General features: G+C 38.4%; 1 protein-coding gene and 1 pseudogene across 1 annotated transcript; both read left to right on the top strand.

Moving 5' to 3' along the window:
• The first annotated feature begins 54883 nt into the window (after positions 1-54883).
• LOC131063656 (disease resistance protein RPP13-like) lies at positions 54884-65102 on the top strand. Its single transcript, XM_057997552.2, has 3 exons — positions 54884-55046; positions 63792-64798; positions 64965-65102. The coding sequence occupies exons 1-3, from the start codon at positions 54884-54886 to the stop codon at positions 65100-65102; spliced, it is 1308 nt and encodes a 435-aa protein (XP_057853535.2).
• Positions 65103-65253: 151 nt separating this feature from the next.
• LOC131858560 (uncharacterized) lies at positions 65254-112838 on the top strand (annotated as a pseudogene).
• The last annotated feature ends 31341 nt before the right edge of the window (positions 112839-144179 follow it).

The raw sequence follows: 144179 nt of genomic DNA, 5'->3' as shown, positions 1-144179 counted from the left end.
GTTTTATCCTTACCTTGATGAGTACCCAGTTCATTGTGTAGACTGCATTGCTCGCCGCTTCTCTCCAAAAGGTGTGAGCAACCTTTCCTTGAATCAACATGGTTCTAGCTACTTTAACCATAGTTTGGTTATTCCTCTCTTCTAGACCATTCTATTGTGGAGTCCGGGAGGTAGACAGTTGCCTCTTGATGCCAAATTCTTCACAATACTTGTTGAATTCATCAGAGGTGAATTCCCCTCCTTGATCAGTTCTTAGGCACTTGATCCTTTTACCACTTTCCTTCTCCACTAATGCTCTAAAAGCTTTGAACTTTACAAAAGCTTCAGACTTATCTTTCAAGAATGTGACCCACATCATTCTTGAGCAGTTATCAATGAGAATCATGAAGTACCTATCACCCTGCACACTTCTAGTTTTCATGGGACCACACAAATCAGTATGCACAAGATCAAGCAAGTTGTCAGCAGTGAAAGATTTACCTTTAAAGGTTGAGGAAGACATTTTTCCCAGTTGACACTCTCTACACAAAGGATTTTCTGGTTTGCTTAGCATTGGCAATCCTCTAACTGCCTTGTTCTTACTGGCCTTCACAATATTATCAAAGTTTATATGGCAGAGTCTCCTATGCCATATCTAGCTATCATCAAACTTGGCCATAAGACAGGTACTACTATTAGCATTCAATTGAAACAAGTTACCTTTGGTCTGCATACCGGTAGCCACAACTTCACCATTCTTTCCTTTGATTCTACACACTCCATTCTTGAATTCCAGAGTGAGACCATTGTCATTTAGTTGGGCAACACTCAGAAGGTTTTGTTTGAGACCATCAACCCAATACACATTGTCAGCACTACTCTTTCCATTCAGAGAGATGGACCCTTTTCCTTTAACCATACATGGTGCATCATTGCCAAAATGAACCATACCACCATCATATTCTTCCAAAGATAGAAACTTGCTCTGGTCACCAGTCATATGGTGAGAACAACCACTGTCAATAATCCACTCATTGGAATTATCAAGGCGGGAGACACGAGCCTTCTTGTCTGACACATCTTCCTTTACAGCAACAAACACAATGTCTTCATTCTCTTCATCTTCTGATTCCTCATCTGTGACACCTTCATCAACTACAAGAAAATAGTTTCTTCAGTTTCCTCCTTTGAATTTCTTGAACCTTTCTAGTTTATCATTGTTGTCACTATTAGGACAATTCATAGCAACGTGTCCTATCCAGTTACAAGAAAAAAATTTCAAAGGGAGCTTACCTCTGTATTTACCGGTTCCTTTTGGAAATTTCTTGGCAAGAAGAGCTTCAAATTCCATCAGAAACTCCTCATCATCCATCACTCTACTTTGTCTTGTTTCATCACTGGTGCTTGCTTCTTTTCCTTTCCTGGATGGTACTGCAGAGGCTTTCAAAGCTGATTCAGTCTTTTGAACACTGCCATCAAAACTATTCAGCTCATAGGCTGTTAGCTTAGCAATGATGGAGTCTAGGGATACCTTAGTCTTGTCTATTGATCTCAGCTCTTGAATAGCAGCAATCCTTATTGCATAGACTGGCAACAGGGATCTCAGGACTTTGCTAACCACAATGGAATCTTCCATTTTACCACCTGCACTCTTGATATCTCCAACAACAATTTTTATTCTTATTCCATACTGTTGAATGGTTTCACCTTCAACCATCCGCATGTCTTCAAAATTCCCTCTAAGGCTTTCTTCCTTAGGCTATTTTACATGCTCATCACCTCCATAAATATTTTCAAGAGTATCCCATACCTCTTTAGGATTTACCTTATCTCGAACATCAATAAATTCAATGTTAGATAAACTAATAATTAGGGCTTCCATGACTTGCCCATTCTCCTGCATCTCTCTCTTTTGGTCATCGGTAAGAGTACCGATAGGGGCAACATAGGGATTCTCAACATAGCTCTAGTGTTGAGCACCCATGCTTCTGATGTATATTTTCATTCTGTCTTTCCATTTACTAAAATTTTCTCTGTTAAACTTTTGACCTTCCCTCTTCATCATTACAATAGGATCTTTTCCTCAAGCTGTTAGGCTTATAGTACAGAGGACCTGGAGGACGCTTTGATACCAATTGATAACTCAATGATGAATGAATATTACCAAACTAGTACTGAGAGGGGGGGTGAATCAGTACAGGCAAAAACTTCAGTCTTAAACTGGTTTGACAAGAGACACTCCAAATGACTAGTAAATAGTGATACTGGCAAAGCTAAGAGTGACTGAAACAAGCATTAACCGATTAATCACTTAGCTTTCCACTCAACTCAAAACTACACTACCATTTCACCCTTATGCATGAACAAGTAATCTATCATCAAAATATAATAACAGCTAGTTCAACATGTTTTATTGACAGGCATAAAACACAGAACCATCACATGCTTGACAGATAATAACAAAGCATCACAAGATAAAAGCATCAAACATGACACACATATTTTTCACGTGGAAACCCAACTAGGAAAAACCACGATGGGGATGAATACCCACAAGCTATTTTGAACTCTTTAGAAGTACACTCTATTAGGAGCCTTGTCCGGTTAGAGACATTACAATAGGTTCTGCTGGGAACTGATCCTGTTAGGGATCACCTAGTTAGGGGATGGCTAGAATACTCGGTTAAGGGTTAATCCTTGTTAAAGGTTACCTTGTTAGAGGATTTCAAGAACTCAATAGCTAAAGGATTTAACTAACTCAGTAGCTTCAAGTTATCCTGTTAAGGGATTTCACAACTGTTGAAGTGGATAAAGATCAACAGGCTTAATAACAATCTGATGATAGCACTCAATGCCAATGCAGATCCACTTAAGCTCCTCTTAACCTTCTGCACTTACACTCTCCAAGTATCTCTTCTCTCCTCTGGTCTGGCAAGAATCACATATCCTTTCTTTTGGATACACACACACAACTTTTGCCAACAACTTTTGAAAGAAACGCAACATCAACCTTATAGGAAACAAACAGTTCGGAAGCATAAACCCTAAACCCTGAACCTATTAGGTTAAGCAATTCAAACGGTTCAATCCTGACCATTGAGCATACTGCATTAAATGCAATAGTTCTTGATCAAATCTCAAGACTTTCTTCATCATCCATTTTCCATCGATTTCATGGTGGTTGATAACCCATCACGCGTTATCACTGTTTACAAACTTTGCACATTCCTGAGGTAGATAGGGATAGTCTTCTTCATGCAAGATCCTTCATGCGCACGAGGCTTACATGGCAACATGATTTGTTCTTTGTTACCATGCTAGCTCATCACACAAAGATCACCAATTGAGTCACACAGGCTTGAGGCACTTCAACCAGAAACCCTAACACTACCAACCGGTAGTCACACAAGGGTTCCATGTACTAGTTCCCATAACAACATGCCAGTTCACCTTGACATGTCGGTTCACCATGAACAAATATAGCACTTTACTTTGGCGTATATATACCGGTTCTCACATATGTCAGTTCACTTCATATCACATATTGACATCAATGACAACATACAATATCATTATGTCCTCATATCGGTTCACATAATGCCAACAATCTACATCATGTTCAATTTACCTCATGAAGGGGTACAACCCCTAGCTGACTTCTAAGATAGTCAAAAGTAGTCTTAGGCGGAGGTTTAGTAAAGATATCTGCAAGCTACTCCTTGGTAGAAACATGCTCTAAGATCAAATCTTTACTTTGCACCTTTTCCCTCAAGAAATGATACTTCAATTCAATATGCTTGGTTCATGCATGCAAAACAGGGTTCTTTGAAATATTTATGGCACTAGTATTGTCACATAAAATCTTTACAGGCTCTATAAAATTCATCTTAAAACCTTCCAAAATGTGCCTCATCCAAATAGCTTGGGTACAGTTCATATAAGCTGCAACATACTCAGCTTGAATAGTGGATTGTGAAATACAACTCTACTTCTTGCTACTCCATGAAACAAGTTTTCTTCCAAGAAAGAATGCTCCATCAGTTGTGCTTTTCCTATCATCAACATTACCTGCCCAATCTACATCTGTGTACACCTTCAAGTAAAATTTTCCTTGATATGGATACCATAATCCATAGTCAACATTAAATTTCAAATATTTGAATATCCTCTTGGTTTCTATCAAATGTGTTTCCTTCATATTCTTCTGGAATCTAGCAATTAGACCAATTACATGAGCTATATCCGGTCTCTTCTGAACAACATGTAGCGTCGTAAATTGTACGCACTCGCTAGGGTGGTACAATTTCACACCTAGTTTAGCACCTGCCTTAGTGCATTTTGCATTCTGCATTGCATTTCTTCTTAAGCACTTAATTAATCAAATTAATTAGGTCTAAGGTCTTATTTCATCATTCTCTACATCATAAAGTTGGGCCCTTTCACTAAAGCGCGCCCTTCGCATTTTATTCCCCCAATACACCACTTAATCAAAAACCCTAATTAAGCCCTATTTCGAACTTGGGGGCTTGGTTTCGGGGTCAAAACATCTCGAAATCACCTGTAACTTCGGGATTCTCTCTAAAATCATCATATCCGACGGCCCTGAAAATTTGGTGAAAAGTTGTCGGGACCATGGCGCCCGTGCACATGGTCCCGGACATTTTTCCCGAAATTTTGGGAGCACGATCCAATCATAAAATAAAGCTTAACCCCAAGAAATTGGCGGGATATTCAATCTCTAGGTCGGCCAAAATACGAATTTACGACCTAGGGTTTCATACATAAGAGCTCTCTTTCCTCATTTGAAAGGATCCAATTTTTGTTTCCAGGAACTTCATATGCAGCGAAAGAGAAGATCTTTGAGGACTTCAACAACATTCAACATCATTCTATCAAGCATCTATCAAATTCATTCATCCACTTAGGGCTTGGAAGACATTGAAGAACAATAGGAGATTACCGACTGAAGATTGGCTTGTACTCCTCCCTTGAGGGTTGGGTATGATTTCATATTGTTTTCATGTCTTTGCATAAGCTTTGATATATCCTTTGTTCATGCTTTAGATCACATTGCATCTTGATTTAGAGCATTTGCATTATCATTTACAAGCAATTAGGGTTTACTTTCTAGGTTGCTCTAGTTTGCTTTCTTGCATTTTAGGACCTTGCACACACACTAGGTCTGCACACACAATACATTTTACAAAACAACTTGGCTATTCATGGAGGTGGAAATCACCGAAGCGGGGGTTTGACTAAGGCAAAACCCTATATAGCCACCCCTTCCCCTTTTCAGATATTATTGCAGGTTTCGGGATTCGGATGATGCCGCGGGATACAGATTCGGAGAGAGAAGGTTGGAACAACACTCTGTGTGAAATTGCAGAGCAGAAGACTGGGATAGGGGAGCTGGGCGCCCTGGTCCTGCCAGGACAGGGGCGCTGGGCGCCCTGGTCCCTGGGACAGAGGCGCTGGGCGCCCTGGTCCTTCGGACAGACAGTTTAAAAACAGCTTCCCGATAGTGTTTCAGAGTGCAGAACAGTGGTTTCTGGTGCAGTTTTCAGGACAGTGGCGCTCGCGCCCCCATCCCGAACATTTTCAGTTCGATTTTGACTCTGGGTACATATCTGCATTCTCATTTCATCCTTGTACTTACAGCTATTCATTGCTTAATCTCAATTCTGCAATCTTGTTATTAGTTCATACTTGCATTTTGGGGTTAGGGTTTGAATTTACATTACTTAATCTTACAATTTCAACAAGGGAATAGAAATCCTAATGGATATCCTGTGGCTCTCTCTTTCACCAAAAGAAGTAGCCAATTGTGCGATATCTCTAGGCTCTTTTGTATTCCGCAATGTGTGTCAAAAGGTAGGATTAGGGTACATTGACCTAGTCTCGCTTTTTCCTCTACACATTTTGGTGAACCCGACGTGAATCTATCATTGCTTCCTCTTGCATTGCATTTGTTAGATCTAGATCTAGATTTAGTGTGTTTTTCATTTCATTAAAAAGGAAAAAGAAAAAAAAAAAAAAAAAAAGTGTGTTTCTTTGTATTATGTGTTAGATTTTATGCAATCTTTTCAAAATGTCAGATTTTTATTTGCAAAATGTTCATGCTTTTGATGATTATTATGAGTATAGCCAAGATGAATTAGATGAAGCTTTAGATGAGTTTTTAAACCCTAAGGATGCCAAACCTTCATTTTACCAAAAACTCATAAACCTTGTTACTATGCCATTTAGGTTTGATGAGAAAGATAAGTCGAATGATTCCTCTCAAGGATACATTCCTATCCACTCTTCCCCTGAATCTAGTGACATGGTTGTTTTCAATAATCCCCTCTATGAGGAGATGTCTCCTTTTGAATCAATAGACAAACCTTTTAACTGATATGATCATGCTTTGTTGGAAGATGCTCTTGATGACTTTGTGGCTTTTTCGAAACCTATAAACAAAAACAAGACCTCTAAGTTGGTTAACATGATAAATTTGAATGAATATAACAAGCCTCTCTTTGAAGTCCAAGGTGCTTATCCTTCTCCCACCTTTCAAATTCCTAAAACTCCTCTCCTTACTGTCCAAGGGAGGTATGGTCATGATTCCTTTTGTACTCCGAATAAACCAATCATCACCATACAAGGAAGAAAACCTATAAGTCCTTACAATTATGCTAAGCAAATAACTAGAGAGAGTTATCATGCGGTTGCCCATACTTATCATACCAGAAATAATAAGCAACCTAATCCTCCTCCTGTTATTCCAGTGTCCCTTCCTAATCCTCAACCAATTCTTCCTCAAGCTCCCCGTATTTCGCAAGTTATGGGTAAGGAATATGATCTCATAGAACAACTTAAAACTACCCCTGCCAAAATATCCCTTTGGGATTTGATTCAAACTTCTTCCGCTCATCATGGAATGTTACAAGATGCCTTGAAAGATTTGAATGTTCCTCCACTGAATACATCTAGTAATATAGCATCTTTTGTTAACTCCGTGATGAATCCTAAAGCTCAAATTGTGTTTACCCAAGATGAGTTGCCTACTAATGAAATTCAACAACAATATGATCCCTTGATGATTGTGGTTGTCATGAAAGACACTGCTATAAGACGAAAACTAGTAGATAATGGCTCTGGCCTTAATGTGTGTAGCATTAATCTATTGCATAAGATGAATGTGGATACATCTCTTATCGAGCCTGACTCTCGTCCCATTCGTGGCTTTGACAATGTGGCTAAAACTTCATTGGGTATCATCACCTTACCTCTCACAGTGGGACCTGTCACTTTGCCTACTCCTATCCATGTTATGCCGGGAAATTTAACATACAACTTGTTATTAGGGAGGCCTTGGATTCACAACATGCAAGCTGTCCCTTCTACATTGCATAGACAAGTTAAATTTGTTTATAATAATAAGACATATACTTTGATAGGAGATACTAATTTTCAAGCTTGTCTACAAACATCTAATTCTAAAGGAGATTCTTCTAAGCCATCCTCGTCTAGTGATGACTCTTTAAACAAGAAACCTATCGATGAGTCTTCGCTTTCCGATGATCAAAATCCTTTGGATAAATCTGGAACTCCTGAAGAAGATCCTTCTCAGCTTGAAACTACACATAAAAAGGATTTTGATCCTGAGAAGGTTCTCGCAGAAGATGATTGGGGATCTCTTGATTTTAACCCTACCTTTGTAGGTGAATATAAGATTCCTTCTAGAGAACTTAAAGTTGAAAAGAAGGAAGAAGCTGAAAATCACAGAGTTGAAAAGAAAGAAGAAACTAAAAATCAATCAACCTTACCTGAATCTATGAGTAATAATTTTGTGGCCGCTTCTCAAACTTCTTCTCCTCACATCTATAATTATGAAGAGTTTGATTCTTTGTCTTATGAAAAACCACCTTCCCTTCCTGAAATGGCTGATCGTTATGGTCGTGGTTTTCGCATTTTTGCTAAGCATGGGTATCATGGAAAAGGTTGCGGTGCTAATGAACAAGGGATAAGAGTTCCTCTAGAGACTAATTTTCAACATTATGCCTTTGGACTTGGCTATAATCCCTGCAGACGTACTAAAGCCTCTAAAAGACCATGCATTAGTGTTAATGCTATCTCTACATCTTTATCAATACAACACCCTGAGTATATTGATGAGGATTCTTCGGGTGATTGTGCTCTAGATATCTTCCCTACCGACGATGCTTTAGCTGAGTTCTTGGGAGCCTATGACACTCTTCCTCGTTATCATCACAATAGGGGACTCCCTTATTGTTTGAACACTGAAGCCTATTTTGGAAAAGAGATTGATAACGATAAGATTGTGAAAGAATTTCCTCAGCTAAAGGATACTCCTCAACAAAGTAATCTTCTCATAAGTGACACCACTGATGTTAAGATGGATCCTTGCAACAAAGAGAAAGTCATTAAAATTGGAAAATGTTTGGATGAAGAGGAACAGAAACAATATGAAGAATTATTGCATGAATTCCCTGAGATCTTTGCTTGGACATATTCTGACATGCCTGGTATAGATCCTAAGATTGTTACTCATAATATTGTCTTAGTTCCTGATGCTAAGCCCGTGAAACAAAAGATTCGAAAAATGAATCCTAAGGTGGCTCTTCTTGTTAAGGCTGAGATTGAAAAATTATTGGAGGCTGGATTTATCCGCCCTATTGACTATTCCCCATGGATTTCAAATATTGTCGCTGTGGCTAAACCAGACAACAAAATAAGAATGTGTACTGATTTTCAGGATCTAAATAAGGCTTCTTTAAAAGATGATTTTCCTCTTCCAAACATTGACATGATAGTTGATTCTACGGCAGGACATGCCTTGTTATCCTTCATGGATGGTTTTTCAGGTTACAATCAAATTTTCATAAACTCTCAAGATCAATACAAAACCGCTTTCACTACTCCTTGGGGTACGTTTTGTTGGATAATGATGCCTTTTGGACTTAAAAATGCCGGCGCAACTTATCAACGAGCGATGACCCTTATCTTTCATGATTATATGCATAAGATTTTAGAGGATTATGTTGATGATATTTTAGCCAAATCCTTTCTTCGCATGGATCATGTTAAAGTCCTTCGTCAAATCTTTGAAAGAATTCATAAATATCACATGCGCTTGAATCCTCGAAAATGTGTTTTTGGTGTGGATAGTGGAAAACTATTAGGGTTCATAGTTTCGCATCGTGGGATTGAGGTGGACACTAAGAAAATAGATGCTATCGTTAACATGCCACCTCCTCGAAATGTCTCTCAACTTAAAAGCTTACAAGGAAAGATTCAAGCTATTCATCGGTTTGTGTCTCAACTTGCGGATCGTACCTTTCCTTTTACTCAACTTCTTAAGAAGGATATCATTTTTCAATGGAATGAGGATTGTCAACAGGCATTTGAAGATTTAAAAGTGTATTTGGCTAGTCCTCCTATTCTTCAACCTGCTGAACCTTCTAAACCCTTTCTTCTATATACAGCTACTTCTTCTCATGCTCTCGCAGCATTGTTAGCTCAACATGATAAAGATGGTAAGGAATGTCTGGTTTATTACATAAGTCGTACCTTACTCGATTATGAGACCCGATATTCTGCGATAGAAAGACAATGCTTGGCCGTGGTGTTTGCGACTCAGAAATTGAGACATTATCTTTTAAATTCAGAAGTCCACGTTATGGTTAAGTTTGATCCTTTGAAGCATCTTTTCTCTAAAACTGATTTATCAGGACGTCTCGCTAAGTGGGTTATGATGTTAACTGAATTTGACCTTAAATTTGTTTCACAAAGAGCAATTAAAGGACAAGCGTTGACCGATCACTTAGTTGAGGCCCCTTCACCTTTTTCATTCCCTAACCCTGAGTCCTTTCCTGATGACTTCATTCTTTCTATAGAGAAAGATGAAACTTGGGAGTTATACTTTGATGGCTCTAAGTGTCGTACGGGATCGGGGGCAGGTGTTGTTCTAGTTTCTCCTACAAAGAAACCTATTCCCTTATCATATCGTCTAAACTTCTTGTGTACCAATAACATTGCTGAGTATGAGGCTCTTATAGCAGGAATAAAAGCAGCCTTGGCTCTGAATATAAAACACATACATATCTATGGAGATTCGCAATTAATTATAAGACAAGTAACAGGAATGTATCAAGCAAAACAAGACAAATTATCACAATATAAAGACCTTGCTATCTCCTTATTACAAAATTTTGATTCTTATACCATGGAACCCGTTCCTCGAAAAGATAATCGACATGCGGATGCAATGGCATGTGTGGCTTCTTTAGTATCTTTAGAGGACCCTATGGTTGATCTTAATTTCGTTATTCACAATCTTATTTCTCCAGCTATTGAAGATGATTTTAGCTTGGTAACATGTTGTGACTTTGTAGACTCAGATGAATGGTTCTCGCATATTGTAAGATATTTGACCGATGGTACCTTTCCTGATTCTGCTAATAGGAACACTAGGGCTAGAATCCGCAAGTTGTCTGCTAGATATATCATCCTTTCTAATGTCCTTTATCGAAGGGGTTATGATGGTCTTCTCCTTCGTTGTCTTAACAAGTCAGAAATCCCTATTGCTCTTGAAGAGGCACATTCGGGTGCCTGTGGGGGGCACTTTTGGGGCAAATCCCTAGTTCATAGGTTGCTTCATATGGGATACTATTGGCAAACTATGCAGAAAGATTCCTTTTCATTTGTTAAGAAATGTCATCAATGTCAACAACACAATAACCTGATTCATGCTCCTGCCCAAGAACTCCGCTCTCAAGTAGCTTCTTGGCCCTTCTCCGCATGGGGTTTGGATCTTATTGGAAAAATCTCTCCTCCTTCATCTCAAGGACACACCTTCATTATAACTGTAACAGATTACTTTACGAAGTGGGTAGAGGCTATTCCCCTTCGCTCTACTACTACTGAAGTGTTTTGTCAATTTCTTCTAGAAAACATTATTTCTCAATTTGGGATACCTTCCACTATTATCTCAGGTAATGGAACTTCGTTTAAGAACAAGGATGTGAAGAAATTCCTCGAGAAGTATCATATCAAACATCGATTTTCTACACCATATTATCCTCAGTCAAATGGTCAAGCCGAATCATCCAATAAGATAATTGAGCAAATTCTTCGTAAAACCGTAAATAAGCATGGTAAGGATTGGAGTAACCAGCTAATCTATGCTCTTTGGGCCTACCGAATGAGTGTACGAATTGCTACAGGAACTACTCCTTATAGTCTTGTTTATGGTGCTGATGCTATTATGCCCTTAGAGTTAGAAATTCCATCACTTAGGGTTTCTCTTAAAGGTATAGTAGATGATGACTCTTATAGGGAACAACGACTTCAACAGCTTGAGATGCTTGATGAACAGCGTATAAATGCTCTTGAGCATATTCAAGCGTATCACAAAACTCTACAACGAAGCTATAATGATAAGGTTATTCAACGTTCCTTCTCAGTAGGTGATTTAGTCCTTTATGAGAATCAACGCAATGTGAATGCCTTGCCGGCCGAAAAGGGAAAATTTAGTCCTAATTGGCTTGGACCATATATCGTTATTGAGGATTATGGATCAGGTGCTTACAAAATAGCGGATGTAGACGGTACGCCTCTTAAAGAACCTATCAATGCTATGCACTTGCGTAGATATTATGCTTAATTCTTCATTTCTTACCTATCTTCTTTTCAATTCTTCAACATTGGATAATATGTTAGTATTTCTTATTTAAAGCAAAATGGAATTAAATGTTATGTCGTTCAATCTATATTGCTTCGTTCCTGACAAGCGTGTCTTCTTACTTTATAGTTTGTCTTGAATTCATTTATGTAAATTGTAAAAGGTTTACATTCCCATTATGCTAGCATATTATACAGTGTCTTTATGTGTGTTAAGTAGAATCGTATCATGTTGTGTTTAAGTTCAAAATTAAATCACATTAGTTATATGATTCTTAGACTTAATGCATATTTCTTCCTTATCATCAATGTAGCACTTGATTAAATATTTTAATTAAGTCACACATGTATCAATTTAATCATGGAGCATTGAGAAATCAATCACATGGAAATTAAAATCTAAACATACATGTACATTTACCAAATGTATTAGATTTAATCAAAACAAAATATACATTGTTTTAGGCATTAAAGATAACACATTTGAGACAAAAGAGAAGCATGTATATATACATATATATGTGTGAATCGTATACAAACATAGGTCACTGTATATCCAAAATGTGACCTCTCTCCTACATCATACAATCATCTCCTATCCCTAGGGCTAGTGGCTGGAGAGTGTCGACTGGATGCTCCCTCCTGATCTGGCCGTGAAGGTGGACCCATGGGTGTGTAGCGTGATACAGATCGTGAGTGACTCCGAGAGAAACTCCTATGATCCCTATCCATAAGGATCGCACGATAGGTGGTAGCCTCGGTCTGGGCCACTGTTAGATCTCGCCGCACCTGCTGGAGGTCCTCTGATAGGACTCTCTCTCTCTGCCGCGCCTGTTGGAGGTCCTCTGATAGGACTCTCTCTCTCTGCCACGCCTGCTGGAGGTCCTCTGATAGGACTCTCTCTCTCTCCCTCCATATATCTACCTGTACTCGGAATGGGAAAAATAAATCCTCATGCCGACCTGCGTTCCCCTGAGGCCTGTAGGCAATCTGTGAGGAACTAGGGATCTGTGCTATCATGGAAATGTCTGTCATTGCCTGCTGAATCAAGGAACGCCATTCCTGCACATTAGCTGTGGTAGTAGAATAGATTTTTGTTAGTACCATTCTATATCATCAAAACATTAATCAATCAATATAACCCTACTATACCTGGATCTCCCTCACGCCAGTAGGGATCATGATATGGTAGCATCTGTGACTGGAAACCGCTAGGCTCCCCTCGCTTGCATACTCTATCCACGATGGGTGTAGGCTGGACGGTACTAGTGACAGGTCTCCGTATCACCTCATGTTCCCCCTGTTGGGGAATAAGAGGTGGATCCAGAGCTATGGTATCGTCTCCTGAATGATGGGGAGTTGCATCCGACTCCTCCTCATCATCTCTATCATCCTCCTCATCGTCCTCCTCATCATCGTCACCCTCATCCTCGTCTGCATCATCACCTGCATCCTCCTCATCCTCCTCTCTATCTGTATCCTCCTCCTCCTCCTCCTCGTCGCTGGGCTGATCGCCTGTAGGTGGATCAGGATCTCCCACCTCCTCATGACCCTCTCCCTCCTCTAGCTCCTCTAACCTGGATCCCTCGTCCTCGTCTCGGTCTCCATGTCTCCATGGGCCTGGATAGCCTGTCGGATGATCTGGTGGAAAGATAGGACCTGGATATGATCTCATGAACCATGAAACATATCTGCGCTGTGCTCTAGGCTCTGCAGAATAATCAGTGACTATATCCTGATCAGATCCCTCTAAGTCTGTTGTCTCGATATCATCCACCGTCGGTCTCGCTACTGCTCCAGGTTTGGGAAGGACCTGTGAGTGTCGAGTATAGATGGGCACATCGGCTGGAACACACTGCTCTAGTTCAAACTGCCTCCATACTTGGTCAAAGTAGAAAGGGACTATGATGTGTGCATATCGTCCTCGCAGTAGGCAGTTCCTCTGTAGACATGCTAACTGTCTCTCCATACCATCCCATCTGTGCATCAGCAGGTAGGGTCTCCACACTATCATCTCGGCTGTCAGTCTATCAAAAATCACTCTCCAATACAACAAATCTCCAAATCTCCACTCGCTGGTAAGTGGATAAGCGAACACCCTAGGTCGCTCGCTCACTGTACTCAGTGGAAAGCTGACGGGCCTGGTGCATGTGAAGTGCTCTAAAATCCACACCTATAGAAGCGTGCATGTCATCAAACTACAACCCTGTCCGAATACATACTCCTCAAGGTCGTGATAGAGATGTGCAAGCATCGTCGGTCTCGCTACTGCTCCAGGTCTGGGAAGGACCCGTGAGTGTCGAGTATAGATGGGCACATCAGCTGGAACACACTGCTCTAGTCCGAACTACCTCCGTACTCGGTCAAAGTAGAAAGGGACTATGATGTGTGCATATCGTCCTCGCAGTAGGCAGTTCCTCTGTAGACATGCTAACTGTCTCTCCATACCATCCCATCTATGCATCAGTAGGTAGGGTCTCCACACTATCATCTCGGCTGTCAGTCTATCAAAAATCACTCTCCAATACAACAAATCTCCAAATCTCCACTCGCTGGTAAGTGGATAAGCGAACACCCTAGGTCGCTCGCTTGCTGTACTCAGTGGAAAGCCGACGGGCCTGGTGCATGTGAAGTGCTCTAAAATCCACACCTATAGAAGCGTGCATGTCATCAAACTACAACCCTGTCCGAATACATACTCCTCAAGGTCGTGATAGAGATGTGCAAGCATACTCCGACCCCATGCATAAACTCTCCTATGTCTCTCCATCGCTCTGATACACCATGTGAGGCCCCCATGCATGTGTGTCCCTTGCCCATTAGGGCAGATGGCTAGTGCTATAATGGCTATCATAAGGCGTCTCAGAAGTGGTACCTCCCCTGTAGGATGTAAGAGCCAGTTGACCATAATGTGACCTCTAGTCTCGCTCGGCATGACTCTCCCTATACAATACATCTGCTCTCTCTGATGATCCTCCGCTGACCGCTCGGTCGCATATGTAACTGTCGCTCCTCTGATAGGAAGACGAAGTATACGGTACACATCCTCGAGTGTGACCGTCAGCTCTCCTACTGGAAGGTGAAAGGTGTATGTGTCAGGATCCCATCGCTCCATCAGTGCCATCAACATCACAGGATGAAATCGAATGGCCGACATGAGAATCACATACCACAATCCTACAATCAATAGGGTGTCTCTCTCTGACTGAGTCAGCCGCGGAATCTGATCTCGCAAAGTGCAAAGAATATGTCCCGCTGTATGCTCTCTCATGTACGAGAGACCCTGCAACACGAAAACATGACCATAATCAGTACTCAATCATCGAAATCGCAAATGCAAACCATTGCACATTGTATGCTAGCCCTGGAACCCCTCGCCAGGCCCTCATTGGGGACCATGGCGCCCTGATGGGGACCATGGCGCCCTGAGGGGACCATGGCGCCCTGTCAGGGACCATGGCGCCCTGGGGGGACCAGGGCACCCCTCAAGGACCATGGCACCCTAAGTGGGCCCCGGTCGGCGTTCAAGGTCCGCATACGATCATGGAAAAGTCAAACATGCGAAAAATCAAAAGTCAAACATTCGATCAACTCACCTCGTCTAGTGGCTCGTCATCGATCACGGCCTGGCGCAAGATCTCGATCCTCGTGGGATGCTCCGGTCGTCGTGAAGGCATGGTGATGGCTAGGTGGGATCCGCTGCACTGAATAGTATCCTGAAATCGACAAAGTGACGAATACAAGTGTCACTTTCGAAGTATATACTCTCGTTTGTTTATTCTTACTTCTTGAAACCCTAATTTTTCTCCTATCATTCATTTTATCATAACTTGGGTTTGGGAGATGCGATTTTCGAACCATTTATTGCGTTGGAATCGTATTTTCCTTCTCCTACTCTCGGGATGTTCCAAAAAGTGCTCTGATGAAGCCTATTTAGTGAACACTCCTCATCAACACTCTCTTACACAATTTGTCGCAAGTAAACATGCTACCCTGTTTCACCTCCCTAAATAAGCAAGTCGAAACAGGGGGGGGCATATAGCTACTCACAGATTTCATCACTTTCCCTAGTAAGCATTAGGTGATTTTGTGATCTAACGTTTGTTTTGTAGGGTGCAGTTCCTAACTGTGTACTGCAGATACCGCTGGGGGCTTCGTCCGATAACTTATGGATATATCCTTTTCAAATGATGTTTACTTTTCTGTACTTTAGCTTGCATATGCACGTAGTACTCATATGATCGCTAAAGTGGGGGCTAAATGTAGCGTCGTAAATTGTACGCACTCGCTAGGGTGGTACAATTTCACACCTAGTTTAGCACCCGCCTTAGTGCATTTTGCATTTTGCATTCTGCATTGCATTTCTTCTTAAGCACTTAATTAATCAAATTAATTAGGTCTAAGGTCTTATTTCATCATTCTCTACATCATAAAGTTGGGCCCTTTCACTAAAGCGCGCCCTTCGCATTTTATTCCCCCAATACACCACTTAATCAAAAACCCTAATTAAGCCCTATTTCGAACTTGGGGGCTTGGTTTCAAGGTCAAAACATCTCGAAATCACCTGTAACTTCGGGATTCTCTCTAAAATCATCATATCCGATGGCCCTGAAAATTTGGTGAAAAGTTGTCGGGACCATGGCGCCCGTGCACATGGTCCCGGACATTTTTCTCGAAATTTTGGGAGCACGATCCAATCATAAAATAAAGCTTAACCCCAAGAAATTGGCGGGATATTCAATCTCTAGGTCGGCCAAAATACGAATTTACGACCTAGGGTTTCATACATAAGAGCTCTCTTTCCTCATTTGAAAGGATCCGATTTTTGTTTCCAGGAACTTCATATGCAGCGAAAGAGTAGATCTTTGAGGACTTCAACAACATTCAACATCATTCTATCAAGCATCTATCAAATTCATTCATCCACTTAGGGCTTGGAAGACATTGAAGAACAATAGGAGATTACCGACTGAAGATTGGCTTGTACTCCTCCCTTGAGGGTTGGGTATGATTTCATATTGTTTTCATGTCTTTGCATAAGCTTTGATATATGCTTTATTCATGCTTTAGATCACATTGCATCTTGATTTAGAGCATTTGCATTATCATTTACAAGCAATTAGGGTTTACTTTCTAGGTTGCTCTAGTTTGCTTTCTTGCATTTTAGGACCTTGCACACACACTAGGTCTGCACACACAATACATTTTATAAAACAACTTGGCTATTCATGGAGGTGGAAATCACCGAAGCGGGGGTTTGACTAAGGAAAAACCCTATATAGCCGCCCCTTCCCCTTTTCAAATATTATTGCAGGTTTCGGGATTCGGACGACGCCGCGGGATACAGATCCGGAGAGAGAAGGTTGGAACAACACTCTGTGTGAAATTGCAGAGCAGAAGACTGGGACAGGGGCACTGGGTGCCCTGGTCCTGCCAGGACAAGGGCGCTGGGCACCCTGGTCCCTGGGACAGAGGCGCTGGGCACCCTGGTCCTCCAGACAGACAGTTTAAAAACAGCTTCCCGACAGTGTTTCAGAGTGCAGAACAGTGGTTTCCAGTGCAGTTTTCAGGACAGTGGCGCCCGCGCCCCCGTCCCAAACATTTTCAGTCCGATTTTGACTCTGGGTACATATCTGCATTCTCATTTCATCCTTGTACTTACAGCTATTCACTGCTTAATCTCAATTCTGCAATCTTGTTATTAGTTCATACTTGCATTTTGGGGTTAGGGTTTGAATTTACATTACTTAATCTTATAATTTCAACAAGGGAATAGAAATCCTAATGGATATCCCATGGCTCTCTCTTTCACCAAAAGAAGTAGCCAATTGTGCGATATCTCTAGGCTCTTTCGTATTCCGCAATGTGTGTCAAAAGGTAGGATTAGGGTACATTGACCTAGTCTCGCTTTTTCCTCTACACACAACATAGTGTAATTTTCCAATCATTGACATGTACTCCTCATCAATAGATGTGGCCTCATCTTCCTTAGACAACTTACAACCTATAACCATTTGGTGTAGGAGAACTAGGACACGTGTCTACTTAATTTTTTACATGTTTCTACATCATTTTGATTCATGGTTATGCTTATGAATAGAATGTGTAATGTGTGTGTTTGAGGGCCTATTGATTAGGTCTAGACAGTGTAATAAGCCCTGAGGCTCCAAGGTGTGTCAACTTGGTCAAAGGCCTTGTATGGAAATTTTATATGTATTTTTGGTGTTTAGGGGTTTGAAATGTGTGGTATGTTCATTCTTGACCTTTTGGTGTGAAGGCAAGACCAAATTGTAACAAGTTGCGAAAAGTTGCATTATTGTCTTAAGCAACTTTTCTTGTAAGATTTTGAAATATGGTTATCCCAAAAGGTTAGTTGGTTGATTGTATGTGCTGGAGGTTATTGGAGGAGATCCTTGGCATGATATAAGCCTAGGGAAATGATTCCAATTGGTTAGAGGTGATATTGAATGGAATTCTTGTCTTCAAAACAAACTGTTATTGCAATTTCCTGCATTCTTCTTGAGTTTTTTATTCTTGCATAATTTTGTATGAATGATGGGCATGAATTAAATATTTGAAAATTTATATCAGAGTTTCACCTTCCATCTGGAGTTAATTTCAGGTCTTGAAACCTTCAGGTTGAGAAGAAACTGAATTTTCTTTCCCATTCGCTTGAGAAAACCCTTAAAACAAGGGTTTGGATGCAAAGAGTGACACAAATCAACATTTCTCTATGGGATCAGTCTGAAACCTTGGGAGATGTTGATTTGACATGTATACTAAATTCTCCTAGTGGTTTTTGAGATAGGAAGTGCCATTTTCCTTTCTTAATATGATGCCCTAGGCTTGACATCGCTCATGTGGCAAGCCTGTGCAACAGAAGAAGTGGGTGGAAACTGTGGATTGTAGATTGGACGATGGTCAAAATTGGCATGAGAAGGACCCTTGGAAATCAGAAAACCCATTACAAGTGTTAAAAATTCCTTCCATTGTGACTAGTGAAGCTTTTGAGAGCCTAATCCCCAACACCGGCTAGAAGAGCCTAAATAGGGTCACTAGGGTTTGACCATCCATACTCAAAACCCAGATGCCAAATTGAGAATTCCCTTAGGTTGTTGAAAAGGGTATCCAAATCTATATTTTATTTTGGGTGTTGTTAAAATAATTTGGAAATGACTGGGAAAACACTCGAAGAGGAGGCATAATTGCTTATATCCCTCACTAGGCCTCTTGGGAAGAAAATGTTGTTGGGGACTTGTAGAACTTGATTGAGAGGTCCATAAGAATACAAATGTCTTTTATAGCATGGGATTCCATCCACACAAGTCATATTTCACCATTTGAGTAAAGATCTTGTTGCTTAGGGTTTGGGGTTGTTAGGCGTCCTTGGTTGAAGGGTTGAAACCTTAGGAGTAGGAGAGTCCTTGTCGATTGTGAGTTTCCCTCAGTGGAGAGATCCTTGGGAAGGATCTAGGGAAAGAACTTGTAACATATAGAATTTTCTAGTCATTGGTCCATTGGAAGAGACCAAGTGAAGACGCTTTAGTGAGTAAAACCAAGCAAGTAGTATAACAATGCTAGACCCTCTGCATCATATTTGTATTAGAGCCAATACTTGGGGTGAAATAGTGTATGTAAGACACAAAAGGTGGAGAAGACACTAACACAATGCCTCCAAAGGAAATGAACCCTGAGGCCATCAAGAAGATGGTAGAAGAGATGCTTGTTGAGAAACTCAAAGAGACCAAACAGTCCAAAGGAAATGACAAAGCATGGGATGATGACTCAGAGGAAGAGAAAGAGGATGAGGAGTAGGAGGCTATTGCCAAAGAAGATCATAATATGGCCCTTGATCAAAAGATATTCTTGGATGCTTTAAATTTAGTAAATAGAGACAATATAGAGAGTTTACTTGCCTATGGTGGTAGCTTGAATGGAGAAGAGGTTCTTGATTGGATAGAAGCACTTGACAACCACTTTGACTACAAAGAAGTTCCTAAGGAAAAGAGAGTGAGTTTGGAAAAGTCTACAGTCAAGGGGTCAGCCCTGTTGTGGCAGACAGTGCTGCAAGAAGAAAGAATGAAAGGAGGGAAGAAGAAGATATCCTCTTGGGAGAGGATGAAGAACAAAGTCAAGAGTCAATTCCTACCAATAGACTACAAAGTGAAGATGTATAGGAAGTTGAAAAATTTCAAATAGAGAGAGTTGGATTTGAATACATATACTGAAGAATTTCATAAACTAAGTCTTAGATCAAGGAAGCATGAAGATGAGGTAGAGAAGGTGGCTAGATACTTGGATGGGCTAAGACAAAACATACAAGATGACATAAGAATCTTGGCTCCAGACACTATACATAAGTGTTTTCAATTGGCATTGTGAGTGGAAGATAAGATAAAGAGGAGAGGAGAGAAAAACAATAGAGGAAGAGGTAGCAAAAATTTCGGAAGTAGAGATGGCTATGGAGGAAGGAATACTCCTTTTAAAAATGGTGATTCTAACTAGCAAGAGTCCAATGGAGAGTTCAATAATAAGAATGGAGGCTTTAGAGGAGGAAGAAGACCTTTTGGTAGGGGTAGACAAGGAGGTCAAGGAAGGTTTACTGGCATCTTCACCGACAAGTGCTACAATTGCAACCAAGTGGGCAATATCATGAGTAGATGCCTTGAGAAAGATTCTAGTTCATATGGACCAGAAAGAAGGAATCAACTTGTACAAGAGGATGATGGACAAAGTGTCAATTCTCCCATGGGAAATGCAGCTCCTACCTTGGATGGAGAGAGCCTCATTCTATCAAGGACATTATTGAAGGTACCTCAACACAAGGAACCACCGCAAAGAAAGTCCCTCTTCAAGACTACCTGCAAGTCACATGGTAAGGTCTGTAAGGTAATTGTTGACAATGGATCCACAGGGAATATTGCTTCTTTTGAAATGGTAGACAAGTTAAAATTGAAAAGGTTACCACATGTGAGTCATTATAGAGTGTCTTGGATTAACTAGGGGTAACATGTGGTAGTAGATGAACAAATTTGGGTGGATTTTGGAATGGTAGATTATAAGTATAGGATCTTGTGTGATATCCTTCCTATGGACACTTTTCACCTGTTGTTAGGTCATCCTTGGGAGTATGATGTCAAAGCACAACATGATGGTGAGAAAAATATATATGTCATTCTGAAGAATGGTAGACAATTTAGGATAGATCCTCTACCTAATCAAGGGGAAGAGAACATCGTTAGTCCAAATGTCATGTTGCTTAGTGGAAAGGAGTTTTTAGAGGTCCTCAAGCAAGAAGAAACCCAAGGCTATGCTCTAGTTTTTCACCCAAAAGATGAGTCCAAAAAGGGAAACGATGAGAAGGGGGAGATTCAAAGCAAAGTGCAAGCCATTTTGGATAGATATAAGGGAGTTATGGCCAAAGACATGCCTAATAACTTGGCCCCCATCAGAGAAATTATTCATCAAATTGATCTAATCCCTGGTGTGGCATTGCCTAATAAAGCTACCTACAATATGCCTCCTAGTCGGAATGAGGAGATAGAAAGACAAGTGCAAGAACTTTTAGATAAGGGGTTGATTAGGAAGAGTTTGAGCCCATGTGTTGTACCCAATATGTTGGCACCAAAAAAAGATGGAACTTGGAGGATGTGCACTGATTCTAGAGCCATCAACAAGATTACAATGAGCTACCAGTTTCCTATTCCTAGGATTGAAGACCTAATGGACTATCCTGGAGGGTCATGCTATTTTTCAAAGATTGATTTGAAGTCAGGTTACCATCAGATCAGAATTAGACCTAGTGATGAGTGGAAGACAACCTTTAAAACCATTGAGGGCTTATATGAGTGGATGGTGGTGCCATTTGGCCTCACAAATGCACCTAGTAACTTTATGCGCTTCATGAATGAGGTATTGGCATAATTTATTGGTGATTTTTTTATTGTTTACCTTGATGAAATCTTAGTGTTTAGTAGGTCCAAGGAGGAGCATTTGAAGCATTTGAATCAGGTTTTGAGGAAGCTTCATGAGAAGAAATTGGTAATCAATCTAGAGGAGCGAATTCATGAAAACTGAGTTGGTGTATCTAGGCTTTGTAGTTTCTAATGGATGTTTGAAAATGGATCTTTCTAAATTTGATTCTATTTTCAATTGGCCTACACCTAGGACAATAGGTGATGTTAGGAGCTTTCATGGATTGGCTACTTTTTATAGAAAATTCATCAAGGGTTTTAGTCATTTTTGTGCTCCTATACTTGACACCATAAAAGGAGAAATCAAATGCAGGTTTGAATGGATAGAGAAGGCATCTTAAAACTTTGATATTTTGAAGAAGAAGGCTGCAGAACTTCCCACCTTCATGCTCCCTAACTTTGATCAACTTTTTACAATTGAATGTATGCAAGCAAGCAAGCAATAGATCCAGTCCTTAGTCAAGAAGGACATCTGGTGGCATTATTTTAGGAAAAGTTGAATGAGGCTAAAAAAAGGTATTCAACCTATGATTTAGAGTTCTATGCCATGGTCCAAGCACTCAAAAGGTGGTGCCATTACCTTCTTCCAAAGGAGTTTATTGTTTATACTGATAACCATACATTGAATTTTCTTAATGGGCAAGAGAAGTTTAACAAAAGGCACATCAAGTGGGTTGAATAACTCCAACCTTACACCTTTACCATCAAGCATAAGAAGGGTGTGTTTAATAAGGTTGCATATTCTTTGAGCAAGAGAACCCTCACTATCCAAGAGATTCAGTTGAAAAGTGTTGATGTTGATTCTCTTAAGGCCATGTACAAGGAAGATAATGATTACATGGATGCATATGATGTATGTACAAAGTTTTCTATCTCTTTACATGTTGAGTTTTCTTATTTTATTTTGCAGGATGGATTTCTCTTCAATGGCCATCAACTATGCATTCCTCAATGCTCTATAAGGTAAAATATCATTAGAGAGAAGCAAAATGGCAGCCTTGGAGGTCATTTTGGTTTGGACAAAACCTTAGAGTAGGTATCAAGGTTTTACTTTTGGCCTAAGATGCAAGCAGAGGAAAGAATATGTGTTGAACATTGTCCTATTTATCAAAGGGAAAAAGGTGTTTCAACTAATGTAGGATTGTATCAGCCTTTATCGATTCCTACTAGGCCTTGGGGAAGCCTTACTATGGATTTTGTACTTGGATTGCCCAAAACACCTAGGGGGTTTGATAGTTTGTTTGTAATTGTTGATAGGTTTAGTAAGGTGGCTCATTTTGTGCCATGTAAATGTACAAATTACGCATCTCATATTGCAAGTGTGTTTTTCAAAGAAGTTGTAAGGGTACATGGATTCCCTCTCAATATTGTCACTGATAGAGACTCCAAGTTTGTTGGTCATTTTTGGAGGACTCTGGAAGAAATTAGGTACCGATATTTCATTTTCTTCAGCATACCACCTTTAGATAGATGGACAAACTAAGGTGGTTAATAGATACCTTGGAAATCTGCTTAGATGCCTTACCAAGAAGCATGGACAAAGTTGAGACTTGGTGATAGGACAAGCTGAATATGCATACAATGATTCAATCAATAGAAGTACAAAGAGGATTCCGTTTGAAGTTGTGTATGATTTACATCCTAAAGGGATACTTGAACTTAGAGATCTTGGAGGCGTGGACCAAAGGAGTGCCCTACGAGAAAACTTTGTTGTCACCATGAAGGAGATTTGTGAACAAGTTAAGGCTTCACTTCAACAAAGTGTTGATAAGTATAAACTCAGAGGAGATGTTAAGAGGAGAGATGTTTAGTTAAAAGTAGGGGATTTGGTGATGTACTACCTAAGGAAAGAAAGGTTACCTAAAGACCAACCCTCTAAACTGATCATGAAGAAGATAGGTCCCCTCTGGGTGGTTCATAAATTTGGTAACAATGGATATGAAGTTGAACTTCCAGAAGACTTGAGAATATCTCCCATATTCAATGTATTTGATTTGACAGCCTTCAAAGGATCCTTGACAGATGCAACACTTGATTCATCTCTTATGGAAGAGGATGTTGAGTGGGTGAATGATCTACTGACTAGCAAGCCATTTGAATTGGAGTAAATTCTTGAATCCAAGGTGATAAAAAAAACCAGGAAAGGGGTGTACAAAGACTATCTGGTCAAGTGGAAGGGACTTCTTGAGTTTGAGGCTACTTGGATGAATGAAAGTGATATCCTCAAGCATGGAACCATAGTCAACCAGTTGGGAACTCAAGGGACATGAGTTTTCCTATCCCAGGGAGTATAGTTCAGGGGCACTAGGACATGAGTCTACTTCATTTTTGACATGTGCCTACATCATTTATATTCATGGTTATGCTTAGTAATATAATGTGTAATGTGTGTGTTTGTAGGACTATTGATTAGGTCTAGACAGTGTAAAAAGCCTTGAGGCTCCAAGGTTTGTCAACTTGGTCAAAAGACTTGTATGGGTATTTTATATGTAGTTTTGGTGTTTAGGGGTTTGAAATGTGTGGTATGTTCATTCTTGACCTTTTGGTGTGAAGGCAAGACAGAATTGTAACAAGTTGCCAAAAGTTGCATTATTGTCTTAAGCAACTTTTCTTACAAGATTTTGAAATATGGTTATCCCAACGGTTAGTTGGTTGATTGTATGAATTGGAGGTGGTTGGAAGAGTTCCTTGTCATAATATAATCCTGGGGGAATGATGCCAACTGGTTAGTGATGATATTGAATGGAATTATTATTTTCAAAACAAACTATTATTGTAATTTCTTGCATTCTTCTTGAGTTTTATATTCTTACATAATTTTGTATGAATGGTGGGCTTGAATTAAAAATATGAAAAGTTGTTGTAGAGGTTTACCTTTCATCTGGAGTTTATTTGAGGTCTTGAAACCTTTGGGTTGAGAAGAAACCAAATTTTCTTTCCTACTGGCCTAAGAAAACCCTCAAAACAAGTGTTTGGATGCAAAGAGTGACACAAATCAACATTTCTCTATGGGATCGGTCTGAAACCTTGGGAGATGTTGATTTGACATGTATACTAAATGTTCCTGGTGGTTTTGGAGATAGGAAGTGTCATTTTCCTTTCTTAAGATGATTCCCTGGGCTTGACCTCGCTCATGTGGCAAACCTATGAAAAAGAAGAAGTGGGTGGAAACCTTGGATAGTAGATTGGATGATGGTCAAACTTGGAATGAGAAGGACCCTTGGACATGTGTATGTTACTACTTACTAAGTTGTCATTAGTTTTATGTTCAAAGTTATTCTAGTCAGTTACTACTACCGAATCATTTAGTCGGTAAGCATAGAGCAGTCGGTTATAGAAGAAACTAGTCTTAGAGCCTAGTATACACCGAGATGTCTACCGAGTAACACTCTATGTCTACTGAGCAGCAAAAATGATATATCGAGTGAAACGTGTTACCAAATTCACTAAATCTGGACATATATGGGAAACGTGTTACAAAGATCGAGGAACAAGTAACCGTTATCACATTGGAAATTGCACTTAAAGATTGTGTATGATTTTGAGGTCCTCTAACCAATGAAATATTTTATATGGTTATTCATTCGAGAAATCATGTTTGTAAGATTGAAACATGAACCAGATCGCCAATATAAGAGATCTATTTATACAACATGAGTTAAGGATTAAAAGATATATATGTGCATGTGTGTGGGAAGCAAGACATATACAAAAAGGAAAATCATGAGAAATCACAAAGTGTTATGACTGTTACAGTTGACAGAGAAACACAAAGGTCACTGAGAGGGATTTCAGAGAACAGTCAAGGAACGGAGTAAATAGAAGGGTTTACCAAGTTAATCTATGGATTACCGAGGTATGCTATAAGCAAGGTAATCTCATTTTGAGCACATAGAATCTGCTATAACATTCCAGATGTAAAGTTGTAGATATTTTATAAAGATTTTAATTGTAATATTTTGAGTTGTAAGAGAAACCTCTAACAGGGTAAAAGACTCTAACTAAGTCTATAAATTGTAAAGCCTCTAACTAGGTGCAACATTTAAAATAAGTGCTGTAAAATCCTTTAGCAAGGTAAATCTAACAGATATTGATACTCCTAATAGGGGAAGCTATCAGAAATAGCTAAACATGTAGCTCTAACTAAGCAACCTTTATTATTGTAGTAGTGAAGTTGTGGGTGCCATCCCCACCGCATTTTTTCTCTCTAACCAAGAGTTTCTACGTAACCAAAATATATGTGTTATGGAGTGAATCATGTATGATTGTTATTTATTTGTTTTGGCATTATATTATGTTATAGCAATATTCAATTTATACTTAACAGTAAAGTTATTGTTGAAGAAAAGTTTTGAAGTACTGATTCACCCCTCCCCTCTTAGTTCATTAGCTTTCCATATTGGGCCTAACAATTGGTATCAGAGCTTGAATCTTGGAAAAGGGTTTAACTGGCTAAAGAGAAAGATCTTATCAATGGAAGCCTATAAACAATCTCAAAGAATTGTATATCTGCAAGAAGAATTGGATCATGCTAATCAAGTGATTACAGACATGCAAAGGCAAATGCAAAAATCTCTGAAAGTTAGAAGAAGATTGTCTGATGATTTGCAGGACTCTCAAGAGCTGGTGGAACAAATTGAGACATCATCTAAGAACAATATATCTGAAGAGACTGAAGAAATGATTGGAGTATTGAAAGAAAAGAACAAAGCACTGGCTGATCAACTAAAAGAAATGAAAAGAGAACATGAACATTTCAGCACATAGATGACTAAAAATCTTGATGCATTGAGGACAGCCAAGGATAAAGTAAGAGATCTAGAAAGAGAGAAACAACAACTTGAAGCATTAGTATCTAAAAACAATATATCTGAAGAGACTGAAGAAATGATTGGAGTATTGAAAGAAAAGAACAAAGCACTGGCTGATCAACTAAAAGAAATGAAAAGAGAACATGAACATTTCAGCACATAGATGACTAAAAATCTTGATGCATTGAGGACAGCCGAGGATAAAGTAAGAGATCTAGAAAGAGAGAAACAACAACTTGAAGCATTAGTATCTAAAAAGAATGATGAAATCATAAGGTTGATTGGGATTCAACAAAATCTGTCAGATCAACTAGGTTATGCACATCATGAAGCAAATCTGAAAGATGATGAGAATCAAGCATTGAAACTTGAAGTATCAAGGTTGGCCAATGAACTTGAGATAGAAAAGAAATCCAAAGAAACACTGAAGAAGAGTTATGAAGCATCAAAGATGTTGGATGAGCAACTGAATACAAGAAGACCCAATGAAGATGTAGGACTCGGTTACAAAGGAAAAGACTCTATCAAGAAGGGAATCCATACTACCAAGAGAGGAGAATCATCAAAGGAAGTTGGAAACAAGAAGAACATCAAAAGAAAGAAGCCCATTTGCAAATACTGTGGAAATCAAGGTCATACTACTAACATGTGCCAAATCAGAAAAGTTAAGCAACTGAATGTCACTAAGTCTAATGGTTATTGTTACAATTGCAATAAATATGATCACACATCTAACCAATGTAGGATAAAGTCTGTTAACAATTATAAGAAGGCAAAATTCAAAGTGTTTTGTAAAAATTTCAATAGATATGGACACAGTACCGAGAAGTGTTGGTTTAAGCAAAAGAACTCTATGTGGTCTGCACACCGAGCAAATACTGGAAGCTACTGAACTCACAAAGATCTTAACCGACAATATGTTGCAGTACCATGGGATTACAATACAAGAATATGGTGTGAACATTGTGGAAGATATGGACACATAAGTTCCAACTGCTTTATAAGGTTTGGAATGAACAACCAAAGATCATGGAGAAATCTTGGTATGGCATGTTTTCATTGTCACAAGATTGGACACTGGGCTAGAGATTGCAGAGATCAACCTAGAGGAGACACTAAAGAAATAAAAGACAAATTACAAATGATTTGGAAAAAGAAGGAAATTGTGTCAAATGAAGAAAGCACCTTACCTTCCAAGTTAGGTGCACCTAATCCAAACTAATCGGTAAAGGTATGAAGGGACTGCATTCTCTCAAGGTTAAATCTTAACAGTTCCTATTTTATTATGAACTTAATTTAAAATCTACATAGTTAAGATGTATTAGTAAGTTTGAAATTCTATCAAAGTATTTTGAAGCACTATACAGGAAGCCTGTCAAGTCAGTAACTACAGTAAACCTATCAAGTCAGTAAATGAAGGAAGTCTGGCTACTCAGTTAAAGCGCAAAAAGGAAAATAAATCGGTTTAGTAGAACTGAGTGCATTTAATGTTTTGACCTAATCTGCACAGAGCCCAATAAGGTATATTGTGTACTTAAATCATTTACGTGGTCATTTTACACTTACCAAGTTTTCAAGAGAGCAGAGAAAAGTGATTCAAAGGAAATCAAACCTCCTCCAAAGCAAAACTCAAGGTATTTACATCAATCTCAACACATTGTTAAGCTAGTTTACCGATCATACCAGTTGAGAATTTTTGTTTCATATTTGCTAAGAGGAAAAGCATTTTCCATTTGAAAGTCTTCAAACCCTAAGGATCTTTTGTTAATATTTATCTAAAATCTGCAATGGCACCTAAGATCCAAGAGCCCGTTGTTGTTAAGAATGTTGAAAATCCCTCACTGAAATACTCTTTAACTTCCAAAGTAGCATCTGAACCGGATGACAAAACTGCATTTTCACTCATTCTAGATAGAGTTTTACTAGTTGAGGATGTCTGATTCTTCACCAAATGTTGAGTTGAAGAACTAGGTCATGTTTAAATCAAAGACACCTATGATAAACTGTGTATCGATGGTAAATTGGATAGCAAGTATGAGCACATTAAGATCAAGGGATTGACTGAAGCCCTAACCTATCCCCGTGTCTTCAAACCCCACTGGGTCAAGTTTGTTCTGAGTAGAGTTCACGATGATTTCATGTGGTTAGAGGAGCAACCATTCAAAATCACCAAGGAAATCATTCATCTGATCATCGGTTACCCTATTTTTGATCACGCTCGAGCTCAAAAGATGATATCACAAAAGGAATTGATCACCTTTACTGGAGTGGAATCTGATTGCAGAGGATTGAAACTGAATAATGTAACTGATGTAGAGCTAAAGTTTTCTATTAGAGTAATAGGTTATTGTTTCTTCCAATCAGTAAGGGAAAACAATGTACCTTGTGCAATAGTCGATTTAGCATACAAAATTGTGAAAAAGGGAATGAAAATTGATCTTTGTGAAGTACTGCTGAAAAACCTGTTTGAGAATCTGAACACCATAAGGAAGCCGAAGAAGAACAACTCGACCAATACACTTAAGTTTGGATCACTGTTAGTATGCATGTTTTTCTATTTTGAAAAATTATTTCCATCAGTCGGTAAAGTAGTTTGGGAGCTACACCGACCAATCACCCATCAAATCAATGACTTCATCAAACGTCTAGGTGACTACTTCAAAGATATTATGGATGATTATTTCAGCAAGTTTCAAGAGAAGATGCATAACAGGTATAGAATTCCACCTCAGCTAGTGGAGAAATACAAGGATGACATATGCTTTGAAGTAGACACCGACTACTACTATGTGAATGTTATGGAACCAAGAACTCAATCTTTGCCACCTATGGGTTATGAGATTGATTTTGACATCACACATCAAAAGATAGATGCTTTTCTTACATTACCAAGGCATGCTACCAAGATGAGATAGGGAACATATGAAGAAGTTAAAGAGAAAGTAAAGATGAGCATTGTAGTACCAAAAGCTACAAGAAAAGCAACAAAAATGATCAAGGCATTATTAGAGAAATTTGGAGAAGGTCCTTCCTCCACACCTGTCAAGGGCACTTTAGTCATCACCGAAGAGGAATCAGAAGCCTAAGAGGCTGCTATTACATTAAGCACCGAGTTGCCTAAAGGCAAAGTTCTGAAGAGGAAGAAATAGGACACATCAAAGGCATCACCGACTCCCTCAGTGAAGCGCCCAATCACAAGATCATCTGCAGTATCACCGAGTAAGAAACCAAATAATGTTGTCACACCAAAGGTAACAAAAACTTATAAGAAATCTACTTGGAGACTCATTTTGACTAAAGAGTCCAATGACACAAAGTTTGAAGATGCTAACAAATTTCAAATTGTTAAAAGTACAAAGGAAAATGTACATAGAGTTGAAAACTTTTGTGCAAATCTAAAGCAATATGGTGGATTTGGATCATTCAGATTTGTCAAGTATGAATCTTGATCTGATGATGAAAAGAGACAAATAGAAGAAGTTGTCATCTGCACACTTCTAAAATTCTGATTGGTCCCAATGGAAGTATCTAACTCTCTTCCAAACAAATTGTATTCGCATATTGATAATAGGTGGAAATATGCCATGGACTCAGAAAAACATATTAGAGAAAGAAGTCTGGTACATCTCTTTCCAGACATGTCGGTAGCTGAGATAAATGAAAATCTGAAAAACTACCACTCTAACTTCCTAGTCAAGCAAAGAGCCTTGAAATTGATGAATGGCCTCTATATTGACATAGAGAAGGAGACAAAAGAATAGTGGCAACAAATCCTTCAAACCTCAAGTGCTGTTGAGAAAAGAGAAGTTGAAATAGTGGATATCACTGAGCAAGACCCGGCTAACACTATACAACTTGATGAGAATATTATGGACACTGAGGCACCAGCACAGGAAATGATAGAAGGGACTGCATATGCCAAACTGGTATCCAATGAGTCAATGTTGGAACAAGTTCAACCCTATCCTCCAGTCACTTAGACTACTTCCACCAAGGCCCCTCAAGATACTGAACAAGGTGCAGAGGATCACAAGTCTATAAAAGGAGAAGCTACTCCTTAGGCCACCAGGGAATAGACCTCTTAGGATCCTTCTAACACTGAAAATGTTACAACTGAGACCCTGAGCAATGAACCACTGAAGGACTTAGCAGAGGATAAAGTAACCGACAAGAGTGTTGTCTCTACCAAGCAACCTACCAAGGATCCACAAGCCTCCCAAGCTATTGTATTGGTTCAACCAGCAAAATCTAAAGAAAATAAAATGAAAAAGCATAGTTTCAAGGTAGATTTATCGAAACCAATAGTGTTGCCAAATGTAGACATATCTAAATTAAAAGGGCAAGGACTCATTGAATTTGGTGAACTATGCAAAGCAAAAGCCGAACAGGAAAAACAAATGGCCATACAAAAGAAAAATAAAGTACTTCAAAAGGTAAAGACACTATTAACAGATATGCTACCTGCAGCTACAGTGTCAACATATGCAGTCATCCATATTCAACCAGATGAACTCCTCAATCAGATAGAGACATTTGGAGTAGATGCATCTGAATATTTGAGCAAGTTAAAGGACAAAGAGCTCACTACAAAAATGATTGAAGAGGTACAGAAAGCTATTGCTATTGGTAAAGTTAAACTTGCCAAATTTATTGCTGAGTTCTCCCCTCAACTCAAGCACATTCTTTATTTATTTCAAAAACTCTGTACATTCTCTTTATTCATTAAAGATATCAAAAATAAAATAGAAGTGATTGAGAAAGAGATCACCAATCTCTCAAATAAGTTGACCACAGAGCCAAATTCTTTTCAGAATTTTTATACAAAGTTACAAAAGCTCATGGCTCAACAACTAGAACTCAGGAATGAAGAACACAAAATAAGGATGGACATTATGACTCTGCAAACCTTATTCATTCCACACTTGTCCTCTATCCAAGAACAAAACAACCGACCCACCTACCTATCTACTACACAAGAGAGAAGCACATTAGATGGCTTAATTTCCTTATTAGTTGACATTCAAGCACAAAATTCTTTAATGGACAGTGTCAAGGATGCCCTCTTTGTCGCTCTCACCGATGCAAGGACAAAGTATAAATCCATTTTTGACCAGTTGCTTCCACCAGATGGTAACTAAATTTTGATGTTTGTCAAAAAGGGGGAGTATAGTATCAAAGTATACAGGGGGAGTGTAGTATACTGAGCAGAGTATCCAATGCACAGTCGAATTTGATAGGGGGAGCAGTGAATAGAGCAGTAATCAAAGAGCAGTGAACAAAGCAGTAATCAAAGAGCAAAGAACAAGATCAACACATAGAACATTGATCACCAAGCATGTAAAATCAAAGTTATGTACAATATATTGATAAGGGGAGTACATCTAAATATACTATTTCATTGACAAATGTATATACTGTCAGTTTAGTAAAATTTTGTAAGAATATAGATTTTTGAGTTATAACTTTCAAAGTAGTTTTGTCAAACATCTCAACTAATGTCAAAAGGGGAGATTGTTACTACTTACTAAATTGCCATTAGTTTTATGTTCAAAGTTATTCTAGTTGGTTACTACTACCGAATCATTCAGTCGGTAAGCACAGAGCAGTCGGTTATAGAAGAAACTAGTCTCAGAGCCTAGTATACACCGAGTTGTCTATCGAGTAACACTCTATGTCTACCAAGCAGAAAAATGATATACCGAGTGAACACACACCGAGAGAAACGTGTTACCAGATTCACTGAACCTAGACATATAAGGGAAACATGTTACAAAGATTGAGGAACAAGTAACCGTTATCACATTGGAAATTGCACTTAAAGATTGTGTATGATTTTGAGGTCATCTAACCAGTGAAATATTTTATATGGTTATTCATTTGAGATCCTCATGTTTGTAAGATCGAAGCATGAACCAGATCACCGACATAAGAGATCTATTTATATAGCATGAGTTAAGGATTAAACGATATATATGTGCATGTGTGTGTGAAGAAAGACATATACAAAAAGGAAAATTATGAGAAATCATAGAGTGTTATGACTGTTACAGTTGATAGAGAAACACAAAGGTCACCAAGAGGGATTTCAGAGAACAGTCAAGGAACAGAGTAAACAGAAGGGTTTATCAAGTTAATCTATGGATTACTGAGGTATGCTATAAGCAAGGTAATCTCATTTTGAGCACATAGAATCTACTATAACATTCCAATTGTAAAGTTGCAGATATTTTGCAAAGATTTTAATTGTAATATTTTGAGTTGTAAGAGAAACCTCTAATAGGGTAAAAGAATCTAACTAAGTCTATAAATTGTAAAGCCTCTTACCAGGTGCAACATTTAAAATAAATGTTGTGAAATCCTTTAGCAAGGTAGATCTAATAAATCTTGATACTCCTAACAGGGTAAGCTATCAGAAATAGCTAAACATGTAGCTCTAACCGAGCAACCTTTATTATTGCAGTAGTGAAGTTGTGGGTGCCATCCCCACCGCAGTTTTTCTCTCTAACCAAGAGTTTCTGCATAACCAAAATATATGTGTTATGGAGTGAATCATGTATGATTGTTATTTATTTGTTTTGGCATTATATTATGTTACAACAATATTCAATTTATGCTTAATAGTAAATTTATTGTTGAAGAAAAGTTTTGAAGTACTGATTCTCCCCTCCCCTCTTAGTACATTAGCTTTCCATATTGGGCCTAACAGTGTAGACCCTTGAAAAGTGTTAAAACTTCCTTCCATTGTGACTCGTGAAGCTTTTGAGAGACTAATCCTAAATACTAGTTAGAAGAACCTATATAAGGTCAGTAGGGTTTGACCATCCATACTCAAAACCAAGATGCAAAATTGAGAAGTACTTTAGGGAGTCGAAAAGGGTATCCAAGTCTTTAATTTATTCTATGTCGTTCAGAGAATTTGGAATTGACTGAGCAAAAAATCAAAGAGGATGCCTCATTGCTTGTAGCCCTCACTAGGCCTCTTGGGAAGAAAATGTTTTTGGGGCCTTGTAGAACTTGATTGAGAGGTCTAGAAGAATACAAATGCCCTGTCTAGCATGGGATTTCATCCACACAAGTCATATTTCACCATTTGAGTAAAGATCATGTTGCTTGGGTTTTGGGGTTGTTAGGCATCCTTGGTTGAAGGGTTGAAACCTTAGGAATAGGAGACTCCTTGTCAGTTGTGAGTTTCCCTCAGTGGAGAGATCCTTGGGAAGGATCTAGGGGAAGCACTTGTAACCTAGGGAAGTTTGCAGTCATTGGTCCATTGGAAGAGACCAAGTGAAGACCCTTTAGTGAGTAAAACCAAGCAAGTGGTATAACAACACTGGACCCTCTGCATCATATTGGTATGAGAGCCAATACTGGGGGTGAAATATTGTATGTTAGACACAGAAGGTGGAGAAGAGACCAATATAATGGGTCCTAAGTAAATGAACCCTAAGGCCATCAAGAAGATGATAGAAGAGATGCTTGTTGAGAAACTCAAAGAGACTAGACAGTCCAAAGGAAAGGACAAAGCATGGGATGATGACTTGGAGGAAGAGAAAGAGGATGAGGAGTAGGAGGCTATTGCCAAAGAGGCTCAAAATATGTCCCTTGATCAAAAGATATTCTTGGATTCTTTAAAGTGAGTAAATAGAGACAATGTAGAGAGCTTACCTGCCTAAGGTGGTAGCTTCAATGGAGAAGATGTTCTTGATTGGATAGAAGCAGTTGACAACCACTTTGACTACAAAGAAGTTCCTAAGGGAAAGAGAGTGAGTTTGGCAAAGTCAAGACTCAAGGGATCAGCCCTGTTGTGGTAGACAGTGTTGCGAGAAGAAAGAATGAAAGGAGGGAAGAAGAAGATATCCTCTTGGGAGAGGATGAAGAACAAAGTCAAGAGCCAATTCCTACCAATAGACTATGAAGTGCTGAGTACAAGAAGCTACAAAATCTCAGACAAAGAGAGTTGGATGTGAATGCATATACTGAAGAATTTCACAAACTAAGTCTTAGATCAAGGAACCATGAAGATGAGGCAGAGAAGGTGGATAAATACCTGAATGGGCTAAGACAAAACATACAAGATGAGATAAGAATCTTGGCTCCATACACTATAAATAATTTTTTTTTAATTGGCATTGAGATTGGAAGATAAGATAAAGAGGAGAGGAGAGAAAAACAATAGAGGAAGAGGTAGCAGAAATTTCAGAAGTAGAGGTGGCTATGGAGGAAGGAATACTCCTTTTAAAAATGGTGATTCTAACCAGCAAGAGTCCAATGGAGAGTTCAATGATAAGAATGGAGGCTTTAGAGGAGGAAGAAGACCTTTTGGTAGGGGTAGAAAAGGAGGTCAAGTAAGGGCTCTTGGTGTCTTCACCGAAAAGTGCTACATTTGCAACCAAGTGGGCCATACCATGAGTAGATCCCCTGCTAGTTCACATGGACCAGAAAGAAGGAATCAACTTGTACAAGAGGATGATGGACAAAGTGTCAATTCTCCCATGGGAAATACAAGTCCTACCTTGGATGGAGAGAGCCTCATGCTAAGGAGGACATTAGTGTGATGGTATGATGAAAGAATAAGTATTTGGTAGAATACTGAGAGGAAGGGGGTGACTCAGTATACTAAAAAAATGATAAAAAGTTCCCAAACTCAAATTCAATCACACAAAGTAAACTTATCATACTTAAGATCAATTCTCATAAGAATACTTGACATCAACCAGTTTGACTGTTAAAAAAAATCTTTAACAGTAAACAAATTCAATCCTTGTAAACATCAATAATGCTTAATCATATCTCAACATATTCATCTCTAAACGCTTCTAGTTATCATGCCTTATTCAGAAATTAATCAAAACAACAAATAAGATCATAACCACAAAACATTCACCACTTGACACAAATGTTTATATGTGGAAAACCCAAAAAGGTAAAAACCACGATGCGATGGGACTCACAAAGATAGCTATCTGAACTCTTTTGAAGTTCACCCTGTTAGGAGCCAAGCCTGTTAAAGCTTTACAATAACTCCTGTTAAGAACTAATTCTGGTTAGGAATCACCCGGTTAAGGGATTTACAAATATGCCTTGATGAAAAGAACAATACCTTGTTAGGAGTAACCTCGCTGGAGGATTTAAGAATCCAAGCTAATGGACCACCTTGTTAGAGGATTTAATGAGTAACCAAGCTTGTTAGAACTTACCCGGTTAAGGGATTCCACTTCTATTGTGTAATTGTTAGAGAATAACAGGTTTTATTGATCTGTCTAAATAGCACTACATTTGCTTGATCATATCCTTCTTAAGCTTCAATCTTCCCTTACTCAAAGTACAGATCCATTCACTGGTTAGGCAACTGCACACTCACAGGTTTATGCCAATCTTGCCAGCTTTGCCAACTCTTTTTACAAATAACTTCCTCGACCTTAAATACAAAAATATTAGGTTGGTAACACAACAAAAACATAATTATCATCATCGAGATTACAAACAAGTTGGTGCAATCTTGATTGTTAGAAATCATAACAATCTCTTCACATTCTTCAAGAAAATTCCAACTGCTCCATGATCACCACTCATCAGATAATAAACCAATAGACTTGATCGGTTAGGGTTTAACAAAAACAATAGGTAGGGTTTACCAGTTACATTGCATAGAAAGGTTTAACCCTTTACACCAGTTTACCTATTCAACTCACAAACTCAACATACCGGTTTACAACATCTTCCACAAAGCTCTTCCTACCGGTTAATTAGCCAATATCAAAAACAACAATATTAGCAATAACATAAATACCATTATCGGTTCAATTGACATCAATGACAACATATCATTAATGCAATCTATATGCAAAATGCTAACAAACTAACAATGCCAACATATTGAAGGTACCTCAACACAAAGAAACACCACAATTAAAGTCCCTCTTCAAGACTACTTGCAAGTCACATGGTAAGGTCTGTAAGGTAATTGTTAATTTTGGATCCACAAAGAATATTTTTGCTTTGGAAATGGTAGAGAAGTTAAAATTGAAAAGATTACCACATGTGAGTCCTTATAGAGTGTCTTGGCTTAACAAGGGGCAACATGTAGTAGTAGATGAACAAACTTGGGTGGATTTTGAAATGGGAGATTATAAGGATACGATCTTGTGTGATATCCTTCCTATGGATGCTTGTCACCTATTGCTAGGTCGTCCTTGGTAGTATGATGTCAAAGCATAGCATGATGGTGAGAAAAATACGTATGTCATTACCAAGAATGGTAGACAGTTTAGGATGGATCCTTTACCTGATCAAGGGGTAGAGAAGATTGTTAGTTCAATTGTCATGTTGCTTAGTGGAAAGGAGTTTTTATAGGTCCTCAAGCAAGAAGAAACCCAAGGCTATGCTCTAGTTTTGCACCCAAAAGATGAGTCCAAGCAGGGAAATGGTGAGAAGGGGGAGATTCCTAGCAAAGTGCAAGCCATGTTGGCTAGATATAAGGGAAGTGTTGCCAAAGACATGCCTAATAACTTTCCCCCCATCAAAGAAATCAATCATTAAATTGATCTAATCCTTGGTGTGACATTGCGTAATAAAGCTGCCTACAAGATGACTCCAAGTCAGAATGAGGAGATAGCAAGACAAGTGCAAGAACTTTTAGATAAGGGGTTGATTAGGAAGAGTTTGAGCCTATGATCTACCCACTGTGTTGGGACCAAAAAAAGATGGAACTTGGAGGATGTGCACTAATTCTAGAGCCATCAATAAGATCACAATTAGGTGCTGGTTTCCTATGCCTAGGATTGAAGACCTAATGGACTATCTTGGAGGGTCATACGATTTTCAAAGATTGATTTGAAGTCAGGTTACCATCAGATCAGAATCAGACCTGGTGATGAGTGGAAGACATCCTTTAAAACCAATAGGAGCTTATATGAGTGGATGGTGATGCCATTTGGCCTCACAAATGCACCTAGTACCTTTATGCACCTCATGAATGAGGTATTGGAAGAATTTATTGGAAAACTTGTTATTTTTTAACTTGATGACATCTTGGTGTTTAGTAGGTCCAAGGAGGAGCATTTGAATCAGGTTTTGAGGAAGCTTCATGAGGAGAAATTGGTAATCAATCTAGAGAAGTGTGAATTCATGAAAACTGAGTTGGTGTATCTAGGATTTGTAGTTTCTAATGGATGTTTGAAAATGGATCTTTCTAAGGTTGATGCTATTTTCAATTGGATTACACCTAGGATAGTAGGTGATGTTTGGAGCTTTCATGGATTGGCTACTTTTTATAGAAAAATCATCAAGGGTTTTAGTTATGTTTGTGCTCCTATAATTGACACAATAAAAGGAGGAATCAAATGCAAGTTTGAATGGATAGAGAAGGCATCTCAAAAATTTGAGATTATGAAGAGGAATGTTGCAAAACTTCCCACCTTGAGGCTCCCTAAATTTGATCAACTTTTTACAGTTGAATGTGATGCAAGAAAACAAGCAATAGGTTCAATCCTTAGTCAAGAAGGACATCCGGTGGAATTCTTTTCAGAAAAGTTCAGTGAGGCTAAAAAAAGGCATTCAACCTATAATTTGGAGCTCTATTCTATGGTGAAAACACTCAAAAAGTAGCACCATTACCTTCTTCCAAAGGAGTTTATTGTTTATAATGATAACCATGCATTGAGTTTTCTTAATGGGCAAGAGAAGTTGAACCGAACGTACATCAAGTGGGTTGAACAACTCCAACCTTACACCTTTACCATCAAGCATAAGAAGGGTGTGTCTAATAAGGTTACAAATGCTTTGAGTAGGAGAACACTCACTATCCAAGAGATTCAGTTGCAAAGTGTTGGTGTTGATTCTCTTAAGGCCATGTACAAGGAGGATAATAATTACAAGGATGCATATGATGTATGTACAAAGTTTTCTAACTCTTTTCATGTTGAGTTTTCTAATTTTATGTTGCAGGATGGATTTCTCTTCAAGGGGCATCAACTATCCATTCCTCAATTCTCTATGAGGGAGAATATCATTACATAGGCACAATGGCAGCCTTGGAGGTCATTTTGGTTTGGAAAAAACCTTAGGGCAGGTATCAAGGTTTTACTTTTGGCCTAAGATGCAAGCAGAGGTAAGAATATTTGCGGAACATTGTCCTATTTGTTAAAGGGCAAAAGGTGTTTCAACTAATGCAGGATTGTATCAACCTTTACCGATTCCTACTAGGCCTTGGGAAAGCCTTAGTAGGGATTTTGTAATTGGATTGCCCAAAACTCCTAGGGGGTTTGATAGTGTCTTTGTAATTTTTGATAGGTTCAGTAAGGTGGCTCATTTTGTGCCATGTAAATGCACAAATGATGCATCTCATATTGCAAGTCTATTTTTCAAAGAAGTTGTCAGGATACATGGATTCCCTCTCAATATTGTCAATGATATAGACTCCAAGTTTGTTGGCATTTTTGGAGGACTCTCTAGAAGAAATTAGGTACCAATTTGTCATTTTATTCAGCATACAACCCTTAGACTAATGGAGAAACTGATGTGGTTAATAGATCCCTTGGCAATCTCATTAGATGTCTTACCAAGCAGCATGGAAAAAGTTGGGACTTGGTTATTGGACAAGATGAATATGAATACAATGATTGAGTCAATAGAAGTACAGGAAGGAGTCCATTTGAAGTTGTGTATGGTTTACATCCTAGAGGGATACTTGAACTCAAATATCTTGGAGGCATGGACAAAAGGAGTGCCCAAGGACAAGACTTTGTTGTCACCATGAAGGAGATTCATGAACAAGTTAAGGCTTCACTTCAACAAAGTGTTAATAAGTATAAACTCGGAGAAGATGTTAAGAGGGGAGATATTTAGTTCAAAGTAGGGGGTTTGGTGATGGCCTACCTAAGGAAAGAAATGTTACCTAAAGGTCAACCATCTAAACTACTCATGAAGAAGATAGGTTCCCTTTGGGTGGTTCAGAAATTTGGCAACAATGCATACAAAGTTGAACTTCCACCAGACTTGGGAATATCTCCCATCTTCAATGTATGTGATTTGATAGCCTTCAAAGGATCCTTGATAGATGCAACACATGATTCATCTCTTGTGGAAGAGGATGTAGAATGGGTGAAGGATCTACTGCCTAGCAAGCCATTTGAATTGGAGTGTATTCTTGAATCCAAGGTGATCAAACAAACCAGGATATGGGTGTACAAAGACTATCTGGTCAAGTGGAAGGGACTTCCTGAGTCTGAGGCTACTTGGATGAATAAAAGTGTCATCCTCAAGCATGGAACCATAGTCAACCGGTTAGAAACTCAAGGGACTTGCGTTTTCTTGTCCCATGGAGTATGGTGCAGGGGCGCTAGGACATGTGTAATGGCCCGCCAGGAACCCCGAAGGAAAAACCTACAACAAGGGTGAAACAATTTTTTTTTTTGAAAGCATAAACATCATAAGTGTATTTACACAACATGAATGATAACACAAGCGGAAGACTTACACCAGAAATCCTTAAGGGTCACCAATGAAGAATTAAATCCAAAAGATAAATTCCACAATTAAGGTTAATCCAATAATTCATCATTAAATCAATGATCATAAGAATCCATGTGCAATGATAGACACACCATTGAAAGATTGAAAGGATACAATATAATTCCACTTCAATAAGAATTTACACATATCATAAAGGAATTGTTAAAAACATCCCAAACATAGGATTACATTGCTCTTCCAATACATAGCTTCTTAATATACATTTAAGGATACAACTTAACCAATACAAGGTTACAAAAGATCAATGATACAATGACCACAAGGGTCTCCAAATAACAAAAATCTCCAAATATGGGATGAAGCATGAGCCACGAACCATAGGAACACTTGTGAAGCCAATCCTCGCATGAAAGTACAAATCCAAACATCTTATGGGAAGTGGCACTACCACCTGACCATGTAATTCCCAAAATGGAATCACCCCATCATGCTAGGACATAGATGAGGACCCTCAAACAAGCATAAGCATGACATGGTCGAAAAAAAAAAATGAGTCCATGACAACACAATATGACTCCATAAAATCAAGGTGACTCAACATCACAAATACACAAGTGAACCTAAAGAGAGAGTGTCACCGCATAGCTCGATGGTTACCTCGGTAGGCTCTCATAGGTCCCAGCTCTCTGTCCTGGTAACCTCTCTTGAACCTCTGGCTCCAACTAAGTCTCATGCGGACCCTACCAGCCTTTCATGAAGACAAGGTGGTCAATTTTCCATTCTAGGCCTTCTCAGAATATTATGAGCTCTATACAAGAACTCACCTATGCGCGAGGCACAATTATCTTTATTAATGTATGAACCACCCACCTAATCAATTAATTAGATTATCACTTATTATCTGACTCTCGAGGGGTAACCTGCCAACCACTCTAGGCACAACCTTTGCTCAAAATCCACTCTCTCCAAGGACACTAGACAAACATAGTCACTCCCCGAGGACTCTATGTCGAAGCAGACATCCATAACACCACTTTTAGGAACAAGCGGTCAAACAAGGACATACCGACTCTTGGCTAACCATAAGGCAAGGACACTACATGGTTAAGACAATGGAGCCAACATATATCACTTGGTCAAAGGTACCAATTATGTCACCACAAGACGACAAAACCATAGACCAAAAATAACACAATATACACTTGCAAGGACAACTAATTCACTAAGTCCACACTCAGACAATCTTTGAGAAAAACAACATCATAAGCACTTGCAACATCATTGATTGGAAGTTAAATAAAATACTCTTTTCCAGAAATCACATCTAATCAATTTCTAAATCCATATTCCATCAGGAATGAAATCCACATTAAACATTCAACCAAATTAAACATGAATTCCTAACATGCATTTAATTCATTTTCAGAATACATCCAAATTAACCAATTTGAATTCCTAATTCATACCTTGATTTCCATTGATAATTTATTAAATCACATAATAAAATCACAAGAAAAATCACCATCGTCAATGCACTAAAACCACTTACAATATATTTCATTTATAAAATTTAAGTTCTTAGCGTAAACCAGTTTGTACCAGTAAGGGTACAAGATCAAGCAGTGGCCAAGGCCAACCTGCGGTAGTGCTACTGCCAGGGCTATTAGGGTTTCAAGCAGATCTGAAGCAAATATGAACTAACAATTATATGCAGATTTAAATACAAAAGATAAAGGAATAAAACAGGACACAGATAACACAAAGATTTAATGTGGTTCACCCAGAATGGGTTACGTCCACCATACATAGTCGTCCAATCTTTCTTATTATCTAGCAAAAATAGTACATAAACATTACAATGCCTTAAGCATCTCAGTCGCTTGTAACATGTGTTTTTAGGGCAACAAACAAAGTCGGCCTTTTTAGGGTTTTATTACAATCTCGGTTTTCATCAACAAAAACGTCCAAATTTCTTTTTGTTGATCAGTCGCCACATATCAACAATCTCCCACTTGGAGACTGATCAGGCTCCAAACCAAACAAGGGCAATAGACACTAGTTGCTGGTAGTGTTGTTACCAATGGTAATAGCCCTACCGATCGGTAGTGCTGCTACCGCGCTAGTAGCAGCAACTACCAATCAGTAGCAGTACTACCGACTGGTAGTGTTGCTACCAATTGCTAGCACTGATACGGATCGGTAGAAGTCCTACCGATCGGTAGTGCTGCTACAAACCAGTAGTGGTGCTGCCGACTGATAGTTCTGCTACCTGTGGGTAGCAGACACTATCGACCCGCGTGATGAGACAAGCCCATCACAGAAGTGGTAAATTCCAAAGGTAAAACACAAAATCACATGCTTCCAAAGCATTCTAAAACCAATAAGACACAAAATCGATAACCATAAGGAACTATTCATTTCTAGATTATTTCACAGGCACACACATACCGTGCCAAATCCAAAAATTCAAGGACAATTTACTAGCAAGGTAAATGATGAAATAAACACACTGGAAGAAATAGCTAACCAATTCTTGACAATTTAGAAACAAGGATGCACATAGCAAATCCAATCAAAAACATTCATTTCCAAAGAGAAGAGGTAAAACAAGAAACTAATTTTCAAGAACTAAAACACACAATAGATAGAGAAATGAACCATTTCTTTCCAATAAGCAACCATATGATTTAGGATTCACAAAACTAACAACCAAAGACATTCTTTCTTTCAATCCAAACATTCCACGAGAATCTACAAGTAGATTTGCATTTTTAAACACACAGGAAGAAACTGAAATATTCAAAAATCAAATTTCAAAACAAGAAGGGATCCTCCAACCTTGAAAAAATAGCAAGAAAAGAGATGAAAAATTTCCAGTCTTGCAAACCAAGTCGAATTTCAGCTCCTCCAGGAAGTTTTCCTGAATTTCTCTCCAAAAATTCTCCTCTTTTCCTTGCCGTGAATCCCCAGGAATAGATGGAAAAAATATGTTTTAACCTAAACTTTCTAGGTTAAAAGTTTTCCATCCAATTAGATTTAAATATTTAAAAAGTAAAAAGCAATCATATTTACTTTCATCCAAAACAATTCTTTTCCAACAAATTAAAAAGCAAAAGTCAAATGGAAAAGTAAAAAGGAAAGATTTTATTTATTTCTATTTTCATAAATACTTCCTTTCAACATAATCATTTAACATTTAAATGACTAGGCAATTATTTATTTCACAAATATATCAATGCCACTTTACACAATGAAATAATCCATTTAACCATTTAATCTAGCAATTCATTAATTAATTAAATCAATAATCACAGAGCATAATAATTAACTAATTACACCAACATAAGATAACATCATCCATTTAATTAAATAACCATTTAAATAAACAAAAACACGTAAAACCAAGAATGATCAAAGGACGACTCTCAAATGACCAAACCAAGGCACGATGACTCACATAACAGCTAGACGGGGAAGACAAATGACCAACAATACTCACACGAGTGTAACTGCGGGTCAAACTAGGGTACAACAACTATCTCTTCCACTCCCATCAGATATATAAGGCATGCTCAAACTTGTGAAACCATGTGGAATCAATACCCCATACCTACCCGGTACTAGTACCTACAATGTCCTGCACCAAAGAACCACACGTGCATATAGACCAATATATATATAGACACGACACACACACCGATGAAGGATAATCGTGATGTTCCTTGTCTCACCAGAGTAAGTGAAGGAAAATCATTCCCTCGCATCCCAATACACTTGCAAACATGCAACATATAAACAACACATCAAAATGTAAGGTAAAAGTGTTAGTCCGTGATAATGATCCATAAAATAACATTAATCATAAGTACTAAGATACTGCATAAAATCATACACCATAAATCCAGATAAAGCATGAAATAACATCGCATAACATCTGAATCAATATACAAAATGTTCCACTGAACAATCACTGAAGTAAATCAAAACATACAAAAAGAGGTTGATCGAGGAGAGGTACTACAACTACAACATGTGTCTACTTAATTTTTGATATGTGTCTAAATCACTTTGATTCATGGTTATGCTTATTAATATAAGGTGTAATGTGTGTGTTTGAAGGCCTATTGATTAGTTCTAGACAATGTAATAAGTTGAGGCTCCAAGGTGTGTCAACTTGGTCAAAAGCCTTGTATGGGCATTTTATATGTAGTTTGATGTTTATGGGTTTGAAATGTGTGGTATGTTCATTCTTGACCTTTTGGTGCGAAAGCAAGACCTAATTGTAACAAGTTGCCAAAAGTTGCATTATTATCTTAAGCAACTTTTCTTGTAAGATTTTGAAATATGGTTATCCCAAAAAGTTTGTTGGTTGAATGTATGCATTGGAGATGGGTGGAGGATTTCCTTAGAATAATATAATCCCGGGGGAATGATGCCAACTAGTTAGAGATGATATTGAATGAAATTCTTGTTTTTAAAAACAAATTGTTATTGCAATTTCCTGCATTCTTCTCAAGTTTTTTGTTCTTGAATAATTTTGTATGAATTATCTGCATGAATTAAAAATTTGACAAGTTCTAGCAGAGGTTCACCTTCCATCTGGAGCTGATTTGAGGTCTTGAAACCTTCAGGTTGAGAAGAAACTGAATTTTCTTTCCCACTGGCCAGAGAAAACCCTCAAAACAAGGGTTTGGATGCAAACAGTGACATAAATCAACATTTCTCTATGGGATCGGTCTGAAACCTTGGGACATGTTGATTTGAAATGTATACTAATTTCTCCTGGTGGTTTTGGAGATAGGAAGTGCCATTTTCCTTCCTTAAGATGATGCCCTAGGCTTGAGATCACTCATGTGGCAAGCTTATGCAACAGAAGAAGTGGGTGGAAACCTTGGACAACAGATTGGACGATGCTCAAACTTGGCATGAGAAGGACCCTTGGAAATGTACAGACCCTTGACAAGTGTTAAACCTTCCATCCATTGTGACTAGTGAAGCTTTTGAGAGCCTAATCCCCAATACCGACTAGAAGTGCCTAAATAGGGTCAGTAGGGTTTGACTATCCATACTCAGATGCCAAATTTAGAAGTCCTTTATGGTATCCAAATCTATAATTTATTTTGGGTGTTGTTTAGAGAATTTGGAAATGACTGGGCAAAAACTCAAAGAGGAGGCCTAATTGCTTGTAGCCCTCACTAGGCCTCTTGGGAAGAAAATGTTGTTGGGGACTTGTAGAACTTTATTGAGAGGTCCAGAAGAATACAAATGCCTTTTCTAGCATGGGATTCCATCCACACAAGTCATATTTCACCATTTGAGTAAATATCTTATTGCTTGGGGTTTGAGGTTGTTAGGTGTCCTTGGTTGAAGGGTTGAAACCTTAGAAGTAGGAGACTCCTTGTCACTTGTGAGTTTCCCTGAATGGAGAGATCCTTGGGAAGGATCTAGGGCAAGCAATTGTAACCTAGGGAAGGTTGCAATCATTGGTCCACTGGAAGAGACCAAGTGAAGACACTTTAGTGAGTAAAACCAAGCAAGTGGTATAACAACACTAGAACCTCTACATCACCATTAGTATCCCAACTGGTTTACAGTCACTCATAGAAAATTTCTTTAATACCTCCTTCACATACTTATAATGTGTGATGAAAATACCACTCTTCATTTGTTGAATTTGCAAGCCTATGAGAGTTTTTATCTCTCCTGATAGAGACATTTCAAACTCACTTTTCATTTCATTCGCAAAGTCATTGCTCATGTCATCATTTCCTCCAAATATGATATAATCTATGAACACTTCACTAACTAGTATCTTATCTCCTTCAAATTTGAGATATATGTTGCTATCTTCACTGGTTCTCTGAAAACCTATCTTCATCAGGTGTAAATGAAGCCTTTCATACCATGCTCTCGGTGCTTGATTTAATCCATATAGTTCTTTGTGAAACTTACATACCATGTCCTTGTTATCAGTTAAAGCATAACCATCTATCTTCTCAATGTATATTGCTTCTTTCAATATTTCATTCAAAAATGATGACTTCACATTCATCTGATATACTTTGAATCCCTTATGAGCTACAAAAGCCAGTAAAGTTCGAACACATTCGAGTCTAGCCACTGGTGCAAAAGTATCACCATAAGCTTCTCCTTCTTCTTGTGCATAACCTTTGCAAACCAATCTATCTTTGTTACGAACTACAACACCATCTTCATTCAGCTTGTTCCTAAAAACCCACTTAGTACCTATCACATTTTTATTTACTGGTCGAGGTAATAGGTTCCATGTGTTATTCTTCTCAATTTGCTCAAGCTCCTCATCCATAACTTTAACCCAATGATCATCTCCAAATACTTCCTTAATAGTTCTAGGCTCAATAATGGAGATCATGCAAGAATTTTCTTTGATTCTTCTTCTGGTTAGAACTTCAACATCCTTATCTCCAATAAGTTGTTCAGGATTGTGATTGAGTCTCACATACCTCAGAATAACATGATCATTATCTTCAAGTTCTTCTTTTGCATTATCATCATCTTCTTCTGAATCTACCTGTTTCGGTTGAGCTGGTACATCAGTATTTTCCTTCCCAGTTTTACGTTTCACAAGTTTTGGTTCCAAAAATAAAATGCAAGGATCTTCATCCTTTTTCTCCACATGGGTTTCCCCTGAGACTTCAGGATACTCATCCACTTGAACGTCAGCACTCTCAATGATTCTCTATGTCCGATTGTTATAAAATTTGTAGGCCTTACTCTTGATGGAATAACCAAGAAATATACCTTCATCACTTTTAGCCTCAAACTTGCTAAAATAGTCACCTCTCTTAATAAAAAAATTTCTGCCAAATATCTTGAAATACCAACATTAGGTGATCTACCATACCAATATTCATAAGGGGTCTTGTCCTTACCTCTTTTTACCAAAATCTTATTCATTGTGTAGACAATTGTGATGATAGCTTCTCCCCAGAAAATTTTCACTACACCTCCTTGTATCAACATCATCCTAGCAGCTTCAACAACTGACCGGTTGTTTCTCTCTGCAATACCATTTTTTTGTGGTGTCCTTGGTGCAGAAAGTTGTCATTTGATACCATTCTCTTCACAATATCTAGTGAATTCCTGAGAAGTGAATTCTCCACCTTGGTCGGTCCTCAGACACTTTATCTTCTTTCCACTCTCCTTTTTAGCTAAGGACCTAAATGCATTGAACTTACTAAATGCCTTTGTTTTATCTTTCAAGAATGTGACCCACATCATCCTTGAGCAATCATCAGTGAAGATAATGAAATATCTATCAGCTTGAATACTTTTATTCCTTATTGGTCCACATAGGTCTGTATGAATCAAATCTTACAGATGCTCTATTGAAAAAGACTTTCTCTTGAAAGTTGAGGATGTCATCTTCCCCAATTGACATTCCTTACATAGAGAATTAATTGATTTGTCCAACTGAGACAAACCTCTCACTAACTTGGACTTACTCACTTTAACAATGTTATCAAAATTTATATGACAAAATATTCTATGCCAAAGCAAACTATCATCTACTTTAGCAATTAAACAGTTGTTGACTTTAGGATTCATGTGAAAAAGGTTACCTTTAGTCTATTTGCTGGTTGCAATCAGTTCACCTTTGTTCCCATAGATTTTGCACATACCATTTTTAAATTCCAATAGATATCCTCTGTCATTGAGTTGTGCATCACTCAAAAGATTGTGCTTTAGACCTTCAACCCAATAGACATCATCTACACTGCTCTTTCCATTAAGAGAAATAGTTCCCTTACCTTTAACCATGTAGGGTGAGTCATTACCAAATTTTACAACTCTGCCATCAAATTAATTCAAAGAAATAAATTTGCTCTGATCACCGGTCATGTGATCTGAGCAACCACTATCAATGATCCAATCATTAGAATTATCCATGCGAGAAACTTAAGCTTTCTGATCATATGTCTCCTCTTTAATGACTACAAATACAATGTCTTCATTAGCATCACCATCAGATTCCTCATCAGTGACACCACCATCAACTGCAATAAGAAAATCTTTTTTTCCTTTTCCCTTGTACTTCTTGAACTTGTCTCGCTTGTGCTCATTATCACCATTAGGACAATTAGCAGCTATGTGTCCAATCTTGTTGTATGCAAAAAATTTCAAAGGTAATTTACCCCTATACTTACGGGTACCTCTAGGCAATCTCTTGGCCAACAATGCTTCAAGATCAACTAAATTGTCTTCATCATCAATTTCTCTGCTAGATCTAGATTCATGATAGTGACTAACATCTCTTATTTTCCTCATAGATGGGTTAGAAATAGAAGCTCTAAATACTGATTCATATTTCTGAATACTACCATCATAAACATTTAATTGAAAAGCTTAATAAGCTTACCAATGATGGAGTCAAGGGTTACCTTAGTTTTGTCAATAGATTTTAGCTCTTGAATGGCTACAACTCAGATAGCATAGACCGATAGCAAGGTTCTCAACACCTTACTAATCATTGTGGCATCATCCATTTTCTCACCAACTATCTCTTTTATCCTTTGACCATACTATTGGATATTCTCACCTTTAGCAATCTACATGTCATCAAAATTTCCTCTTAGACTCTCTTCCTTAGAAATATTCACATGTTCATTACCACTATAAATCTCTTCAAGTTTCTTCCATACGTCATCTGTAGTCTCCAGACGATGGACATCAACATATTCTGCATCAGAGAAAGAATTGATAATAGCCTCTAGTGTTTGATTGTTTGATTGTTTTCTTGTTGCTCTTTCTTCTAATCATCAATCATAATCCCACTAGGTGCAACATATTGAGTATTAACATGTTCCCAGTATTGATTTCCAAGACTCTTGATATAAGTTTTCATTCTATCACTCCATATAATATAGTTCTCTCTATTAAACTTCAGACCTTCCTTCTTCATCATGCTCTACAAGAGTTTACTGATCTATTTGAATAGCACTTAACTTGCTTGTTCAAATCTTTTTCATGCTCCTATTTTCCTTTACTCAAACTGTATATACATCATCTGGTTCGGCAATCACACACTCAATTCAACTTTGCCAATTCTTAAATTAAAACAACTCATCGACCTTATAAACAAATCAATTAGGTCGGTAACACAACGAAAACCTAATTCCCTCATAGAGATTACAAACAAGTCAGTTCAGGTATGACTGTTGGATTACTTAAAAATCTCTATACATCATTCAAGAAAGCCTCGACCACTCCTTGATCACCACTTCATGGAACTTAGTAACTCATCATGCGCTTTGCATTACATGAAATATACTTGTTCATTCCCTAGACAAAAAAATTAACTCAACGTGCCAAAAACTCTTTGAAACTCTCCTCATACAATATGAACACGTGTCATAATCATTACCGCTCATTATAAGATCATAAAACAATATAACCAATTCACCAAACTTAATCAGTTAGGGTTTATCAAAACAACAGGTAGGGTTTACCAGTTCAACTCTCCAATACCTAGCAATATCAGTTCACTCCATAAACTTACCTACCGGTTACAGTTTCCTTCACTATCTCTTCCTACCGATTACAAAACATCATTACAATAATATCATTATCGGTTAATTGATATCAATGAAAATATAACATATCATCAATGCAATCTTCATGCAAATGCAAACAAAAACCATCCCAACGATGAATCACACAACCCGCTCCTATAGCCCCAGGAGTTATCCTAAAAGCTCCTTCAAAATTCAATTTAAACCATCCATCTTTAGGGAGAGCCCAAACACTATTGTCTCTCTTCTTCCTATGTTTGTGCCATCTTTTTCATAGAAAGGTGGAATTCTCAACCCATTCCACCACCCCTTGATAATCCCATCCCAATTTGTGAATTAGGAATCTTTAATGAAATGCGCTTCGATCTTACAATTTATCATGTCCATGGTTTCTACCTCTAACTTATTAATAAAAGAGCGCACTCCACCTTCTTGTCTTTAAAAAAATATATAATTTGTCTCTTTCAAAATCTCCCATATAGTTAGAGAGGGAATTACCACCCAAATACAACCATATAAAAAATTCTTGTTTAATCAAGGCAAAGACTTAAACAAACTTAGAATATCATTGGGAAGGACTATAGTTTGACCTAATTTAGTGCATAGGCACCTCCAACGTTTCTAAGAAAAGGGATAGATTAACAAGATATGATTAATTGTTTCTTCATCCTATTCACATAGAACACACCTTGAGGGACCTTCAAAAACAGTATTCCTAAATCTCTCAGTCATGAGAATTCTACCTTGCATAGATGACCATGAGAAAATACCTGCTTTGAGAACATATAATTTATTCTAGCATACTTTAGTGGGAATGTCTAATTGTGGGAAGTGTTGTTTCTTAATAATAGCATTGTATTAATATTTAGAACTATAATGGCCAGTCTTTTCTCCCACCCAAACAATTTTGTCTTGACCATTATGACATGTTAAAATTTTGCCCTTCCAAATGTCCATTAGTTGTCTAACATCTCCATCCAAAAAAAGATGCTCATAAGGTTTCCACTTCCACCCCAATGTGGGATCTCCATCAACAAAGTCCACATAATCTCTAACATTGGGCCCCTAAACTTACTCCAAACTATTTCTCATTCTCTCCACATTCATTAGAGAAGTAATGCATGGATAGACCACCCAAGAATCCTCCCAAAATTATGCACTTCTACCATCAACAGTAAACCAAGATAATTTCTCAGTAATGATATCCCTACATATAAACATAAAGTTCCATACTATGGACCCCTTCTATAGATTAGCAGTCCTGAAAATGCAACTAATAATATCATCCTCCAGATATTTGCCTTTCATAATTTGAACCCATTTGAGATGAGGATCCTTATATATCTTTCACACTAATTTTGCTCCAAATTTCTTTGTTCTGCCATAACTAATTTCCCAATCCTACACCCATAATCTCTTTTGGTTTGCATATCTTATCCCAGGCTATCATTTCTATATTCTTCTTCTCTATTAATCCTTATCAAAAGAAATTTCTCATTCTTTGAAGTAGTTTGGAATGAGCTCTTGTAGAGAGAGAGAGAGAGAGAGAGAGAGAGAGAGAGAGAGAGAGAGAGAGAGAGAGAGAGAGAGAGAGAGAGAGAGAGAGAGAGAGAGAGAGAGAGGAAATACATTAGATAGAAAGGCATTATTGAGCGGACAACTTTGAGTATTGTTAATCTACTTGTTGAGGATAACCATTTCTCTTTCCATGAATTCATATTTCTATCCATCTTCTCCCCCATAGGTTCCCACACTTTAATGGACTTAATTCCTTTATCAAGGGGAAGGCTTGAGTATGTACATGGTAATTTTCTTGGTCTAAACCCCAAAATAATTAAAATGTCTCTTTCCTCTCTTGGTTTAATGAAGAAGAAAAATATTTTTGACTTCTCTTGACTAATTAGCTGACCCAAGGCTTTTGAGTAAAGACTAATAATCCTCTTAAACCACCTAGCTTCCAACTTATTCCCATCTCTGAAAATCATAGTATCATCTGCGAACTATTTATGAGAGATAGTTGGCTACACATTTGTAACCCTAATACCTTTGATAAGCCCCACCTCTTGAGCCTTCGTAATAGATATACCTAGAGCCTCTTCCATAATGATAAAAATAAATGGGGAGATAGGATATTCTTGCCTTAGGCCTCTGGAAGACTCAAAGAAACCCTCTAGGGAACCATTGACTAGGATTGGAAATATAGGACTCAAGATGCAATTAAATATCAAGTTAAGGGGTTTGAGGTTGCATGTTCCGTCTTGTTTATTCCAGACTGCATTTACTATGATATTTTTGTGTTTATTATGGCTCCAACCAACTTTAGCCTAGCAGTTGATGCTGGTGCTAGAGTTGCTGCTACGGACCCTCATGGTGCCACTGAGCAAACTCACAAGTTTGTGTTGAAAGTGTTTCATGAGGTATGTCCTCACCTGATGTTGTACTTCCAATTCAGGATTTTGACAATGCTTATGACTGGCTTGAAAAATGCACTTTGATAGGATATTTTGTGGATAGGATCTCTCCTGAAAGCATGCTTCATGATTGGGTCGCCAAAGCCTGGTCTCCTCATGGAGTTAGGCTTGATGGTGTCCAAAGTCTCACAAAAGGATTTTTTTTGTTTCACTTTTCGAACCCTTCCCATCTAGAGGCTATTCTCTCCCATGGTCCATGGACTATTAGGTCATCCCTTTTGGTCTTCCAGCGTTGGTCTCACAATTTTTTTGTCTCGAATGACAAAAAATTGTGAGTTCCAGTTTGGGTTGAGTTCCCTGGTCTTCCTTTGCCTTGTTGGCCTTTCATGCAAACCATTGCTCAGTCTGTTGGCAAAGTTGTCTACCTTGAGCTAGACCCTTTTTTTAATGCTCGCCCTCAAAAGAAGGTATGTGTAGAGGTTGACCTTTCTCGCAACTTGAAAGAAACTATTGATATTCAAGAGGGCAGCAACACCTTCACCCAGAAGGTACTTTATTTGAACCTTCCCAACACTTGTTATCGATGCCAATTGACAGATCACAAGATCAAGGATTGTCCCTTGGCAACTCTAAAATTGAAACCCCTTGTTAAGGAGTCTGGCTCTCATCCAGTGGAGGGAGCCAAGAAGGATGAATGGACCAGTGTGGTTCATAAAGGAAAAACCCCTATGGTTTCGGCCCAAAAGACTCCCGTTGATTCCAGTTCTCAACCATTGACAGATCCTCCTTTGCAGTCTTCATCCTCCTAGATGGCTCTCAATTTGGTTTCAAACCCTACTCAATAGGGAAATGCTTCTACTAAGGGTGTTGCTCGCCCTCCTTGGGTGCGCACTCCTCAAGTTGTGTCTATGATTTCTGCTCCACACTCTCTACGTCATTCTCCCAGCCCTTCAGGATGTGCTAAGATTGTAGATGGTGGTTTACAAAAATGGTGCGTCATCTCCAATGGGCATCCAAATTTTTTACGCAATAGCTTCTCCTCTCTTGGGGACGAGGAAGATATACTAGTTTTGTCATGAATTACATCTCATGGAATGTTTGAGGTCTCACAAACCTCACCAGAAAATATTATGTTTGAAATGTTCATCAATGTATTGTAGGTCTAGATGTTCTTTGCTTCCAGGAAGTTAAAATTGTAGATTTCATGCTAATTGCTCCATGTTGTGTTATTTAGCCAGATAGCCTTGTTTTTTCTTCCTAGCATGAAGCTGATCAAGGGGGAGTTGTCACTCTCCTTTCACCTCGGTGGTGCACTGTAGTTATTTCTCATGGGGTTGATCCCATGCAACGCATTGTCTAGGTTTTTCTTTTAATTGACAATCATTCCGTTGGGATCATTAATGTTTATGCTTCCAATGATTCAGTTGAAAGATCTTACCTCTGGCAATAGATCATGAATAATCTTCCACCTACCACTTGGGTCATGTGTTGGGATTTCAATATGGTTGAGATGACTTATGATAAGGATGGCTTTTTGCCTTTCCGTTGGACAGCTAGAGAGCAAGAAGCTTGGTACTATATCTGTAATAAATTAGGTCTTTTCGACCCCAAAACCAACCACCACCATCCTAGTGGGGTCTGACACACTTGGTCGAATTTTAGAGCTGGCTCTAACAGAATTCTTAAAAGGCTTGATCGTGCTATGATATCTAAGCAACCTTTTTTCTCTTTTTCTGAAGATCATGATCTTCCTGCCACTCCTCTTGTTGATGTGATGTTGTCATACCACTTCCCCATACAGTTTAGCATTGAATGGCAGATATCTAGGCAACGTCCTTCCAAAATGCAATTCTACCTCAATACCTCTCTTCTAAACCACCAGTTCATGATGGCCCACATTCAATGAGTGTGGAATCTTGAGCCAAGGCCCCATCATCACACTGGTTGGATTGTGTGGTGGCAAGAAGCCATTTCTCGCTCTGCAAGGTTTCTGCGCATTTATGGTAGGCAACTTGCCATCTACCGCATGCGATCGTATGATGTGACCACCAAAGCTTTATGTGCTCGCATAGAAGCTTTTGCTTTGAATCCATTTGATTCTACCCTGCAACTTCATTTAGCCTAGCTTCGCCATCAGAAGCAAGTTGCAGATAGTCACTTTGCTAGAGGACATCAAATCAAAGCTAGATTACACAGGCTTAAAGTAGGTGATAGGGCTTCTAAGGAGTTTTTCCTAGCTCTACATGCCCATCATACCTCTGTTGGGATGAAGAAAATTAGAGAGGGATAGGCTCTTCTCACTAAGTTTCCTGACATATTGCAAGCCTTTGTCCATCATTATGAGAAGGTGTTCACAGTGCAAGGAGATTCTTCGACTAGAACCCAAGCCTTACAAGATTGCTTAGCTGTTGTTCCCAAACGACTCTCTGAATCACAGCAAGCCTTTTGTGATATCTTACTAACAATTGATGATCTCAAAGAAGCCACTTTTTCTATGGTAGATGACAAAGCCCCGGGCTGTGATGGATTCCCATTCGAATTCTACAAATCTCTTTGGCCTTGTGTTGGTCCTGACCTTCATAAGGTCTATCTAGAAGCTTTTTATTCCCGATCCTTGGGAAAAATGATTAATCAAGGAAACATCAAGATTATCCCCAAGGTTGGGGACCCAGAGGATATTTGCAATTGGTGACCTATCACCTTGCTTAATGTCTCTTATAAGATCATTGCCAAAGCTTTGGCCCTTAAGATTCGACATCTTCTTCCGCTTATTGTCCACCCAGAACAGAATGGATTTATTAAATCTAGGTTTATTCTAGACAATATTATTGTTGTTTGGGAAGGAATGGATTGGGCTAGACACTCTCAACAGTAGCCAATCTCTCCTAAGATTGATTTTGCTAAAGCGTATGATCACATTGAGTGGCCTTTTATCTTGGCTACTCTCAAAGCCTTCAACTTTGGTCCTCGGTTCATCTAATCTATTCAGATGTTATTCGAAGATGCCTCGGCTTGCATCACCATTAATGGCCGATAGTCTGAGGCTTTTGGCATTTTTCAGATCCATTTGCCAAGGGTACCCTCTAGCTCTTGCTTTATATGCTCTTGCAGCGAAAGGGCTTAGCTACTTACTTGCTAATCCTATCGCTGTTGGGCATGTTCGTGGTATCTCCCTACCCGAGTCACCTTCCCAACTTGTCAATGGCCACTTTGTAGATGATTCCTTTCTCACTCTCATTGAGGATGAGGATAATGTGTAGTTCTCTCTTCAGTGTCTTAAAACGGTTTGCTTGGCTTTTGGTTCAGCCATTCAGTGGCATAAGACACAATGTTATAGACAATCCTTTCTTCCTGCTCCGCCATGGATCCTTCAGTATGACTGGAAATGGCTCCAACATGGAAAAATATTTCTCTTTTTGGGCATTCCTTTTGCCTTCCAAGGTTCGCCTTTTGATCTTTGGCAGGCGATCTTAGCCAGAATCGAGAAAAAGATTGCCTACTGGATCACCAAGCCTCTCTCTTTGGCTAGTAAATTCCAAGTTTGTTCCAAAGTGTTGGCCACCACCCATGTTTACTATTCTTCATGTTGGGATCCTTCAAAGGCCTCTTACATGAAGTTGGAAAGACTTCTGCAAGCCTTTCTTTGGGCCTCTGGGTTTGACCATCATGGTTTTGAGAGGGTTGCTTGGGATTACTGTTGTCTCCCCAAGGAGTATGGAGGACTCGGCCTTATTTCTACCCAAAACCAAGGGCTATCCTTATGTGCTAAATGGGTTATCAGAGCCTTATTTGGTGACGAGGCCTGGAAAATTCTTCTCTAGCATTGCATTTCTTCAGGCTTTCCTTCCAAAAGGCTAGCCTAGAAAGGGATTAGCTTGCAAACCTTGCTCACCATGAAAGACCCTATTTAGATACAGGGTACTTTTATGGTCAAAAGTATCTGGCATGCTTGGGAAGCTATCAAGCCTTAGCTACGATGGGTCGACAATGGCTTTCGAGATAACTTATCCATGAATTAGCACAACCTTTGGTGGTCCCCTCTTTTTCAGGTGCAAGGGTTATCTTTGGCCAAGATTCAAGGTATTAGTGCTCTGCGCTTTCACAAGCACAAAATTCATGCACCTAAGGATCATTTTTCTCCATCTATTAAGATCCTCTGGTCTTGGGAAGACCTCTAAGTCCAATTTCGTCTGTCTCGGCCAGATTGACAAACTTATGACCTTCTAGTCTCAGCCCTTCCCTCAAATTTACTTCATAAGCTCGTTATTTGGCCTGTTAGACCTTGGTGGAAATACTAGAAGTGGTATCCTTGGACTCCTTTTACCAACTACAAACCCAAAATGGGTTATCTCTGGTTGGTTCCTCACTTGCCTATGGTTCATACTCTCAATCAGTGGTGGCACTAGTAGTCTTCCCAGACCACCTGGAGATTCAGGTTTTTGGTTGTCTGGTCCACCATCACCGAACCTAAGATCTCACACTTTGCTTGGTGTGTTCTCTTTCAAGATCTGCCTTTGGGTTCCAAGCTCAAACATTTGAGAGTGCCTAATCCTTGATTTCCTTTTTGTGGTCACCCAAAAACTTTTATGCACATCTTTTGGTTTTGTAGAAGAGCTCAACAGTATTGGAGCTGGATTCATGACTTTTTTCGGCCTTTTAAGCCTAAACCATTTTCCTAGCACATGGCTCTTCTAGGTGATTCACCTAAAATCCCCTTTAAGTTCTCCTAGATATGGGATGCGTTCAGAATGGAGATCATATTCACTCTTTTGAAGGATAGAAATGATGTTATTTTTTCTCACAGCTGCTTGGATATTAATGTTTCACTTTATGCTAAAGCTTGCATTTGTAACAATGTATTGATGCAGATTTAGCTACAAGCTGACAAGGTGGCCCACCTTTACAAGCTCATTCAACACTGGGGCAATGCCCCTTGTGCAATTTCCCGAGTACTATCAAACTCTGTCTCTGTCGACTATACACCCCGTGGCCACTATCACAGTTGTAGCTCTTAGACCCTACGATCCTAGCCTCCTAGCTACCCCTCGAGCAGGAAAGACGATGCATGGCGTCTTCGTTTGGCTTCCCCTTTGTGGCATGGCTCTGGCTTGGGGTGACCCTCTGATGCCCCTGTGGCCTTTGTTCCTATTGCTATTGATTTTGGGTGGCCCTCTACCACCCCCTCCAAGTTTCCTCATCGGGCTTTGGCAATCTCGCCTCCTAGGAATGAGGAAGGAGAAATTGAAAGAGATCCTAAAGATGGGTGGTCTGTGCCAGACCCGACCCCTAGCCCCGCTAATGTATGGGGTAAAAAAGATGACCGTGATCCTCCACCCTCAGCTACCTCTGCTTTGGATGCTTGAAGAAGTTTTTTGATGAATAGCTTGTTATTTTTTTGTTTTCGGCCACTAGTCGAGTGACTCTCGCGGGCTGATCTCGTATCCCCCAACCTTTTTTTGTGAATATGTACTTTAATATTTCTTATTAATAGAGAAGGCCTATTCATCAAAAAATATCAAGTTAATCCACTTCTTACAAAACCCAAAGGCTTCCAAGCATTTAATCAGAAATCTCCAATTCACTTTATCAAAATATTTCTTTATATCAAGCTTTATTAGCATGCTTGGTTGTTTATTATTATGAATGGAATGAAGAGCTTCTTGAGCTATGATCACTACATCAATAATCGATCTCCCTTACACAAAAAATGTTTTTTCTTTAGCTATAATTATTGGGAGGATATATTTTAGTATATTGGCCAAGGCCTTAGTCAATATTTAATACAAGGTATTGCTTAAGGATATTGGTCTAAATTCATCTAGACACATAACATTTTCTTTGTTTGGAATTAACACAACAAAGGTGTTGTTTGTCTCTAGATTACAAACCTTCCTGCTACTCTAGTAGCTTCTACAACTTCCACCAACTCCTCCCTGAAAATATTCTAGCATTTTTGAAAGAATCCTGCTTGGAAATCATCTAGATTAGGGGCTTTATCTAGATGCAAGTTCCTAAGAGTCATTTCAATCTCATCCACTGAGAATTTTTCTGTTAGCATATATTCTAGTCCTACAAGACCAATTTAGGAATATCACCCAATAATATTGACTAAGATGTCAAATCTAAACCTTCCCAATTATTCAAAATCTTTTTGAAGAAGGATACTTCCTCTCTAGCTATACTCCCTAGGTCTTCAATGAGATTTTCATCATCTCCTCTCAATCTGAAAATAGTATTAATGCTCCTCCTCATCTTAGTGTTATTATGAAAAAACTTTGAAATTTAATCTCCTTCTGCTAGCCATATCTCCCTAGATTTTTGCCTTCAATAGATTTCCTCCCTTTCCAATACCTCTTGATAATCTCACAAAATCTCCTTCTCTTTAAGAAATCTCTCTTGATCCATGCCTACACTAGGTACTTTTGAATTCAATGCTCGCAAAGCTTGCTTAATGCTAATCTTCATTTCAATTTAAATATTCTCTAGGTGTTCCCTATTCCATTTTAGGATCTTTTGCTTGATTTATTTTAATTTAGAAACAAAGCAAAAGAGCATTGAACCCTCAAATTGTTCCTCATTCCACCAAGTATCAATTAGCTCAAAAAACTATTCATCCTTCATCCACATCTTTTCAAATTTGGAAGGACGATTCAAGGGAGTTTTATCCCCTACCAAAGTTAATTCCATCGAATGATCAACCAATCATGAATAGGATAAAATCAAAGAATTTATCTCCCAGGGGAAGGATGTCATATTACCTTTAAAGAAAAACCTATCTAACCTCTCTGCTATATAGTCAAAACCCATTCTTCAGTTATGTTGGGTAAAGGTGTCATTCTTCGAGGCCACTTCCAATAAATTATTTCTAAAGACCCATTCCTTAAAATCTTTATGAGGTTACAGTTCCTTCTGAATCTACCCTCTCTTATCTAATAGATGTAGGATAGCATTGAAATCTCCCCCAATTATAAAATGTGTTGAAGGAAGTTGATTCAAAAATCCATTTAAATTTGACCACAACTCCTTTTTCTTGTTGGTGGCAATAGGTACCTATACATTAATTAATATGAATCTCAGATTGCAAACCACAATTCTAATCACCCCCATTCAATGCTTACTTTCTACAATGGGTTCAAAATAAACCCTAATCGGATTCCAAAGGATAGCTAACCCACCTGAAGCTCCCTCTACTTGAACATCTACTACTCCCCACAAACCTATTCTTTTTTTAAAACCAATCATTTCCTCTCTGATCAATTTTGTTTCCTATAACAAAATTGCCTTTGCTTTGGCCAAGGATATTCTACTTTTGACCAAACATTTTTTCTTAGGAGTATTTAAGCCCCTAACATTCCATGACATGAGCCTCATATCTCCTTGGGAAGGAACTTCCTCTTCCTTGCATTTATTTAACTAGTTATTTTAGTTTGATCCACAACAAATCCATCCATCAGTCTATGCCCCACCAAATATTTCTTGCCTCTCCTCTTGTTTATGGGTTTCACATAGTCTAGTTTGTCCTTATTGGGGCAACATTGGTAAATGCCTGATAGTTATTCCCCTTTAACCCCATCCTCAAATTCTTGATTGACTTCTTTCACATAAAGCATTTCTTGATATGCCTCCTCATCTACTTCTAGCTCCAATATTTTTTGAATTAACAATTGTTTTTTGTTTTAGTTGATCTTCATTTTCTTATGTTTGCATCTTAAGATATGCCTAAAAATTCACAAACTAGTTCCAGTTTTGGAGAAATATTGTTGCACTTTCTGCCATTCAAACCCTTATCTCCCCTTATTTTCTTATCTCCTTTAGTTAAACAAGAATCCTTTAAAGCCTCGCTATGTTCTACATCTTTATAGTGAGTATCTTCTTTAGAAGACCTAATATATGACATCTATGCATTAGGAATTTTGATCTATCTCTCTATTGGTTTGATTAGTGATGTAATTGTTAATTGATATCCTGATTAAGAGCCTCAACCTCAATCCTCAACTAGGAAAGTTGCTCTCTATTAAAATCATCAAATTCTAATTGCTTCTCATTCTTCTTTCCCCATCTAATCAGTTTAGATACTAAAGACCTTGCATCTACCCCAAAGATAGTATTAACATTGATGCTACTGCCTTAACTCCACTTGCTCCATCTTTAGTTCAATCACTTGGAAACACAAATGCAGGCTTACTAATGTCCTCACCACTCAAAGGAGATTTTCCTTTTGTATCTACCACTTGATCCCCAACCTCTTTAAGAATTGAAAAAGTTGTCTCTCCTACACCCACACATTCTCTACTCTTCTCCTCTGCCAAATATCTAATTCTTGAAAACACTGTTATCATTTGTTCCCTTAGGAGGCATTTACCTAGTTGTTGATCCCTTACAACTTGCACTTTATGGTGTCATCTTCCCAAATCTAAAAGAATCTCTTGTTCACTATAGACTCCTAGATATGTATGTATCTCAACATAAATGTTTTCCACATCCCCTTTTTTTCTCATTAAGGAAATCCTCTTCCACCTGGAAAAAGGAACCTAATGCATCTCCTATACTCAACATGAATTCCTCATTCTAAAATTCAACTAGTAATCCTATCATACTAATCCATATTAGGGTTTTCTTGAACTTGTATTGTGATGGATCAAAGAAAGCTTTTGATTCTATTAAAGCTTGATCCTTTAAAAAATATGGGTTATCCATACAATATTTTTTATTTCATATTTGAATCTACACATTCAATGAGGAAAAAATTATTTTGTAAGGGGAAAATACTTAACTTACCAAGAAAATATTCTCTCCACCATTCCATGGTCTCAGCCTCACTCACTCCATCTCCACACCATTTCACAAAAAGGGCTCCTTCTTTTAGTCATTGAGCATTCAAAACTACTAGGTTTGAAGGCATGACAAAGGGTTTTACTTCTCAGATACTTTCTCCCCCTATTAAATTCATCTTTATTGGGTTCCTTAAGGTTCAATAGTCTTCAATCATTTCATCCTATCCTTTTCCTCCTTCTCCGAAACCCATGTCGAGCTTGAATCATCAAACTTCTTTGCTTATTTGCCCCCTTTCGTACTTGCTTCTGATCGAATATGTTTAAACCTAAATTCTCTATGTTTTAGTTGATCTCCTGACTGATTATTGAGGCTTTGAATCAAAACCCACCCCCCCTTTCCCAAGAGGAATTTTGTTTGAGCTTGTTACAAATGAGGGAAATTTTTCATTTGATATGATACAGTTTAAATTTCTAGGACCACCTCTATGTTAATCTTGGGTTTTTTTTGTTGGATTTTGTGTAAAATAACCCTCATTCTTCCATGGTCTCCTTTTTCGAGAGAGAAAATTTTTAGAGATCCTCTCCATTTTTCAATAATATCATAATTTATCAAGCATTTATTTGATATTTGATTATTGTATTTTTATATTTTTTGTTATATTACACACATATACATACACAGACACATGCATATACATGTACATCCACACACACACACACACACACACACACAAGATTAAATATTTGGCATATGTATCAAACATTTAATACAATGATCTATTTTAATAGATTCTTATTAGTTCTTGATTAATTTTAATTTAAAAATTTATAATTTTATTTAGAAACATAAATGAAATGTATATTGCTTTATTATATAATTAATTTTAATTAATACACATCTTATTGATTTCATCAATATGTCATTAAGTACAATCAATACTAGAAAGTAACAATTACAACAAATTAAGAAATGCCATCACAACCATAATGTTCACAATTATCACATTCAAAATTAGTATATGTATAATGTCTCCTCACATGATCAATTTCAATCACCAAACACATTATTGACTCATTAAATATATTCAAGATTAGAAATTAACAATTACAACTCTAAACTAAAATACTACTAAATTATTTACAAGAATCACATTTGCTAGATAATCTTTATTAGTCCTTTAAATATATGTACTCACAAGTTTCCCAAATATTAAAAGTATTGCATTATATCCATCCAAAATTATCATGTACACTTTAATATAACAACATGCATAAAATATTTTAAAATATATAGTGCCTAATAAATAGATGGTGCACATATCCCATATTGCATAATATATGCTTTTTATTACCATATGCACTTAGTCAAATGGTAGAATCAAAGTTGTTGATCTTGCATACCTTACTAGATGCTTATCTTTCTTTATGCATATTTTGGTATGACCACTTTACATAAAATTTATAGAGATGGCACGAGGAACATATTACATGAACACTCACCACAAAAGATTCACTAATGGGTAATATATCACACCTATTCATAACTTAGGGATTTAATTAGCTTTCAAAATCATAGTGGTTATACCACTCATTATAAAGGAGTTGAAGGGTATAAAACAAAAATGATGTACTAGGTTGGAATTGGGGTGTTCTACATGGATGGTGAAGAGAAGAGTGTAATAGAAACTCCAAAAAATTAATTATTCATGTTTGATTTTATAGAAAGAATGTTATATATGAGACCACACAAGTTTTTTAGTTGTTGTCTAGTCATACTACAAACTAACCACATAAATAGTCACTTGCAATGTTCATTACATGTGTCACTCTATATGGAGTCTCTTATTTAGCGACTAGTAGCAATGTTTGTTTCAAAACTATTTGGATACACTTGAGAAAAATTTGTATGTACAAATTTTATTTCCTTTTGTAGACATGGTTAGAGTTTTGAGTTTTTTTGTTATGCTATAGTGGTAATGAGGTAAAAATTTACATGACAATAGCTAGAGTAAGATGTAAAATTATAGGAATTGAGTTGTCAATACTAATTTTTCAATAAATTACTTGAATTTGGTACTTCAAATCATGACCACAATTCATTTTAGTACTTCCTAGATAGCTCAAATTAATAGTTTTGTGAAAATGATTAAAACAGGTAGTTCATATATATGGTGAAAAAAATTGTATACAAATTTGAATAGAAAAGAGGTAGAAAATAAAAAACAGCATAGAAAACATGAGTATTTTGGGTAATTGTTAGACAAGGGGTATTTAAAAGTTGAAATTGTTATTGGAAAAGACATCAATAATAAAATCTTGGGAGTTAGAAATGGAAATAGATGTATTATTTTTTTATCTTACAAACAGATGTAGTAGGCCATATGTATACATAATTTTAAACCTCAACCACACATTCTTTTGACAAAGACTTATTACAAACGTTCTAAACCTCAATTATTAGTTTATAAACTCATGTTGTCATTTCATTATGAATAATATTATTAAAATCGATCAATATACAACATATTTTACATAATTTGTTAGGATTGTATACACAACCTTATGGATTGATTGTGTAACCAATAAGATTAATTACACAAATTCAAATCGAATAAAACAATTTATCATATGAAATAATATGCCTCATTTAAATTTAAAATATTTTGTTAGTTTAGTGACAAACAAATAATACTTGAGCCATTGTAAATATATTTTATCAAAATTTGAGAATATAATGTTAAAAGAATGTAATTAGCTAATATTGTCTCCTAAAGGTCAAGATACAGGTCAAAATATTGTGTAGTTTTCAAAAATAAAAAATTTAAAGATCTTGAAGCTAGTAATTTGAATTTGTATTTGCATGGTAGACTTAAAAAATTGATACTTTAATTATCATCTATTTGTCTATGTTCTACAATTCTTTTGTAGATCTGTTATATTGTTTTATAGTTTTTATTTAAATATATTTGAAATTTGAAATTTGTATTTGCATGGTAGACTTTAAAAATTAATACTATAATTATCATCTATTTGTATATGTTCTACAATTTTTTTTTTTTGGATCTGTTTAATTGTTTTATAATTCTTATTTAAATACATTTTCTAAGAAATATATGTTGGGTGTTTTTTTTTGTAGTGGGTATTGAGGAAGCCAAAACTCTTGTCGCTAAACTTCTAGATATGGAAAGTAAATCTGTTAAGGTGGTGGTTATTTATGGACAAGGTAGGATAGGGAAGACAACTTTAGCTACCGCAGTTTTCAGTAATCTAGACTTTAAAAATTACAAATATTCTAGATTTGATATGGAACAGAATTGTTCAGATGCTAATCTTAAGTTGCTGCAACAACAAATTTTAGAAGACCTTTATGACCATAAAATTCAGTTGAGGAGTTTGAATGAAGGTCGGGAACAATTGTCCAAGGATTTTAAAGAGCACTCCTTTAAACCCGTCTTCATTTTTGTTGACAACGCACTCAAGCAAAGTGACCTAGAAAAGCTTTTGCCTATAAATGACCTAGCATCCCTTCCGGCACAAAGCAGGATTCTTATAACCACCAGAAATCTAAATGAGACTCGTATAATTTTACAGGAAGGAATTGAGCGATGTCATTATCTAGTAGCTTCTCTTCCACAAGAAGAGGCATGGAAACTCTTGTGTGAGTTGGCTTTAGGCAGTGCCCAAGCAAGTTTTGACCCAATTGTAGATATTAATGGCCTCCTTCAAATATGCCAGGGAATTCCACTAGTACTAAAAATGGCAGGAGCAAGATTACCTGAGCATGCTCAAAGCATGCCAACTTGTAGAGATGTAGTTGAAAGTCTTAAGTCAGAGCTACTACAAGGAGAGCGGGATGACTTAAGTGAGCATATGGTGGATTTTGTATATAACCGCTTGAAAGCCTCCTGTAAAGAGGCATTTCTTGATATTGTGTTCTTCTTTTGTAATTGGAAGCGGCAGAGAGTGGCATGTAGTGTTGGAGTGACAGAGTTTGAAGAGCTTGAAAGGGCTGCACTTGTAAATATAGTGAAAGACATGGTGCATGTTCATGATATAGTGAAAGCACGAGGGAGAATGTTGTCACCAGATGGGGAAAGAATTATTGATCTACAATCTCTCACGGAAGTTCTCAAAGATGTAGAGGTATGTTTTCTATCTCTCAGATTTATAGATTTTGTCTCTCTACATATAGATGACTTAACAACCAAATTTTGCATATATCATCACAAAATCAATTTTAGGAAAGATTTGAAAGATCAATTAGTGCTCTATATTTGAATGTTTTATGGAGCTACAAGCATTTTTGCAGAGGATAAAGAATACAAAGGGGTTTGCTCTTCAGTTGAAATCATTTGAGCTAGAAGCAAAACATCTCAACTTGATGAAGAAATGTTTTAAGGGTTTTGATCTTGACAAAATCTACAAGAATAGTAAATGGAGAATGTAAAGGATCCTTCGAAAATCTACGGTTGCTCAGCCTCAACAACTATAATAATTACACACGGATGGATATCAATAAACATCTGACGTTATCAGTATTCATTTTGAAATACGACAAAGACTCCAACTTTCCTGAGGCAAAACCTATAATCTCTGTCTAATTTTTAATTTTATGTTTTGAGCAAAATTCTTTAAATTTTATACTTTTTTTTGGCACATTCCTAATTCGAAACAATGAAATTGTTTTGCAGTTCATCGACACCATCCCATCTTCATTGAGATATATGTATATAAAAGATGCTACGCTGGTTAATCTTACCACCACCCTTTCCCAAATTCAATATTTGCAATCTCTCACATTGCGGGGCTGTAGAGGGTTTAGTAGCTTGCCTGAAACCATTGACAACCTACTTGTTTTGGAAAAGTTGAGTTTAAAGTTTTGTGATAGTTTGGTGAGCCTTCCATATAATTTTGGAAAAATATCTGGTTTGAAAAAGGTGAGTTTAAGATCTTGTTCCAGCTTGGTGACCCTTCCAGACAGTATGGGCAATTTATCTTCTTTGAATAACTTGGATTTAAGGTCTTGTTCCAGCTTGGTGAACCTTCCAGACAATGTGGGAAATTTATCTTATTTGAGTAACTTGTATTTAAGGTCTTGTTCCAGCTTGATGAGCCTTCCAGACAGCGTGGGCAATTTATCGTCTTTGAATAACTTACATTTAAGTTCTTGTTCTAGCTTGGTGAGCCTTCCAGACAGTGTGGGCAATTTATGTTCTTTGAATGACTTGGATTTAACCTCTTGTTCCAGCTTGGTGAGCCTTCCAGACAGTGTGGGCAATTTATGTTATTTGAATAACTTGTATTTAAGCTCTTGTTCAAGCTTGGTGAGCCTTCCAAATAGTGTAGGCAATTTACCTTCTTTGAATAACTTGTATTTAAGATTTTGTTCTAGCTTGGTGAGCCTCCCAAATAGTGTGGGCAATTTATCTTCATTGAATAACTTGTATTTAAGCTCTTGTTCCAGCTTGGTGAGCCTTCCAGACAGTGTGGGCAATTTATCTTCTTTGAATAATTTGTATTTAAGGTCATGTTCCAGTTTGGTGAGCCTTCCAGACAGTGTTGGCAATTTAGTTTCTTTGAATAACTTGTATTTAAGGTCTTGTTCCAACTTGGTGAGCCTTCCAGAGTCCAGACAGTGTGGGAAATTTATCTTCTTTGCATAACTTGGATTTAAGGTCTTGTTCCAGCTTGGTGAGCCTTCCAGACAGTGTGGGCGATTTATCTTCTTTGAGTAACTTGGACTTAAGGTCTTGTTCCAACTTGGTGAGCCTTCCAGACAGTGTGGGCAATTTATCTTATTTGAGTAACTTGTATTTAAGGTCTTGTTCCAGCTTGGTGACCCTTCCAGACAGTGTGGGCAATTTATCTTTTTTGAATAACTTGGATTTAAGCTCTTGTTCCAGCTTGGTGAGCCTTCCAAACAGCATAGGCAATTTATCTTCTTTGAATAGATTGGACTTAAGGTCTTGTTCTAGCTTGGTGGGGCTTCCAGACAGTATGGGCAATTTATCTTCTTTGAATAACTTGAATTTAAAATCTTGTTCCAGCTTGGTGAGTCTTCCAGACAGTGTGGGCAATTTATCTTCTTTGAATAACTTGGACTTAAGGTCTTGTTACAACTTGGTGAGCCTTCCAGACACTGTGGGCAATTTATATAGATTGGTAAAGCTATATTTAATCAGATGCACACAGCTATCTTTGCTGCCAGAAAGTTTCAGAAACCTCGCATCTCTGGAGCGCTTGGTGTTGCAAGATTGTGAGAAACTCTCGAATCTGCCTCAAAATTTTGGTCAGCTGAAGTGTCTAAAATATGTGAGCGTTCATGGATGCAGTGTATTACAGAGCTTCTCTAGTGATTTTGAATGTTTGAGTTCACTAATTGCTGTCAAGGCTTCGGAATGTTCTCAACTGGAGGAAAATACAATGGACAAGTTAGCCAAGATGAATGGATTGATGATTGTGGATATAGATGGAAGCCCTATCTTGAAAAAGCGGTGGGAACAAGTGAAGGAGCAATACTCTTTAGCAGTAGTGGAGTGCGGAAGAAAGGTAATCATTGTTACAAATTTTCTTGTGCTTAACTACGAATTTTATTTCATTGTCTATAATTGCTCAACCTTGTTCTTAATTGAGGGTCTTCATTGCATTGCAGGAATTCGAGACTGAAATGTACCCACACGAGGATGTAATGTATAGAGAATTTTTTCACAGTGAGTCAAAACTCATGCATGTTGATGAGAATGGGCATCTCGTGGAGTCGTCCCGTATGACAGGTGGGGAAAAGCTGTGGTTCTTGTTAAAGGAGAGAGATGTGAGATCAGCACCATCAAATAGCAGATGTTGGGAAACAGTGAAGAAGAAATGGATGGAGTTGGTGGCTTCGGAGGGGGCTCAAATGATTTATGTGGATATGGGAGGGTCATGGGAGGAAAGAGAAAGACGTGTTCATTACAAGTATTTTTTATTCGATTAGCAAGGTATGAAGAGCCCTGAATGATGTACAAAGAAGGACATACTAGAACACAACAAATTGAAAAGATGGGTTTACAAAAGGACCCAAAACCTTCAAGGGTTTTCAAAAGGCACCCAAAACCTTACATTCAAAAACTAACTATCTGGAAAGGAGGACTAAGGATGGCAACCAAACCATCCACTACAGAACCCCCAGGCAAAGTGGAGAAGGAGTGATTTTTCCAAGGATCCCCCAAACCTTTACAAAGGGTTTTGAAATGGTACCTTGAACCAACCAACTGCACAACTAGTTTGAAAACCCCAGTAACCCAACAACTCCTCCCCAGCCAAACTCCTTTCCACCTCAATAGGAAAGGAGACCTTCAAAAAAGGAATAGAGGATAAGACGAAGGATCAAATGGCGAACCAAATAGGCCACATCCTTGCAACCTAGCAACAATCATTGAGTGAAAACCACATAGATCAACCTTCATTCTCCCTCCATAAGCATATCCCCACCTCAATAGGAGATGGCTCCACCTCAATAAGGAAAAGTAGAAAGAGCATTAGAAGCAAAATACATCATTCCCACACCAATGGCACCATCAAAGACCCCACCTCAATAGGGGCTAACTTCACCTCCATAGAATTCAAGTAGGAAGGAACCCAACAAGGAGCAATAGTCAGAGGTAACTAAACCCCAACAAAAACTATCTCTAACCAAAAACAAGCCATAGCCATAAAGGGCCCTTTAAAACTACTAGCAACCCTCTAGCTAACCGAAAGAGTAGAGTGAACAAAGCAACCAACTTTAAGCACCTAAACAAAGAAACTGAAAACATTAGAATCCTTGACATAAAAGGAACTACAAAAGGTGGAAACCATGGACCACTCCTCAATAGAAACACAGAGAGACAACTCCCCACCAACATAGGCCAGATCCCAAAAAAGCCTCCCACACAACATCAACATGAGGAGAAAAATCGGTTAGAGAAAACAGAAACACCACCTCTGGCATAACCTACTAGTTCACCACACATATGGAAAACAATCACTCAGCTAAAGGGGCCAAGCAACAACCCCCATGCAAACCCAGGACACCCAACAGGTATGCTGAGACAGAGTTGAAACAGGTAGAGAAAACAGACTTACTTTGATGCCTTTGTTTACCATTATGCTTGTACATCAAGGAAGTTATATAGGAATCAACATACATATCAAAAATTTGAAAAAGTGACAAAACCCAAACTAGAAAAAAGGTTTCACATTACATTCCATAAGAACACAATGTTCTTAATTATAGTCACTGTTATTGATCACTGCCACTCGATCTTGAACAACATAGGCAACCGCCATTCCCATTGGAAGCTGCCCTTGACTTTAGTCATTTTTGCATGGAATGGGAATGGAACATTGGTTATTATTCCCCCCCACAATGTAAATTTCCACTTATTCACATAGCTAGGAACTTTGAAAAGTGAATCATAGCAATCTGCATACTATTGTCTAGAGCATGTTGTCTAGATCTTGTTGCACATCATCATCATTTCCAATGAACATATTCATTTAATGATCATCTTCCAATGAAGTACGATAGTTAGAGGATCACTGCAATCATATAACCTCTAGAAAGGCAGTAGCCTACAATAACAATGCTTTGCACAACGCTTCAAATTTGTTGGCCAAACAAAGAATTTGAAGCGCTAATGGGAAATCTAACCGCTATGTAAGAAATAAATTGCAACCAAGGCAACTATTTAATAATTTCTAATCTTTTTGTCATTGGCATTGAATGATAATAGGCATAGAATCTACAATGCTCTGATATGATAAAGGAAGTGTAGAGACGAAGCCAAAATAATTAAAAACAAAATATTTCATAATTCATCATTCAATACATTTACATATATTTAAGATTTTTACTTCCTACATTATAGGAAACCTCTTCTTAATTATGAGTTGTTCTAACAACTCACTTCCTTATACGTACAACAAATCATACTAACAATATAATAGTCTAACAATAATATAAAATTGTTTATTAACAAATTTATATCCAATCTAAATACTAATGTGAACACTAATTTCCAACACAAAATAAATAGTTATTTATATGGTGAAAAATTAGGTATACAAATTTTAAAAATATGAGTAACTTGTGTATACATCCTTAAATAAGGGGTATCTAAAAATTGAAAATATTATTGGAAGAGACATCAATAATAAAATATTAAGAGGTAGAGATATAAATAGATGTATTGTTTAGTACTTATAAACAAATGTAGTAAGTCATATGTATATATACTCTAATCCTTGTACCATCACCATTTTTTGACTACGTAATTGTTTTAGTCAAAGACATTATAAACTAGTGCTAAACATCAACTATTAGACATGGTTAGAGTTTTGACTTTTTTTGTTATGCTATAGTGGTAAAGGGAGAGTTGTAAAAAATTTAAATGATGATAGTTAGATTAATATGTAAAATTATTGGAATTTGATTGTCAATTATAATGTTGATAAATTACTTGAATTTTGGTACTTTGGTTCATGACAAGAATTGAGTTTAGTATTTTGTAAATAACTCAAAATAATAGTTTTTGAAAATGATCAAAATAGGTAGTTCATATATATGGTGAAAAAAATTGTGTACAAATTTCAATACAAAAGAGCTAAAAATTAAAATAGCATTAAAATAAGGAGTGTAGTCACATAAATCTGTCCACTTAATTAAATGAATACTTAGTATTTATTTGATTATTTAACCATCAATTAATAATTAATTAAATTAATATTTAATTAATTCATCTTAACCCTCTTCTCCTATTAATTAAATAAATTATTCAATTTATTTGATTTAATTCACTTAACCAAATTCAGACCATTAATTAAATAAATAAATCATATTTATTTAATTAAATATTCTCTCACATTTAAATAAATGAATATTTATTTAAATCCCCCAAAATCCCACCTCTCACATTTAAATAAATTAACATTTATTTAAATCACCTTTATCCTCTACCCACTTGTATTTTCCTACAAAAGCAAGTTGCACAACTATTTTAAATAAATTATTTATTTAAAATCCTATTTATCCTCACCCACTTGAAACCTTTAATGGTTTCCCTTAAAGTATTCAAACTTGATGGCTTTAAAGTCTTCAAACTTGATGGCTTCCTTCTATAGTCTTCTTAAGACTTTAATGGTTTTCCTTAAAGTCTTCAAGCCTTTAATGGTTCCCCTCAAAGTCTTCAAGCATTTTAATACTTTATCTTCATTTTTCTCATTTAAATAAATTAATATTTATTTGAATATTTATCCAAATACAACTTGCACACATTTATTGAAATAAATGAATTTTTATTTTAATAAAATCTTATTTTCCCTCACCCACCAAATCCACTTGCAAAATCTAATCCCCTTCTAGATTCTTCTAACCCCTTCCTAATTAACTTAATCCATCCCCTAATTATTGTCACATTCCTAAACAAAATGGAGTCACTTCTCAAAGCCTAAAAGTCTTGGATAACCTTTGAAAGCTTCCAACCTTCAACCACTAAATGGCTCAAAGTCTTTGATAACCATTGAAGGCTTTCAACCTTCAACCACTTAATCCCCAAAGTCTCCAATAACCATTAATGGTTACCTCAAACCCTCCCACATGGTTAAAACATTTGTTTTGACTCAACCTCTACCCAACCCAAGGGTCTCATCAAGCCTTTAATGCTTTGACCATGATTATCTCTTAATCATTTGCACAAAGGTTTATCCTTGCATTAACTCCTAATCCAGTGGGTAATCCTAATTTAGGCTTGACCCTTACCTTCTAGATAACCATGAGGTCTTCTCAGGCCTTTAATGCCTCCAACCTCTTCTCTCAACCCAATCCTATGTTGACACTTGTCACCATTTTATTGGTGCCAATTGTGCACATGGATCCCCAACTTTCAATCTTAACCCTTGTTAAGATTGCTCAATCTTAACCCTTCATTTCCCTATTTCTTCTATAAATAGAACCCTTCTCCTCAAGCAAAGGAGAAGCATTTTAGAGTATTGTTGTTATACTGGCATTAGCATAGAGCTTTTTCATAGCATCACTATCTACTCTTGCATAGTATTTGCTTATCATATTCAACCATCTTGAATCTCCATATGGCATCCATGGCTAGTGCTAAAAGCTGAGAGCTACACTCATTTGGGACTTGGAGAAGAGAGGAACAAGGGAGGAGCAACTATGAGCATCTTGATTAGCTATTTCATTCTATGTTTATATGCTTTCTATTTCATGCTTAATATCTCTCTTGATATGCCTGTTTAGGATAATCTTTTGTTGCTAACACTAATGTTTGTTTCTTGTGCTCTTGTGTGTGTTGCCATCAAACAGATTTTCTAATCCTTTTTGCAGAGCATCATTTGGTGAACCTGACGTGAATCCAACACCAAAAAGATCAACTTTTTTTTTTTTTTAACCAATAACATGTTTGAATGTTGAAAATGTCACACAGGTTGCGCTTTTGACACTGTTTTGGTGCGTTTGACATTATTTTGGCGCTATTCACCCTGTTTCAGTGCTTTTCCCTTCTTTGTCTTTCCCTTTCTTTTAGTGCGTTTGTGTTAAATAGTGCCTCTGTTCAAACGCAGACTAGCGCTATTGTAACAAAACGTTGTACAAATCACCTTGTAACAAACAAAAAAAAAAAAACCCCAAAAAAAAAAAAAAATTAGGCTTGTAGAAGCCCACCAAATAGGCAGATTTTACTAACTATTTTTCTCTTTTGTGCAGATTTAATTAGATTAAAAAGTAGATTTATATTTTTTACTAACTTGTTTTTTTGAAGTTGGTTTTAAAAATGAATTCACTTTTTATTTTGGTTTAAAATTAACTTCACATTTCAAATTTGGGCTTTTAAAAAAAGAATCACACATTTGTTTGGGGCTCTTAAAAAGAATTTCATTGTTCCAAGGTAAAAAGAACCACAAACTTACACAAAAACAACTTTATTTTTTATTTTTTTTTGCAAGTTAGGAAACAAACTTCGTTTTGGTGCTTAAAATCAACAAGGCAAATTTTATTTCTTGCATCAAGATAAAACTCACAATCCACACTTCCATTTTTGGTGCAAATAAAATTCACAATCAACTTGTCTCATTTTTAAAGCAATTTTACTTCATGCAAACGTATTTTTCATTAAGTTGACCAGGATTTTCAAATTCTAGTTTACTCAAACAATTGCCTTTGAAAATTAAAAAGAACACCATGATTGTTGGAGCAACATCTCCAAATAGTTAGATCACATTGCAATGACAGATTAAAAAGAACAAGTGTTTTTCGTGCTTGGCACACTTGTGCAAAGAGTTGGTCGAGTGGTCCTACTTCTAACACACACTATCCTCTCCCTTGGCTTTCGTGGTCCTAGGTGCAAGAGAAAAGTGTTAGTAACACTCAAAATTTTATCTTTTTAAGAGAGGCCTGCCAAGAGACACATCACTCTTGGGAACGACCTTGAGCGGTAAATCCTTCGAGCCGCTATAGAAATCAGGTGTGAGCGAAAGCTGTAGCCTTGGGTATAGCTGTTCCTACAGTGTAACTGGCCGAAAGGACAAATGGGCCCCACCACCAGTTACAAGGCTCTTAAGTGAGTCACTGCAGAATGAACTTATGTTCAAAAACATCGAACATGACTAAACACCTTTAAGTAGTAGCCCACCTGTTCTATTGATTGAGGATATTTGAGATATAATTTAGTGCAAGAGCATAGATGGTTTTGCTCCCAAGATACTCACCATACATATTTCCTTGAGTAGAAACATAGCTTTTTGAAAAGTCACTTGTGGCTTGATAAAAGTGGTGACTCCCCCATCATAGGGATCATCTATTTGTTATGCTCGTGCAAGACTTAGTATATCACATCCTTACCTGCCACGGCGGGATTCATAAGGTATGTAGTACCAAAGTCGAAGAAATATCAAGATGTGGGCTAAATTTATCACAACTGGCCATTTGACCATAGGGATAAAGAGTGTTTGAAGTGTGTTCGTTTTACAGACCTAGAGCAAATTGAGCCGACTTCAGGCTTTGGAAATACACCTTAAAATACATCTAAAGGAAGGGTCAAAAACAAGTCCAAGAATTGGGTTGATCTAGACCCATACTCATTTGTGCCTTTGAGGCTACAATCTTGTGTTTGTGTGCTTGCTTTGTTTTCTTGTCAAAGAAAAATCAGAAAATCAATCCCAAAAACAAAGTATTCATCCAACATCTGTCAACACAACCAAAAATACCAAAAACACAGTGCCAACAACGAAGAATCACATTTTATGACCATTCTTCACATCTTGCGAAAGAAGAAGTGTCATCAGAATATCACCTTGAAAAGGAGACCACTAAGCTCAAAGGCTTTGATCAAAAGGAGGAAATTCTTCTATATCAATCGACAAATTTTTGTCTCCCATAGAGTCTTTCTGCATCGCATGCGTCTCTATCTTCAAGGTAAAACAAACGAGTTTGATTCCAAATCATTGAACCACAGAGCTTTTATGCAATATAGAGCTCTGAGTTATCACAAAAATCAAGGAGGAAAGATTAATCCCAAATTCTTCCCAAACATTTGTATCACCTACAACACAGCTCGAGAAGTGCCACCAACACCTGAAAGGGAAGAAGAAGAGTTTGTTCCATTTGTGACACAAAGTTTTTATTGAAAGATTGAAAGTTGAAAACAAAAACATCCATCATCTCATTCATACATCATTATTCCATCATCAATCCATTCCAAAAATTCTCAAAGCATTAAGAGGTTCTTGTCCCAAATTCTCTTTTTAGATATTGCTTGAAATCAAACACATCACATCACTTTTTAGATTGTTTCTACATCTAGGATAAGCTCATCCTAAGAGACACATCTACGCAGGTTAAAACTAGTTCATGAGTGAATCCTCTCATTACTAGGTAGTTAAATCTGTAACACATCTCAGATTTCTCTACACCTTATCACATCCAAAAATCATCAAAACAAACAAGCAATTCAAAGAAGGAATTCTGGTTACATCTACCTTTAGAGTGCTAGAGATCTACATATCATACAATCCACTAATCATCCATCTTTCCTCAAAACAACTCATCATCATCATCAATCAACTTCAAACATAAACTTGCAAACAAAATGGCTCAAACCCGATCGCGATCAAGGCAACGAGAAATAGAAATTGAGGAAGAAGAGGACAACCTCAATGAATTTCAAGAAGCACTTGGAGGAAATGGGAATGATGAAAACCCAGGTACACCCACTCCTTCAACAATCGAAAGGGTTCAGCATAATCCTCATTTTAACAGATTATTTGATGAAATACTAAGGAGCAACGCAGATGCTCACTTCTTAAAACTCGCTCAAGAAGGAGCCAAACTCCCCTCAGACTTTGATCTTGCCCAATTAAGACAAGCATCAGAAAGACAAAGTCGCCATGAGGAAGAAAGGTGTAGAGATCCCATCAGATATAACATCCCTCGAGGTAACCCACCACCTCCTCCTCCTAATGAAATGGAGATGTTGCGGCAACAAGTCGAGAATCTCGCCCAACAACTTCATAGTGGTGTTAAGACCAATCAATTCTCACTTAACGACATATGTCCCTATCCGTTTGATAGGAATCTTTATATGCCACCCTTTCCACGCGGATTCGAAACACCAAAATTCGAAAAATATAGAGGAAAGGGAGATCCCCGCGATCATGTCCGAGAATTTCATTCCGCTTGTCTCGAAGTTGCATATGAAGACACATACTTAATGCGCCTTTTTCCCCAAAGCTTGGGAGGAACAACCACATCATGGTTTTCCCGACTACCAGGTGGCATAAGAACATTTGAGGAACTCATCCAGAAGTTCCTATCTCATTACTCTTATAATATTGAACGCGACATCACCATGGCTGATCTGTGCAACACCAAACAAAAACCAGGGGAATTATTCTCAGTATTCCTGCAACGATGGCGCCAAATGTCTAGCAGACGTTCTCTTCAGTTACCTGAACGAGAACTAGTGGAAATTTTCATTTCCAACTTAAACGAAGAAATGGAATTTCACCTGGATGTCAAAGACACGGATTCTTTTAACGATATGATCACCAAAGGTATAAAATGTGAAAGGGCACTCATCAAAAAAGGACTCATCAAAATCTTTAATGAACCCAAAGATGGTCCTCGCCCGCGCTTCAATAGCGATAAACCGAACTTCTGGAACAAGAATAAGAATATCGTTAACGATGGAGTTGTGGATGCTCGGACTGTCCAAAATGCACAACCTGTGGTTCGGTTTGCAGGACAAAATCCTCCACCTCAAAATAACACAAATGTTCTTCCTAATCAAGGTCGCATCACATCTCAGGATGAACCAAGACCTCGTCCACAAAAACAAAAACGCACATACACTCCCTTAGGGGAACCCATTGAAACAGTGATGCGACAACTCATTTCTCAGAATTTGATCACTCTACCTAAGCTATCAAACTATGAGCCTCAAGTCAAACCAGCATGGTGGAGAGATACTGAACACTGTGAGTTCCATCAAGGAAGAGGACACAAGACAAGTAATTGTCACCGATTGAAAGATCTCATTCAAGATCTTATTGATCGAGGAGAAATTGAGATTGAAGGACATGATCCAAAAACAACCAATAATGATCATCAGATGTTCAAAAATCCACTTCCATCGCAAGATCAAAGGGGTCCTTCCACGTCCAGACGAGGTCCTGATACCACTGATTATACGCAAGCTGCGTATAACTACACTGTCAATCACCTGTATGATGCCAGTGAACAAATTGCAACTATCACCTTCAAAAATCCCACCTCAAATTGCAATGTTGTTACGCGTCGTGGCAAAGTTACCATCAAGGCAGCTCCACAAGGCACCACCTCCATCCCAAAGCAGTACAATCTTGTGGAACAATTAGACAAAACCCCTGCGCTTATATCCATCTTGGAGCTTTTGCGTCTGTCACCCTCTCATAAAACAATCTTGGATCAAGCACTCCAAGAGGCGTCAGTCCCTGCAAACTTGAACACGGACCAATTTCAAGCCATGGTTGGAAGTCTAAAGTCATCACCTTGTCTCACTTTTTTCGAAAGTGATAACTCTTCCTTCCAGCAACCTCATAACGCCTCACTCCACATTGAAGGCTTTGTCAACCAACACAGGATCAAGCGAGTCTTGATTGATAATGGAGCAGGCCTAAACATTTGTACACTACAGTTGGTCACAGCATTGGGATATGCAATAGAATCAGTGGATCCTCGCAAGAAGATCACCATCAAGGCCTATGATGATGCAGAGCGTTCATCCAAAGGAGCTGTGGTACTACCAATCCGAGTAGGCCCCGTGGTAAAGCACATCATTTGTCAGGTTCTGGATCTTCCTCTGCCATATAATCTATTATTAGGGAGACCTTGGATACATGCCATGCAAGCTGTTCCATCTACCTACCATCAATGTATCAAGTTCCCACATAACGGGGTCGAGATCACAATCTTGGGTGATGCAAATCCCTTTGCATTTTGCCATAATATCAGCCATCAACCAGAGATTACTGTTCCTAATAATAGGGAAGCCATTTCCTCCACATCATATGTAAATCCCGCCTCTCTTGCCAGTTCAAACACCCCTATACCCAAGCAAGAAAAGCTTAAGATGAAAGTCGCAGAGGAAGGTCCTGGAGAATACAACTTGAGTCAGCTCTTTTGTGTGGGACAAATGCCCACTTCTCCTAGAACACATGGTAAACCACAGCAGTTGCTCCAGCAACCACTAATCACGCCAGCATGTGCCTTAACGCCTTTCATCCTTGGAAAGAGTCAAGAGGAAGAAACACAAGATGAGGACCTAGCGGACTGGATCTATAAGGATCCCATCACCACTGACATACCGCGAGTTACACTTCCTACGGAACAATATGGCAAAGGCCTCCTCATTATGCAAAGAATGGGATATGATGGTCAGAGTGCTTTGGGATACTGCAAACAAGGACGACATGAACCTCTGCTACCAGAATTCAAGCCCAAAGGTAATACAGGCCTAAGCTTTGAAAAAGAAGTCCTTCCTAAACTCAGATTCAAAGGAAAACCCAGCACACCATTTTGCCCACCTACTGCAAAGAGGACACCTTTCATAATCAAAGCACCATCAAGCAATATTGTCACTGCCCCATCGAGGCTCACAAACCCACCGCAACCGTCATCAGTGCCAAAAATCCCACCAATCGAACTAGTAATCCCATCCACAGCAGTCATCACATCAATAAAATCATTCGCAACCACAACTATATTGGAACCCGTAGTAGCATCTATGGCACCAGCCGTTCCAATAGAAGCCACTAAATCAACACTGTCGATACTTCCAGTGACAAAACCTTTAAACCCCATCACAGTTCCTGCAGCACCGATCACCTCAAAGGTACATAAACCAATCACACCTGCAGTATTCAACTCCAGCGACATCCCAGTATGGTATAGCAATCGGATGCTGGAGAGTGATTCAGAGACCGACTCACATGAGTGGGAATTTGATTCTGTACAGCTTAACACTTCAGATGAGGAAGACATGTCACCACCTCTGCCACGCAAAGACATTCCTGTTTACGGAGAAGCACAGATAAAGACCACTTGGGTACCTGAGCTGGAAACATCTTCCACAGACCCTACGTCTCATCCTACGCCGGATTCTGACAGGGAGAGTACCATCAACGACCTTCACCACACTGTCTTAACCCTCATTGATACATCTCCCGCACTTAACTTAATCGATGAAGTAATGCCCATTATCCACCCTGAACTCATCGAATGGAACCAACCAAATCCCCCATGTCTTGACCTCTTCCAAAACGATGAGGCTATCATTGACTTTTTGGAATTAAGGGATAATCTACCAAGCGGGGATCACAAAGCTGGATTCGCCATTGAACTTAATAGCGCAGCATACTTCGGGGCGGATGCCAAACCCTTCAGCTGCAAAAATATAACATTAAAACATGGATCTTCTAGTGAAAACCACACTGTGGCACTGTTTGATCCAACAAAAGTAAAAAGAAAGAGCGTATCCAACGGTGAAAACCTCTCTGAGGCGCCTGAGGATGAAGGGTTTGACATTCTCCCTGCTAATACACAACAGGAACGATCAACGATCCTCATTGAGGAGACCAAAGAATACAATGTGGGGACTCCTGAAAATCCTCATATCATACATCTGGCATCTCTTCTCACTCCAGAGGAACAGCCTCAATTTATAGAGTTCTTCCAACAGCGTCAGATCAACTTTGCATGGTCATATGCAGACATGCCTGGGCTTGATCCTGATTTAGTCATGCATCATCTCACAGTAGCAAAAGGAGCCAAACCTGTCAAGCAGAAGCTTCGTAAGATGCATCCTCAGATTGCCGTGCTAGTCAAAACAGAACTCAAGAAACTCCTGGATGTTGGTTTCATTAGACCAATTGATTATGCAGAATGGATCTCCAATATTGTGCCAGTTGGCAAACCAAAAGGGGGCATCCGCATTTGTACAGACTTCAGAGATCTAAATAAAGCATGTCCTAAGGATGACTTCCCTCTACCAAATATTGACATCATAGTAGATTTGACAGCAGGACATGCCATGCTTTCACTCATGGATGGCTTTTCAGGATACAATCAAATAAAGATCGCACCAGAGGACCAACATAAGACAGCCTTCACATGTCCATGGGGCACATACTGCTGGAATGTAATGCCTTTTGGTCTAAAGAATGCAGGAGCGACCTATCAACGAGCAATGACCACCGTCTTCCATGACATGATGCATACTATGATGGAAGATTATGTAGATGATCTACTAGCAAAATCACTTACTAGAGAAGGACATCTTCACATCTTAGATAAAATCTTTGATAGACTGGAACAATACCATGTTCGACTCAACCCAAAGAAATGTGTCTTTGGAGTGACCTCCGGGAAGCTTCTAGGATACATTGTCTCAAGCAAAGGCATTGAGGTCGATCCAGCAAAGGTTAAAGCTATCATGGACATGCCACCACCAAGGAATATCAGTCAGCTAAGGACACTACAAGGACGGCTTCAATCCATCTGCAGATTCATTGCACAATTGGCTGATAAGTGTCACCCCTTCACACACCTGCTACACAAGAACATCCGCTTTCAGTGGGATGCCCGATGCCAGCAAGCATTTCAGGCGCTTAAAGACTATCTCATGAATCCACCATTGTTGATGCCACCAGATCCAAGTAGACCGTTGTTACTTTATATCTCAGCGACAAGTACAGCATTAGGTGTATTACTGGCACAACATAATGCAGAAGGCAAAGAGTGTGTTGTATACTACATCTCTCGTACACTGGTTGGCTATGAACTCAATTACACACCTATTGAGCGAGCTTGCCTAGCAGTAATCCTGGCAGCCACTAAATTGCGGCACTATCTATTAACACACAAGGTACAACTCATTGCAAAGATTGATCCACTCAAGTATTTACTCAGCAAAGCAGCATTGACAGGTCGCTTAGCCAAATGGGTAATGATTCTAAGTGAATTTGACATTGAGTATGTGGACCGTAAAGCTATCAAAGGTCAAGTTATTGCAGATCAGTTGGCTGATGCACCTCTCATAGGCGATCATCCTCTCATTTCCAATTTTCTAGATGAAGAGATATTCATGATTACAGAAGCACAGTCATGGAAATTATACTTTGATGGTTCATACACTAGGCACGGCTCAGGGGAAGGCATTTTGTTTATCACACCTCAAGGTGACAGCATCCTGAAGTCTTACAGGCTCACATTTCCATGCACAAACAACATAGCAGAGTATGAGGCCTTGATCACAGGACTCAGGTTAGCCATACAATGGAAATTACAAGAACTACAAGTATATGGCGATTCCCAACTAGTCATTCGACAAGCAACAGATGAATATCAGACCAAAGATGATAAACTCATGCCATATAAGCAAATGGTGGACACTCTAAAGACATCATTTACTACTATCACTTTTGAGCAGATACCAAGAGATCAGAATCGAGCTGCTGATGCCATGGCTACCATCGCATCTCTACTAGATCTTCCACAGAATTCAACACGCTACGAGTTCTTGGTAGAACAGCTTTGGATCCCCGCTTATGATATCCTCGAATCTGAAATGATATGTCACCTTGTTGGTTCTGAATCCCCATGGTACGGTGAGTTCTACACCTATCTCCACGATCACACCCTTCCTCCCAACCAATCAAATAACCAACGTAAAACCTTCATTCGCCAAACTGCTCGATATACCATTATTGCCGAAACCCTATACCGACGCGGTCTTGATGGTACTCTCCTTCGATGTCTGGAACAAGGTGAGATAACAAAGGCTTTGGAAGAGGTACATGAAGGAATTTGCGGGACTCATTCAAGTGGTCCATCACTCGCCAAGAAACTCTTGCGAGCTGGATATTATTGGCCATCTATGGAAAAGGATTCCTACTACTTTGTCAAGAAATGCAAGAAATGTCAAGTTCATGGCGACCTGATACATGCACCGGCCCAGGAACTGCAACCAATCACAACACCATGGCCTTTTTGTCAATGGGGTCTTGATCTTGTGGGTAAAATCCATCCATCTTCATCCAATGGCCATAAATTCATTATTACCGCCACCGAATATTTCACCAAGTGGATCGAAGCTGTTCCACTTACCCAAGTCACCGGCAAGCAGATCGCCTCATTCATCCTCAATTACATCATCTGCCGGTATGGTGTGCCCATGTCCATTGTCACAGATAATGGTCTTCCTTTCAAAAATCAGGATGTCCGTGAGCTTTGTGAGAAATTTCATATCCAACACCGCTTTTCCACTCCCTATTACCCACAAGGCAATGGTCAGGCCGAAGCATCCAATAAAAACATATTGAGGATCCTAAAGAAGACAGTCAATGATGCCGGCCGTGATTGGCATGTTCAATTGAATCCAGCGCTATGGGCATATCGAACTAGCATTCGGACCCCTACAGGTGCAACTCCTTATTCATTGGTCTATGGTGTTGAAGCTATCTTACCTATTGAGGTCGAGATACCATCCTTACGAGTTTCATTGCACAATCTCATCGATGATGAAGCATACAGAGTATCTCGTCTTCAGGACTTAGAGTTACTAGATGAGAAGCGACAAGCTGCATACAATCACCTCAAAGCCTATCAGCAGCGCATGAGTAGAAGCTACAATCACCGAGTTAGATCTCGTACATTTGAGGTAGGTGATCTTGTTCTTCGAGAAAATCCTCGCAACCAACCAAACAGAGAACATCAAGGCAAGTTTGAATCAAACTGGTTGGGCCCATATGTTGTCACTGCTGTATTCGGGTCCGGGGCATATCAGTTGGCTACATCAGACGGAGAACCGCTCGCAGATCCAATCAATAGCATGCACCTCAAACGGTTTTATACCTAAGGTATACATATCAGAAAATATCAAAAACATTCAGAAAATGTCCTAAAGAAAATACAAAACCATTCAAAACAAAAAAAAAAAAAGAGAAGTAAAGAAAAATCATGCATCCAAACGGTGAACAACCACTCCGGTGGCACCTTGGGTAAGTGCGATGGTGAAAACCTGGCAAACAGGCGCCACTCGTAAAGGCAATGGCTCCAGTATCTTTCACGCTCGTTGCGATCACATTCATACATACACACATCCATCCATCTAACCATGGCTTGTTATTTGATCTGTCATCCAAGAAAGTACTTCATGCGTCTAGCATCCCGCTTTTTCATAAATCATGTCCAACTTGGGGGCAATGCCCTTACAATCTAGATGATGGAAGTGGATTCTACATTACTGGTGATTCATTGGCAAAAACATTCAAAAATGTCTCGCAAAATACAAAAACATTCAAAAATGTCTCGCAAAATACAAAAACATTCAAAAATGTCTCGCAAAATCCAAGAACATTCAACAATGACTCACAAAATCCAAAAACATTCAAAAACTATTACACAAAATCCAAAAACATCGAAAAACCCATCGAAAATCACACAAAAACATGACAACACCTTGTACATATTCATCCGATCAGATACAAAATACTCACACAAATGACCACTTATCACTCGACCAACACAATCGACATTAACAATCCAAACCTGTCTTTAAAACAAGGATGCATCCTTCCTTACCAAAACAAAGACAAGATGACATTTTCTTTGACAAGAAAATTATGTTAAGCTATCAAATACTTGGTTGATTTGTGAGTACAATCGTTTGTTTATCTGTATCAGGATCTTGCAGCATTGTTTTGTATCATTTGTGCATTATTTCCGATGAAGTACTGGGGCATGTACTAATGGTGTCTACGTGGGAAGTTCACCAAGCTATGTGATCTTATGCCAAATGCAGTCATAGATCACTACGGCTTGCTGACTACAGCGTATATCTTGACCATATGAGCATGAACCATTACCAAGGATCCATATTCTTTATTCTTTATGTATATATTGTTTGTTTACAGGTACAATGCTCATTCTTTGGTTCCTCCTCATCCAATTTGGATAAAGGTTTTTATTTCTTAGTACGGTATGCACTTGTCTCAGGATATGATCAGCCTAAGATCAAGGAGGACGATCCAAGTCATGCATGAAAGGAGATACTCCTTGTCTGTTCCGCAAGCAATACTCAGGTCAACTTGATCCATTATATCAAGTTGCTTGTATTAACTTGCTATATCAAAATCCATGTAAGAAATACTCTGGTCATCTTGAATCTTTATGTCAAGTTGCTTGTATTTTCTTACAACATTTTAAAGCTCAATGATGAAAAATAAAGCACCATGGATCGTCATTCCATCTCATTTGTATATATTGCATTTCGTTGCATTCCACCCATCCATACATTCATAATAGCTGCATATCATGCATACATAGTCATAATAATGCATACTCTATTTTACTCATCTTCTTCCATAGGACTCGGTCCTAGTCCTCCATTTCTTCTATCTAACATCAAATCCCCCCTCACCCTCCTTATCTTGATCATCACCATCACATACCCTACATCGTGTCCCAATCAACTTAATCAAGCCATGTTCATCACCATCCATCTCTAAATAGGAGGGATTGTGTTTCCTATGCTAAGTCATCCAATAAGCCAAACAAGTTACTCTCTCTGCACAGGTACATCGACTCCCACACACCTAGACTATCAACAGATACTCTGATCATGTATCTTCGGGTCTCAACAGGTAATCGATTATGGTAATCCTAGACTACATCAGGCATTTATCATAATGACCTAGTCTCAACGGGGCTGCCATGATTCCCCATAACCATCCATCACATGCACACACTATCAATTGATCAACCAATCAAACACAATCACATCGGACAATTACATCTATTGTCTACGTCTCAACGAGTATTTTGCTTCATATACCTTGACTTCATTGGGCAATTACATCAATTGTCTAAGTCACATCAGGTCACTTTGATTCACTTACTCAGACTTTCTCATGTCCAAGCGACCAACTGACATCAACTGTCACGCTTTGACTTGACCGGGGCAATTAAACCGATTGCACCAGATTGTCCAACCAATTTTGATCAATTGTATAGCATCAATCCAAACCCCACACTACATCTGCTATGTATCTCTTGCATGACCTCAGGGTATTCGTTGGCTTGTTGTTTCTTCATATTCACTCCATTTTCTCCCATTTTTTCATCATTAGTTCTAATTTCTTCTATTCTACCTCCCCTCCGCTTTTCATTCTTTTTCGAGAGATCGCCCGATTTTTCAAAAACATTCGGCCCATCCCTCGAGGGGGCATACCACCCATTAAATTTACATTTTATGGGGCATTTCTTCACACCTATTTTTCTTTCTTTGAAACGATGCGATAAACTGCACCGTCTCAAAGAGGGGCAAATGTAGTCACATAAATCTGTCCACTTAATTAAATGAATACTTAGTATTTATTTGATTATTTAACCATCAATTAATAATTAATTAAATTAATATTTAATTAATTCATCTTAACCCTCTTCTCCTATTAATTAAATAAATTATTCAATTTATTTGATTTAATTCACTTAACCAAATTCAGACCATTAATTAAATAAATAAATCATATTTATTTAATTAAATATTCTCTCACATTTAAATAAATGAATATTTATTTAAATCCCCCAAAATCCCACCTCTCACATTTAAATAAATTAACATTTATTTAAATCACCTTTATCCTCTACCCACTTGTATTTTCCTACAAAAGCAAGTTGCACAACTATTTTAAATAAATTATTTATTTAAAATCCTATTTATCCTCACCCACTTGAAACCTTTAATGGTTTCCCTTAAAGTATTCAAACTTGATGGCTTTAAAGTCTTCAAACTTGATGGCTTCCTTCTATAGTCTTCTTAAGACTTTAATGGTTTTCCTTAAAGTCTTCAAGCCTTTAATGGTTCCCCTCAAAGTCTTCAAGCATTTTAATGCTTTATCTTCATTTTTCTCATTTAAATAAATTAATATTTATTTGAATATTTATCCAAATACAACTTGCACACATTTATTGAAATAAATGAATTTTTATTTTAATAAAATCTTATTTTCCCTCACCCACCAAATCCACTTGCAAAATCTAATCCCCTTCTAGATTCTTCTAACCCCTTCCTAATTAACTTAATCCATCCCCTAATTATTGTCACATTCCTAAACAAAATGGAGTCACTTCTCAAAGCCTAAAAGTCTTGGATAACCTTTGAAAGCTTCCAACCTTCAACCACTAAATGGCTCAAAGTCTTTGATAACCATTGAAGGCTTTCAACCTTCAACCACTTAATCCCCAAAGTCTCCAATAACCATTAATGGTTACCTCAAACCCTCCCACATGGTTAAAACATTTGTTTTGACTCAACCTCTACCCAACCCAAGGGTCTCATCAAGCCTTTAATGCTTTGACCATGATTATCTCTTAATCATTTGCACAAAGGTTTATCCTTGCATTAACTCCTAATCCAGTGGGTAATCCTAATTTAGGCTTGACCCTTACCTTCTAGATAACCATGAGGTCTTCTCAGGCCTTTAATGCCTCCAACCTCTTCTCTCAACCCAATCCTATGTTGACACTTGTCACCATTTTATTGGTGCCAATTGTGCACATGGATCCCCAACTTTCAATCTTAACCCTTGTTAAGATTGCTCAATCTTAACCCTTCATTTCCCTATTTCTTCTATAAATAGAACCCTTCTCCTCAAGCAAAGGAGAAGCATTTTAGAGTATTGTTGTTATACTGGCATTAGCATAGAGCTTTTTCATAGCATCACTATCTACTCTTGCATAGTATTTGCTTATCATATTCAACCATCTTGAATCTCCATATGGCATCCATGGCTAGTGCTAAAAGCTGAGAGCTACACTCATTTGGGACTTGGAGAGGAGAGGAACAAGGGAGGAGCAACTATGAGCATCTTGATTAGCTATTTCATTCTATGTTTATATGCTTTCTATTTCATGCTTAATATCTCTCTTGATATGCCTGTTTAGGATAATCTTTTGTTGCTAACACTAATGTTTGTTTCTTGTGCTCTTGTGTGTGTTGCCATCAAACAGATTTTCTAATCCTTTTTGCAGAGCATCAAGGAGTATTTAAAATTTGAAAATGTTATTGGAAAAGACATCAATAATAAAATCATGAGAGGTATAAATGGAAATAGATGTATTATTTTGTATCTTATAAACAAATGTAGTAGGTCATAGGTATACATAGTGAATGCACAAGTCATCTATTTTAATTTCAACTATTAGTTTATTAATTCATGTTGTCATTTCATTATGAATAATCTTATTAAAATATATCAATATATTAGATATTTTACATAATTTGTTAGGACTATTTTCACAACCTTATGAATTGATTATGCAATCATTACAATTAATTACACAAATTCAAATCCAATAAAACAATTTATCATATGAAATAATATGTATATCTACTATAATACCTCACTATAAAATAATTGATATACTTTGAAACAATTTAATTAAATTAAAAATATTTTATTGATTTAGTGGGAAACAAATATTGTTTGCCTTATTGTAAATATATTATATTAAATAATTAGTTGATATTGTCTCTTAAGTTTTGATCGAATTGTAGATATTAATGGCTTCCTCCAAATATGTGAGGGAATTCGGTTGTACCTATTCTGGCTCCAAAACGATATGCCTCCATATGATGCCGAAGGCATACCATTCAAGTACGGCAGGTCCATGAGAGTGATGTTCCTGGGACCCACAGATGACATGGAATTCCTCGCGGCTGCGATGACGTGGATGATGTTGTCATTTTGCGTTTGACGGAAAAGCTTGCTCGCGGTTAACACTTTCCCGGTCGTTGTCACCACGATGTGACGGTTACATCAGGCGAGGCGGTTAACAAACCACCGGCGAAGCGTTTTACTTTTTTGGTGACCGCCAATTTCGATTTTGCCACATGGCAATTTTTTTTGGCTAACCCGCTTTATTGCGTCAACGAGTCGACTAACATGACTAACATCGAGCGGCGGTCACGTGTTATGGGCACAGTTTTCAATTCATTTTTTAAAAAATTTTGAATGAAAACTCAATTTCACGAAAATTGAAAATATATTTCGTCCGGTAGTTGCATGCAGAACGCAATGGTGGAGGCAAAACAAAATATTCGACCATGGAAATTCAGGTTGTAAATTCATGTGCCCGGTTGAATCACTAAGTGAAGGAGTTGCGCTTCAATTGTAGTTATAGGTATGCATTCTTAAAATATGTATGGCTCCGAAGGGGAGGAGAAAAGCCGACCCCATGCATAACCCAAGTTTTCTGGGTATATTGTTAGTCGTATTGTTATCGCCTGTTAACACGCGAGTTCTTTTTCATGTGCAGGGAGGAGGTATCGAAGCGTACAGGGGGTGGTACGATTGAAGATTGTTGTGTAGGGTTATGGCAGCATCGGTAAATTCAAACCCTAACAGATAAAGATAGTTTTATGATTCCTTCATCAACCTAGTGTTTGAAATTATAAATTTTTATATCATTTTTCTATCGCAGAGGTGGTTGTGAGTGTGCCCTCAGGAGGTGTGAAGAGGATAACGATTTGGGTGGAGGCTTAGGTGACTACGGTAATTTGAAACCCTAAGACATTCAATAATTTCTTTTTTATTTCCTATGTCATTTTGTGTTCTATCTGTGTAAATTAGGCATCATTTTGCAGCATGGTCGTGTCAGGATAGCAAGGTTTCCTGTTTGATTGTTGACGGCTGATTTTTGGGATTTTGTTGAAAACCGTCAGGGTTTGCATTGTTTGTTTGTGGTTTGGTGTGTGTTAGTATATATATATATATATATATATATATATATATGAAGCAATACACACACACACACAAACATGTCCTCTACAATACATAGGAAAACAATAGAATAAAACATAGATAAAAGAAACTATGGAAATATTATGCTCTGTTTCCATTATTCCCAGGTGCTCATTAGATAAAAAAAAGAAAACCTATAGTCCCATAAATCCCCCTTCAACAATGAGCCAGAATAGACGGAGGTTGCTTCAACAAGGAGCCCTTGAACAATAATGTTTTTGTTCGCGCATTAGTCTTACTTTTTCCACATTAGGCAAATAAAAAAGGTGCCATGTTTGCTATCATCAAGCAAACAATAGATCAACTCCTAAACAAGAGCAGGTCACACACGGTCAAGGAATGGTTGCATCAACCAGTCAACAACCTAATTTTGAGCAGTCTGTTTGCATCAAAAGGCAAACCATAACATGTAAACGAGGTCAAGACCAAGTAAAAGAAGCTCAATTTGAAACAAAACATTTTACCTCACTTTGTCTTTCATGTGGCTATTAGGTGCCAACCACTTGTATTTGCATATATATATTTATTCTCGGACATGTATGTTGATGCATGTCATTGGCATGATATGTCCTTTTTGGAACCAGAACGTGTATGTCAATTCATGTCGTTGTTACAATCTCATTTTGAAGCCAGAATAGATATGTCTGACACAAGTTGGAAGCACCTAATCACACTCGAAAAGTGCAGAATAAACATATATGCATATATATGTGGGAGGCTATCTGTATTGTGGCTCGACAGTGGACATATCATACCAACAACATGCATCGACATATATTTCCAAGACATGCATACCATGCCAACTTCTCATGGTGCCCCACCCCATCGTATGTGATGTGGAGTTGTCGAGTTCTCGGTTTCAGTCATCGGCGCCCATGCAAAATTATGTGGAAATGCCGGAGGATGGCTGCGGCGTGCTTCATGGTTACTGTCGGTTTATTGTGCATAACATGCACATTAAAAGCTCGTGAATGAAAGAATTGCATTTGGAGGGCATCCTGGCAGGAAGAAGAGGCTGTGGGCTGCAAAAACTTGGTAGTTTTGTCAGAGAAAACACTAGCACGAAACTCAATTTACTCTCGTAGTGGGACACCTCTATTGTGGCTGCAAAAAACAAAATGGGGGGACTAACACCCCATGTTTGTGGCAGGTTTTTAATCGTAGGTTTTGCATTTGATGGTTGCTTCTGTCTAACACAACGTTGTTAGTTTGTATGATTTTTCTATTTTAGAACCAGAAGAGACACAACCTCTCAGACCAATGTTCATGTACGAGTTGTGATTTGATGCAGCTAACAGTGGTAAAGCCAAAGACTAACACGTGATGCAATTTAAAATAGGAGATGGAGTTAGTCAATAACAATGCTTGAGAATAGACAAATGGTACTGCATGTTAGTGACATGTTATCCAATTGCATCCATTGAATGTAAAATATAGTGTTAGTCATATTGTTATCGCCTGTTAACACACGGGTTATTTTTCATGTGTAGGGAGGAGGTATCGTAACATTGATTTCGAGTCTAAGTTGCGTGTTAGTCAGACCATAGCGTTGATTTTGAGTCTAAGCTACGTGTTAGTTAGACCATAGCGTTGATTTTGAGTCAGAATAGAGGTGTCTGTCCTTGAGCGCACAACAATAGTACGAAAATAGGTGGTTGATAGAGACAACTCTTGTATAGCTCTAGTACTATGGCAAGTTGACATATATAATTTAGGTGATATAAATTAGTTAGTGGTAGTTTATATTGGATGTTAAACTGCAATTTCATATATGAACATGTAGGTTCCTTTTATGTCTTTTGAAATGCATGTACTTCCCAATGTAGACTACCAATAACATTAGTTATCCATGTAGGTTGTTGATTTTCAAGGACTATTGAGTAGTCCCCCGGCAAACATCCAAACGTTCCCAGGTTGTTGCTCTATCTCCCTTGCTTAATACTACTTGCACTGTAATGTCCCCTTATTAATAATCTTTGGGCTTGTGCAACTTTTTGAAAGGCGCTTGTTATATATATATATATATATATATATAGTTTGTTGTATATAATTTTTTTTATGTGGTACAAATGTATTTATAAATTTTAGTTCTTGATCATGTAATATTAATGTCCTTACTTTTACTGAATTTGATAATAATGAAAATGAACAATGCAATTGGCTGATGCGTTTTATTATATGTTATAGATGCACCATATTAGACAATAAGATATAATTTTCAAACCTGAACGCAGTACGATTGTTATTTATGGATCTTCAAGTCATGAAACTAGTGTTGAATATATGAACCACAAATCCTGATTCTTGCGAACTATGTGTTATAAATTTGTATATATTCAGTTGATTTGCATGAGAGTGTTAATGTTCATCGTAGTGTATTTGTATTTCTAGATTATTGATGTTCGTGATGTTTGAGAAGTACATGTGTTTGATGATCCAACTCCAATCTGAAATGTGATTTGGGCTTCTGTTTGAGGTGTCTCGGGTTGGCATGACGAACTCCTCACGTGTCTATCCTTCAGAGTGTTTTTTCCTTTTTTCTTTTCGTAACTTAAAAGTACGTTTTTAATAAATAGTACTATTCCCATGTCAACAAAGAGATGGAAGATTTAGAATAGACACTCATTTCAAAAGACTTGTGTCTTTCGAAAAATGAATTGGAGGTCTCTGTACCCATTAATTATCATCAAAGACTTTGTTAATGGTAATGAATCGTTGTTTATTCTCTGACATAGATTGACCATCTTAATTGCTGCACACTCGTTTTACAGCATCGATTTTGCAATTAGTGGCTGCGATTTACTAACCTATCGGTAACACGTTGTAGGAAAGGTTTTTTTGGAGCCAGAATAGACACAGCCGATCCATTAAGCGTGTTTTACATCCTTCTTTATCAATCCTTAAGAAAGTCTAGTTTTTGTGTTGTATTTTGGATGGGGAGAACACAGGAAGCCTTTTTAACAACGTTGGCGATGGATCATAGTCATTATTTCGTTGCAATTGCAACCAAATATGCTCTAGAGTGGAATGTCATGGATAGTTTATGGCTAAACTATTAGCTGGGTTGTACATAACACAGCGACATGCTGACTTTGTATTGGAATGTGGGCATAATTGGTCATGTGTTGGTTGTGTCATTTGTAGTGAATGTGTGGTGTTATTGATAGTGTGACGAATATGAATTGCATTTTTTTTTATGTTTCAGTTCAATCATGGCAATTGCGTTGCGAAAAAGGTTGAGGGAAAATGGTGATCTTGATTATGGGTTACTAGAGCTAAAGGTAGATGATCTCCTAGGAGTTGGCTGCATTCGCTTCCCAATGACACATGACATCGGCCTACCTATAAGCTAAGTAGTTTTAATGGATTATGTAACATGTAGTATTGCTTGGTGTTGTAACTGTTTAATACTTGTGACTGGAGAGCTAATTTGTATACCCAAGAAAGAGGTGGGCTCTCATATGCAGGAAGAGCTCGGTATTCATATCTAAAAGATTCAGGAGTTGGGCTTTCACATCTGGGAGTAGTTGAGGATTCGAATCTGAAAGATTCAGGAGTTGGGCTTTCAGATGCGTGACCAGTTGGAGATTCAAATCTTAAAGTTTCAGGAGTCGGGCTTTCGTATCAAGGACTAGTTGAGGATTCAAATCTAAAAGGGTCAGGAGTTGGGCTTTCAGATGCACGACAAGTTGGGGATTCAATTCTAAAAGCTTCAGGAGCTGGACTTTCACATCCACGAGTAGTTGAGGATTCAAATTTGAAAGACTCGGGAGTTGGGCTTTCAGATGCACGACAAGTTGGGGATTCAAATCTAGAAGATTCAGGAGTTGGACTTTCACATCCATGACTAGTTGAGGATTCAAATCTGAAAGACTCAGTAGTTGGGCTTTTAGATGCAAGACTAGTTGGGGATCCAAATCCGAAAGAGTCAGGGGATGGGCCTTCAGGTCAGGGACTAGTTGGGGATTCAAATCTAAATGAGTCACTAGTCGGGTCTCCAATTTTGAACCCATTGTCAAGTCGGCTTCTTAGCGACTGCACAACCACACTGGTAATTATTTCTTATTGCATTATATATTTTTTCCATCATTGGATGGCATGGTTGGTGGAAGTTGGGATTTATAAGTGGAAATGTAGATATATACACAGGCATAAAATGGATCAATGATGTGTGCTATTTTATTGAACATCATTATGATAGTGGTTGTGCTGGTGAGGAAGATGAGGCCAGTGGAAGTGTAGATGAGGTTGATTATACTGATGCTCGAGGTAGTGAGAGTGAAAAAGAGGACGTTTGTAGTGAGCACGAGGTGAGCATAGAACAGGAGGCTGAACGACAACGTGATTCTGTCAGCGGTCATGAACAGGAACAAGGAAGGGCGAGTAACAAGGAGGTCCACTATTAGTCATTATATGTTGGATTATCTTTATAATGCTTGATTAGTGCAAAATTGAATGTGACTCTTTGTCTCTGTTGGTTGTGTGCAACAACAGGCCGATCACAAAAGAGAACATATTAATGGCAGGTTGCACTACCTTTGTCTCTTCCATTATTGTTTTGAAAATGGAGGTCGTTGGTTTTGGGATCTGGGGAGGCTTAATATGCATAGAGCCAAAGAACATCAACTACCATTTTTGGGGACTACACGACGCAGTCATCAATAGTGTGGAAGTGGAAAGCGCAGTGCTGATCATAGGAAGAAATCGTCATTGGAGTTGAAAAAGAGGGAGTCTAATATTGAATACCAAATGGGCGTATGATGTAGTATGCAAAAAAAATGTGTCACTGACTGGGTTTGTATGAAATATGGCAAGAAAACACGTGATGAGTTTCCTACTGAAGGGAAGGAAGAGATAAAGGAAGCAATGTGAGTGTACGACAATAGTCCGGTTAGGGAGGTGAGAAGGAAGAAGGTTTTAGAGTTACTGCAAAGAAATAATATTGCAACAGAGGTAATTTTTTAGTGATCGTATTTTTTTACAGTTTACTAAATTCCTTTAAACATGTGAAGAATGACTTATTGAGGTATCCTATCCTGGTGCCCAGATTTTAATTGACAGTGCAGGCCATGGCGAGGAGGTTCCTGTCATCGAAGGCTAATCACGAAACAAACGTGTCAGTGAATGAGGCTGCATTTTTTTAGTTGGGGAAGCAAAAAAAGAGGAACGCTGCGAAAAAATCAAGGCGGGCTTCAGGTCATCAAACAAAAGAGGGTGCACCTATTTTGTCAGGGAAGCAAAAAAAGAAGAATGTTGTGGAAAAAAGAAGGCGAACTTCACATCCTCAAACAAATGTGCCAGCCAATGAGCCTACATTTGATTCGTCGAGGAAGCAAGAAAAGAAGAATGCCATAGAAAAAACAAGTCTGACTTCAGATGACGCAACATGTTTTTCATCAAAGGTGACTATCTGTTGGCTTGTCCATATGTGTGTTTTCATTGCATGGTATGCTTTGCACTGTACTATGTAGTATGATGACTATTTCGTCCATGTCATTGTAGGCTGATGGGGTTTGTGGAGAGAGCATGGACTGTCCCATGGTATTGGATGACACAGAATGCAGTGTGCGAAAAAAATTAAGTCAAAAACCTCGGGCGTCTATTATGTATAAGTCCATTTCATCAAAGAAGCTGAAGGAGACATCGAATGAAAAATTGGGTGCATGCAGTGCTGAGAAGATTGTGGAGCAGTCTCCTGACTTGGGCCAGATGATGGACGATACGAGCAAAGAACAGTCAATGCAGTTGCCTGATGACACCGTGTGTACTTGTAGTGTTCTTGAAAAACCAAGTCCAAAATCTTGGACGTCTGTTAGGAGGAAGAAGGTGAAGAAGACAATGATTAAAAAACTGAGTGCATACAGTGGCGAGACAATTGTAGAGAACTCTCCTCAACTAGGGAAGAGGTTGGAGGATAGCTGCAAAGATGAACAGGTAATGTGGTGCCATTGTGCATGACATGTAGTGCTATATCATGACATGGTGTGTTATACTATATAGTAACTCTTTTTTTATGCAGTTGGCCGCGGTATTGGACGAGAAACTTCAAAAGTCTATTTCGAGGGAGAAACTGAAGGAGACGGTGAATGGAAATTTGAGTGCATGCAGTGGCGAGAAGATTATAGAGGAGTCCACTCAATTGGACCAGACATTGGAGGATAAGAGCAGAGATGAACATGTATTGTGCTCTTCTTTTGGATAACAGGCAGTGAGGGGCAGTGTTATACTGGAGCATTTTTTATGATGTTGTGGTTTGTGTCCATTATCTATGTTCCTATTTTTGCCTTAGTCATGTAAAATTCATCGGCCTTGGTCCAGTACTATTCGTAGGCATATAGGTTTAATGTGTACTTACACTCCTATACAATGTGTCACATTTTGCAGCATAATTTGATAGAAACAAGCATTGAGAAAGAGTCTAGGGGAAATGATGATGGATGTACAAATGCAGACCGTGACCGCGATGGGGGCAACGAGCTGGGAGATACAGCTACTCTAGTACTATTGTACTGCATTGGCATGAATTCATTTGACTATGTTTGATCGAGATGTATACAGAATTTTATTTAAGCGACCATGTCCACTCATTACTGATGCAGGCAACTGTGGAAGACAAAGAAGAGTGCACCAATGAAGATGTTCACGCTGTTGTTGTTGGAGTTGAAGTCCACCTACTTCTGGATGGGGCAGTGGTTGGGGAAGGCGTTGTTGATGGCCTAGGGAAGGGTGTAATGTGTCATACTATTCCACTTCCATGACATTGTGCTAAAGTTTGCATCGTCAAAGTCTTTGATGCAAATGCCCAGCTGCCTTTCCCAGGTCCTTTCGCCAATGTCTTGTCGGATTCCCTAAACTCGTGGGCGGTGTGGCCCATTGAAGACCTAGTATGTTCCCCACTCCTGGTAAGTTTCGAAGATGACAAGATCCCTTCCTCCGTCTTCTCATTCCATCCTTTACCTTATTTCAATGGAATGAAATAGGCAGCACTCGTATGATGTCATTTGTATGTGGTAGGATAAAGTTGGCGAAACTATCCAGCCACAAAAAGAGGATGTTAAATGCGGCCCTATGATCAGACGGGTAAGTCACAGGCTGCGATCACTTGGCATCACCCGTCCCAAGTTGCATAAGAATGAGAAGAAGCGTAAAGCATTTTATGGTGCCGTCAACTCCATTGTGCAATCCAGATAGCGGAGGCGATAATATTCTTTGATCATAGTTGTTGTTCCTCTTTCCAAATATTTAGAGTGAGATACTGTGCTGGAATTTCAGTCTTCGTAGACTTTATTCAGATGGGATTTGGAGATGTTATATTGACATGGCTTTTACCTTAGCATAGTTTAAACCCTTTGAATTATTATTTGTCTTAGATGAATTATACATTATTATTCAACCTTTCTTGCTATTTTAAGCACCTTTCCTGTTATTTTAAGCAAAATAACTGTAAAGGCTTGATTTCTTTGACTCTTTCATGGTGATCCTGCACCATCAACTACCTTTTAATAACTTCACAAACCTTTCTTTGGTGTGCAACATTTTTAATAATGATAGTGGATGGTACAATAAAGTCTATGATAGTCGTTTACTATTCAAGTTTTGTTCAAGGTCTCCTATATGTTGCATATGCATAGGTTTTGTTATTGTGTACCAATTGGGTCCCTGCAACTCTTTTACGTATACAGATGAAGAGGAATGTTTGATTGAAATTGTGAACCATGTGCTCTTTCCACTATAGCTTACGACAGTTGAATATACCATTTTTATTGTTTGTTTTTTAACACTGAATCTGAAATGAATTAACAACAAAAAAATAACAAAAAAAAAACAAAAAACTATTAAAATACACCAGACTTCCGTTATAGTTTCATGGCATATGTGTAATAAGTTGGATGCAGGACGAGGATTGCTGACTGATGGAGTTATCTTCCCAAAACATGGATTCCCAATTGGTAGGTAACCTAGCACCCAAGTGCCCAGTTTAGTGAACATGTCAACTTTACCAAACATGTTAACTTTTTGTATCGTGCATAATGGTATTCATTCCAAAAAATGCAACAGATAGCAGTTCCTTTCTTGTTGGCATAAACTATTGTTTCCTACATTTTTTATGTTGTCTTGCCCACCTTTCTACAGATACTTCTTTTTGGCATTGTTTGCAGGGATGGCAATGGGAAGACCACGGACAGGAAAAAGAAAGGGTGTGGAAACATCTGTTCCACAGAACAGAACGCCTGCTACGAATTCAAAGGCGAATGGGACGGCCGATGTTCTCACCTCCGACAATGGTTTAGGGAAGTCTACAAGACAACCACCACTGCCCTTTGCAGACTGGAACAATGGGATGGACACAATGAAGTTTGATGCCATGCAAGTAGAATTGCTAACGCAGAAGGTCAAAATTGCCCATGCTGAAAATGAAAGGCTGAAGGGGATTGTTTCTGATCTTGAATGGAGACTCACTGAAGTGAAAAGGAGATGCACCAAACTCAATAAGAAATGCACTGAACTCAATAAGAAATGCATGGAACTTAATAACAAGGTCATGGACTTGGACGATAAGAATACGGACCATGAGCTGGAAGTGCATGGTTTGCAGATGGCGAATGAGAGACATGAGGTAGTTCGTGAGGCGTGTGCTAAAAATAGAAAAATCATAAGTGAGCAGATGTAGGGGATGCTAGATGTTTGTGCGCAACGTGCTCAGTACTAGAAATAGAGGTACACGGAGGCGTTTGCCTCTGTAACCGATGAAGATGATGGGAATGATGTGCCTCCCCTTACTCCGACCATTGGGGGAAACAAAAGTCATTTAAATACTCAACCTCTGCCTCTATAATAGGCTTGCACTATTACAAAAATTTTCCTCTTCAATAAAACGTCAGCAGTGGTGCAGACTTTTTGTCATCAGACATATTCTTTCATTTAGGAAGACAATTTGTATGCTTCATGAATGGTTATTTTCAATAACCTTGATTGACCAAAGTTTTTCTTTCTGGTTCTTTTCTTCGGGAGCCCTTCTTGAACCAGTCCCTTGAACCAGTTGTAAAAATATATTAAGTGGCCTTGGCACCTTGTCAAAAAAAATAAAAAATAAATAAATGTGATTGACTTCACTTAAACATCAATGGTTAATGATTGGTTTGTTGTACACTTTTTCATGCTTTCTGAATGGTTCTATGTGGCTTCTATGATGAATGGACTTCTCTTAATAAGTTAATATGACTTCCCAATTAGTGTTAGCAAACCAAGGTGGGTGAATCTATACCTGAAACATAACTTTAGGTTAAAAGCTTTTTTATAGCGGATTTAAAAGAACCACTAATTGTATGATGGCAATTTTTTTTTATAGACTAAAAAAAATGCTTATTTATAAATGATGGATAAACTGAATCACAAGTACATAAGATAGATAGTTGAATGACTATTATTCTTCGTAAATATTAAATATAAATCAATGAGTATTAACTATTAAAGCTTTAAGACACGAAAGGTCTGTAACTATTAATCTTGCTTGTCGTCTTTGCTTGTCTTCATCACTTTAAATATAGATCAATGAGTATTAACTATTAAAGATTTAAGACACAAAAGGTCTGTAACTATTAATTTTGCTTGCAGTATTTGCTTGTCTTCATCACTTTTTTTCATATTGCCTCTTATATGTAGAGTCCTCCCTCAACAGAAACTCTATTTTATCTTCATTCAGTTTAGCCACATCTAAGTTTAGTTTGCTAGTGATTCTACAGTCAGTCTTTCCAACTTGTCGTATCATCAAATGTCCAAAACCTTATTCTCTATCAACCATTGTGGGTGTGTATCTTGGCTTTACGATAGATAGCCCATTGTAGAAGGGACGCATCTATTCTACCTCCAAAAACACGCGTGTTAGTCATGCATTTTACACCTCATTTTTGCAGTTAACGGTTGTGATTGACTAAATTGTCGCATGTTAGTCATGCGTTTTACACCATCAATTTTGCAATAAACGGCTGTGATTGACTAACCTATCCCAACACGTTCTACGAAAGGTCTGTTTCGGAGGCAGAATACCTTCAACTGTTAGCGAAAAGTAATTCAGTCGCAGCCATTAATTGCAATATCGACGGTGTAGAACACGCGAATAACACACGTCTTCGTCAATCCATACTGTCATTTTTGAGCCAGCCAGTACTCGACTCGCAACCGTTAGTTTCATGTGTTAGCTAAAGGTTAGTCAATCAAAACCGTAAATGTCGCGTGTTTGTGCACGGTTAGTCATTCGCAGCCGTAAGTTTCGCGTGTTAGTGACAAGTTAGTCGCAACAGTAAATTTCGCGTGTTTGTGATAGGTTAGTCAATCGGAGCAGTAAATTTTGCGTGTTTGTGACAGGTTAGTCAATCGGAGCAGTAAATTCCACGTGTTTGTTACAGGTTACTCAATCACAGCATTTAGTTTCGATGGCATGTTAGTCTAGCTTGCCGTTTCGTGTGGCAAAAGGAAAAGTCCGCCACCCACTAGTCGAATCGTAACCGTTAGTCAACTGCAGCCGTTAGTTTCATGTTTTTTCATAGGTTAGTCAATCGCAGCCGTTAATATCGCATTTGTGTGATAGGTTAGTCAATCACAGCCATTAGTTTTTCTTTTTAGTGATAGGTTAGTCAATCACACCAGTTAGTTTTGTGTGTTAGTGAGAGGTTAGTAATCGGCCTTCGCGACCGTTATTGCAAAATCGACGGTGTAAAACGCGCAACTAACTTTTTTGGAGCCAGAATAGACGCTTGCTGTTTAGAGAAAGGATTATATTTATTACATTTAAATTAACAGATAAAGTGTATTGCTTTGTAGACAGAGTGCATAGAGACAAACATATAAATTGTAAACATAACTGAGACAAACATATAAATGGTAAACATTCAAGACAAATGACGTGTGAGATTCTGCCAAGATCAAGAGCTCAATGAAATGTACAAAATAGAGACACAATATAGGACAAGAATAAGCTGTATTCTCATCAATAGAAAATGATCAATAATATCCAATTACATACAATGTAGATGAGCCTGCATATATAGGCAAGGCTAGGGATATGTGAGCACACAAACATGACATGTGGCTCAATAAGAAACAAGGGTAGGTAGGAAATAGGTGTGGGTAGGTAGGAGAAATAATATAATAGTCCACATGAGGTGGATCACCCACTGAATGTGGAGTGTAACAACAAGATCAACACCATAAAAGGTGGAATTTCTCCTACACACACTATCCCAATGTGGCACAAACACCCAAGTGTCTCATACCCAAACTACTATGAAATGCATTTCCTAAGTAAACTTAAGTAAGTGTAATAATATCCAAGATGAATAATTATTTACACCAACACCCCCCCTTAAGTGAAACTTAGGGGAATGCACTTAAGTCTACAATGCAACTAAGCAATGCAAGATGGGTCCCGGCTACTAGGCCATGTTAGGTACCCATGTACAAATGCAAATGCATGAAAACCAATGCAATGAAATCTCTCACAAAGTGGGGAAAGAGAGAAAAACCCAATGGGAAAAAATCCTCCCCCAAAAGAGAGATGAAAAACTAAATACAAAGAACTCTCATAGAAGTATGTGAAGGACAAAACCCCATGTGAGGAAAAATTCCCCCCCATATGAGAGAAGAAGAGAAGCTAGGAAGCCCTGGTGCAGGAGCACCTGAGCACCTGAATGCTCAAATCCTAGCAGGTATAGCATTTTGTTGCAAATTAAGCATGTGTGTTTATTTTATACTTCTAGTAGGTTTAATAGGTTTTTTTTGTGGTGTAATAAGGTTTGGAACTCATTTTGTTTAAGAGTTTCCAAGTTTTTTTGGTTTTTGCTCGGTAGGCCAAAAATTGTCAATTTTGGGTCCAAATGAGCATTTTTGAATTTTTGATGTTGTAAAGCCTTGAAAGGCATCGGAGCATGTTTATTTAGTGTTTCTAAATGATGTTGAGTCATTGCTTTGAGTGCCAAGTCACTCGAAGTCAAAATGCAATTTTTGAGCAACAAAAAGTTGTCAAAAGTTGTCAAAAAAGTGGTTTTTAGTGGTTTTGGTTAGTTACAACCTGTACCTGTCTGTACAAGGGCTTCAATAAGTTGGCACATGTATAAAAACCATGTTTCCATCGTTGTATGGGTTGGTCTTGTTGAAAAAGTAAAAGAAATACTTATTTTTCTCTCATTTTTGTGAGTTTTTAACTAGTTTTCTGCACTTTTGAGAGTACAGTCTGTACCATGGCTCCATGAGTCCGTACTACTCCTATTTTTCATTGGTGTGATCTCTCTTGATGTTTGAGTAGTGATCTTTGATCTTTTCTTGGGGATTGGAACAAGTTTTGTTTGGAGTGCTCTTGAGAAAGGCATTGTTTTGTGGTTCCAATGGAAGATCTTTCATGGTGCAACTAATTTCTTCAAAGTCTCTTCATCTATGGCTTTGAGGAAATTTGTTGGATCCTCTGTACATACTGTATCATACATCTATTTTCCTTTTCTAGCAATGCACAAGTGTTTGTAAACCCATGGCAAGTATGTGAAGTGAGCAACTTGGCTTGGGTATTCTTAAATTTGTTTGAATGGTACTTTGTTGTTCATAGCACTGTACTTTGAAATGTTGAAGAAGAATTAAGTTGGAAAGAGTCATCATTGTATTTTACCATCCTTGTCTCTCTCATAACTTGGTTGGATGCAAGAAGAAAAGGTGTAAACAGACTGTAAGACAGTGTGTCACTGTTTCACTGTTAAAACCTCATTGCCAACCTTCCTAAAGGATAGTATGGAATGATGGATTCCTTCTTTTATGCATCATGGGAATGTAATTACAAGTGTTTTCAATGTTAGGAAGACAAGATGCACAATCTAATTGTAAAGGACCTAAATAAGGATCCTAGAAAGGTGTATTCTCTATCACAATCTTATAGTACTGTCATGTTTTGTGGTATCTTTTGAGTGTTCAAACTTGTAAGATCCTTGAAGAGGATATATGTGTTATGTTACCTTGCCATTTACACCTTCTTGCAGGCCAGGGACAGAGTGAAGAAGCAATAAAAAACCAAGAAAGACAGTTGAATCAGTTAATGTTGTCAAAGTGCAGTGTAGGCAGATGAATGAATAACAGTCATAATAAAAATCTTTTCCTATTTGTTTGCAGGTTGTTCCAACTCATGAAAAGGCATAGTTGCATCTATATTTGTTAAACCTTCATTGCATTTGCTTAACCAATGTTGGAAATGTATGTAAAACCTTGAAAAGTTGCTGTCCCAGTCATCTAGACTGTTATTTCTGTGTAAGGGCAGTAGTATGACACTTGTTTGACATAATGATAGTATTCTAAGATGAAGTTTGAGTCCTTGGGAGTGTTTTTCATATGTCATAGCAAGGTATAAAACATTTAATTGGGTCTAGTATCATGGAGAAGACTTTCAAATTGTAAACCCTCACTAAATCCCTCAAAAACCCTTGAAAAGTGCCTATTTTGTGGGACATCCCTCAAACAGTCCGTACAGTACTTGCCATAGAAAAAATCCTTGAGTCTTCATCATCAATAGACCACATCTCCAAGGGTTTTCCATGAAGTTTAGCAGATTGAGCAGGGTGAACAATTTTCACTAAAAACTAGGGCTAATTCTAGTAGCCTTTTTGGAGCAAATTTGACAATTTCATGAAATCGGTAAGGAAGGAGAAGCAAATGATTGTTTCAAACCATCAAAACTGATAAGTGAAGACCTAAGACACCCTACTACAAGATCCATAGCATTGCATAAAGTCATTTGATCAAAATGACCATTTGAACCTAGAAGTTGCCTTGAGTAAACCAACATTCTTTGCATCCAATTTGGATATTTTCACTATTGAAAGGTGAAGGACAGTCATCATACTTTGCAGACCTGTCTAGATGCTCAATCAACACATTAATATGATTGAAATCCTTAAAGGTGCAAACAAGGTTAGGTAAACCATGGTTCTCCAACAGTTGCCCATTCCTGGAAGAGAGGAGATTCAGCCAATTGGACAACCAAACTTGTTCATTTTTGGTGACACACAAGAAGACCTCATTTCAAACTTGAATGCCTTAGCTTGGAAGGTAAGGAGGAGTGATGTCCAATACAATAGGGTGCAAGCAGTGTTGAATAGAGAGGAGGAGATAGGAGAAAGGTTTAGAAGAATCCCATTTGTGCCTAGGGATTGATTTGGGAAGCACAAAAGCCCACCAACCTCAAAGAAGATCAACTTCTACTCTACCTCCTCATCATAGTGGTATCAGAGCCAATTCAGATTTGGGTTGAGAGATTAGCACATGTCAGGTAGTGAGTCAGTGGGAGACAACACCAACAACATGGTGACCAATGCAGAGTTAGCAAAGAGGATGGAGGATCAGGTTGAAGAAAATAGACTCCTTAGGGAAAGATTACAACAACTTGAAAAAAAGTTGAACCAGGTAGAAGTTAAGACTGAAGAAGTCAGTGAGAGAGTAGAAAATGCTGAAGATAAGAAGGAAACCTTAGAGGAAGAAGTCCCAGAACCAGATCCAATCTTGGATAGAGAACAAGAAACCTTTTTACAAGCTTTGAAATCTTTGACTGGAAAGGCCCTAGATGGAGTGTCCCTTTTCAGTGGTAAGATGGAACCAGAAGCACTAATGGAGTGGATAGAGGGTCTAGAGAATCACTTTGAATGTGATGGCATTAATGAAGCACAGAAAGTGAAGGAAGCCAAATCCAGAATGAGAGGGGCAGCCTTAACTTGGTCGAAGTTCATCCAAGAGGAAAGGGTGAAAGAGGGAAAGAAACCCATAACCACCTGGAAGACAATGGTAACTAAGATCAAAGACACCTACATGCCTGAAGATTATGAAATCCAGTTACATAGGAAGAGACAAAACTTGAGACAAAAAGACCTAGATGTCAGTAGTTACATTGAAGAATTCCAAAAACTAAGCCTTAGATCTAAGGTACAAGAAGATGAAAATGTCAGAGTAGCTAGGTATCTCAATGGGTTAAGATGGAATATTCAGGAAGAGTTAAGCCTATGGTGTCCCAACACATTACAGAAGTGTTTTCAATTAGCACTGAAGGTAGAAGAGAGAAACAAGAAGAAACAAGAACAGAATGGTAGAGGCAGAGGCAGAGGAAACAGAGGCAGTCATAGAGGCAGTTTTGGGGGAAGAAACATAGATCATAGGTCCCAGGGAGAGTCTAAGCTTATTGAGCAAAGCGGGGATTCTCATAGAAAACCCAACTATAGGGGTAGGGGATCAGGCAACCCAGGAAGGGGTAGATCTAATGGACCTAGAAGAGGTTCATACTTCTCCACCATGAAGTGTTACAACTGTCAGAAACTAGGCCATCCAGCATATAGATGCCCAGAAAAGCCAAGCTCATCTCAATGAGGTGATAAGAGAGTCCATTTTGTGCAAGAGGAAACCACACCAAATCAAAGGTGTCTACCATCAGAAGAAGGGGAAAACCTCATGATCAGGAGGATCCTCATGAAAGAGCCATCTCAGAAAGATATGTCTCAATGGAAAGCTCTTTTCAGGATCAAATGTAAGATCCAAGGAAAGGTGTGCAAAGTTATCATTGACTCAGGATCAACTGATAACATCATATCAGAAGAAGCTGCTACAAAACTTCATCTACCTAGAATACAGCACAATGAGCCCTACAAGGTCACATGGTTGGAAAAAGGGCAGCATGTATTGGTGAGTGAACAAACATGGGTAGAGTTTAACATAGGTGAATACCAAGATAAGATTTTGTGTGATATACTACCTATGGATGCTTGTCATTTGCTTTTAGGAAGACCTTGGCAGTTTGACAGGAAAGCACAATATGATGGTGAAAAGAACTCATACTCATTTTTCAAGAATGGTATCAACTATAAAATTCAGTCCCTTAATGAAGAAAGTGAGGGCAGCAAACCACAAGTTCCCAAAACTTTGTTAGTTGGTGAAAAGGAGTTCATTCATACCTTAAAAGAAGGTGATGGCATAGGTTTTGCATTGGTAACTAAACCAGTTGATCAAAAGAAAGAAAAGAAGGTAGAAATCCCATATGAGGTGTAGCAACTTCTAGATCAGTTTAAGTCAATTGTTAATGATGGTCAACCAACCCCTCTACCTCCTCAGAGAGCCATTAGCCACCAGATAGACTTCATCCCAGGTGCATCCTTACCAAACAAAGCTGCTTATAAAATGACACCTGAACAAAATCAGGAACTGGCAAGACAAATCCAAGAGCTCTTAGACCAAGGATTGATTAGAAAAAGTATTAGTCCAAGTGCAGTACCCACAGTGTTAGCACCTAAGAAAGGTGGGGCTTGGAGACTTTGTACAGATTCAAGAGCAATAAACAGGATCACAATCAGGTATAGATTCCCCATCCCTAGGATAGAAGATCTTATGGATTGTTTAGGGGGAGCAAAATATTTCAGTAAAATAGACCTAAAAAGTGGTTATCATCAAATCCGCATCAAAGAGGGAGATGAATGGAAAACAGCTTTCAAGACAAATGAGGGGTTGTATGAATGGCTAGTCATGCCATTTGGGTTAACAAATGCACCAAGTACATTTATGAGATTGATGAATGAGGTGTTACATGACTTCATAGGCAGGTTCGTAGTTGTGTACCTTGATGACATCTTAATTTTCAGTCAAACCAAGGAAGAACACCTCCAACATTTGCAGATTGTCTTACAAAGATTGAATGATGAACAACTTACTATCAATCTAGAGAAATGTGATTTCCTTAAGCAAGAGCTAGTCTATTTGGGTTTTGTTGTTTTAGGGGGTGATTTGAAGATGGATCCAAGTAAGGTAGAAGCCATAGTTAATTGGCCAACCCCTAAGAATGCTAGTGATGTCAGGAGTTTTCATGGACTTGCTCAATTTTATAGGAAATTTATCAGAGGTTTCAGTGAAATATGTGCACCTATGTTGGAAACCATTAAGGGTGGTGTGAAAGTGAAATTTCAGTGGATAGAAGCAGCCAACAAGGGATTTGAATTGCTAAAAGTCAGAGTTGCTACTCAACCAGTGTTGATTCTACCTAGTTTTGACAAATTGTTTACCTTAGAGTGTGATGCAAGTAATATTGCTATTGGTGCTGTTTTGAGTCAGGATAATAGACCTGTTGCATTTTTCAGTGAAAAGCTTAGTGATTCTAAGAAGAAATATTCTTCATATGATCTTGAAATGTATGCTTTGGTTCAGGCACTTAGGAAATGGAGGCATTATCTTCTTCCTAAAGAATTTGTGGTTTACACTGACAACCAGGCACTTAGTTTTCTCAATTCACAGGATAAGCTTAGTCACAGACATGTTAAATGGGTAGAGTCTTTACAAGCATATACCTTTACTTTGAAGCATAAGAAAGGACAGTGCAATAAAGTAGCTGATGCATTGAGTAGGAGGTTACTTACTGTTCAAGAAATTCAGATTAGAAGTATTGGTATAGAATGTTTTAAGGATTTATATCCACATGATTCTGATTTTGCTGATATTTACAAGGTTTGTCAAGATTTTCAGAATACTTTTCATAGTGAATATGCTAACTACACTTTGCAGAATGGATTGTTATTTAGGGGTGGACAGCTGTGTGTGCCAAAAGGTTCAATGAGGGAGAATCTGATATAGGAAAAGCACAATGGCTGCTTGAGTGGTCACTTTGGTCTTAATAAGACTTTGGAATTGGTTCAGAGGCACTATTTTTGGCCTAAGATGCAGGCAGATGTCAGGAAATATGTTGAGCAATTCATGGTATGTCAGAAAGCCAAGGGTACTAGCACTAATGCTAGTTTGTATTAGCCTCTTCCCATACCTTCTAGGCCTTGGGATTACATCAGTATGGATTTTGTGGTAGGTTTGCCCAGAACTAAAGCAGGGTGTGATAGTATTTTTGTGGTTGTTGACAGATTCAGTAAAATGGCACATTTAATACCTTGTAAAACCACTAATGATGCTAGTCACATTGCTTTTCTTTTCTTTAAGGAAGTTGTAAGAATTCATGGTTTGCCATCCAGTATTGTATATGATAGAGATGCTAATTTTTTGGGTCATTTTTGGAAAACTTTATGGAAGAAATTGGGTACTAACTTGTCTTTTGGCTCAGCTTACCATCCACAGACAGATGGCCAAACAGAAGTGGTGAGAAGAACATTGGGTAACCTACTCAGATGTCTTACAAAAGAATATGGGCAAAGTTGGGATCAACTCATCCATCAGGCAGAGTTCGCATACAATGACAGTGTAAACAGATCCACTGGTAAGAGCCCATTTCAGATTGTGTATGGAATGCATCCTAGAGGTGTTTTTGAGTTAAATGATGTAACTAATTTGCAGCAAGTGAGTGGTACAGCAGAAGATATGGCACAGTCTATGAAAGAAATTCATGAGCAGGTACAGAAGTCTTTACAGGAAACTACTCAAAAAGTTAAGGAGAGAGTTGATGCTTCAAAAAGAGATGTTCAATTTTCAGTGGGTGATTATGTGATGGTCCATCTCAACAAGTCATGGTTACAGAAAGGAGTGCCTACTAAGTTACAAATGAGAAGAGTAGGACCATGCAAAATCCTGGCTAAATATGGCCATAATGCTTACAAAGTTGATTTGCCTAATGAAGTTTCTATGTCTCCTATTTTCAATGTTGCAGATTTGGTGCCATTCAAAGGGGAGCTACCATCAGATTCACAAATAATTTCATATCTTTCTCATTCCCTTTCTGATCTTTCTCTCCCCTCTTCTTCTACTCCAATTCCTCAGCAGGTACTAGATTCAAGAATCATCAAAAAGAAAAGACACCATACCTACATGGAGCATCTCATCAAGTGGAAGGATAAACCAGGTTCTGAAGCCACATGGATACCTGAAAGTGACTTCCTCAAAGCTAGAATTCCTCTTTCTTTACTGCCCAAAGGAGTCACATGACTTCTTTGTCCTTAGGGGAGTATGGTGCAGGAGCACCTGAGCACCTGAATGCTCAAACCCTAGCAGGTATAGCATTTTGTTGCAAATTAAGTATGTGTGTTTATTTTATGCTTCTAGTAGGTTTAATAGGTTTGTTTTGTGGTGTAATAAGGTTTGGAACTCATTTTGTTTAAGAGTTTCCAAGTTTTTTTGGTTTTTGCTCGGTAGGCCAAAAATTGTCAATTTTGGGTCCAAATGAACATTTTTGAATTTTTGATGTTGTAAAGCCTTGAAAGGCATTAGATCATGTTTATTTAGTGTTTATAAATGATGTTGAGTCATTTCTTTGAGGGCCAACTCACCGAAAGTCAAAATGCAATTTTTGAGCAACAAAAAGTTGTTAAAAAGTTGTCAAAAGTTGTCAAAAAAGTGGTTTTTGGTGGTTTTGGTTAGTTGCAGCCTGTACCTGTCTGTACAAGGGCTTCAATAAGTTGGCACATGTATAAAAACTATGTTCCCATCATTGTATGGGTTGGTCTTGTTGAAAAAGTAAAAGAAATACTTATTTTTCTCTCATTTTTGTGAGTTTTTAACTAGTTTTCTGCACTTTTGAGAGTGCAGTCCGTACCATGGCTCCATGAGTCCATACTACTCTTGTTTTTCATTGGTGTGATCTCTCTTGATGTTTGAGTAGTGATCTCTGATCTTTTCTTGGGGATTGGAACAAGTTTTGTTTGGAGTGCTCTTGAGAAAGGCATTGTTTTCTGGTTCCAATGGAAGATCTTTCATGGTCCAACTAATTTCTTCAAAGTTTCTTCATCCATGGCTTTGAGGAAATTTTTTGGATCCTCTGTACATACTGTATCATACATCTATTTTCCTTTTCTAGCAATGCACAAGTGTTTGTAAACCCATGGCAAGTATGTGAAGTGAGCAACTTGGCTTGGGTATTCTTAAATTTGTTTGAATGGTACTTTGTTGTTCATAGCACTGTTCTTTGAAATGTTGAAGAAGAATTAAGTTGGAAAGAGTCATCATTGTATTTTACCATCCTTGTCTCTCTCATGACTTGGTTGGATGCAAGAAGAAAAGGTGTAAATAGACTGTAAGACAGTGTGTCATTGTTTCACTGTTAAAACCTCATTGCCAACCTTCCTAAAGGACAGTATGGAATGATGGATTCCTTCTTTTATGCATCATAAGAATGTAATTACAAGTGTTTTCAATGTTAGGAAGACAAGATGCACAATCTGATTGTAAAGGACCTAAATAAGGATCCTAGAAAGGTGTATTCTCTGTCACAGTCTTATAGTACTATCATGTTTTGTGGTATCTTTTGAGTGTTCAAAATTGTAAGATCCTTGAAGAAGATATATGTGTTATGTTACCTTGCCATTTACACCTTCTTGCAGGCCAAGGACAGAGTGAAGAAGCAATAAAAAACCAAGAAAGACAGTTGAATCAGTTAATGCTGTCAAAGTGCAGTGTAGGCGGATGAATGAATAACAGTCATAATAAAAATATTTTCCTATTTGTTTGCAGGTTGTTCCAACTCATGAGAAGGCATAGTTGCATCTATATTTGTTAAACCTTCATTGTATTTGCTTAACCAATGTTGGAAATGTATGTAAAACCTTGAAAAGTTGATGTCCCAGTCATCTAGACTGTTATTTCTGTGTAAGGGCAGCAGTATGACACTTGTTTGACATAATGACAGTAGTCTAAGATGAAGTTTGAGTCCTTGGGAGTGTTTGGCATATGTCATAGCAAGGTATAAAACATTTAATTGGGTCTAGTATCATGGAGAAGACTTTCAAATTGTAAACCCTCACTAAATCCCTCAAAAACCCTTGAAAAGTGCCTATTTTGTGGGACAGCCCTCAAACAGTCCGTACAGTACTTGCCATAGCAAAAATCCTTGAGTCTTCATCATTAATAGACCACATCTCCAAGGGTTTTCCATGAAGTTTAGCAAATTGAGCAGGGTGAACAATTTTCACTAAAAACTAGGGCTAATTCTAGTAGCCTTTTTGGAGCAAATTTGACAATTTCATGAAATCGGTAAGGAAGGAGAAGTAAATGATTGTTTCAAACCATCAAAACTGATAAGTTAAGACCTAAGACACCCTACTACAAGCTCCACAGCATTGCATTAAGTCATTTGATCAAAATGACCATTTGAACCTAGAAGTTGCCTTGAGTAAACCAACGTTCTTTGCATCCAATTTGGATATTTTCACTATTGAAAGGTGAAGGACAGTCATCATACTTTGCAGACCTGTCCAGATGCTCAATCAACACATTAATATGATTGAAATCCTTAAAGGTGCAAACAAGGTTAGGTAAACCATGGTTCTCCAACAGTTGCCCATTCCTGGAAGAGAGGAGATTCAGCCAGTTGGACAACCAAACTTGTTCATTTTTGGTGACACACAAGAAGACCTCATTTTAGACTTGAATGCCTTAGCTTGGAAGGTAAGGAGGAGTGATGTCCAATACAATAGGGTGCAAGCAGTGTTGAATAGAGAGAAGGAGATAGGAGAAAGGTTTAGAAGAATCCCATTTGTGCCTAGGGATTGATTTGGGAAGCACAAAAGCCCACCAACCTCAAAGAAGATCAACTTCTACTCTACCTCCTCATCAAGCCCCCCCTCAATGTGGAATCTGCACCAATGATAGAAGCTCAATGTATGAAGAAACTACTCCATGAACGTTGAACAACATTCCTCCCCTTAGGAAGAAACAAAACCAAAGGTGTATCCATGAAGTCTCCCCAATCATGAAGGGAAGATGTATGAAGAAAACTCATGATGAAAGGAATCTCTGAAAACTGCTCAAGTGTCCCCATGTCGATGCTAAAAGATACCCCCTCCAAAGGTGGTAAACTGTGCCACACTGCTGAAAAAGGCACTCCAAGATCTAGTGGAGATGGATGTAGAACATGTCCCAAAGACTCACATGTCTCCTCAAAAAATAAAGAGACCTCCAATTGCTATACATAAGTATCCACAATCATGTCAACCTTGAAAGAATGATCATGTAGAGAATGAACAAGAGAGTCAGAGTGTTCCCTCGTAACAATCGAAGAAGGATCACCTTCATCAAAGAGAAGATGAATGTCATCAATGATGTCTCCCAAATCTGCAATGTAGGATTCCACAAACAAACCTGCAATGTCTGTCAAGTAATCATCCCATGAATCTGAAGCTAGAAGACAATGAATATCCTACTGCACTGAATCACATGAAGGCAAAACTGTCGCACTATCCACATCATCAAGTGCAATAGGTGATGTGATATCAATATGAGGAGATGAAATACAAGGCTCAAGAATGGGGTCACATGTGAGAATCCCCATGTTCAAGTGCCCAAAGTTCTCCTCAAAATATGAACTATCACAAGAAGTGTGATCATCATGTGTAGAATCATCAAATGTGAAATCATCATCATCAACAAAATCTGAAAAGGAGTATAATTGAGATGCATGATCAGCCACCCCAGTCGCAATGATATCTCTAGTCTCCAAGTCTCTAATGAAAACTGAGTCAGGTGTGAACTCCACAACTCTCTTAGTTGGGCCATGTGTGATTTGATAGATAGAAAGGAGATTGTTTGTCAAGTGGGGTACACACAACACATCATTGAAGGAGTTATCCCCAATGTCAATAGATCCTTTCCCAATAACATCCATGTATGTATGATTGCCCATAAAATCTGTGGCATGGTGCAAGGCTCAAATGTAGAGAACATAGACTGCGAAGATGCCATATGATGAGAAGCCCCTGAATCTAGAAGCCATCTCTCTGAATCATGACTGATAGTAGCACATAGAGCTTTTCTTTTTCTTGTCCCAAAAGAGTGAGTCTTCCCACTTGTAGAAGCCATGAATGCTTGCCCTTTTCCTTTTGAATGTGAGGAAGTGGAAGTTGATGAATCATCCTTCTTGTAGACTTTAGGCAAATCAATGTTATGCTTTTTGATGATATGTGTGAGCTCATCAATCTTATTAGAATGGCAATGATGCTCCTCATGACCAATCTTTTTACAATAAGCACAAGTAGGTCTCTCCCTCTTTGGTGAATTATCTCTCTTGGAAGAGGATGAATCTCCTTCTTGTGGAGAAGATGGTGCTTTTTCCTTAGGCTTTGATTGTCATTTCTTCTTGTTTGAGTTGTCCTTTCCTTGATTTCCTTTGTTCCCTTTATTTGCCACTAATGCTTGAGACTTAGAAGCCTTAAGAATGCCCATGCTTATCAACTTAGTTTGTTCCATCATCAACATTTCATTGAAAGCATCAAATGTAGGCATTGTGTAGTTTGAACCCATTGTCATCCTATGGGTTTGGAAACTAGAAATAAACGCTGCATATTCTTGTGGAAGCTTGCCTATCAAGTTGAATATCAATTGAGTATCCTTCTTATCAATGCCACAATCTTTGAGTTGTGCCCTCAACTCATTTGCCTTAGTGACATAATCTTGTATAGTATCAAAGTTCTTGGGATCTAACATGGTGAGATCACTATCAATTTGATATCCCCTAATCTCATCAACTTGACCATACAAGTCTTGAAACTTTTGCCAAGCATCCTTGATTAGAGTACACTTCTCAATATGAAAAATGAGATCCTTTGATACATACTTTCTTAAGGTACCAATTGCCATGATATTTTTAGTGAGCCAATCCAAGTGACCAACTGGATCAACCTTAGGATCACTAGGAGCAACAATAGTTCCATCAATGTAATGAGTGAGTCCTTTTTCCATAAGTTTACTCCATGCATCAATTTTCCAAGTAGCATAATAACGAGGAGTTAAGAGAGGAAACTTAGAAGAACCCATAGCAGAAAAAAGGAAGGAACGCAAGAGCACAAAAGTACAAGAGACACCCCCCCAAATTCACTCAATCAAAGTACCCCCCCCAAAATGATGATTTTGGCACTTTATATGTAGTGCGTGTACAATAGGCTACTTGCAAACAATGGCAAGGTGGACTTCTGATTTTGTTTTACAACTGCCCCAATAGGCTAAGAACTATAAAGCAAAAGATCAGAAGATAGATCTATCCAATACAAATGTCAAATTGGCCAAATAAGACCATATGATGAAAGTACAATTTCTACCCACAATTGCTACAAAATGATAGCATATTCTGAGAGTAGACAAAAAATAACGCACTTTCAAAAAAAACAGCACCTGAAAAGGAGTTCGTATGAGCCCGAATGGAGACCTGGAAGTTGCAGAAATAGGGATTGGACAGGTACAGTCACCAAAAATTGAGAATTTTGAAAAATATGTCCGTCAAAATCAGAAAATAATTCCACCATGTCAAAGTACATGAAATTATAGCCCATTTCAAAAAAAATTGCATCCAAAAAGGAGCAAAAATGAGCAAGTTATGGCCATTTGAAGTTGAACTGCAAAATCAAAAAGCTCAATGAGAGGGGCCTACAAATTTTTGAAAAATGATGACGTCAGCAAACTATGGGGTTAAATTTGACAGTCGTATGACTGTCGTAAAAACTTCACCTCCCTACTGATTGGATGTCTATACAATACGGACTGCTGACGTGGCACGATCTGGTTGGCCGAAAATCTAACTGGGCGGATGATGTGTCAGATGATGAGGTGGCCATGGGCCAGTGGCCTCCTGCCACGTGGCGGAGGAGCTAGCGGCAGTGGAGGTCTCGTTGGAGGGCCGGCAGTGGCAGGTGGGCCGCTGGTGGCGCAGTGCGAAGGACCGCCGACGTTGGAGGGGTCGACTGGAAGCGACGCGGCAGGGGCAGCGATGGCAGGGTCGGAGGAGAGGGGCCTGCATGGGTGGCGACAAAGCTGTCAGCGAGGCTTCAGGCTGCAGACTACAGGCAGCGACTGCGGCTGGGAAGCTGCGGGAGGAGTTGCGGGATTGAGCTACTAGCAGTTGCGCGGTAGCGGTGCCTGGTGGTGATCTGCTAGGATCTGCAAACCCTGCGGGTCACAGGGGGGGTCTGCGGACCCCCAAAAACAAGATTTTTTTTATTTTTATTTTTTTAAAATTTTTGATTTTTTTGAAATTGTTTTTTTTCGAAAAAAAATTTTGACGAATTTTTTTCGAAAAAAAAATTTTTGACGAATTTTTTCTGAAATTTTTTTTTTCAATTTTTTTTAAAAAAAATTTCGGAAAAAACTAAAAAAAAATTTGAAATTCGTACAATAATAGCAAAATTGGCGAAAAAAAATTTCTCACCAAAATAGGCCGACTTTATAACCAAAATTCATGGAAACGGCCTTCTGGACGCAATGGCAGGGTCGGATCTGGTCTAGGATGCCTCCAAAAGATGCTGCTCCTCAGATCTGCCTCTTGACGTCGCAATAATACCTCTTCAAGACAAATCAATGAAGCCCCAATGGCTCTGATACCATGTGAGATTTTGCCAAAATCAAGAGCTCAATGAAATGTACAAAATAGAGACACAATATAGGACAAGAATAAGCTGTATTCTCATCAATAGAAAATGATCAATAATATCCAATTACATACAATGTAGATGAGCCTGCTTATATAGGCAAGGCTAGGGATATGTGAGCACACAAACATGACATGTGGCTCAATAAGAAACAAGGGTAGGTAGGAAATAGGTGTGGGTAGGTAGGAGAAATAATATAATAGTCCACATGAGGTGGATCACCCACTGAATGTGGAGTGTAACAACAAGATCAACACCATAAAAGGTGGAATTTCTCCTACACACACTATCCCAATGTGGCACAAACACCCAAGCGTCTCATACCCAAACTACTATGAAATGCATTTCCTAAGTAAACTTAAGTAAGTGTAATAATATCCAAGACGAATAATTATTTACACCAACATGACGTTCAAAGATCGGCTATGTAACCATAGAAATTAACTGTTTTATAAATAATAGCATAGTCATATAAGACTAGTTATACAATTTTAATTAGAGGACCTCCTTTGCGATGGGAATCTACTCTGTATCCTCACGAACCTCCCTGCTGGCCGTGGACTACCATAACCCATGAAAATGGGGGTGTAGTCCATAATAAGCAGGTTCCATGGAAAGAATGTCGTGACATCCTCAATACTGTCATCAGAGTAAGGCACCAGGGACCGTCCACGTCTCCAATGGGGTCTGCCAGCACAGATTATGTGAATCCGAGGGAGAGTGACTGGCCAGTACGCAAGGGCAAAATACACTGGCCATAGTCGCCTATAGAAAGCGACCATCAACGAAGTCGACAATCTGGCGAAGGAGATCGCGTCTTGTATGTGGACCATGTACATATTGTCGTCAGTATAATATATTCCCATTCGAAAGGTCCACTTAGCAGTCCGTCTAAGAGTTATTGTTCGGATAATATCCAAAACAATGATATCCAGGAGGTGTTGAAATAAGGCAGACTCCTCGTCGTTCTTTGCCAATCTCTCTAGCAGTCTGCAGATACATACGATAAGAGTGTTAGTAATATAACTATAGCACTCAAGAAATGTAAGACATAAGAGTATGAAACACTCAAAAAATGCAAAACATAATCACACCATAAGAGTATTAATTATTTAACTAGAGCATTCAATAAATTGAAGACATAAAAGCGTAATACTGAAAAATTAAGTTGCATAAAACCTGCGCCTGTCGCCCAAAGTGTATGTGAACGCCATTTAGTGATAAAATAGGGCAAAAAAACAACGGACCTGCATACAAAGATACATTATAAAAGATGGTTAGGGACAGTTATAGTAAACATTACAATGCAACTACAATAAACAAAGTTGTTCCATATTATGCAAGAGGTTGAATTAAGAATGGCTAAACATCAAGGGACATCAAGCACATATATAACATAGTTACAAACAGAAAGCTTGATCTGAACAAATAATAACAAAATTAGTATCAGCGAGGATCACTGTGTGATCCCTCTCCATGTAAAAGACCATCAAAAGCCAATCGCTGACGAGGAGTCCTATGGCCAGGCGTTGAGGGGGTACCGAACACTGTCACATATAAGTGTGTATCACTTTCACCGAGTACAAGACACAATGACTAAATAAATGCATGCAGCATTCACATGTTTAGAAAAAAACTTACAGGTGACACTAGAGTACCCACATGTATCAGAGACAACCGATGTAGTGGCAAGGACATGCGGTTCCCGTTCTTGGTCCAATTGCCTCTTTCCCCTTCTCCTCCTAGAAGTCTCAAAGGGAAACTCAAAGGTGAGAGGCTGCTGAACATCATGACAAATCTCACTCCTACTACTATGCCTATGTTACTGCCGACTGCGACGACGAAGCCGACTTGCACTGAACCAAGGCCGCATACGTTCGGTGGTTGTATTCGCTAGATTGGTAGACGGTTTAAAATCAAATGACATGGCATCGGTATTCTGAAGATCAGCCATGAACTTATCTAGACAGCCTACAAATGCCATTAGTTTATTGCCTGAAGTTGGCATTGTTTGCGAAAATATGTTTAAATTTTTGTTTGCTTCGTTCCATATTACGGTGTCCACATCCTCTAAATTTGTATGTGCATTATAAATGGTGTCGACGACAGGTTTAGGTGTTGGGTTTTCATTAGTATTAGCAGATGTTGGAGTCGACATACGAATAGGATCTGTATGAAACAAGATCTTAGGGTGAAGCACACATCTTTTAAGTTAGCAAAAATCAACATTCACAAACATCCACTTACCAGGAACACGTGAATCATGGAATGAATTGTTCATCATTGCAACAACCTTCAACGCATGCGTGCACACGTTTCCTCGCAAACTCCATAGACATTCACAGATGTAGAAGTGATCCCCAAATTTCCTAACCACATACCAATTGCATGAGGACTAACTTTTCACCCAGTACCATCCAGGAGTAGTGTCATCTGGAACACAATCGGCATCAGGAATTGCCTTTGCCCTCTCCATACTAGTTTGCAAATGTGTTAACCTGTAGTTTTTGATAAATCCAAAATGCTGCAATTCTTGCTTATGCTGGTAGAATGGTTCCACTTTATACACAAGTATAAAATATAGATTGTCCATCCTCCTCGAGCACGTCTTTTTATCATCTCTTAGGTGCAGTGACTTCAACTTACCATGGTATGATTCGGTGGCATTATTTGTGTTCTGGTTAGCATGAGCGAAATTCCTGAAGTTTTTCGCCCACATAGCTGACCAAAAAAAAAAAATCTGAAATAAAGAAATTAAAAATAGGTGTAGGATGTCAACTACCAAACGACAACCAAAACGGGTAACAAGTCATAAAGCCACCACTCGAATGTAATGTCGAACTCACCGATACGGCCTTCTCCTTGACACCATGTGTTGTAGAAGTACTCTAGAAAACATGGCTGATCACTAAATTCGGCAAAGAAAGTGTGCAACTCCTCCACCGTGCTCTCTTCACTTTCATGCATTGCCATCATTATCATTCCTAGATGGTGAAAAATGTCCATTGCTCTTTCCTTCGTTGCATACTTGTATACATTCTTCAACCATGCTCGATGCATGTACCAAATACAAAGTATGACACGACATTCAAAAACAGTCTTGTTATGAACAAAATGTTTAATTGGGCTGAGGCGGGAGCATGGTCATTTAAAATAAAACATAAAGCAGCGCACCATACTGTTTGATTTCATGTAGCCAAAATATCACTCTTGCACTTACTGTATGGCTTGAATCTCTGCACTCGCATCATCCGTGATAAATGCATCGATCCTCCAATCAGGCCTCTTTTCCTTTCCTCATCTCTGCAACTCCATCAACCACATCTAGATATCCTCAATCTTGTTCCTTGATGTCACAACCCATGCAACAGGCACCCCCGATTGCTGCTCGTCGAAGACGAGACACGAATACAATTGATACTATTTTAAACAACAAACAGGAAGATCATGATCATCCAGGGATCAAATGGGCTGTATGAAAATAGGTTAAGTTCGAAGAGACATACCCCGTATTTGTTTGTTGCGAATGTCTAATCCATTGAGATGATTGAGTCATGTGAGAATCATACCATCATGTCAAGCATCCAAGTCGTTTGTATCCCATAACGAAAGGTCTGTCGGCACCTTGTGGTTGCTGGAAAAAAAAGAAATTTGCCTCATCCTATTTTTTCCATTCTAAGATGCTAGTGGCATCGTGCACATGCTTTCGTGACCGAATAGAACGGACCCTCGTCGTCGTGTTGATAACATCCTTGCGCGTCACGAATGAATCTCTCTTCTTCAACATGTCATAAAAAATGGGATCATTAAGATGTCGGTCCACAATAGCATCAACACTCACATCCATCAGCAACAACCTCTCTATATATGTTTTGCATTCATCGAAAAGGTTTGGTGCAAATTGAGAGCGCAACTCATTGCTGGTATCATCGACGCCATGACAAGCTTCACCATTGTTGTCTACATGCAACGGTTGCTTGAATATCAAGATGGCCACATCTGGCCTACCATATAACACCTTAACAATGAAGTGGCATGTACAACCTCTTTTTTTCAGATATGTCCACGCGCGCTTCTTATTCAGCGACTTCTTCCTGTTGTCTTGTGGTCCATATGAACACCAATACCTTCAAAAAACAACTCTCCTATTATCAACAACAGTCATTATGTCATTAAACGTAGACAAATAATATGAAAGAATGTGTCTACGAACCTGCTGTACATCTTTGTTGTGTGCGTGTTGTGCTGAGCACTATCGTGCTCACTGTGTCACTTTCGAATGAATTGGGTTTCAACACCTTTGCACAACGATTCCCCTCTCATGAATGCATCCAATCTATCCAGTGGAATTGTTGCACACAGGTCTGTTGTTGAATCATTTTCGGCACAAATTGGCGTCCACTGAATATCCCTTGAACAGAAATGACGCAAACCTTCACCACCATCTTGAACTTCCAATACCATAATGTCCTTCCATTTCCGGTGTTTTCCCATTCTCGTCCTGCACATATCGAAGAAAGAAATAGATATTGTAAACAGTAAACAGCCACAGTGATTATATCTTCAGTGTGATGCTGTTTTGAGATATTGGTTGATGTCAAATGTGTTTGCCATGATATTGGTCACTTCGCACAAATGACCAAATCTACTTTACTATTAGACCTTCATCCTACCCATCCTGTTAGCACATTTATTTACAAAATAGTTTTGTGCTATATGTGGACACTTTTATTTCATCATAAGAGCATTTAGTGGTGGATTGTATGAACAGGTGATATCTTGCATTATCTTCATGAAAAAGCATCACTTCGACATATTGAAGGGAATGTTGAGTGATATGTTGAGTGTTCGACAGGTCTAATTTCGAGCTACAGTAGCCGAGGCCGTTTGAAATATGCCTCCAATTCACTTGACCTTTCTTCATACTCATCGGTTTAAATCTGACTGATGAAACAGTGTGAAGAAAATCTACAATCTCTATTGGCAGGCACAACCTCTATCGGTTGAAGGTGGATGGTTCATTTGTTCAAAAATGTAAAATTTTAATTATCGGCATTAGTACTCTCCATGAAATAGCACTGGCAAGCAAAATATAGAATATCGGCATAACATGTACCGATAAATCAGTGAGCGGATTCATTGGGAAGAGGTACTTATGAACCTATCGTTGTAACTTGTAAGGATAAGGAAATGCGGATCATGGAGTTATAGCATCGGCAGATCGGAAGTAATGAGAAAAGTCTATCCCGATACCTGATGACTGAAGGGAACCGAAGGCAGGCCCATCGGAGAAAAAGACCATATCGGGATAGTGCAAAAAATAGTTAGATCGATTCCTGATGACATGGAGAATCAGAAGGCGGAACCATTGGTATTACCTAAACCGATTAATCAAACTCCAAAGCATAAAGCATAAAAGTGCATCGGAGACTCATCAGGACTTCGGGAGGAATAGGAAAATGCTATTCCGACCCCCTATGAAGATAAAAGCACCTGCCGGGATATCGGTGTAAATCATACTAATAAAGTAAACATGCATTAGGACTCATCGGGACATCGGAAGAATAAATTTTATGCTATGCCGAGTCCCGATAGGACTATTAAGGCAGATGTAGAGTTGCTAGGAATTCTTTGGAGTGATTTATGCCGATAATGCGTGCGACTTGGTATATTGAGATCATCGGGGCATTGGAGGGACATAAATTGAACTATGGCGATACACGATGGGACATATCGGACTATGTTTCGGCTATCGGGAGGGGTCGGACGAGGCTATTCTAGCTCCAACGCTCCAAAAAGGCAATACAGAGGGACTAACACGCATGTTAGTCGTGCATTTTTCACCATTGATTTTGCATTTAACAGTCGCAATTGACTAACCTGTCACTAACACGCTGTACGAAAGGTTCGTTTTGGAGCCAGAATAGCCGCGACCCTCCAAAACAGACCCATCGCACATCATGTTAGTGAGATGTTAGTCAATCGCAACCGTTAATTGCAAAAATCCACGGTGAAAAACGTGCTACTAACATGCGTGTTAGTCAATCCATATCTGTCTGGGTTGCGTCTTTTCTGAAGGTTTAGGGTTTTTTGAAATTTACCCTTTTTATGTTTTGAAAAGAGAGTGGCGGGCCCGGAATGAAGGTTAACGGATGATATCTTTCGATCGATCCAATGGCCCGTATTGTTTCGTAAAGGAAAGATGGTCGGAGTTTATCTTTTGTGCAGCAGCGAAAGGGAAGTGGGCCCAACGGGAGGATGACATGGAAAGTAAAGAAGGTGCATCTTGAAAAGGATCCGATGGTCTACGTTAGTTCGATGGGCAAAATAGCGTGGAGTTTATCTTTCGTGAAGCGGTGAAAGGATGGTGGGCTCAGCAGATTGGACTAGGGATTAAAGGTTTTACACCTTGAAATAGATCCAACGATGAGCGTTGTTTCGCAACCCGGAGATGCAAGGTTTTTAAACTTTGCGAAACAGTGAAAACCCTTTGCAGTGAGCACTTCATAGAGTTAGTGAAAAGGGTTTGCGCTCACCGTGGAGAGTACAGATTGAGCGAATGCATGGTTTTTAATCTTCGTGAAATAACGAAAAGCCATGACAATGAGGTTTCCTTTGTGGTCCATTGGAGGTTTTCTTAAATTCAATTGCGAATTCATTAGCGAAGCCTATAGATTAATGTCGCAATTCAACGCTCTGTTGCCCTATTAAGCCTCACATCAACGGAATTTTAGTATCAATTCAAGTAATTTTGCAAAGGAAGCATTGTGCAGAGCGAATTTCTTCAGGCAACAAGGAAGTTCTACACTCATTTTGAAAGTTACAGTTCGAATTGGTTTCATCGGGTGTTTAGATTCTGAGAGGTCTGTTTGAGTTTTAAATTGAAATACCTATAATTCAAGATGGCACCACGAAGAGATTTCACAAGGAAAGTGAATTATCAGGATAGAGCTATATGTGATGATTTCTTGGAACAATTAACCATGTCTACGAATGTCGCTACTAAGATCAAAGAATTAGTGCCCAAGGCCCCCCGTTTGAGAATTGGAGATGGTTTGTATGACAAAGGGAACTGTTTGAGGGATTCACAGACACGGTTATCAGGGCTGGGACTTTTCAAGGTGGGTTTTGGCCCAAGACATTCCACTGCTCCAATGAACAGTCTGTGGGAATTAGATGTGGGAAAGCTCATAGTCCCTGGGGTTTTTATGGATGTAGATTTATTAACCCAGGTTTCAAATAATTATGACCCTGTTGCTAAATGTGTGAGAAATGTGAATGGGGGAGCCTTAATTGAGATTAATGATGATGAGTTTAGGAAGGTGTTTAAGCTTAGTGAGGTATCAAACTACTTAGAGCCAATCAATTTTGATACACTTGCAGAGGTCTACAATGTCCAGAGAGATCATCTCAGGAGCGGTCCTTTGAAAGAATTTTTTGTCAAAATAGGAGGGTTAACTGTTGTAGGCCCTAGTACCATGGAACCCTTCTCTGTGAGTTTGTTTACTCTGAGGGCTAAAGGCATGTATTGGTCACTTTGTCAAATTTTTGGGGAAGATGCCCAAACCAGTATGCCAACTCACTATATGCTAATGATAGCACAGATCTTAAATCCCTCTCTAGTAGTAACTTTTGATTATACATCTTATCTCACTGATGCAATCCATGTAGGGCTGATAGGGATTAAAAATGGTAAGGTAGACAAACCTTTTGGGTGGTATTCTCTTCTCTTGCATATGTTTTTGTTTAAAGGTGTTGATCACTTTGCTAATGGAATGGATCTCGTTAAGGAAAAGGATGGTGAAGAGATGCCTGTGCAATTATGGAGCACAATTTTGTCTTGGGATAGAGAGGATGCCAGTTACTTGAAGTTTGATAGATGCTTTGCATCTAGGCTTCAGATTCTCTTGTGCCAAACAAATCCTAGGATCCCTAAGGCCCTTATAGAGCTCCTTAGGCCTAAAGAATTTGCTGAAGGTATCAAGATTGTGCACAACTGGGGTGATGTATATTTATACCCTGTCTCTACGGTGTTTAGAGTTTATGGATTCAGAGGAACTCCATATTTTCTTCCTTATCAAGTCCCATTGAAGATAGGAATTGCAGAGATCCTAAGGCAAATCGGGGGTCTCCAAGAGGCAGAGTTAACAAATAGGGGAAATGGGACCATTTTCCCTACCATCACCATTGCTCATCAATTTGTAATTACCAAGGGTGGCTGGAAACACTTTGATGATTTCTTTCAACCATATAGGTTGCCTACTGCAGTATCAATATTTGCTAACCCTGAAGATTTCTTCAGTGGTATGTCCAGAAAGAGAGCAGTACGTAAAGGTAGACCACATTAGTTCCATTTTCCTGAGGATCTGATCAGAAATGAATTCAATCTAGATGAGCAAGAATTGAGAAAACAAAAATGGGTAGAATACAAGAAGGCTCTTGATTTTATTCACCAATTTGATGTTGGGTATGATCCTCTATCTAGTTTTACTCCCTTTCACGAGAAAATTAAATTCTTAATTCTTCATTTTGAACACCTAATGCAGTCATTGAAGGAGAAGAGGGAGCTTATAATGAGGAACAATCCTCAAAGGGCTAAGTTGGTTTTAGCCAAGCCTGCCTTTGCCAAGGCCATCCCTCTAGGTGATTATGTGATGCATAAGAATCAAAGGTATAGTGTGCTAGTGCCAGTAACTGGTGAGCCCTCTGTTTCAAAAGGAAAGAGAGCAATAGGAGATGTCACTGACATCCAAAACTCCCCTAAAAGGCAAAGGGAAGGAAAAGAGGTGCAAACAGGTGAACCTCTGTACTCTCCCTCCCAATCCCCTATCCATGTGGGAGATGAACTGGCAGTCGCAGACCAATTGTTGCAGTTAGGAAGTCTCGGTGAGATTGCCTACACTTATGAGGAAACACAAGAGGGAATGCCCGAAGAGCCACCGACTGCTGAGATGAATTTGACTGCAGGTGAGTTGAAAGGAAAGGAGCTAGACCCTGCTATCAAACATGCCAGTGACGAGTTCCTGGCTGATAATAATTTTGTTACAACAGGGTCCTTTATGCAATTTGTTTGGAAACAAAACATTGAGCAATATAAGGCAAGATGTGAGAAGAGAAAGAATGAGCAACCCCAGAAAGATGCAAATACAGTGGAGGAAGAGGTGAAGCAAGAAATGATAGCAGAATTCAAAGCCATTACTCCTCAAGAGGGGAGAGAAATGGTGTCAAAGGCTGGTGTTTTAATCCTTCCTGAATGGGACATAGCAGATGCCTTAGTGCTTGAAGCAGTAAGGAAAGAAATGAAGCCCCTAGAAGGAGTGACATTCACTAAGGATAATGTTGCTTTGGTTATGTGGTCCCTAAAGAGGGATGAGAGCAAAAGGAGGAAGGAAACCTCAAAATCCAACTACCTAGGAGGTATGATAATGAAGAGAGTTCAAGACACTGGAGTGGTGGAAGCTGCCAGCACAATTCTAGAAACTGCAAAATTCAGTGTGGCAGTGGCTGAGAAAGAAGCTAAGGAGAGAGCTGATCTCTAGGTAAAACTGGAAACAATTTTAAAGGCTTATAATGAGGCCAAAGGAGAGATAGCCAACTGAGATAGCATCATTGCTAGTTTAAAAAGTCAATTGGCAAGGTAGTACCAGAAAGGTGAGTCATCTACTTTAATGATTGCATCTTCTCCAGCAAGACCCCCACCCACCAGTCCTATCATTGAATTTCCCCCTTCTCCTATGACCTCTGGTTTCGAGGCTACTGAAACTTTAGAAGATGAGATGGAAAAGTTTAAACGAGGTCACGCCTTACTTAGAAGCAACTATGAAGAAAAGGTGAGAGGTACAATTTTGAAATTTGGTGACTCGGTTAGAGCCTCTATTGTATACATTAACATGAAAACAATTTTGAATATTTTAACTAATTTGAAAGAAGATAAGGCCACTTTAGAGACAAGCTCCACGTTATTTCGCCCAAAAAAATAATGCAAACCATTGGATCCTTTTCAAGATGCACCTTCTTTACTTTCCACATCATCCTCACGCAGGCCCACTTCCCTTTTGCTACTTCACGATAGGTTAGTCAATCACAACCACTAACTACAGAATCGACGGTGTAAAATGCACGACTAACATGCATGTTACTCATTACTGACCAGGTATCGGTATAGCAGACTGAGACTGCTCTCGATAGCTAAAACATAGACCGATATGTCCCATCAGGTATCGGCATAGTTCAATTTATGTCCCTCAAATGTCCCGATGAGTCTGCATTATGACCAAGTCCCCCACGTTATCGACATAAATCACCCCGAAGAACTCCTAGCCACTCTCCATCCACCTTAATAGTCCTATTGGGACTCGGCATAGCAAAAAATTGCTTCTTCCAATGTCCCGATGAGTCCTAATGCATGTTTACTTTATCGGTATAATTTACACCGATATCCCTACAGGTGCTTTTATCTTCATCGGGGGTCGGAATAGCCATTTTCTATTCCTCTCGAAGTCTCGATATGTCTCTGATGCACTTTTATGCTTAATGCTTCAGAGTTTGTTTTATCGGTATAGGTAATACTGATGGTTCCACCTTCCCCATTCTCCATGTCATTGGGGATCGATATAACTATTTTTGCACTATCCCGATATGGTCTTTTTCTTCGATATGGCCATTTTAAAAAAAAATGCAGGACTAGTCTGATATGTTGGGCCCACCATCCTTTCATTGCTTTGCGAAAGATAAACTCCACGCTATTTTGCCCAACGAAATAACGCAAACTATCAGATCCTTTTCAAGATGCACCTTCTTTACTTTCCATGTCATCCTCATGCTGGGCCCACTTCCCTTTCGTTGCTTCGCGAAAGATAAACTCCGACCATCTTTCCTTTACGAAACAACGCGGGTTGTTGGATCAACTAGAAGATATCGTCCATTCGTATATTGAGATCATCAAAGTATCGGAGGGACAAAAATAAACTATGCCCACACCAAATGACTCAAGTAAAAAGAAACCAAAGGCAAATGCATCGGAGAGAGCTATGTCGATGGAGTGTTAAAACAAAAGGCAAGGAGGAGACTAAAGTGATGCCCATCGTGATGAAATGAACCATCGGGATTAAAAAAATAGGTTTTTTGAGACCCAATAAGTGGGTTGGGGTAGTTTGTTCCGATCAGAAAGCAAAAAGTGGTAAAGTAATAATGGACAACGGGTGGCAAACATTTGAATCATCGAGAGGAGTGTCACTGATTAGCCGTTGGTTTTCGTCATGAGAAGAACTGACCGTGACAACATAGTTTCCATTAAATGTAGAAATTGAGTACATTCATTGCCACACAAAGCAAATCTGTCAAATATTCCAATAATCAATTACAAAGATTGCAAGCAAATCTGTCCCAAATAGCTGGTATTGTAGAGGGAGCAGCATTTCTCACGAAGTAATTGCAGAAAGATATTAAGTGCTTACTAAAAAAAAAATTGAGTTACTAACTACAGAGTGAAATAATTTGCAAAAATGGAGGGGTCAAGCTCAAAAGGGAAGCGAAAAGCTGCCGAAGTATCGAGTACCGCAACAAAGAAATCGGGTAGAAAGTTGAATCAAGACATGATAGACCAAATGGGATCTCCAGGAGCTAGGTCACGCAGAGCTAAGACAAATTTTCCTATCTGCAAGCAGTTAGAGGACAGATATAGAGGGATTGGGGATATATTCACCACAGTGTGAGGGCATGAGTTGTTCCTTTTCCATTACTTCCGCAGGGATAACCCCACGCCAATTTCGAACCCATGGAAAATGGGTCTTGGTAAACTTGTAGTACCCAATGTGTTTGTGAACATTCATTTGTTGAAGCTTTTAGTAAGAAATTATAATGCAAACAAGCGATGCATTATGTTGCCTGATGGGACTACTCTAGTGCATTTTGCAAAGGCTGCAATTCAGGAAGTTTTTGCAGTAGATTTGGAGGCGGAATTGCCTTTGTCTTTTGTAGATTTGGAAGAAGAGTACAGGAAGATGGACACTACATACCAAGGGTGGAACCTCGCTGTCCATAAAGCAGAGAATGGGAGGATAATAGACGAAGAAGGTCCTCCATATGACATGACTATTTTTAAGAAGTATTTGCAATAAACATATATGGCTTGTAGTCAAGTGGGAGGAGTTGAAGCTCCTGATGTGGCAAACATTGGACCACTTGTTCTAGCAGTAGAAGTGCAAAGGCATGAGCCTAGGGCATTTGACTTTGCTTCTTACTTGGTAGACATATTGCATGAAGATTTCTTAAACCTGAAAGACAATCCAGACAAATATTTCAAGCACTACTCACTGTTAATGCACATCATTTTATTTTATGGGAGACTTAGAGGGTTATGGCCGGAAGAATTGAATGTGAATACAATTGGGAAAGATGGAAAGGAGCAACCAGTGCAATTATGGGTTTCCCTTTGGGATTACAGGTTTGATAGTTCTCATTACCTCAAATTTGAGGAGTTCTTTGTGAAACCACTTTTCTTGGTTTTTGGTGAGCCTCGGCAAGGATCATTTTCGGAGGAGGTTAAAAAGTTTCTTAGGCCTCACGAGCACCAAAATCCAAAGGTCAATCACAATTGGGGTGATTGGTACTCGTGCCAAAACTTCACTTTTGTCCAATGCTATGGATTTGAGGGTTATCCATATGTTCTCCCTAAGCTTGCACCAGACAGGATTGCCTTCTTGGAAATTGTAAGGCAGTTAAGTGTGTCTAATGCCAAACATTTCGAAGGAGCACACAAGCAAGCTTTCCTCCCTGGCACACTTCACTTTCAGGATTTTAAAATTCTATCAACTAAGGCATACGAGGCCATTGACAGGAAGTTGGTGGATGAATACAATTTGTTTTGGCACGTATCTAGAGCACACTATGATCCTAAGGGTTACATCCATTCAAGCAGGAAAAGACAGGATTTGGGAGACTACCTCCATGAGGAGGATGAATTTGAAGACATGTGCAGGAATAAGGAGGTGGAAGAGCTTGCAAGAGTTATGGAGACCTTGGAGAAGAAGCTAGAGGAAAGAAGGCAGAGACTAGAAAACATGGAGGGAGAACCAGCCCAAAGTGATTCAGGGGAAAATGAAGTAGTCTCCAAGCTCCATGCCCTTAAGAAGGAGAAGGATTCAGAAGTAGAAGATAGGCTTATTATTGCTCTAAATGCAGAGACAGATGAAAGAATGGCAGAACATGTTTCTTTTGTATCTGATGATCACTTCATAAAGTCTAAGGAATTCAAATCATTCCTGTACCACTTCAAGGGTAAGAAATTGAGGGAAGCAGTGCCAAATGTGACCCCTAATAATGAAGCAGAAATGATGATGAGGTTGAAGGAAGACATTGACAAAGAAATTGAGACTATGACCCTGCAAAGGGGCAGGCGATTGCTAGTAGACGCAGGAATAATTGTGTTTCCAGGATGGGACCTGAGTGCTTCATTTATTTTTGATTCTTCGTTACATTCAGATAATAAGGATATGAAGTTAAACATCCAAGGAGTGCAAGATATTTTTATTGGATCAAGATATGATCCAAAGGAGGAAGAAATGTTATTGTGGGCCTTATATCCTCCTAATAAGAGGCCAAAAAACATTGATGTAGATAAAGCTTTTGGTCACATGATGACCTTGAAGGTTGGAGAAGTAGATCCTATAGTCACAGCTGACATGGGTATCAATATTTCAAAGTTTAACAAGGCCCAAATGAAACATGAGATAGCAGAGAAGAATAAGTATAAGGCTTTGTATGAAGAGACCCTTAAGAGGAGTGGGCACCTTGTTCCCCAAATTACAGATTCAGGAGGCGAATGGAAGAAAAAATTTGAAAAGCTATCTTATGAACATAACAAGTTGAAAAAATAGATGAAGAGCATTAGGGCCGATACAGCTTGCGTGTTGCTAAGTAGGAGGTATGACAATATGGAGAAAGCATTGAACGAATTTAGGGGTGAATATCAGAGGAACATGGACAATATGATTTCACACACCAGAATTTGAGATCGACTTGACATGATGTTATAGGATGCAACGATGAAAGAGAAAGAAAAAAAGAAGTTGCAGGGTCTGCTTGTTACACATGAGGGAGTTACAGAGGCATTGAAGTCTGAATTCGATGAATGCCAGCAGATTGTTGAGCATGGGGTTCCCAGTCTGGTAGATGATGCAGGTGTGATCAAAGACAAAACCATATAGATCACTGAGTGCAAGTCTATGCTTAATGAAACCCAAGCCATCGCCAAAGCATATGTCCTTGACATGAATGACATGATCGATCAATTGGAAAAAATTTATGTGATTGAGAATGCAACCAAGGATGCCATCTTCAATGCTACAACATATAAGGATCCAGCCTACTTGGGGCATATTAAAAAATGTGGACGGTGGCTAGATCGAAAGTCCTAGTGTGGTATTTGACTTTATGTAATGTAATTGATATCTTGGTTAGGTGTTTTAATTTTTGTTCACATAGTTGTTAAGATAATAAAAGGGTGTGTCCTTTCATTCCTATCTTTCAACATTTGTATTTGTATTGAGTCATCTTGCCTAACAAAGGGAGTTTTTTTGGGGGGGGTTTTGGAACATCATTGCTATAAGGACTGAAAGTCATATGTATTATTAAATTTTATAGGAAGCAGAAGTGTCATTTTGTGTAAGCAAATTGCAATGAAGTATCTCCAAGTGGGTAGCTTCTGTGTACTGTCATTTCTCAGACATTAATATACGAGATTCACTGTTTCTACTTCAAATGTACTGATTACTTTCTTTGTTGATGATACATGCTTTGTCCTCTTCATAAATCTGTTTAAGAATATGTTGTAATGTGAATCACATTCTGTTACATTAAATGTGAGATTGGCTTCTTATTGTTTATGTGAGACATACTGAACCATTATATTGATTATTCATATTGTATCTTGAGTTGATAATGTTATCTGTCCACAAAGTATCATTATATTCTGAGATAGAGGCACTGCTCTGTTGTTAATTCTTTGAGATCCTGATTTAATATGCATTAGCTCCTTGACAGATAAGTATTATTCTAAAACCTGGGTTTAGTGGAGTCTAAAGTGCAGAGGGAATTGGTCTTTGACCATCCCTGTTCGTTGCCCAAGGCCGATCGCACTACTTCATGGTTAGGAAACTATTTACCATTTTATATGCATTTTCCACATTTTGAGCTGATGAACCATATTTTGGATTAGGTGTTTGAATAATGGAATACTTAGAGTTCCACATGTGTGTTTGATAGTCATTTCAAGGATGATTGTCCCCTAGGTTGCTACTTTTGTCAAATTTGGCCTATGAGCCCTTGTAAGCCCAAAAAAGCATAAATTTGCATTACGATCAAAAATAACTTCTAAAGCCTCATTAGGCATTTAGGAATATCGGTTTAATGTTAGGAAGTCATGCTAGGAGGTTCAGTATAAGTGAAAATGCATAAAAGGCAAAAATGCACATTTGACCAAAAGTTGTCATTGTTGCTTAACAACTTTTTGCAACTTTTTGAGAAACTTTGCATTTTTTTAGCAAATCAGTGGTTGGGCTACCGATGAAGTATTGGTTATGACCAAAATGGCATATAAAATGCTCTGAGAATGACCAAAATGACCAGAATAGAAACTCAATTGTCCTACAAGAATTTAATTATATTTGTAGTCATATATATTGAAATGCTTGACTTTGATGTTATACAACAATTTCATCCACATACAATAAAAAACATTTGTTTTTCCACCATATATAATAAAATGTTGACAACAATTTCAAAACAGAGAAGATAAGAGTACCAGTTGGTGTCAACAAAGTTTTTATTTGTCCGGTAAAGCTATATTTTATATTAATTCTGAAAATGTTTAAATGTTGCAAGATAAACCTCGACGGCTAGCCGACTAGACCATCGAAGTCGGTGGACGGTATACATAACGGTCCATACATAACACATTCAGAAACGTTTTTTAAAAAAAACATATTCCTTGCTTCAAAAAGGGTTGTATGTGTCATCTTGCTACACCACATGAACAGTGACTGTGCCCTCTTCCACGTCCAGCACTTCCATGTTCCTAACTTGATTAATTTTTGTCTCCCTGCTGGAGCCTTCACCAAACTGCAATACACGACCCTTCTTAGTTGTTCTTCCACAAGGTCAACCCCTTCGTTTTGTGCGTGTAGGAATTGTTCGTTGCATAAGTGCTCTATATTCCGACCAAGGTCCCCATTTTCCCATCTCCACATGCACTTCCCAGACATCAACCGCCTCAAGGTATTGCACAATACCATACATCCCAGCCTGTGCTACACTTCTTCTGGCCTCTTTATCAAATGTCGCACTCCAAAGCAATAACGGTCGCAAGGGAGGACTAAATTCACTCACATGAATCCATGCTCCGCCCACACTTTCAAAGTTGTCCATGTCTCGTGCCAATCCTAATAAGGCTTCCATTCCACCTAGCCATTCCTTCTTCACACACCTATTCATGATTTCTCTGACTTTCAGAACAGGTCAAAGCTCGAGACACCATGCCATAAATAGAGACACTATGTTTGCATTTGTTTTGTACTTCCATCCACCTTCTACGTACTCAGGCCCAAGGATCAACTTCACCGCGGATAGGAATGAGGTGTCTTCATAAATAAACAGGTTCATCAACCTCTCATCACTTATTCGTCCCCAAAATGCGACCTATGTTTTGGTTGTTTCTAAAGAAAAGTTGGCCTCCATGTTCAAAATCAAGATACCTATTATTCCAAAAAGACATGCAAATATGTCAGACTAACAGCAACGTCTATAAATTATTTCAATTTTTATCAACCTATGCAATAATTTTTTAGTGCTTTCTAATAACTAAGTTCATCCACCACATGTTCCATGTTATTCTACAATCTAAATTTCTACACAATAGTCTGTGGACATTTTTTTAGACTTACACATTTCCATATGATGCACACAGCTAATCAAAAGTTTCTTCGATTAACGGGCAGCGATTGACTAACACTATGGATTGACTAACAGTCATGTTAGTCGCGCGTGTTAAACCGTTGATTTTGTAATAAACTATTTGCGATTGACTAACCTGTTGCTAACACGTTGTCCAAAAGGTCTGTTTTGAAGCCAGAATAGCTTCAGCCATATTGCCTTTGGAAGGGACGGCTATTCTAGCTCCAAAACTAAATTGTCGTACAACATGTTAGTTAGAGGCTAGACAATCACAACCGTTAACTACAAAATCGATGGTGTAAAACGTGAGACTAACACGTGTGTCAGTCAATCCATACTATCTATTTAAAGGTTTAGGGTTTTTGAAATTTACCATATCGGGATAGTGCAAAAATAGTTATATTGATCCCTGATGACATGGAGAATGGGGAAGGCGGAACCATCGGTATTACCTGTACCGATAAAACAAACTTGAAAGCATTAAGCATAAAAGTGCGTCAGAGACTGATCGGGACTTCGGGAGGAATGGAAAAATGGTATTTCGACCCTAGATGAAGATAAAAGCTCCTATGGGGATATCAGTGTAAACTATACTGATAAAGTAAACATGCATTAGGACTCATTGGGAGATTGAAAGAAGCACTATTATGCTATGCCAAGTCCTGATAGGACTATTAAGGCGTGTTAGTAGTCCGTTTTACACCGTCATAATGCGACCAACATTCTGCAATTGTCTAACCTGTCGATAACGCGAGGTTGAGATTGACTAACCTGTCACTAAGACACTGTATGGCATGGAGAATGGGGAAGGCGAAACCATCGGTATTACCTATATCGATAAAACAAACTCGAAAGCATTAAGCATAGAAGTGCATCGGAGACTGATCGGGACTTCAGGAGGAATGGAAAAATGGTATTCCGACCCCCGATGAAGATAAAATCTCCTACGGGGATATTAGTGTAAACTATACCGATAAAGTAAACATGCATTAGGACTCATCGGGAGATCGGAAGAAGCACTATTATGCTATGCCGAGTCCCGATAGGACTATTAAGGCGTGTTAGTAGTCCGTTTTATACTGTCCATAATGCGACCAACATTCTACGATTGTCTAACCTATCAGTAACACGAGGTTGAGATTGACTAACCTGTCGCTAAGACACTATATGACATGGAGAATGGGGAAGGCGGAACCATCAGTATTACCTATACGGATAAAACAAACTCTGAAGCATTAAGCATAAAAGTGCATCAGAGACTGATCAGGACTTCGAGAGGAATGGAAAAATGGTATTTCAACCCCCGATGAAGGTAAAAGCTCCTACAGGGATATCGGTGTAAACTATACTGATAAAGTAAACATGCATAAGGACTCATTGGGAGATCGGAAGAAGCACTATTATGCTATGTCGAGTCCCGATAGGACTATTAAGGCATGTTAGTAGTGCATTTTACACCATTCATAATGCGACCAACATTCTGCGATTGTCTAACCTGTCGGTAACGCGCGGTTGAGATTGACTAACCTATCGCTAAGACATTGTATGACATAGAGAATGGGGAAGGTGGAACCATCGGTATTACCTATACCAATAAAACAAACTCGGAAGCATTAAGCATAAAATTGCATCGGAGACTGATCGGGACTTCGGGAGGAATGGGAAAATTGTATTCCGACCCTCGATGAAGATAAAAGCTCCTGTGTGAATATCAGTGTAAACTATACCGATAAAGTAAACATGCATTAGAACTCATCGAGAGATCAGAAGAAGCACTATTATGCTATGCTGAGTCCCGATAAGACTATTAAGGCATGTTAGTAGCCCGTTTTACACCATCCATAATGTGACCAACATTTTGCGATTGTCTAACCTGTCGGTAACGCACGGTTGAGATTGACTGACCTGTCGCTAAGACACTATATGACATGGAGAATGGGGAAGGTGGAACCATCGGTATTACCTATACTGATAAAACAAAGTCCGAAGCATTAAGCATAAAAGTGCATTGGAGACATATCGGGACTTCGGGAGGAATAGAAAAAGGCTATTTCGACCACCGATGAAGATAAAAGCACCTGCGGGGATATTGGTGTAACCTATACCTATAGAGTAAACATGCATTAGGACTCATTGGGAGATCGAAAGAAGCAATTTTGTGCTATGCCGAGTCCCGATAGCACTATGTAGACAGATGTAGAGTTGCTAGGAGTTCTTCGGGGTGATTTATCTTTCGCGAAGTAGCAAAAGGGAAGTGGGCCTAGTGCGAGGATGACGTGGAAAGTAAAGAAGGTGCATCTTGAAAAGGATTCGACGGTCTACGTTATTTCATTGGGCGAAATAGAATGGAGTTTATCTTTCGTGAAGTAGCGAAAGGATGGTGGGCCCAGCATATCAGAGTAGTCCTGCTTTTTTTTTTAAATGGCCATATCGAAGAAAAAGACCATATCGAGATAGTGCAAAAATAGTTATATCGATCCCCGATGACATGGAGAATGGGGAAGGCGAAATCATCAGTATTACCTATACCAATAAAACAAACTCTGAAGCATTAAGCATAAAAGTGCATCGGAGACATATCAGGACGTCGGGAGGAATAGAAAAAGGCTATGCCGACCCCCGATGAAGATAAAAGCACTTGCGGGGATATCGGTGTAAATTATACCGATAAAGTAAACATGCATTAGGACTCATCGGGACATTAGAAGAAGCAATTTTTTGCTATGCCGAGTCTCGATACGACTATTAAGGTAGATGGAGAGTGGCTAGGAGTTCTTTGGGGTGATTTATGCCGATACCCGATGTGATTTATGCGGACTCATCGGGGCAGTCAAGGGACATAAACTGAACTATGTCGATACCCGATGGGACATATCGGTCTATGTTTCGACTATCAAGAGGGAAATAGGGACCAAAAATAGCGTGTTAGCGATAGGTTACGGGTTCGGCCACAGCTCCAAAATAGACATTTTTTTGCTATTTTAGACTATTTTATGCAATTAATAGTAAATCATATTAAAAAAACCAAACAAAAATCCTTGTGTAAAATTAATTACAAATTTATATGGGTATTTCTACATATTCATTTGAATCATTTGGGACCAAAAATAGCATGTTAGCGATAGGTTACGGGTTCGGCCACAGCTCCAAAACAGACATTTTTTTGCTATTTTAGACTATTTTATGCAATTAATAGTAAATCATATTAAAAAAAACCAAACAAAAATCCTTGTGTAAAATTAATTACAAATTTATATGGGTATTTCTACATATTCATTTGAATCATTTGAAGATAATTTCAATATTACTGTTAATTGTTAATCACGTGTTACTCAGTGCATCGACAAGGCCGCAGCTATTCTGCGACTAAAACGCATGGAAATCCATCGGAGAAGCGGCAAAACCGATAACAACGCATGGAAATCCAAGGTCGGACCTATCGGCATTACTCTCGCCGATTAAATTAATAAGGCAATGATGGTTACATCAGAGAACTGACAAAAACAAATATTGTCTTGCCGATAACCGAAAAGCACTACGGAAATGATAGACCAAAACGACAGTACACAGATACTAACAGACACCAAAAACCCAACAAAATGGCACTACAGACATACTAACATGTGTTTTACAACAGCTTTTTGGAGCTAGCAAACATGCATCGAGCCCTATATCTAACCCTAACCCGAATAATTTCAAGCTACAGAAAAACAAGAATAACCAAAGCAAAAACAAGACAATATAATTTTCGCACAATGTATACAAATCTGAAAGAACGGCTACTCAAAAAAGCAATAAAACATGCAAATTTTCCAACTGTAACTCAACATACTTGTTAACCTTCACAAATGAATGCAAGCTTCCCTTCAAAACTAAGTCCTCACTGCCTCCTTCAAACCCTTCGTTGCCTTAAAAAACGCCTTCAAAAATGCCTTCAATAACAGCATTCAAAAATGCCTTCAAAATAGCATAACACTGGAACAACAAATTAGGGCTTTGGAGTCCTTTATCTAATGTGCATTAGTCCATTCGTCCCTTTATGCTTGTCCCCTTTTTTCCACAACAAGTAGAAAATGGTGGGAGGTCCGGTTGTACGGTCCACCTACCAAAACACGCGGAGCCCTAACACGCGTGTTTTTCCACATGATGTCGCAGAGCCGTAGAAAATGGCAGGAGCGTCGAATGTGTCTATTTTGGCTCCAAAAAGACAGTACAGATTGACTAACACGCGTGTTTGTCTCACGTTTTACACCGTCGATTTTGCAGTTAGCGGTTGCGATTGGCTAACCTGTTACGGACTAACACGCTGTATGAAAGGTCCATTTTGGAGCTATGGCGTCGGTTTTCACTGAACGGCTACGATTGATGGATTGACTGAGTAAGGACCCACCTGTCAGTAGCACGTGTGAGACAACCACCGCGGTTTGGAAGCCCGTGGCCTCTTTTTCCTGCCGTTTTGGCGTCCGAATGAGGTCATCAACACTTGCCATCGGATGTTTGTTTTCTATGGCTTTTAATGTGCGTGTTAGGCACAACACATCGGCCCAAGCCGCAGCCCATGATCCACCATTTTCTGACATGTCCACATAGTTTCAAGTGGGCCCTGACGTTTAAAACAGCCAACTCCAGGACAACTCCATGTCATTTTCGGTGGGTCCGGCGCCTGCACCAAATGGGCATGGTATGGGCTATGGTATGCATTAGCTATGCATGTCTCGAACATGTCCGTGATGCATGTCGTTGGTACAACAGGTCACTTTTGGAGCTAGAATAGACGCGTCCAAGGAATTCCAGTGGTACTCAAAATGGTGGGACCAAGATTACGTGAGCATTCTCAAAGCATGAAAACTTGTAGAGATGTAGTTGAAAGTCTTAAGTTAGAGTTGTTGCGAGGAAAGAAGGATGATTTAAGTGAGCGTATGGTGGATTTTGTATATAATTGCTTAAAAGCCTCATGTAAATAAATGTTAATTCATGAAATGTTATTTATTTTCTACTCATGTAATTATGTTGTTATGATCATGCTTGTATAAAGTTTGTGTGCATGGCTAGAGGATTTTAGATTAAAGGCTTATGTTTATTTGAGTTACATTTGTGATTTGTGATGCATTAGAGTATTTTTGTAAAAAAATTATCTTTATTTCTTGATTAGTTGGTTAATTTCTCTAGGATATTTTCGTAGGCATTACAGATTGTCTCATTTTTTTGCAATTTTTTCACCCAATCTCTTGAGGGGGCATGCCATCTTCCTTATCAGGGGCAACTTGTCGTATCAATGTATTATTTTTCGTTAAAACAATGCGACAAGTTGCATTGTCTTAAAGGGGCACAAAATGTAGACACCTAAAATTGTCCTTACCTAATTAAATAAATTTTCTATTTATTTAATTATTTTATGCTAAGCCTTCTATTAATTAAATGAGTTTTTATATATTTCATTAGTTCACTTATCCTCTTCTAGCCTTTCGCTATTTAAATAAATATTTGTATTTATTTAAATTATCCTTTCCCTAAATTAAATAAATATTTATTTATTTAATTGGCCCCACCTCTTCTATTAATTAAATAAATCTATATTTATTTAATTAATTCAAATTAGTTTTTTCATCTAATGACAAGTGTTAATCATCTCTTATTTACCTTTAACCATCTCTCTAATAAATTCTTATACCTAGACCCTCTAATCTAAACTGACCATTTATATTTCTACCTCTTAATCCTAGCCCTCCATTTATAGGGTGCTCAAAAAAGAGATCTCTTCCTCTCCCTTTCCATATGAATAAAGTGATCAAGTACCCAAACTTTGTCGAATTGCATACACAACAATCATCTATTCACCACTGAGCTCTTGTGCAGACACGAAATCCCAAAGCAACTACATCAAACAAGATCAATGGAGATAAGCGAGCAATGAAGACAAGCCCTTAGAGCATGTGAATGGTATAATCTTTCTTTATTTGATGTTTTACATGTTACTTGGTTCTTCATTGGTTTTATATTGGATTGTATTATAGGACTAGGGGTTTTAGTGGTTGATTCTCCTAGGTTTTACAATAATTTTAGCTTCTAAATATAGCATAAACAATAAGGTCTTGAATGAGTTTTTCGAGCTTATATAAATTACTCGTTTTATGTCCTATGTTCCTATTGTATTCACAAAATTCATTATCATTCCATCATGAGGGTTTGATTCTAGGTTCAAAAGGTCCACCCTTAGGAATTGTGATTAACTTAGATGGGACAAGTTTTTGTAAGGAAGATTCTCTAGGTTCACCCAAAGGTGTGAATTTTCTCTATGAGTAAACCATAGGTTTTGATTTTGTCCTTTAAGTATTGACTTTCTTGCTTAAGTTGCTAGTTATACATGTGGATTGATGATAGGGTAGAATGTTGTTTGGCGAACACAATTTTGATGTGTGACTTAGGGATTTGGCATAGATGCTTTAACATCCATAAGCATGTTTTCATACCAATTCTTAAAGTTTGGGTATGGGTTGTATGTATTTCTAGATAAGGTGTTTTTGTCGTTGTTGGGGTATGTAGTTTGGTTAAAGTTTTGAGACATGTGTGATATGGATTGATATGTTAATTGGAGATAAAATGGTAAGTTCTCATATGGTTTCTCAATTGGAGGGATAAATGTTTCACGTTCTCTACTAAATGTATCATTGGTCCCAATTGGTACTGAGAGGGGAGGGGTGAATCAACACTATACCAGTTATACTAGATTTAACCGTAATCAAATTTTCTACTCAAACTTAACACTTATACATATAAGCAACATCAATAAGAAACATGCACACATAAAATCAATCACACATGAACACCAAGGTTTATCACATGGAAACCCAAATGGGAGAAAACCACGGTGTGAGTAGAAATTCACAAAATTTGCACTCTTCTCGAGTATGCCCCATGAGGAGCCGTCCCTGTTAGGAGATTACAAAGACACTGTTAGGTGCCACCTGATTAAGGGATTTTCTTCAAGGCCTATTAGAACCTTTACCCTGTTAGAGGTAGCCTTGTCAAAGGACTTAGGATCACCAATTGAGATGTCACCCGGTTAAAGGATTTTACAAAGGGACTTGTTAAAGTCCACTCGGTTAAGGGATTTTACTGCTGTAGTTATTAGAAAATAACAGAGAGAATGATCTGCTACAATATCTACTCTTAGCTTAATCAGATCCAATGGAAGCTCTTTATTTTGACCACCGGTTACACTTGCTCTGCACTCTGTTGGTGCTCTGCACTCTTTCTCCACTCTTCACACTATCTGATATTTACACACTCTCTTAACAACTTTGTTATTCACTCAGTAGTTCTTCACTCTTCTCACCTTGCTAGATCACGTCTCTTCTGAATTGCACTTAGCAATTTTACGATCAAACTTTTTGGTGTTCGCCAAAAACCTTTATACCAAGTTTTACCAACACGTAACTGTTGTTTCTTGAATGAGTTCAAACTTGAATCTCGGTAAATTTGAAATTGAAATCTTCCCGCACTTTCTTTGTGCGCTCTCCATCATTCTCGCCAGCAACTCATCCTTATCTACCACCATAACTCGTAATTTCAGCAACTTTTAGGTCATGTTCTGACTTTTTAATGTGAACCGGAAAATCCACATAAATCTTTCCTTAACTAGTTGTTAACAGTTGTAGACTTCACTAGTAGTTTGTTTGAGGATATCTCACCTTGATTGGCTCACCTTTGGCCATCACATCCAACTTACCGGTCACCGCTCTGAGATTCTTGGTGGATAGCATCCTTCAACCTGTATCACCGGTTCATCGATTTCACTCTTCACCTTTTTCTACCAGTCACTGATCATCAAGCAGACTGATCACTTGTCTGTCCAGACTGTTCTGGTCATACATAAGACTACTAAATTGCAATTTGAGTCACCTCTTGTGACCACATCATCATTTCAACTATCAATTTGAGAAACTAATCTCAATACCTATTGAATGCTTGATTGACTAGTCAACTATTTTGTTTATCCTTCAACTGATTAGTCTTTGACCAACACATTGCTTAAGTGTGTCAATAATGCATATTAGGAAAGCACTGAATCCTTCATACTATTTGCAGTCATGAGTAAACCATTGAGGTTTACCACACCTCCTTGTGTATGAGCTTGACCTTGTTCACCGGTAAGTGTTTGTCATCAATGACAATACTAACTGATGAACCAGTTGTGCCAACACCATCAATCATACCAACAATCTCCCCTTTGGTATTTATGGCAACACTTCAAACTTCTCTTTCGCAACCAGTCACTTCTACTTCTGCTATACCGATTGGCTGCTCTTTTTGATCTTGATTAATCATCTTACCCCCCCTTTCACTGGCTTCACTAGCTTCATTGGCTTCACTCCCCCTTTGACAACAATGTGAAAGATGTAGTCTAGACGTCCTATTTCACATACTACAATGACTGCTCCCCCTAATAGGAGTAGCTCATAATCATCAATCCAAATACATAAAATTTTCAAGAAAATCATACCAGATTCATGTTGTTCATATCTTCACTCACCTTTGAGCATGTAGGGGAATTACCCTTAGCTTACCTCTGAGATACTCAAAAGTATCCTTAGGTAGCGGCTTGGTGAATATGTCTACAACCTGTTCCTTGGTTGGCACAAATTCCAGTCTAACTTCTTTGTCCTACACTTGTTCCCTAGGATAATGATATTTTATTGCAATATGCTTGGTTTTAGAGTGCATTATCAGTTTTTTTGATATATTTATGGCACTTGTATTGTCACAGTGTATCACCATAGGTTCAATCACCTTTTATTGGATACCTTCCAAGATCTTCTTAATCCATACTACATGTGTACAGTTGATTGCAGTAGCCACATACTCCACCTCAGTTGTGGATTGAGAGATACGATTATGTTTCTTGCTTGTCCATGACACAAGCCTATCTCCAAGAAAGAATGCACCTCCACTAATGCTCTTTTTGCCATCAATGTTCCCTACCCAATTTGCATCAATGAAGATACTTAAGTTGAAATCTCCCTTATGTGGATACCAGAGACCATACTCATCAGTCCCCTTAAGGTATCTGAATATCCTTTTGACCGCCACCATATGGGTCTCTTTTGGATTTGCATCAAATATAGCAACCAAACCAGCTTCTTGTACTATATCTGGTCTACTGTGCACTGCATATTGCAACTTACCAATCATGGATCGGTATAGTGTCTCATTCGCTTCATTAGCCTCATTGTCTTTGGAGAGCTTGCAACCTATAACCATCAGAGTTCCAACAAGCTTGGAATCTTCCATTCCTAAGGTCTTCAATATTTCCCTTATATATTTGGTCTGGCTAATGAATATACCATTCTTTAGCTAAAATACTTGAAGACCAATGATATTTTTTATTTCACCGATCATGGACATTTCAAACTCTTTCTTCATTTATTCTACAAAACCTTTGCTCATTTCATCATCTCCTCCAAAGATGATGTCATCTACAAAAATCTCTGCAATAAGAAGTTTTCCCTCTCCTCCAGTCTTCAAATATAGGTTATTATTGTCATTGGTTCTCATGAACCCTATACTTATCAAGTATGAGTGCAGCCTTTCATACCAAGCTCTTGGTGTTATTTTTAGCCCATACAGAGCCTTCTTCAACTTACATACCGTATCTCTTCCATCTTCTAAAGAAAACCATTCTGGTTGCTCAATTTACACTTCTTCCTCTAGAATACCATTCAAGTATATTGATTTGAAATCCATTTGGTAAACCTTGAACTTCCTATAAGCAGCATGAGCAAGCAATATTTTGACCCCTTCCAGTCTGGCCACCGGTGTAAAGGTTTCTCCATAATCCAAACCTTCTTCCTGTGCATACCCTTTGCAAATTAACCTTTCTTTGTTTCTTACTACTTGACTGGTTTCATCTATATTGTTTCTAAACACCCACTTGGTGCCTATCACATTATTGTTCTCCAGTCTAGGCACAATGGTCCAAGTTTCATTTTTCTCAATCTGCTCTAGTTCTTCCTCCATAGCTTTGATCCAGTCTTCATCTTTTAGATCCTCCTTTGCGGTTTTGGGCTCAATTTTAGAGAGAAGACAGGTACTCTCTCTTGCTTTTCTTCTAGTCAATACTCCTGCATTTTTATCACCAATAATATTGTCAGCAAAATGATTGTTTTTGACATACCTTGGTGGTGTCGATTCATTTCTTGGAGCTTCATCTACTGGTTGTACAAGTTCGACTAGTAGAGTGTAATAGAATCCTTGATAGTCCTCTGGTTCACTCTTGTTGTCCTGTTCATTTATCTCAAAGAACTCATCTACCCTGACATTTGCACTCTCCACAATCTTACCGGTTCTATTGTTCAAACACAAATATGCTTTACTGTTTATGGAGTAACCTAAGAATATTCCTTCATCACTCTTCGGAACAAACTTTTCATAGTACTCAACCCTCTTGATGTAGCACCTGCTTCCAAATACCTTGAAGTAACTCACATTGGGTGGGTATCCACACCATAATTCTTAGGGAGTCTTATTTGTCCCCTTCTTCACCTGTATCTGGTTCAAGGTGTATGCAAAAGTTTTCACCATTTCTCTCCAAAAGACATGTGGAATGTCCTTCTGAATCAGTAAAGTCCTCGCACAATCAATTAGAGTTATATTTCTTCTTTCAACAACCCCATTCTATTGAGGTGTTCTGAGTGCAGACATCTGCTTCATAATCCCCTATTCTTCACAGTAATTTATGAACTCTTGAGAGGTGAACTCTCCTACTCTATCTGATCTCAAACATTTCAGACTCTTACTAGTTCCTCTCTCCACTTGAGCCTTGAAGATCTTAAACATGTGAAAGGCTTCAGATTTCTCTTTCAAGAATACAACCCACATCATTCTTGAGAAATCATCTACAAACAACATTAAGTATCAATCCCCATAGAAAATCTTAGTCATCATAGGACCACACAAATCTATATGCACTAAGTCCAGCACATTCTCAGATGAATAAGATTTGCTATTGAAACTAGATCCGGTCAACTTTCCTAGTTGACATTCTTTACACACAGCATTCTCAAGATTCATAATGTCAGGCATACCTCTGAAAGACTTCATTTTACTAACCTTTTCTATGCTATCAAAATTAAAATGACGCAATCTTTTGTGCCACAACAAACTATCTTCTACCTTTGCCATTAGGCAACTTCCTACAGTGGTGTCTAGGTAGACAAATTACCTCTAGTTTGTCTATCAGTAGCAGTCAGACCTCCTGATTTATCACTTATTTTGCATATTCCTTAATTAAACTCTAACTGGTAACCCTTATTGTTAAGTTGTGCAACACTTAACAGACTATACTTTAGCCCTTCTACCTAGTAAACATCATCACAATTGGTTTTATCACCGGTCAATGTGGTGATTGCAACCACTGTCAATTACCTAGTCTCCACACGGGTTTGAACTGGAAATTAGTACCATATCACTTTCCTCTATGCTATCTTCCTTTACCACTACAAATGTAATTCCATCTCCATCAAATCCTTGTGATTCTTCATCGGTAACTCCTTCTTCAGCAAGATAGCACTCCTTCTTGTGCTTCTCTTTGTATCTTCTAGAGTTATCCTTCCTATCATTGTCAGGATATCTGGATGCAATATGGCCTATTTTATTGCAAGAGAAACACTTCAGGGGTAGTTTACCTTTGTACTTTCCTTTTCCTCTTGGCAGCCTTCTTGCTATTAGAGATTCAAGCTCATCTTGTTCATGTTCTTCAGATAATAGGTTGTCATGTTCATGAGAATGACTGGTTATTCTAATAGAACTACTTTCGGTTTCTTTTCTTCTCCTTGTTGGTGCCAGTGTCATGGAAGATTTGAAGGCAACATCAATCTTTGGCATACTGCTATCATAGTTGCTCAGTTCAAAGGCAGTCAACTTACCGATCGGGGAATCAAGTGTAACGTTAACTATTCCCAAAGATCTGAGTTCCTGAATTGAAAAATCCCTTATGGCATATTGTGGTAGCAAGGTTCTCAAGATTTTGCTGACCATGTCATCTTCCTCAAGTTTTCCTCCAGCGCTTTTGATGGAATTTACCACATCCTTTATTCTTAAATTGTTGTATTGTTCTATATTCTCTCCTTCTTGCATTCTCATCTCATCAAATTTGCCTCTCAAACTGTCCACCTTAACCTTTTATACATGTGGATCTCCTCCATAAACAATCTTCAGCTTATTCCACATCTCATAAGTTGTTTTCAGATCTTGAACCTCAGCATACTTGTTATCAGATAGATAACTAGCAATCACATCCATAGTTGTGATGTTATCTTGCTTCTCTTTGATCTGATCTGCAACAAGAACCCCTGAAGGTTCATTTTACTTTATGATTACATGATTCCAATATTGATCTCCTAGGGTTCTTAGGTAGAGCTTCATTCTACCACACCACTAGTGTGTAATTCTCCTTAGAGAACTTGGGGCCTTCCTTTCGCATCATCTTGGATCTTTCCTTAAGCTGTTAAGCTCTTCTGAATATAAGGACCAAGGATCTAATACCAATTGTTGGTCCCAACTAGTGCTGAGAGGGGAGGGGTGAATCAACACTATACCATTTATACCAAATTTAACCTTAATCAAAGTTTCTACTCAAACTTAACACTTATCAGTATAAGAAGCATTAACAAGAAACATGTACACATAAAATCAATCACACATGAGCACCAATGTATATCACATGGAAACCCAAATGGGAGAAAACCACGGTGTGAGTAGAAACTCACAAAATCTACACTCTTTTGGAGTACGCCCAGTGAGGAGCCATCCTTGTTAGGAGATTACAAATACAATTCTAGGTGCCACCTGGTTAAGGGATTTTCTTCAAGGCCTATTAGAATATTTACCCTATTACAGGTAGCCTTGTTAAAGGACTTAGGATCATCAATTAGTATGTCACCCGGTTAAGGAATTTTATAAAGGGACCTATTAAAGTCCACCCGATTAAGGGATTTTACTATTGTAGTTATTAGAAAACAACAAAGAGAATGATCTACTACAATAGCTACTCTTAGCTTAATCAAATCCAATTGAAGTTCTTTGTTTTGACCACCGATTACACTTGCTCTGCACTTTGCTGGTGCTCTGCATTCTTTCTCCACTCTTCACACTATCCAATCTTTGCACACTCTCTTCACCACTCTACTATTCACTTAGCAGTTCTTCACTCTTCTGGATTGCACTTACAAATTTTACGATCAAACTTTTTGGTGTTCGCCAAAAACCTTTATACCAAGTTTTACCAACACGTAACCGTTGTTTCTTGAATGAGTTCAAACTTGAATCTCGATAAATTTTAAATTCAAATCTTCCCGCACTTTCTCTACATGCTCTACATCATTCTCTCTAGCAACTCATAATTTCAGCAACTTTTGGGTCGTGTTCTGACTTTTTAATGTGAACCGGAAAATCCACATAAATCTCGCCTTAACTAGTTGTTAACTATTGTAGACTTCACTAGCAGTTTGTTTGATGATATCTCACTCTGACTGACTCACCTTTGGTCATCGCATCCAACTTACCGGTCATCACTCTGATATTCTCGGTGGATAGCATCCTTCAACCTGTATCATCGGTTCACCAATGTCACTCTTCATCTTTTTCTACTGGTCACTGATCATCAAGCAGACTAATCACCTGCTTGTCCAGAGTGTTTCAGACGTACATAAGACTACTAAACTGCAATCTGAGTCACCTCTTGTGACTGCATCATCATTTCATCTGCCAGTTTGAGAAACTAATCCCAATACCTATCGAATGCTTGACTGAACGGTCAGTTGCTCTATTTATCCTTCAATTGATTACTCTTCGACCAACACACT

This window comes from Cryptomeria japonica, chromosome 9 (genome assembly GCF_030272615.1).
Source record: "Cryptomeria japonica chromosome 9, Sugi_1.0, whole genome shotgun sequence".
Classification (NCBI taxonomy): domain Eukaryota; kingdom Viridiplantae; phylum Streptophyta; class Pinopsida; order Cupressales; family Cupressaceae; genus Cryptomeria; species Cryptomeria japonica.
The sequence above is the reverse complement of the archived record's forward strand: the minus strand, read 5'-3'. Positions and strand labels throughout refer to the sequence as shown.

Excerpts from the sequence above, each read along its gene's own strand:
- LOC131063656 (XM_057997552.2), top strand. The coding sequence starts at position 54,884 with ATGCCTCGGCTTGCATCACCATTAATGGCCGATAGTCTGAGGCTTTTG. Across the intron at positions 55,047-63,791 it reads CGCTGTTGGGCATGTTCGTG|TGGGTATTGAGGAAGCCAAA; the intron begins GTATCTCCCTAC and ends TTTTTTTTGTAG. Across the intron at positions 64,799-64,964 it reads AAGTTCTCAAAGATGTAGAG|AGGATAAAGAATACAAAGGG; the intron begins GTATGTTTTCTA and ends GCATTTTTGCAG.